A 144,179-nucleotide genomic window follows, 5' to 3' on the forward strand; every position below is an offset into this window, starting at 1 on the left:
TACACTCCTTGTCAATAATCATATTAAGCCTTCCTCTAAAGTTCAGCAGGCTGTCTAGCATTTGTGTGTCATGTGGGTCTTGTTTATGAGCTCTCTTTAGTTCCTCTATCTTATTCAAAACCGACTCAAAATATGTTCTTTGCTGATTAATTTGGTGTGCCCTTAAACTCACAAATTCCCCCCTAAGAGCTGCCTTATGGGCTCCCCATCGGTATTTAATGTCAACATCTGAGTTGGAGTTAAACTGAAAGAATTAAACTAAAGCTTTCTCGATTTTTACTGTGTATGTTGGGTCGTCAAGGAGTCTATCATCCAACTACCATATGTAACTAGTGCCCTCCCTGGTGTCCCAAAGCATGTTGCAGCTGACCATGGAGTGGTCAGTCCAAGATGTGGGGAATATCCTGCAGTTCTTAACCATTGCTAAACTAGTAACATCCGTGAGGATGTAATCTATCCTAGAATATCTAACATGAGGGTGAGAATAAAATGTATAGTCTTTCACTGTTCTGTTAAATATTCTCCATGTGTCGTGTAAAGCCAAATCTCTAAGGCACTTTTTGAGCGTGCACGGTAGATGATGTCCCTGTTGAATTGTCCATTGTAGGGTCTAATGTACAATTGAGGTCACCACATACTATCAAGGTGCCCTTTGCTGCGTCTAGTATGGCGTTAGTTAAAGATTTAAAAAAGGCGTCTTGTGATGTGTTCGGCGCATATGCGTTAACCAGTGTTACTTGTTTATGAAACAACTTGCCCACTAGAATAAGGTATCTCCCTGATTTATCTTTTATGCACTTGTGGGCCTGAAATGCTATACCTTTTCTAAATATTATGCCAACCCCTCGCTTTTTGGTGTTGTTGGAAGCATAGAAAGAATCTCCAAATTTGTATTTAAACGTCTGGGGTTCTCTATTCTTTACAAAGTGCGTCTCTTGTATAAAGACCACGTCACCCCACCTTTCTTTAAAATCTCTCATAGCTAAGGGGGGCGGAGCCAACTCTTGAAGCAACCAGACGTGTTTACAAGGGGCTCTCTGCTATTAGAACTAATATAAGGGTTTATTTTATAATTTAATATCCCAAAGTTGTCTGAAATTTCCCGAATATTACACAAGATCGTTTAAGGAGCAACAGCGTTGATTTGGCTCTAGAACTAAGGACTTAAGTGTCTCAGCTCAGCCATGCGGTAAGGGCCGCATTTTGACGGATCAGACATCCCTTATTCTACAGAGTGCTATACCACCATAGGCCTAAACCGCAGAAAGATACCCTTCTCTCCTGACCACCTGGATTATGGATCCATTTACTTGACCCTGTACACTTCGTTACAAGAACTTAGCATTGAAATGGCGGTATACCAGGAGACCGCTCCTCTAACTATTCTGGCCTGCCTGAAGGAGTTTGAGACCAGGCTGGATGGCGCATTTGAACACTTGTCCCGAGCACTGAGGGCTGCTGTGATGCAGCGCGATCTCCCAGATCGGGCTGTGGAGACCTTTTCTACGACGACAGCGGGTAATGTGCACTCACCAGTACTCTGCGATCAGAACGCTGTGAAAGCCCAGCATATCCCTCACTTGCCAAGCGATGGGGAAAGCTCCTGTGGTCGGCGTGTGGATGCCAAGTGGGGAGATGCAGCCGAATTGCCTGTGCTAGCTCTATACAGCGTAGGGAAAGAAATGTGCGCCCAAGATGGAGATTCTATACTGGCTGTTGGTAGCGGTCTCAAGGGGCAACACACCATGTTACGGCTACACATTAATCGTCTCATCCTGAATGGAGGGGTATGTGGATTCATAGGAGACACATTCATTAGAAAATTACGCCTGAGAGTGTTCAAGCCAGAAAAGATCGCTCCCGGTCGAAGAGCGCAAGCAGCTGCTGGCATTGGGTGAATGTCTTAACTTTCACTAAAAAGCCTTATAAGCCACTGTACATTAATTATTTCTGTTACCCATATCTGTTTTCTCACAAGACTCATTTAGGTCTCTAGAGTACTGAGCTCTCTCTCTACCCTATCTGCCATCGGCATATGGTGGCCAAAAATTGGTAATTAATCTTTGACTCTGTTTGCTTTCTGGACATTCTGCCCCACACTTCTCCTATGGAAAATATGGACACTACATTGACTTTTTAAATATGCAAAGGAGCTATTATGTTTGTACAATCTTATTTTCTGGTATGCATACTACCCTGTATTTAGCCCAAACTGATGGTCAGTATTGTCATGCTCAAATATAACTTATGCAGTGTTTGATATCTCTGAAGTGGGATTAAACTCACAGCTGTGTCCCACCTACAACCTTTCATTTCGCAGGAGATCATTAAACTATTCATCAATCTTTTTCTTCCGGGGGTGTAGTTTCCCCCTTAGGTGTTTTTACAAGATTACTGGACATTATGTTACAGTGCCATCAAGTCTTGTCTCAGCAAGCTTAAATCTATATAATTTGTTACCCTGCTAACAACACTCCATGATTTGAGGGGTCAGCATGCATGTTCCGTTATGCATATTTTGTATTACTAACCTACATTACCCATATTTCTATGGTGGGGAAGATTTCTGGTAGTTTTATACTTAGTGTTAGGTTTAGTTTAGCTCTCATTTCAAAAGTATGCATACGATTTAGCAGGAGTAGGCTAGGATACAGAAACAAGCAGGTCCACAATTATCAGACTGTGCAGTTTATTAAGGCAAATGTTTTACCCATAGTTTTTATTTCTCTGCTTACACTCTCTGTAGCTGTTATAGCCATTTCAGTTGTAAGATTCACTTGTCACTATGTATGTTTCCTGAATTGAGGTTTTCGCATATATTTGGTCAGCAGAGCACCTAATGTTAAGCCATTGTTTCTTTCTCTTGTACACCTTATTTAATGTGTTGATTTAGTTAGTATATATGCTTAATGTGAAAGTTGTCAATAACTAATGTTTCTACTCGAGAAAACATTTTTTTTACTGCCCAACATTGGATCTTATTTGATAGTATTCCATAATTGCCTACCTAACATTCTTTCTTTATATACCAACATACCATGCACTATTTACACTCAGCTAGGCTTACGCTAACAATTGATTCAGAAGTGTATAAAAATATTTGCTCTAACACTACCAAATACATACCCAGTCATGTACTCTTGTAATGCTTTTGGTCTTTTGTGTGTGGGGGGGCTTGGGCGTCTGCGGCCGGGATGTCTGAGCCTTCCTGCTTAATTATTTACAGTTATAACATGTAGCCTGATGAAACGGCATGTTAGCCGAGAAACGCGTTGCTAAGTAATTTTTATATTTTTAATAAATACTTTTATTTTGTCTACCTTGCTGGTGAATTGTTCTATTTGCCTTATTGATCCCTTGCTTGGATTAACCTCTATCGGCATATCCACCTTTATTTTCCACCACTTCTCCAACGATCCAGGAGCAGCTGTACAGGCCTCAGGGAGTCAGCCGAACGGCTCTTTAAGATTCGGCACGCCTGATATTGCACTGCTTGTGCAACTCCGTTTTGATTACCCAGTGAACAGCTGATTTCACCCTCTAGCGAGTCAGCCGAGCGGCTCTGAAGCTTCGGCTCACCTGTTATTGCACTGCATGTGCAAACATCTTTGTGAGTATTACTCTGAACTGTTAGTTTAGAATCATTTGTAGCCAAGGATCATCTGCACCAGAGCGCCTCTTCTTTTTTTGTTTCTATACAGAACGCAGTCATCTCTATAACATGAAAATTAATATAAATAAAATTAGAGGCGCCCTTAATTACTAGCAGTGTTCCGCCAGTACTAATGTGCAAAGTGCTGAAAAAACTGTCATAAAAACAGTTGTAAATATTGTCAATAATACAACTAAAACAATAATAAAGAACAGCCTACAAATAGAATTAAAACTTGTTAGGTTAGGAGTATCTTCATATAATATAGTATAGTTTGCTATAATGAATAAAACTATCTCTTTAACAATGTGTAATATGATAGTCCACACTCTCAGAGGTATTTATAGTCTCCAGGCCGCAATCTCATTCCAGAAAGGTGTTGGCAATCACAGGTTCTGTTCAAAAAAGAGAAAAGAGAGAAGAGGCGCCAAATGGTGTGTATCGTTTTGAATTCAGTAGGCCTTGCCCCCAAATAAAGACTACTTACAAAATTTCCAGCACTTGAGAAGTGCCACAAATGCCTTCTGAACTGTTAGCAGCCGTCCAGCTAGCTGAGATGTATCAAAACTGCGTCTATACTGTGCTGTTTAAGACAAAACAAACAAAAGTGCCACAATAGTGTGTATCAGTGTGATCATTTGATATAGCGCAACAAATGAAATGTACTCACAAGATGTAAGGCACTTGAGAAGTGCCACAAAAGCCTCCTGGACACTTTTCAGCTGTCCAGCTCACTGATAACATCGATCCCAGGTTCACTTGTTCGGCTTACACATGGGCTCCAATCCAGCACACTTAGATCTCCCTGCAGCTCAGTGTTCAGATGAGTGCAAGTATGGCTGCCAATATTGGATATACAAAGTTGCTAGAAATAGCCGTGCTGCTTGTACTGATTAGTAAAAAATGTATATTTATTAAAAACAAAGTTACACTACGCGTTTCTCGGTTACTTAGACCGCTTCCTCAGGTGTAATTTCAGATACAAAGTAGCAAAATTTTATAGCCCCATGTCGGCGTCTATCCCGACCCAGGGCGCATGCGTGAGTAACTAAAAAAAACCTTAGCCAATCAGTGCCTAAGTTCGATTTGTCTCCGATGTGATAGGTTCTCACTAGGGGGCTTGTCCACTCTCGTCTGTGTGATGTATATTATCAGCACATATGTTAGTTTTCAACTGACATGTAAACAAATCGTAAGTGTTATATTACCATGTAGTAATGTTTCTCACGTCTTTATAGTATTACCTATTTATGGCACCAATTCACTAGAGTTAGTTAGTCATGCATTTACATATAGTAATTGATATAAAAAAAATAAAGATAAAAACATACTCAAAATACAAATATGTCCAAACATCTATAGGAATTATCTGAATTTAAAACCGCTATGATCGGACAGATAACCATATACTAGACTGGTGATAAAAATTAATAAAAATTAATAATATAACATAAAATATAGATTATTCTAAAGTATAAAACATAAATCAAATAATATATACCGATTGAATTATAACATGGCTGTTGCTAACATTGACATATACTGCAACTAATAATATGGGTCTTGTATATTAATTGAAAGCAGCCATGTCTATATTTTCGTTTAAGCCATGGGGTTGGAGCGTCTTAAGCTTCCAAATCCAAAATGTCTCTCTCTGTCTTAGATAGGTTAACCTATTTCTACCCCATTTAGGGGCAATCTGTTCTAATGGAAAAATATTGAAAAGATCAGTTTGTCCGTCGTGACAGTTTTTACTGTGTCTTGGAACACTATGGTTGGCCACCCCATTCTTAATATTTCTATTATGTTCCCCCCATCTCTTCTTTAGGGGTCTTGAGGACCTACCAATGTACTGGATTCCACATTGACATTCAAGGAGATATACCACATAACTTGAATCACAAGTGAATCTAGAATTAATTTCAAACTCTTCCTTCGTTGAGGCAGATTGAAATTTAATCCTATTGCCTGAAGTATATTTGCAAAGACCACAATTCGGTCGATTACATCTGTAAAAACCCCTTTTGCCCATTGGCCAACTATTTGTGGTGATTCTTGTGTTGCTCCCTTTAATATATTTCTTCATTACCACCTTGCTTGGTGCTAATTTATTTTTTAATGTTGGAGCTCTTTTGAAAGTGCAGATAGGGAACTCTTCTAAAATGTTTTTAAGAATACAGTCATTTCTTAAAATATACCAATGTTTACACAAAATATGTTTAATTTTATGGTGGTTACTGTTGAATTTAGTGATAAATCTTAAATTGTTAGATTTGGGCTGTGTGTTTATGGATTTATTAACACTATTGCCATTAATATTCGTAATGCCTTCATTTTTCTTTTTAAAAAATTCCTCTCTATCTTTAATCTCTATAACATGTAGACTAACTATAGATTGAAGGTTACGGAGCTATCAGAGAACCATTGGAACTTATGGTTTTATATGTGTATATGTCATTGCGTGATATCTGTAGATATCTGTGCATTGCCAAGCTGGATATGGTAGGAAAGATGTTTATAGCTGGGATACCCTTTTACACCCTAGTTCCTGTTATGGTATCACATAGCCTGTACCCGCCAGAAGTCTTAGTATGTATATAGTTGCCTTACCCCACAAACCCCGATATTGTAGGTGTGTAGTTTCGGATACAGCACCACCTCATTGCTAGAGCACATCATTTATTATTGTTGGGCCCCTCTCCTCCCTTTCCTGCCGGTACTTGTTGCCTGCAGGTCATACCCCTATTCCCTTTTCCTTTATCGCCTGTAGGTGACATCTCCCTAGGAGTGGAGCCCATCTGGAAGCCCCCCATATCTCATTTTATATCATGTATGCTATCATTTGTCTTATATCTCGTAGTACATGCATCCTAATACCCTTCTTTGAGAATAACTGCTCCAGAAGGTAATCTTATTCGCTTTATACACAAAAGCCCAGGGACTTCTATCGGGTCTCTAATTAAGTATACTTATACAGGTTAGACATCATGATAACAATCTGGGAAGCCTGGTGGCTCCAACATGACTTATGGCTCCGCCCCCCCCCCCGCCCTCACCTTTAACTACTGTTCACCCTCACTGTAAGTGAACAAATAAGCGGTGTTTATCCGCAATGGTTAATATATTGCTACACATATATCCCTTTTTATTTATATTAAATCCAAATACATCTTTATGTTATATTTAGTCTACCATACTATAGGATGTACAAGTTGTTATGGATATTTAAACTGTGAATGGTATTTTATTTTCTTTCAGTGTTATAACATAGGAAACAAAACGAAAAAGAGGTAATGCCAGAATGTGATTACTTCATGTTATGCAAGAGGTTAATGGTTCGACAAAACCTTAGAGGTGATATGTTTCAATTCTATGTATAATGTTTATTGTATGATACCCTTGCATATCTGGTATTCCTCAATAAAAAACTTTGATTCTAAAAAAATCTCTCATAGCTACATGTCTCTTGGATGGGCTATTGAGGCCTTTTGCATTAACTGTAATGAAGGTGATACCCTTTTGCTTATCTATCGACTCCATGTATTATATTGTGTTGAGAGCACCCATAATCACTTAAGATCCCTGTTTGATAAATGGGTATAAAATAAGGCCCTCGAGGTGTCATGCATCCCCCGCTAGTCTGGAGTTTGTGATAGTGATACGTCAGTCTATGAGAATCTACAAAACTAACAAAAACATATGATAACCTTATAAAAACAACCAATAAACAGTGAACTGTAAGAACAAAATAATAACTCACTGCAATAAAAGTAAAGAAGGAGGAATGCTAAACAACAGCATCTCCCTCTCAGGTGAATATTCTTCCCAACCACCCCACCTAGCACACAACATTCACATAACCAACATGTTTAGGCACAGTGTTTTACCCTCCACTACTACCCCATATAAACAAATTGCATATTCATATTGAAAAGTTTGAAAATAAACACAATCTCACCCATCAATGGTTCACTTCATGTCTCTTGGATGGTAGAAACCATAGAATTTTTGTTGATAGGTTCATTTCTGTCCTTTTTACATTTGCCAGAGCTCACCAGCTGCCAACGATTTCTTCCCTGAAGTGAGCTCTGATCCGACTGCTCCCCGAGTTCTTTGCTCCCCTGGGAGTCGAAATCTGGAGGGATGTTAAAGGTTATGTTTAGTCCCTTAGAAAGAGCCTCTAGGTTGTGCGGTTCTTTATAGGTGAAGGACTTGCCATCAAATGAAACAACCAGGCTAAAGGGGTACCCCCATCGATATTTAATCTTTTTGTCCCTGAGCACTCTAGTTATAAAAGCAATGTCCCTTCTCCTCTGCAGCGTGTTGGGGCTCAGGTCCAAGTAGATTTGTAAATTGTGGTCCAGGTATAATATGTCTCTTAGTTGACGGGCAGCAGCCCACACCTCCTCTTTATCTTTGTAGCAAAGGAACCTCAAAATCACATCCCTTGGGGGGCTTTGTCTGGTGGGGGAGGTCTGAGGGCCCTATGGACCCTATCTAATTCCATATTCGAAGCTTGCTGATCTTTCTTCATATGATGAAGCAAATCTTGGACATATGTTTCCAACTCGGTATTAGTGGTATACTGCGAATCCTTAGATTATTGCTGCGGTTTCTATTGTCCATATCGTCTAGTCTGTCCTGTAGGGCAGACAGCTTAGCCTCTTGTATATTAGCTTGTGTTGTAATTGAATCGGTCAGGGTGTTCAGTGTCTCCTGTGTCTCTTCTATATCTTCCAGCCTAAGCCCAATCTCAGAAACCTCTTTTCTTATAGTTGTAAGTTCCGATTAAATTAAATTCTTTAAGGAGTCAAAGTCTGTTTTTGAAGGGAGATTAGCTATATCAGACTTTAGCTGATTCATAAGCTCCACAGGAACCACTTGTTGTTGTATATTATCTGTATGGATTTGTGTGTTGCCCCCTGTGCCCTTTGCTCCATATTAGGTGTGTCGCTGGTGCAGAAAAAGTTGCTCACAGACACGGGTAACGTTGCATGTTTATTAGCTTTATCCAATTTTGGGCCCTTTTTTGACACCATTGTAGGCAAAAATTTTCACCGCTCACAGGAGTGCACTGATCCCCCCCACCAGTATATATTTGGGCAATGCACAATAGCTCCCTTGTTCTTATACTCATTAGCCGCCCAGCAGCTCAGGATACCAGAGAAATGGAGGTATAAGGCTATGGATATTCGTTTATTTTCCCCTTTGTGTCCAAGCATTACATGTTAGGGTCCGTGGGTAGTATGTCTGATGTTACAGTCACATGTGCCTTGTCTGCGCTATTGTTATGCACCCGGTGTGGTGTCGGGAAGTCCTTCTACATTTCGTCCAGCCGCATATATAGGACAACGGGCCTACGCCACGTGGAAGTATGGCCCGGATTGCAGCATGCTTAATGATTTTTACCCGTGTGGGTTAGGTGCGGCAGCGTAGGCCGTTTTATCTGTTTATAGCCTATGTGGCGGTGCACCCTGTGCTATATGCGTTCCTACATCTGCCGCCTCAAGTATTTGTACAGAGACTGGGATGGCTGATTATAATGTTTGGCAAGATGGCGCCGGTCTCTGTGAGTGTGTGAGCGCAGCTGTATAAAGCACTGACTTCAGACCTTCGGTCACGGCATAGCTCTCATCTGGGTCCCACGACAGCAGGGTATCTTTAGATGTGGTTTGCGGCCGTCTGCAAAGTCGGTGGCCGGTTTCAGTATGAGGGAAAAGAGTTGTCTAGACTGGAGCTCTATATCAGTGCGGCCATGTTCCGGCACGGCCAGGCTCCGCCTCCCAAATCAAAGTTGTTGTTTTTTAAAATGTACACTACTGTTACACCAGATATGAGTTGCACTGGTGTGACACTGTGCCCTGGCAGGCACTGAAACGCACACGTGTGAAGGAAACTGACTGCTATTATTTCACAGTCAAAAAAGTTTTTTTTTTTTTTAAATGTACACTATTGTTACACCAGATATGAGTTTCACTGGTGTGACACTGTGCCCTGGAAGGCATTGAAACGCACACGTGTGAAGGAAACTGACTGCTATTATTTCACAGTCAAAAAAGTGTTTTTTTTTTTAAATGTACACTACTGTTACAACAGATATGAGTGGTGGCACTGTGCAAGTGGGCACAGTATACGCCGTGAGCCTGACACACTCTGGCAGGCAGGCAACTGCAATTAGATTAAACAGAAAAAAAAAAAACAGACTGATGTTCTAGCCCTAAAAAGGGCTTTTGGGGTACTGTCCTTACAGCAGAAATCAGATGAGTCCTTCAGGACTGTAGTGGACACTGAATACACTAGCCTAGCTATCGATTTCCCTATTAAATCAGCAGCAGCTACACTGTCCCTCCTCTCACTAAGAATGCAGCTTCCGAATGAATCTAAAATGGATGCTGTCCAGTAGGTGGGAGGGTCTGGGAGGGAGGGTCTGCTGCTGATTGGCTGGAATGTGTCTGCTGACTGTGAGGTACAGGGTCAAAGTTTACTCAATGATGACGAATCGCATATGTTCGCCCGGGAACTATTCGCCGGCGAACTATTCAGGATATCACTACAGCTGATGTTTACTCCCCTTTTGTTTTGGCATCTAAATTAAGACATATTCAGCTAGATTATGAGTTTTTGTCGTTAAGGCTGTGCGGTGCTAACGAGCCTTTTATTCTCACTGCTCACTTAAGACAATGCTGGTATTACAGGTTTTCTTCAAGCCGGCGTTAGCCTCAGAAAAGTGAGCGTTGAGCAAAATTTAGCTCCACATCTCACTGTAATACCAGCACTTCTTATGGTAGCGGTAAGCTGGCTAAACGTGCTTGTGCATGATTTCCCCATAGGAAAAAATGGGGCTGAGCTGGCTGACAAAAAACCTAACACCTGCAAAAAAGCAGCGTTCAGCTCCTAACGCAGCCCCATTGTTTCCTATGGGGAAAGAAAAGTTATGTCTGCACCTAACACCCTAACATGAACCCTGAGTCTAAACACCCCTAATCTTACACTTATTAACCCCTAATCTTCCGCCCCAACATCCTCGCCATCTACATTATATTATTAACCCCTAATCTGCCACTCCGGACACCGCCGCCACCTACATTATCCCTATGAACCCCTAATCTACTGCCCCCAACATCGCCGAACCCTACATTATAATTATTAACCCCTAATCTGCCCCCCAATGTTGCCGCAACTATATTAAATGTATTAACCCCTAATCTGCCGCCGCCAACGTTGCCGCCACTATAATAAATTTATTAACCCCTAAACCTAAGTCTAACCCTAACCATAACACCCCCCTAACTTAAATATAATTTAAATATATCTAAATAAATTTACTACAATTAATTAAATTATTCCTATTTAAAACTAAATACTTACCTATAAAATAAACCATAAACTAGCTACAACATAACTAATAGTTACATTGTAGCTAGCTTAGGATTTATATTTATTTTACAGGCAACTTTGTATTTATTTTAACTAGGTAGAATAGTTATTAAATAGTTATTAACTATTTAATAACTTCCTAGTTAAAATAAGTACAAATTTACCTGTAAATTAAATCCTAAACTAAATTACAATTACACCTAACACTACACTATCATTAAATTAATTACATAAATTACCTACAATTAACTACAATTAAACTAAATAAACTAAAGTATAAAAAAAAAAACCAATAAATTTCAGAAAATAAAAAAAGAATTACAATTTTTTAAAACTAATTACACCTAATCTAATCCCCCTAATAAAATAAAAAAGCCCCCCAAAATAATAAAATTCCCTACCCTACACTAAATTACAAATAGCCCTTAAAAGGGCCTTTTGCGGGGCATTGCCCTAAAGGAATCGGCTTTTTTACCTGTAAAAATAATACAATACCCCCCAACATTGAAACCCACCACCCACCCACACACCCAACCCTACTCTAAAACCCACCCAATCTCCCCTTAAAAAACCTAACACTAACCCCTTGAAGAACTCCCTACCTTGAGCCGTCTCACGCAGCCTGGCACAAGTGGAAGTCCAGAGGGGCAGAAGTCTTCATCCGATCTGGCCAGAAGAGGACATCCAGACCAGCAGAAGTCTTCATCCAGGCGAAATCTTCTATCTTCTTCGATCTGGAGCGGAGCGGGTCCACCTTAAAGAGATCCGACGCAGAGCATCTTCTTCCATCCGACGGCGACTAAAGAATGAAGGTTCCTTTAAGTCATGTCATCCAAGATGGCGTCCCGTCAATTCCGATTGGCTGATAGAATCCTATCAGCCAATCGGAATTAAGGTAGGAAATATCCTATTGGCTGATGCAATCAGCCAATAGAATTGAGCTTGCATTCTATTGGCTGATTGGAACAGCCAATAGAATGTGAGCTTAATCCTATTGGCTGATTGCATCAGCCAATAGCTTTGAACTTCAATCCTATTGGCTGATTGCATCAGCTAATAGGATTTTTCCTACTTTAATTCTGATTGGCTGATAGGATTCTATCAGCCAATTGGAATTGAAGGGACGCCATCTTGGATGATGTCACTTAAAGGAGCCTTCATTCTTCAGTCGTCGTCGGATGGAAGAGGATGCTCCGCGTCGGATGTCTTCAAGATGGACCCGCTCCGCTCCGGATGTAAGAAGATAGAATATGCCGCCTGGATGAATTCTTTTGCCAGTCTGGATGTCCACTTCTGGTCAGATTGGATGAAAACTTTTGCCCCTCTGGATGTCCACTTGTGCCCGGCTGGGTGAAGACGGCTCAAGGTAGGGTGATCTTCAAGGGTTAGGTAGTGTTAGGTTTTTTAAGGGGGGATTGGGTGGGTTTCAGAGTAGGGTTGGGTGTGTGGGTGGTGGGTTTTAATGTTGGAGGGGGTTATTGTATTTTTTTTACAGGTATAAGAGCTGATTACTTTGGGGCAATGCCCCGCAAAAGGCCCTTTTAAGGGCTATTTGTAATTTAGTATAGGGTAGGGAATTTTATTATTTTGGGGGGCTTTTTTATTGTATTAGAGGGATTAGATTAGGTGTAATTAGTTTAACCCCTTAATGACCGAGGACGTGCAGGGTACGTCCTCTAAAAAAAGGCAGTTAACGCCTGAGGACGTACCCTGCACGTCCTCAGTCTGGAAAGCAGCTGGAAGCGATCCTGCTCGCTTCCAGCTGCTTTCCGGTTATTGCAGTGATGCCTCGACATCGAGGCATCCTGCAATAACACTTTCTGGCCATCCGATGCAGAGAGAGCCACTCTGTGGCCCTCTCTGCACCGGACATCGATGGCCGGTATCGTTGGTGGGTGGGAGCCGACTTGGGAGGCGGGTGGGCGGCCATCGGTGTGATCTGGAAGGTGGAGGGGGGCGGGATCGGGGGCGGAGCCTTCGGGGGCACGCACGGGCGCGCGCGCGTGCACGGTGGGTGGCGGGCAGGCGCGTGCACGGGGCGGGAGCGGGTGGGAACCGCTACACTACAGAAAAAAAGTAAAGAGTAAAGGGTATTAAAAAATGAAATAAACATTTAAAAAAAAAAGCATTTAAGCGATCTGGAAGGGGTGGGGGGTTGGTATTGGGGGGGGGGGGAAGCTACACTACAGAAAAAGGAATTTTTTTTAATAAAAACACATATTTTCACTAAAATGGGTACTGGCAGACAGCTGCCAGTACCCAAGATGGCGCACATTAAGTCAGAGGGGGAGGGTTAGAGAGCTGTTGGGTGGGGGATCAGTGAGGTTGGGGGCTAAGGGGGATCCTACACAGAAGCATATGTAAATATGCTAAAACAAAATGCACAAAAATGCACAAATTTTCCTTTTATTTTAGTACTTGCAGAGTTTCTGCCAGTACTTAAGATGGCGGGGACATTTGTGGGGTAGGGGAGGGAAGAGAGATGTTTGGGAGGGATCAGGGGGTCTGATGTTTCAGGTGGGAGGCTGATCTCTACACTAAAGCTAAAATTAACCCTGCAAGCTCCCTACAAGCTACCTAATTAACCCCTTCACTGCTAGCCATAATACACGTGTGATGCGCAGCGCCATTTAGCAGCATTCTAATTACCAAAAAGCAACGCCAAAGTCATATATGTCTGCTATTTCTGAACAAAGGGGATCCCAGAGAAGCATTTACAACCATTTGTGCCATAATTGCACAAGCTGTTTGTAAATTATTTCAGTGACAAACCTAAAATTGTGAAAAATGTAATGTTTTTTTTAATTTGATCGCATTTGGCGGTGAAATGGTGGCATGAAATATACCAAAATGGGCCTAGATCAATACTTGGGGTTGTCTACTACACTACACTAAAGCTAAAAATACCCCAAAAAGCTCCTTACATGCTCCCTAATTAACCCCTTCACTGCTGGGCATAATACACGTGTGGTGCGCAGTGGCATTTAGCGGCCTTCTAATTACCAAAAAGCAATGCCAAAGCCATATATGTCTGCTATTTCTGAACAAAGGGGATCCCAGAGAAGAATTTACAACCATTTATGCCATAATTGCACAAGCAGTTTGTAAATAATTTCAGTGAGAAACTGAAAGTTTGTGAAAAAATTTGTGAAAAAGTGAACAATTTTTTGTATTTGATCGCATTTGGCGGTGAAATGGTGGCATGAAATATACCAAAATGGGCCTAGATCAATACTTTGGGATGTCTTCTAAAAAAAAATATATATATGTCAATGGATATTCAGGGATTCCTGAAAGATATCAGTGTCCCAATGTAACTAGCGCTAATTTTGAAAAAAATATGTTTTGAAAATAGCAAAGTGCTACTTGTATTTATGGCCCTATAAGTTACAAAAAAAGCAAAGAAGATGTAAACATTGGGTATTTCTAAACTCAGGACAAAATTTAGAAACTATTTAGCATGGGTGTTTTTTGGTGGTTGTAGATATGTAACAGATTTTGGGGTTCAAAGTTAGAAAAAGTGTGTTTTTTTCCATTTTTCCTCATATTTTATAATTTTTTTATAGTAAATGATAAGATATGATGAAAATAATGGTATTTTTAGAAAGTCCATTTAATGGCGAGAAAAACGGTATATAATATGTGTGGGTACAGTAAATGAGTAAGAGGAAAATTTCAGCTAAACACAAACACTGCAGAAATGTAAAAATAGCCTTGGTCCCAAACGGACAGAAAATGGAAAAGTGCTCTGGTCACTAAGGGGTTAAAAAAATGTAATTTTTTTTTATTTTTTGTAATTTAGTGTTTGGGTTTTTTTGTACTTTAGTTTATTTAATTTAATTGTAGTTAATTGTAGGTAATTTATCTAATTCATTTAATGATAGTGTAGTGTTAGGTCTAATTGTAATTTAGGTTAGGATTTATTTTACAGGTAAATTTGTACTTATTTTAACTAGGAAGTTATTTAATAGTTAATAACTATTTAATTACTATTGTACTAAGTTAAAATAAATACAAAGTTGCCTGTAAAATAAATATAAATCCTAAGCTAGCTACAATGTAACTATTAGTTATATTGTAGCTAGCTTAGGGTTTATTTTATTGGTAAGTATTTAGTTTTAAATAGGATTAATTTATTTAATAGTAGTAATTTTATTTTATGTTATTTAAATTATATTTAGGTTAGGGGGGTAAGACTTAGGGTTAGACTTAGGTTTAGGGGTTAATAAATGTAATATAGTAGCAGCAATGTTGGGGGTGGCAGATTAGGGGTTACTAAATGTAGATAGGTGTCTGCGATGTTAGGTACGCCAGATTAGGGGTTAATAAAATGTAACTAGTGTTTGCGAGGCGGGAGTGTGGCGGTTTAGGGGTTAATATATTTATTAAAGTGGCGGCAATGTCCGGTCGGCAGATTAGGGGTTTCTGATGTGGGGGGGGGGTTGGTTTAGGGGTCAATAGGTAGTTTATGGGTGTTAGTGTACTTTTTAGCACTTTAGTTAAGAGTATTATGTTACTGTGTTAGCCCATAAAACTCTTATCTACTGACTTTTAAATGCTGTAGGAGTCTGGACAGGAGAGGGTCTACTGCTCACTTTTTCCATCAATCGTAATACCAGTGTTAGGAAAATCCCATTAAAATGATAGGATACGCAATTGACGAAGGGGATTTGAGGTATGCGAAAATCGCGGAAAAAAAGTGAGCGGTACACCTGTACCTGCCAGACTCGTAATACCAGTGGGCGTTAAAAAGCAGCGTTGGGACCCCTCAACGCTGCTTTTTAAGGCTAACGCAAGAATCGTAATCTAGCCAATTGTTTGCATATTGAGATTAAAGTGCATAATGATACACCCCACCCCAAAGCCATTATCTATATATCTATCTATCCATCTATCTATCTATCTATCTATCTATCTATCTATTTATCTATCTATTTATCATCTAAATATCATCTATTTATCTATCTATCTTATCTTCATCTATCTGTCTTTAATTATTTTCAAATGTGCTGAATTAAGGTTATTGTCCTTAGTGGAGTAATCTGTTCAGTTAAAATCAATGTCTAAATTAATCATAATAGATGCTGTCTCCCACCTACAAATTAATCCTATAATATAAAAGGCAAAGTGTGTTTTTCCGAAGCTGTCATGTGCAATAGAGACTGTGTGAGGACAAACATACCTGGCCTTCTACATACTGACCTCCTGGCATCTGGTGTGAGACGTGGATGGAGAAGGGTGTGATGTGAGCGGTGCTGGGCGTGACACGGACAGTATTGTACGGGGCCAGAGTGTGACATGGGCAGGGACGTGTGTGTTGTGGGTGGGGCCGGATGGGGCCGTGAGAGAGCTCAAAAGAGGGAGGATAGAGAGAGAGCAGCAAAAGAGAGGGAGAGAGACAGCAAAAGAGTGGGGGAGAGAGAAAGCAAAAGAGAGGGGAAGAGCGCAAAAGAGAGGGGAAGAGAGAGCACAAAAGAAAGGGAGGAAAATAGAGAGGGGATAGAGAGAGCAAAAGAGAGGGGGGAGAGAGAGAACAAAATAGAGGGGAGAGAGAGCAAAAGAGAGGGGCAAGATAGCAAAAGAGAGGAAGAGAGAAAGCAAAAAAAAGAGGAGGAGAGAGAGAAAAAGAAGGGGGAGAGTACAAAAGAGGGGAGTGAAAGAGCGTGCAAAAGAGAGGGGGGAGAGAGAGAGCAAAATAGGGGGGATATAGAGAGCAAAAGAGAGGGAGAGAGATAGCAAAAGAGTGGGGGAGAGAGAAAGCAAAAGAGAGGGGAAGAGCGCAAAAGAGAGGGGAAGAGAGAGCGCAAAAGAAAGGGAGGAAAAGAGAGAGGAGATAGAGAGAGCAAAAGAGAGGGGGGAGAGAGAGAACAAAATAGAGAGGAGAGAGAGCAAAAGAGAGGGGTGAGAGAGCAAAAGAGAGGAAGAGAGAAAGCAAAAAAAAGAGGAGGAGAGAGAGCAAAAGAGGGGGGAGAGTACAAAAGATGGGAGAGAAAGAGCGTGCAAAAGAGAGGGGGGAGAGAGAGAGCAAAAGAGAGTGGAGAGAGAGCAAAAGAGAGGGGGAAAGATAGAGCAAAAGAAAAGGGGGAGAGAGAAAAAGAGAGGGGCGAGAGCAAAAGAGAGGGGAGAGAGAGCAAAAGAGAGGGTAGAGAGAGCAAAAGAGAGGGGAGAGAGAGCAAAAGAAAGGAGAAAGACAGCAAAAGAGAGGGGGAGAAAGAGGAAAAAGAGATGGGAGAGAGAGCAAAGGAGAGGGGGAGAGCACAATCGAGGGGAGAGAGAGAGCATTCAATAGAGAGGGGGAAAGAGAGGGGGAGATAGGGCAAAAGAGAGGAGAGAGAGCAAAAAAAAGGGGGAGAGAGAGGGCAAAAGAGAGGGAGAGAGACAGCAAAAGAGAGGCGGGAGAGAGAAAAAGAAAAGGGGGAGAGAGAGAGAGCAAAAGAGAGGGGAGAGAGAGAGCACAAAAGAGAGGGGTGAGCGCAAAAGAGAAGGGGAGAGAGAGCGCAAAAGAGAGGGAGGAAAAGAGAGGGGGAGAGAGAGCAAAAGAGAAGGGGGAGAGAGAGCAAAATGAGAGGGGGAGAGACAGCAAAAGAGAGGGGGAGAGAGAGCAAAAGAGAGGAGAGAGAGGACAAAAGAGAGGGGGAGAGAGAGAGCAAAAGAGTGGGGGAAAGAGAAAAAGAGAGGGGGGATAGAGAGAGAGCAAGAGGTGGAACCACTGTACTGCAAAAAATGGCCCATGTACACGGGCTTTTGGACTAGTCAGTCAATAATTTGGTAATGTTCTATGTTGGATTTTTTATGCATTTGATTAAAAACGTAAGGGGGCTTGGTTGTGCATTTCAGTTTTTAATAGAATAATTTTTGCAATACCTAACAAAAATTATTCTAGTAAAAACTAAAAACATTTCATTGTGTGCTTTAAATCTATAAATGAGCCAACTAGCTTTGTTTGTATTACCACTTACACGTGTCATACACGCCCATAATGGGCAGAGAGATCTGTTAGTTTGGTGGCTCATTGTTTTTCAATAGGTTTAAATAGCATTGAACCATGCAAGGTACTAGATGCCTGATGAAACGGCAGTTGCCGAGAAACGCATTGCAGATAGGGGGTAAAACTTGGACACCCCTATTTTAACTCACTGCTTTTGTTTTTAATGTGTTGTTTTTAAATAAACATTTTTTTTAAACTTAAGCACAGTTCTAGCACCTTAGTTTTTCCCATTTGACTGCTACACAGAGTTGAGCTTCATATCCTTGGATCTTTCTTGTGATTCAACTGGCTGAGCAACACCTGGAAAGAGGGAAAGCTGATACACCATGAGATAGATATCAGCACATCACTACCAGCACATTTGTGTGCTATTGCCAAATGTGAGTACCCATTTTTGGATTTTGGTTGCATCATTTCATGCTCACTTTTGGCTGATCTGCACATGAGGTGTCCCTCTGTTTTGTGTTTCACTTCATAGTTTGGTTTGGATTCATCTGGGAAGAGGAGAGCAGCCACCTATACCTTGATATCCCATCAAGGCCCTTTGAATAGTGCAGAGCACGGATTCTTTTGGGACTATTATTGCAAAACTGGTAACAGATTTATTGTTTGTAGTCCTCATTGAGATAAGATCTGTTATATCTGTTTAAATATTTATTTCAATATTACCACTTGGACGCCCCCTCAATTGGTTGTTTTAAAATCTGTAAATGTATCTTATTTACTAAGGAATTATGGGAGTTCAAAAAAACTAAAACTTGTTAGTAACAAAAGAAGCCATGCTTTTTGGTAAAGATCACAAATGGTGTCATGACTTGTCTCACTCTCCAGTACTGTTGATGTCCCTATAAGAAGCTCCTTTGTGCAAGACCATATGTTGGATGCGTTGTGACTTTAAGAGACAGCTTTCTTCATGTTCCATTAGATTTCAGCATCTGTCAACCACCTTTCTGTGGGAGTTTCATTCACTGCTGTGATGCCTGTCTGTCTAATTGGTTTCACCTGAATGCTTTATAAGACTTGTTTAGAGGCCTATTCTTTGCATTAGCACAGGTTATCACTGGCTGTGCAACTGCCATAGTATATTCTCTTTTATTTGGATTTCTACAGCCTTTGTCTGCATTTTTATTTACAACCTGCCCTGGATAATTTATCTGGTATTCATCTTGTTTCCATGTTTTGCAATTACCTGATTCCTGTGAGTTTACCTTCTTCAGTTCTAACTTCTTTGGACCTGCCTTCTGTGTTTGTGCACAAACTCTGCAAGTGGATATTTATTAGCTCTGCACATATAACACCGCTGCACAAGGTACTTGTATCACTCTGCATAAAGGGGATATCTATGTCATGTTCAACTTGTTTAAACTCCCTATAAACTGCTGTATTATATGTTGCTGAAAACTTCAGTTTGAATTGTACTACTTACAGTCTCAGTGTCTAGATTGCATTCAAGAAATCAACTGTGCTTGAAATTCACTTTGAAGCCCTTATACTACATTCCAGTATCAAAACCAGTCCTGTTTACTGCAGCCTTGAACTTTCTGTTTTCAACCCCTCTACAATGAATCCTTATCAACAACCATAATGTTGTCTGCAGCCTTGTTTTGTTTCTAACATATTTTCAGTTATATATATATCAGCAAGTTACATACATCTTGCATTGTTTCAAGTCTACAGATCTGAGCTGCTACTTTTCCATTCACCATCCTGTAACCTGGCCCACAGCTCAGAGACCAGGTGTGTTCATATCCTACCACTGCACTCAGGGTCTGCTTCCAGACTGGTATGTCTGCAGATCGTGACAAATGGTTTAATAAAAGAGGGATCAAAGAGAGATGTCAATTTGTATCTAGACATGCAATAACTTTGGACAACTAGTATCACCTTGTATTTTGACTAAATTATCTAAAGAATATTAGTTAAAGAAAAAGAAGGGTATCTTGCAGGGATATCAATGTAGGTGATAAGTTTAAAACTAGTAATACTTGCAAGGAATATAATATACATTTGTATATATTGTGGCAGAAGCCACTTCACTTATGACCTGTAGCGTGGCCAACAACAATAAATAGGGAAAAGAACATAGAGGGATTGTATTCAGGAACATATTAGAGATATAAAAACCCAAAGGTTTCAACCCCAGTATCAAGACATTTAGGAGTCACCACTCAGGGGATATTTCTTTGGTGGACATACAAGCAATAGATCATGTCCCATACCCCACAAGACGGGAAGGGAAGAAAATAAATACCACTAGCCCTTTTGAATTGAATATAGAGAGTGATGTTAATTTGGTTGAGGGATAAGGAGTTAGCATCATGTTTGGTTGTATTTATGTATGTTAAAGTACAAAACCTCTATAAACTCCCTAGTAATTCTGGGTAATTCTGTACAAATATTCATTATGCCCTTGTAATCAGAGTTCGTATGCACTTATTTTATAATAATATCCATAGAGAAAGATAGAAAAATAAGATGTGCTTCCTAATGGGTTAAATCAATTAATTTTGCTTTTAATGATGTAGGTGATATGTTTATAACTGGTTTCCGCAAAGTACTCCATTACCAGTGATTAAATGTCGTAGACCAGCACAATATTTCTTTAATTGCATGTCTAACATGTTTTGCGAAAGTCTGCTTTGCCCGCTTGTTTGTTCTGCGTAATCTGTTGGTGCTTTAAAAGTAAAGAATAATAATACAAGGGAGTTGTGTTGAAGCATTGTGATTATATGTGCTTAAGGTTTTGTGCACTCACTTTGAATCATGGCAGCTAATTTTTCATTACATGTAAATCCCGAATAAGGAGTTCCTATTAGGATGACTGATGTCCAAAACACATATGCCACATTCGAACACATTCATGTCTCCGCTGTAGACTGCATGCATGTCAGGAAGATAGTTTCTTTAATATTGCATTGTGTCTAGTTTTGCTACATGATAAATTATGCAATAATCATTTACCATTATTTCTCATCTCTGTCTTGTGATAAGAACAAAGGTTGTGTTAACTTTATCCCAAGCTATTAGTGTACATTCCTTATGTCTCTTATTTAGGGGATCCAGTACCAATACTACTATACTATTTAACTCTTTGGGTTAAATAGTCCAAGTTCAGTGAATCCTGCTACATCTCTTCTCTTGTTACTTTTAACATGAAGTTTTCTATGTAATGTAACACCCAACATTTTAGTTAAATTTCTCGAAATCCCTTGCCAAAAAAATTGTACCTCACAAATGTAATTGGAAGACATATCTAAATATATTACTATGTGATATTCCCTGCTTCTTTGACTATGTGTTCTACTAGAGAAACAATGGAAGGTAATCATTTTCAAAATGGGAGCTTGCCTGTTTTTTCCTCTTTAGTCCATATTCATTTTACAAGCCATTTTTAATAGATTATACTAACCAATATTGGGACTTACAGTTGGCCTAAACACTCTTGCTTCCTGGAAGGCCTGTAATTTTCCTTATTTTTCTTCCCTCTTGGAAGCCTGTATTATCTAATGTATACAGCATATCATGGAGGGGTATTAACACCAAAATCCAATGAGCAGACCCTTGTTCAAATGAGTGCATTGATGCACTCTCTCCCAAAAATGAAGGGTCTTTACTATGGTCCCTATTTATCAAAGTCTGGCGGACCTGATCCGACAGTGCGGATCAGGTCTGCAAGACTTTGCTGAATACGGAGAGCAATACGCTCTCCGTATTCAGCATTGCACCAGCAGCTCAAAAGAGCTGCTGGTGCAACTCCGCCCCCTGCAGACTCACAGCCAATCGGCCGCCAGCAGGGGGTGTCAATCAACCCGATCGTACTTGATCGGGTTGATTTCCGGTGATGTCTGTCCGCCTGCTCAGAGCAGGCGGACAGGTTATGGAGCAGCGGGCTTTGTGACCGCTGCTTCATAACTGCTGTTTCTGGCGAATCTGAAGACTCTCCAGAAACACGGGCCGTCAAACTCCATTCGGAGCTTGATAGATAGGCCCCAATGTCTATAAAGTTTGGCCTTTGAGAGGAATGTTACCACTACTTGATACCCCCAAAAATGACCCCTTAGCTATATTCTACAAAATCTTTTAACTGCTGTAAATCCCCCTTAACAAGCTTCAACATTCTGAATTTCCTCGCCTTTGTCTATTTGAGTATCTCATCAAAATATTATAACATCAGCCCCAACATACACCAAAGCAATTTTTTTTAAAAATATTTGTCTTGTTTTGGTTTCTGGGACCATCATTATATTATAGTAAACATCATCCACTACCTCTCACTCTTCTCCTTGCTGCAAACCTCTTTCAAATCCTACCAAGAACATAAACTGTCTGAATTTACTAATTGTGGTGCTGATGGCTGCATTTCATTATCCACATAGTTCTCAGTCTCTCTTATTCACTTTAAAGTCTCCTGTGTTTTTGCAGTTATGAATATTTGATGAGCCTGCAATGCATTCCCTGCATTTCACTTCAAGTTAGTCCTGCTTGTGTAAGATCTAATTATTTCTGATTACCTTTAGTTTTAATGGTATTCTAACTCGTGTGTTTGGCAAAAACTGTAGCTGTGAGTATATCAATTGAGATAAAATTACAAGCTTGAATTATTAAGAAATCACAAATCAAACATCCAAGCATAGAACGTATAGGGGCCTTGTATGCTCAAGAAGCAGTTTTAAACAGTCACTTTATTATACCACACTTCCCATGTCTTCAAAGAACCAACATTAGGGTATGTCTTGATGATCCTCTCCTTTACTGAAACAAGCAATGATAAATATTATTGCCTCATTACTTTCCTTAGCTCTGTATTGTGTGTCAAAGTCCCTATGGCCAAAAAATCCTATAATGACTTTGCAAAGTTCCGATGACACTATTGTGATAGATAATTTAGCTCAGAGTGTATTTCCTCACTTCCTCTATTTTCTAATTGGTGGGTGTATATATTCATCATGATCATCTGCATGATTTAAACGGTCCATTAGCTACCATCTTTGTCTCTGAGTTTTTTAAATGCACAAGGCAGTTCTTTAACTGCTGTTTCTATGTCTCCAACTTTAAAATTGCTTGTGACATGATCCAATTCTTGCAGCATCTGTGGGGGAGATAGCATACTTAAGTATATACTCTTGTCCATGTCCTCTAAAGTTTTCCCTATTTAAGATGTACAAGAGTTACCCACTTCCCCACTTCTTTGTCATCACCCCACAGGGTCTGGAATTTAGGCCTCTATTTCCCCATCCTATATTTTGCAAAACAATCTTGTAAAAGACAGTGAGCTGGTAACAAACTCCCTAACACCAATTGACCAGTCTCAATATACTCAAGTCTTAATTAGAATTACCTTTATGCAGAATCACTTGTGTATTTAGGATGGAGGATAACAGGTAATCAGAGTAATATTGTGTGCTGCCTAATACTTAATAAAATTTAGTGCATGAATATTGGACTACTTGGCTTCTTTATTTTTGTAACTTTCATTGGTAAAGATTAGACATATGCATTTCATTTAAGGCCGAATTTTGGGCGATGCATCTAAAATTCTGAAAATGAATAAATCAGTTTCCGAATTTTCAGATCCATTATTCATATTCGGAATTTTTCATTGTTCTAATCTAAACCGCAGTTCCCCGACTTTGCCGACACAAACTAAATAAAGCTATTAACCCCTAAACCGCTGTTCCCAAACATTGCCGGTACAAACTGAAACTATTAACCCCTAAACCGCCACTCCCCCACATTGCCAACATTAAAAAACTAAATCACTAAATAAAGCTTTTAACCCCTAAACCGCCATTCCCCGACATCGCCAACACTAACTAAACCTATTAACCCCTAAACCGCCGCCCCCACATCACAAAACCCTAAATTAAACTATATTAACCACTAAACACCCCCTAACTTTAGCAACATACTCAAAGGTAGTGATGTCGCAAATAGTTCGCCGGTGAATAGTTCCCGGCGAACATAGAATGTTCGTGTTTGGCGCAGACGGCGAACATATGCAATGTTCAATCTGCCCCCTATTCGTCATCATTGAGTAAACTTTGACCCTGTACCTCACAGTCAGAAGACACATTACAGCCAATCAGCAGCAGACCTTCCCTCCCAGACCCTCCCACTTCCTGGACAGCATCCATTTTAGATTCATTCCCTGGATTTCCCTGGAGCCACCAGTCACTTGTATACCTAATAATATCCACATGCAAAGTTCCTTTTCCGGATGGTGTAATAAAGACACAGAGGGTAACAGGCCAATAGGATTTAAGCAGCTCTCATTCCTATTGGCTGATTTAAATTTTTCAGCCGATAGGAATGCAACTGTAACCCCAATATAAAAGGGGTACCTTGCATTGAATCCTCAGTGTGCAGCGGACAATCACATGAAGAGGACCACCACGTCAGACCGATGGACCTCCATGCATCAACCTCTTTACCTCCACAGGGATGAAGAAAATGCCAGTCCCTCGATGGATGAAGATGGAGCCGCCTGGATGAAGATCTTTCACCGGACTTCAGCAACTGTGAGTACCAATCTTGGCTTTAGTGTTAGATTTTTTTTTTTTTTTGAGTGTTTTTTTTTTTTTAGGTTAGAGCTGTGCAGAAAAAGAGCTGAATGCACTTTTTTCAGGGGAATGGTTAGATTAGGTTTTTTTTAGTTAGCTTTATTTTATTTTGTGGGCTGGGGGTGGGGATTTGTAATGTTAGGGGGTGTTTGTTGTAATGTGTTAGAAAAAAAGCTGTTTAACTTTAGGGCAATGCCCTATAAAAGGCCCTTTTTAAGGGCTATTGATAGTTTATTATAGATTAGGTTTTTTTATTTCAGGGTTTGTTTTTTTAAATGGGGTATTAGAATAGGATTCATTTTTATTATTTTGGATAAATTTATTTTTTGTAATGGGATTTTTTATTTTTTTGTGGTTTTTTTTTTTTAATTTTTAGATTAGGCATTTATTTTGAATGGGCCGAAAAAGAGCTAAATGCCCTTTTAAGAGCAATGCCTATACAAATGCCCTTTTTGGGGCAATGTGTAGATTGGTTTATTTTTATTTTGTGGGTTTGGGGGTTTGTAATGTTGGGGGGTGTTTGTTTTTCTTTTTTTGCAAAAGAGCTGTTAACTTTAGGGCAATGCCCTACAAAAGGCCCTTTTCATGGGCTATTGGTAGTTTATTATAGATTAGGGTTTTTTATTCTGGGGTGTTTTTTATTTATATTTTTAACGGGGTATTATAATAGGAATAATTGTTATTGTTTTGGATAATTTTGTTTTATCTTTTGTAATTGTTAGCTTAGGTTTTATTTTTATTTCACATGTGAGTTTGTATTTATTTTTACTAGGTAGTTAGTAAATAGTTATATTGTAGCTAGATTAGGTTTAATTTCACAGGTAAGTTTGTATTTATTTTTAAATAGGTAGTTAATTGTAACTTTAATTTAGGTCTGTTTTAATTATGTTAAAGATAGGGGGTGTTAGGTTTAGGGGTGAATATAGTTTAATTTAGATTGTTGCGATGTGGGGGCAGTGGTTTAGGGGTTAATAGGCTTATTTAGTTTTGGCGATGTTGGAACAGTGGTTTAGGGGTTAATAGCTTTATTTAGTTACTTAGTTATTGATGGGGATGTAGGGGGTGCCATTTAGGGGTTAATAGGTTTAGGTAGTGTTGGCGATGTCGGAACAACGGTTTAGGGGTTAATAATATTGTTTCAGCAAACTCTGGCAAATTTGTTAAGCTAAATTAATTCGTTTTTTTTTTTTTTCAGATCCTTTCGTTTTTTCAGATCCATTCTTTATTCATATGCATTATTCTATTCTAAACTTCAGAATAGAATAATGCATATGAAAAAAAAATGGATCTGAAAAAACGAACGACTCTGAAAAAATGATTAAAAACTTAACTAATTTGCCGGTGATTGCCGAAACAAACTAATTTATTTAACTAATCAAAAAGAAACAATTTTTTTAGCGGTGCACGTTTCTAGTAAAGATATACAGAAATTTATGCTAACTTTTCCAAGAATAAGAATGGCTTCTTATCTAAAGGGACCATTCCCCATCTTACTTAGTCCAATGTAAACTTCCCTTCATGTGACTTATAGTAAAATGAGAAGCATGTTTTTAATTATAACCCAATTCCCTTACCATCTGCTAACCTTAGACAATTTTGCAATAACACACCCAGCCACATTCTCTTTGCATCTGGCAAGATATCTTTTTACTATCCCTTACTTTTTGCAATATCTGACTAAACTATAGGTCATAGATGCTGACAGATTGCATTTCTTTAGTCAGTAGTGAAAGCCCTCTTGTAACTAGAACAGCAGTACTCCGTAAAGACTAAGTGTCTTGGAATTTAATATAACCTTGCTGATTTAATTTATCCTTTCAAAAGGAATATTGTAATAGAGACAGAACTGTTTTTTTGTTTTCCACTGTAAGCTTTATATAACTTACCAGTCTCATAACGTTTATGCATTTTCGGGTAGGTTACAAGTGGTGCTCTAACATTAGCACACACTTGATATTGAAATATCACACTCACGCTACCTTGTGCTCATATTAAAAGTTGAAAGTAAACGCGAACGCACAACCACAAACTAAATTTGCATTTTTTGGGTTAGAGGGACTTAAAGGGACACTGAACCCAATTTTTTTCTTTTGTGATTCATATAGAGCAGGCAATTTTAAGCAACTTTCTAATTTACTCCTATTATCAATTTTTCTTCGTTCTCTTGCTTTCTTTATTTGAAAAATAAGGCATCTAAGCTAAGGAGTCAGCCAATTTGTGGTTCAGAACCATGGGCAGTACTTGTTTATTGGTGCTGTCCAATCAGCAAGGACAACCCAGGTTGTTCACCAAAAATGGGCCGGCATCTAAACTTACATTCTTGCCTTTAAAATAAAGATACCAAGAGAATGAATAAAATTTGATCATAGGAGTAAATTAGAAAGTTGCTTAAAATTGCATGCTCTATCTGAATCGTGAAAGAAAAAATTTGGGTACAGTGTCCCTTTAAGTCCTCTCACAAAGGGTTGGAGCTAAAAAATAAAAAGTTTTCACACCTCATAAATGCATTAAAACAAAGGGTTGCACTCATATATACACTATCTAATAAAAATATTCATATAAGTATTATAAAAATATTATAAGGGTTCAAAGATATAGGGTATGTAACAAGGTGCTTGAATGAAAAGGGCTATTATAGATATACATGTGTAAATATGTGTGTGTGTATATACTGTATGTATGTATGTGTATATATATATATATATATATATATATATATATATATATATATATGTGTGTGTGTATATATATATATATATATATATATTTATATATGTGTGTGTATATATATATATATATATATATGTGTGTGTGTATATATATATATATATATATATATATATATATATATATATATATATATATATATATATATACATATACATATATTATATAACACATGTGTATATACTTACAGTTGCAATCAAAATTCAACCCCCACAACCCCCATTGCAATTCAGGTTTATTGTCAAAATTTGGACTTTCAACTGTGTACAATGAACAAATCAAATGAAATCAACACAACTAATGCTTCAAATGTTTTCCCCAAATTCAACTGAAAATGCAATTTTTAATGAATTCTGCAGTCTCAAAATTATTCAACTCCTTCATGGCAAGCATCTTTAGTACTTAGTAAAGCATCCTTTTGCTGTTATGACCTGCTACAAATGAGATGCATAGCCAGACACCAGCCCCTGGCAGTGTTCCTGAGGAATCTTAGCCCATTCTTCATGAGCAATAGCTCCCAGTTCAGTAATATTCTTGGGTTTGCATGCTGCAACTGCCTTCTTCAAATCCCCCCCCCCCCCCGAGATTTTCTATGGGGTTCAAGTCAGGTGACTATGATGGCCACTATAAAATCTTCCAGAACTTATTCTGCAACTAAGCCTTGGTGGAATTTGTGGTATGCTTGGGATCATTGTCCTGTTGGAAGGTTCCATGATGCCCAAGCTTCAGCTTCCTCACAGGTAGCATGACGTTTTATCCTATGATTTCCTGATACTTTAATGAATCCATCTTGCCTTCCACACGCTGCAGGTTTTCAGAGCCAGAGGATGAAAAGCAGCCCCAGAGCATCACCAGGCCACCACCATGATTAACTGTAGACAGAGTGTTCTTTTCAGTGTACGATTCATTCTTCGTCCTCCAGACATACCACTGATCCATCAGGCTGAAAAGTTTCAGTTTTATTTCATTGCTCCACTGACCAGAATCACAAAACCTCTGTTGCTTATTTATATGATTTTGAGCATATTGGAGCCTATTTTTCTTGTGCTTTTGGGTCAGTAGTGGTGTACGTCATGGAGTTATGGCATGGAAACCTTCTGCGTTTGGTATGTTCCTTACAGTGAAAACTAAAATCTAAGTCCTTTGCAGTGACTCAAGGGTTTTTCTCAACATGCCTTCTCAGAAATCTGGTTGCAGCCATTGATAGCTTCCTTTTTCTACCCCATCCAAGTAGTGTATCCACTGTTCCTTTTTCTTTGAACTTGCAAACTATCCTTCCAACTATGTCTCTAGGAACATTCAGGTCCGTCACTAACGTTTTGTATCCTGTTCCTTGTATGTGAAGGGAGAATATCTCTTTTCTTATCTTTTTGGACCATTCTTTTGACTTAGCCATATTTCTAACATGCAGTCAAACATGAAACTCGGCAAACCCTTAGCCATTTGAGGTATTTCATGTGTTCTAGTTACAGCACACCTGGTGAAACTAATGAAGCCCATAATTAGTTGCATCACGTGTGCATGAGACAACACCTGTTTTGCATATTTGTGCTGTTGTGAGGGATTCTATTCAGGGGGTTGAATAATTTTGAGACTGCAGAATTCATTTAAAAGATGCATTTTTTTTTTTTTTTTTTTTTTTTATTTTTTTAGTTGAATATGGGGAAACCACATAAAGCATTTGTTGTGTTGAGCTATTTCAATATTTCAATTGATTTTGTTTGATTTGTTCATTGCAAAAAGCTGAAAGTCTATACATTTTGACAATAAACCTTATTTGCAATGGGGGTTGAATAATTTTTGATTGCAACTGTATATGCTTTCATGTCCATTAAATTAGGACTTAAAGGGACACTGTACCCAAAATTTTCTTTCTTGATTCAGATTGAGCATGAAATTTTAAGCAACTTTCTAATTTACTCCTATTATCAAATTTTCTTCATTCTCTTGGTATCTTTATTTGAAATACAAGAATGTAAGTTTAGATGCCGGCCAATTCTTGGTGAACAACCTGGGTTGTCCTTGCTGATTGGTGGATAAATTCATCCACCAATAAAAAAGTGCTGTCCAGAGTACTGAAACCAAAAAAAAAGCTTAGATGCCCTCTTTTTCAAATAATTATAGCAAGAGAACGAAGAAAAATTGATAATAGGAGTAAATTAGAAAGTTGCTTAAAATTGCATGCTCTTTCTGAATTACAAAAGAAAAAAATTGGGTTCAGTGTCCCTTTAAGTTAGCTCAGTTGTGAGATTATTTTTTCTCTTTCTTGGTTGTGAGAGAATCTGGCCATGATTAAATTTGTGTGTAATGGTCCAATATTGTACTAAGAATATAGAGGATATAGACATCTTGCTCACTTTAGTGATGTAGGCATCACTTTTTTGTGTAAAGATTTCACAAATAAATTGGGGTTTGGGATTTAAGGGGCCTATACTTAAATGTGACTTTTGTTATTGAAAATTACATATATATGGTATTTCATATTCCTCAAATAAGTAATTTCTTAAAAAAGGCTCAATTTTGACGTTAGTGGGTTTTTGTGTTATAGTTTCACTGTTTAATAACTACACCAACCTAAATTGTATATATGATGTATTTATCTTTATTCTCCCTTTTAATATTGTGTAATTTTAAAATTAAATGTAACACATGTGGTATATATATATATATTTTTTATTGTAATATACAATAATGTAAATAAGTTTGGAGACACACACACAATACTGTTTAATTATGATTTTTGTTGACAAAATAAGAGATTTTTTTTTCATCTAAAGAACGTCTTAATATTGGATATTAGTATAGTAACAATCTATTATTAAATACTGTAATTTTCTTCTATTTTTGAAAATACAATAACTGGACTACCATGGCTAATCCGGTAGGAATAAAAAGGTATAATCTAATAATTTGATGCTTGTATAGCACACAACCTCAAACTTAATCGACTCACGGCACTGATAACGGGTATAGACAAGTTACACTAATTTATGTATATACTGTGTGTGTGTGTGTATATATATATATATATATATATATATATATATATATATATATATATATATATTGTTTGGAATGTGCTATTGTTATATATAGTAATTAATGTAAGCATTAGGTGTCTGATTCTAAAAATACATAAAGGAATAAACGGTTTACCCGGCAATTTATTTTTGTCTAAAATCAAAAGAGAAACAAATTAGGTTTTAGCAGCTACAAAGCCATATTTATAGTTCTTGTTGAGCAAAATGAGTTTTAAGACACTCAATCTCATTTCCTTTATAGGGTCCCATGCTGGAGCAGCACTGTTCAGATTTAATCTTCTCAGCTTTATATATTTTTTTCTTAGTAAGAAGAAACACATTTGGCCCTCTGTAGTCCCTAGAGACTGTTAATCTATAAAAATGTTCTTGCCCTCATGTAACCTTCCAACCTATGACTATAATTATGAAAGCTGGCACATACTTTTGCTACCTTTAAAATGGTAATAAAATAATAGAATTAAAGCTGTTCCCTTATCTGTTAATGCAGCACTTATTTCCATGCTGAGTGAACTATTTTCTATTATTAAAAAGAATTGTATATCAATCTAAATCACTAATGCATTTCTTTTGTATACTGATTATTTTTGAGAACAACTATTTTTAACACTTTCATTGCTAAGCCTTTTTTACAACCCTGTACTGAGCCAATTTTGAGCATTTTTTGCTACCTAAATTTTAGTGAGTGACACGCACAAATTTATATTTTTTTTTCCAGCAGGCCCAGCAGATTCATTATATGCCATTATATTTATATTTCATAACATAATAAGATAGCTGCAGCAAAAACTGTAAACAGACATTTATATTTTTGGTTAGATTTGAGTAAATATTATTGAAAATGGTCAAGTGAACACTGCTGTTACTGTGATCACCTTACTAAAATTGCTATCAAGGATAGGAAAATGTGAAATAGGGGCCCATACAGTCTTTTGGGGGTAATAATATAGATTAGAAAGGCCCCATTGTGCAGTACAGAAATAAAAGCACAGTGATCATCTGACTATAGAGGCAAAATTCATATATATATATATATATATTTAAGAGAGGGACTTATCTACTAGAAAATAAACTTTATAAGGGTTCTTAAGGCATACCAGATTTTTTATTGTGCATATGTTTCAATCCAAAGCAAATCCCCATGTGTTATTTTTTTGTTTTTTTTTACTTTCTTTTTAAAGCATCTCGGTAGTGGTGCTCCCAGACCACCGCCATTTGAAAGAACAGGTGATTCTATTTCAAATGAAGGGCGTTAGAGGTTTGGAGCTCCTAAATACACCTTCTCATGTGCTCTTAAATTATTAAAGTGCACCAAAGTTGTATCAGTTTCATTAAAGATCATGTTAAATAACAGATTCTGCTCCCTAATTAATACAACATGCTTCACTAAAATGGTTCAGTTCATATGAATTGCTTATAGTTATTGATGTTGAAGGTATTATCTATAATTAAGAAACTAAAAGACCATTAATTACTGTCTGCTTTGAAATGTCTGAAGATGTTAACCTTTCTAAAATTAGTCTAAAAAAGCTAATACATAAAAACATAATTTATGTAAGAACTTACCTGATAAATTCATTTCTTTCATATTAGCAAGAGTCCATGAGCTAGTGACGTATGGGATATACATTCCTACCAGGAGGGGCAAAGTTTCCCAAACCTCAAAATGCCTATAAATACACCCCTCACCACACCCACAAATCAGTTTAACGCATAGCCAAGAAGTGGGGTGATAAGAAAAAAGTGTGAAAGCATAAAAAAATAAGGAATTGGAATAATTGTGCTTTATACAAAAAAATCATAACCACCACAAAAAAGGGTGGGCCTCATGGACTCTTGCTAATATGAAAGAAAAGAATTTATCAGGTAAGTTCTTACATAAATTATGTTTTCTTTCATGTAATTAGCAAGAGTACATGAGCTAGTGACATATGGGATAATGACTACCCAAGATGTGGATCTTCCACGCAAGAGTCACTAGAGAGGGAGGGATAAAATAAAGACAGCCAATTCCGCTGAAAATAATCCACACCCGAAACAAAGTTTAAATCTTATAATGAAAAAAACTGAAATTATAAGCAGAAGAATCAAACTGAAACAGCTGCCTGAAGTACTTTTCTACCAAAAACTGCTTCAGAAGAAGAAAACACATCAAAATGGTAGAATTTAGTAAAATTATGCAAAGAAGACCAAGTTGCTGCTTTGCAAATCTGATCAACCGAAGCTTCATTCCTAAACGCCCAGGAAGTAGCAACTGACCTAGTAGAATGAGCTGTAATCCTTTGAGGCGGAGTTTTACCTGACTCGACATAAGCATGATGAATTAAAGATTTCAACCAAGATGCCAGAGAAATGGCAGAAGCCTTCTGACCTTTACTAGAACCGGAAAAGATAACAAATAGACTAGAAGTCTTTCGGAAATTCTTAGTGGCTTCAACATAATATTTCAAAGCTCTAACTACATCCAAAGAATGCAATGATCTCTCCTTAGAATTCTTAGGATTAGGACATAATGAAGGAACCACAATTTCTCTACTAATGTTGCTAGAATTCACAACCTTAGGTAAAAATTTTAAAGAAGTTCGCAACACCGCCTTATCCTGATGAAAAATCAGAAAAGGAGACTCACAAGAAAGAGCAGATAGTTCAGAAACTCTTCTAGCAGAAGAGATGGCCAAAAGAAACAAAACTTTCCAAGAAAGTAATTTAATGTCCAATGAATGCATAGGTTCAAACGGAGGAGCTTGAAGAGCCCCCAGAACCAAATTCAAACTCCAAGGAGGAGAAATTGACTTAATGACAGGTTTTATACAAACCAAAGCTTGTACAAAACAATGAATATCAGGAAGATTAGCAATCTTTCTGTGAAAAAGAACAGAAAGAGCAGAGATTTGTCCTTTCAAGGAACTTGCAGACAAACCTTTATCCAAACCATCCTGAAGAAACTGTAAAATTCTCGGAATTCTAAAAGAATGCCAGGAAAAATGATGAGAAAGACACCAAGAAATGTAAGTCTTCCAGACTCTATAATATATCTTCCTAGATACAGATTTATGAGCCTGTAACATAGTATTAATCACAGAGTCAGAGAAACCTCTTTGACTAAGAATCAAGCGTTCAATCTCCATACCTTTAAATTTAAGGATTTGAGATCCTGATGGAAAAAAGGACCTTGCAACAGAAGGTCTGGTCTTAACGGAAGAGTCCACGGTTGGCAAGAGGCCATCTGGACAAGATCCGCATACCAAAACCTGTGAGACCATGCTGGAGCCACCAGCAGAACAAACAAGCATTCCTTCAGCATCTTGGAGATTACTCTTGGAAGAAGAACTAGAGGCGGAAAGATATAGGCAGGATGATACTTCCAAGGAAGTGACAATGCATCCACTGCTTCCGCTTGAGGATCCCTGGATCTGGATAGATGCCTGGGAAGTTTCTTGTTTAGATGAGAAGCCATCAGATCTATTTCTGGAAGTCCCCACATTTGAACAATCTGAAGAAATACCTCTGGGTGAAGAGACCATTCGCCCGGATGTAACGTTTGGCGACTGAGATAATCCGCTTCCCAATTGTCTATACCTGGGATATGAACCACAGAAATTAGACAGGAGCTGGATTCCACCCATACCAGTATTCGAGATACTTCTTTCATAGCCAGAGGACTGTGAGTCCCTCCTTGATGATTGATATATGCCACAGTTGCGACATTGTCTGTCTTAAAACAAATGAACGATTCTCTCTTTATAAGAGGCCTTGACTGAAGAGCTCTGAAAATTGCACGGAGTTCCAAAATATTGATTGGCAATCTCACCTCCTGAGATTCCCAAACCCCTTGTGCTGTCAGAGACCCCCAAACAGCTCCCCAACCTGTCAGACTTGCATCTGTTGAAATTACAGTCCAGGTCGGAAGAACAAAAGAAGCCCCCTAAACTAAACGATGGTGATCTGTCCACCATGTCATAGAGTGTCGTACAATCGGTTTTAAAGATATTAATTGAGATATCTTTGTGTAATCCCTGCCCCACTGGTTCAGCATACAGAGCTGAAGAGGTCGCATGTGAAAAGGGGATCGCGTCCGATGCAGCAGTCATAAGACCTAGAATTTCCATGCATAAGGCTACCGAAGGGAATGATTGTGATTGAAGGTTTCGACAAGCTGAGATCAATTTTAGACGTCTCTTGTCTGTCAGAGACAGAGTCATGGACACTGAATCTATCTGGAAACCTAAAAAGGTTACCCTTGTCTGAGGAATCAATGAACTTTTCGGTAAATTGATCCTCCAACCATGATCTTGAAGAAACAACACGAGTCGATTCGTATGAGATTCTGCTAAATGTGAAGACTGAGCAAGTACCAAGATATTGTTCAAATAAGGAAATACCACAATACCCTGTTCTCTGATTACAGACAGAAGAGCACCGAGAACCTTTGTAAAAAATTTTGGAGCTGTTGCTAGGCCAAACGGCAGAGCCACAAACTGGTAATGCTTGTCTAGGAAAGAGAATCTCAGAAACTGATAGTGATCTGGATGAATCGGAATATGCAGATATGCATCCTGTAAATCTATTGTAGACATATAATGCCCTTGCTGAACAAAAGGCAGGATAGTCCTTATAGTTACCATTTTGAATGTTGGTATCCTTACATAACGATTCAATATTTTTAGATCCAGAACTGGTCTGAAGGAATTCTCCTTCTTTGGTACAATGAAGAGATTTGAATAAAACCCTAGCCCCTGTTCCAGAACCGGAACTGGCATAATTACTCCAGCCAACTCTAGATCTGAAACACATTTCAGAAATGCTAGAGCCTTCGCTGGATTTACTGGGACACGGGAAAGAAAAAATCTCTTTGCAGGAGGCCTTATCTTGAAGCCATTTCTGTACCCTTCTGAAACAATGTTCTGAATCCAAAGATTGTGAATTGAATTGATCCAAATTTCTTTGAAAAAACATAATCTGCCCCCTACCAGCTGAGCTGGAATGAGGGCCGCACCTTCATGTGGACTTGGGAGCTGGCTTTGGTTTTCTAAAAGGCTTGGATTTATTCCAGACTGGAGATGGTTTCCAAACTGATACCGCTCCTGTGGGTGAAGGATCAGGCTTCTGTTCCTTATTGTGACGAAAGGAACTAAAACGATTATTAGACCTAAATTTACCTTTAGATTTTTTATCCTGTGGTAAAAAAGTTCCTTTCCCTCCAGTAACAGTTGAGATAATAGAATCCAACTGAGAACCAAATAATTTATTACCCTGGAAAGAAAGGGAAAGCAAAGTAGACTTAGAAGACATATCAGCATTCCAAGTTTTAAGCCATAAAGCTCTTCTAGCTAAAATAGCTAGAGACATATACCTGACATCAACTCTAATGATATCAAAGATGGCATCACAAATAAAGTTATTAGCATGTTGAAGAAGATTAACAATGCTATGAGAATTATGATCTGTTACTTGTTGCGCTAAAGCTTCTAACCAAAAAGTTGAAGCTGCAGCAACATCCGCTAAAGATATAGCAGGTCTAAGAAGATTACCTGAACATAAGTAAGCTTTTCTTAGAAAGGATTCAATCTTCCTATCTAAAGGATCCTTAAAGGAAGTACTATCTGCCGTAGGAATAGTAGTACGTTTAGCAAGAGTAGAGACAGCCCCATCAACCTTAGGGATTTTGTCCCAAAACTCTAATCTGTCAGATGGCACAGGATATAATTGCTTAAAACGTTTAGAAGGAGTAAATGAATTACCCAAATTATTCCATTCCCTGGAGATTACTTCAGAAATAGCATCAGGGACAGGAAAAACTTCTGGAATAACTACAGGAGATTTAAAAACCTTATTTAAATGTTTAGATTTAGTATCAAGAGGACCAGAATCCTTTATTTCTAATGCAATTAAGACTTCTTTAAGCAAATAACGAATAAATTCCATTTTGAATAAATATGAAGATTTATCAGCATCAACCTCTGAGACAGAATCCTCTGAACCAGAGGAACCATTATCAGAATCAGAATGATGATGTTCATTTAAAAATTCATCTGAAAAATGAGAAGTTTTAAAAGACCTTTTACGTTTACTAGAAGGAGGAATAACAGACATAGCCTTCTTAATGGATTTAGAAACAAAATCTCTTATGTTAACAGGAACACTCTGAGTATTAGATGTTGACGGAACAGCAACAGGTAATGTAACATTACTAAAGGAAATATTATCTGCATTAACAAGTTTGTCATGACATTCATTACAAACAACAGCTGGAGGAACAGATACCACAAGTTTACAGCAGATACACTTAACTTTGGTAGATCCAGCACCAGGCAGCGTTTTTCCAAGTATCTTCAGACTCAGTGTCAAAATGGGACATCTTGCAATATGTAATAGAAATAACAACATATAAAGCAAAATTGATCAAATTCCTTAAATGACAGTTTCAGGAATGGGAAAAAATGCCAGTGAACAAGCTTCTAGCAACCAGAAGGAAAAAATAATGAGACTTAAATAATGTGGAGACAATAGTGACGCCCATATTTTTTAGCGTCAAAAAAACGCCCACATTATTTGGCGCCTAAATGCTTTTGGCGGCAAAAATGACGCCACATCCGGAACGCCGACACCTTTGGCACAAAAAAAGTCAAAAAATGATGCAACTTCCGGCGACACGTATGATGCCGGAAACAGAAAAAAAAATTTGCGCCAAAAAAGTTTGCGCCAAGAATGACGCAATAAAATTAAGCATTTTCAGCCCCCGCGAGCCTAACAGCCCACAGGGAAAAAAGTCAAATTTTAAGGTAAGAAGAAAATTGATTTATTCATATGCATTATCCCAAATATGAAACTGACTGTCTGAAATAAGGAACGTTGAACATCCTGAGTCAAGGCAAATAAATGTTTGAATACATAAATTTAGAACTTTATATAAAAGTGCCCAACCATAGCTTAGAGTGTCACAGAAAATAAGACTTACTTACCCCAGGACACTCATCTACATGTAGTAGAAAGCCAAACCAGTACTGAAATGGGAATCAGTAGAGTTAATGGTATATATAAGAGTATATCTTCGATATGAAAAGGGAGGTAAGAGATGAATCTCTACGACCGATAACAGAGAACCTATGAAATAGACCCCGTAGAAGGAGATCATTGAATTCAAATAGGCAATACTCTCTGACATTCACTGCACGCTGAGAGGAAAACCGGGCTCCAACCTGCTGCAGAGTGCATATCAACGTAGAATCTAGCACAAACTTACTTCACCACCTCCATAGGAGGCAAAGTTTGTAAAACTGATTTGTGGGTGTGGTGAGGGGTGTATTTATAGGCATTTTGAGGTTTGGGAAACTTTGCCCCTCCTGGTAGGAATGCATATCCCATACGTCACTAGCTCATCGACTCTTGCTAATTACATGAAAGAAAGTGCATTTTCCTTAAAGTACCTTTTACTTGTTTAGAAAAAAAAAAACACTGGTAAGTTATGATTAAGACATTGACCAAAATTCATACAAGCTTTTGAGGTTTCCATGGGGTTCATTGTGAAAGAGAGATCATGTTCAAAATTCATTGAAATTAAACCCCAAAAAAACAGAAGCGCAAAGCCTCTAAGTGTATTTTGTTTATTAAAACAAAATATAAGTGCATATAAATACACTCAATGTGGTGAGATAAAAGCATATTACAATGCAGTGGTATTGGAATAGTATTGGAGGTACTGAGTGATGCATTTCAATACCACTGCATTGTGATATGCTTTATTTCACCACATTGTAATGAGTGTAATTTTGTTCATAATAAGTACTGTACTAATTAATTTCCTAGAACTTATCCAGGGATACCCACATGAAAGCTCCCTTTTACAGAGGGCAGCATTGATGCTAGTGAATGGTTCCTTTCACAACATACTTGATTTCTATCTTATCCTTACAAGGACCGACATACTTGGCTTATACACTATCCTTCCCAGAGGAACAACTGGAGGAATTAACTGTCTTAACAAGTATTGGGAATTGGGTCTATTTTAGACCATATGTATTGTATTTTTATTGACTTTAAACCACTACAGTTCTTATGACATACTAATTAATTTTATTTGTATTGATTTCAAGCAAAAGGTACAGTGGTTTTTGGTCACATAATTGGATCATTTATAGGAATTATACTTTTCATGTATAACACTCCTGGAGTGTTGTCTAACACTTTTTATTAATAAATGTCTGTTATATAGGGATTATGATATGATCTGATTTTAGCCTTTAGTTTTTTCAATAAGGCTTTCTGGTGTTGATCCATGACACTGCTACACAGCATGCACAATGTTTCCAAAGAGCAGCCTGAGTGACGTTTTATTCGTCATTACACAGGCGGGGCTATGATAATTAGCCATGCGGTTGATGATTCCTACTTCAGTACGGGCATCGTGATGTACATGTGTGGGCATTGTCCAGGCACACCGGAAGTCACATTAGCACTTAGAGGTATAAATAGGTAAGCGGTGTGTGGGTTAGATTAGGAGCTTTTTGGGACACAGGAAATTTATTTACCCATTGAAAAAGATACCAGTAGGTATCAAAAAGTTTGGGATGTTGTCTTACTGATTGTCTAACAAGGATGGATTAAAGCCTTTTATTTTTTGCAAAGACCGGAGAGTTAAGCATTTTTCTTCCGCCTATGGGGTTGATTGTTACTAATATATATATAGATAGATAGATATAGATATATCAACAGTCAGAGTAAATTTGACCCGATTAACCTCAACCCTTCAATCTGCAGTTTTTCTCGCATGATTAGTGATACATGTGAACATGTTAAAGTGGAAAATGTATTCCCTAATCTCACAAAGGGTGAGAAATTGGCCCTTAACAGTTTAAAAAATGATAGCAGGATCATTATTCATGCAGCGGACAAAGGGGGGTTCAATCTTGGTTCAAAATTATTCTGACTACAGAGAGGAAGCATACAGACAGTTAACTGACAGTCGAGTCTATTGTAAACTTAGAGGGAACCCTATGAACTTGTTCAAGAAAGAATTAGACCTAATATTGAAATGTGGGCTGGAATAAGGTATGATTGATGAAAATGAATTTGAATATATGACTACAACATTTCCGGTTATTCCGCTGTTATATTTGTTGCCCAAAGTACACAAGACTTTGGTAAAACCCCCTGGCAGACCAATCGTGTCTGCCCGGGATTCTTCGTGTTCTAATGTGGCCATTTTCATAGATCACTAACTTCAACCAGTAGTAAAGGAATCATACTCCTTTATACTCGATTCCCCCTCACTCATCCGTAAGCTATTGACTTGGAAGGATTGTAGTCCTGAGGATTTACTTGTCACAATGGACGTGGACAGCCTGTACACCGTCATCCCTCATGATGGCGGTGTGCAGGCGATCAGGTCCATGCTGAGTGAATCATTGGCGTATGCAGGACCACCCATTGAGTTCCTATTGGAACTACTTAAGTTTTGTTTGGAAAAAAAAACTTTTTCAAATTTGAAAAAGAGTTCTATTTACAAGTGTTAGGAACTGCAATGGGTTCAAATATGGCTCCCGCATACTCCAATTTATACATGTCCTGGTATGAGACTATGGTTATGCAGATTCGTATGGTAGAAAACATCAAATTATATGTAAGATATATTGACGATGTGTTTATGGTATGGCGAGGATCTGAGGAGTCTTTAATGCAGTGGGTTGATAGCCTGAATCAGATTGAGTCTACTATTCGCTTTAAGGTTGCCCACAACAGTGAACATACCGTTTTTAGACTTAAATATATCAGTCTATACAGATGGTGAGTGCTACAAATTCTCTACTTCATTGTATTCCAAACCCACTGACAGAAACTCATTATTACTGTCTACAAGTTTTCACCCAGAACATCAGAAAAAGAGTGTTGTCTCCTCTCAACTCACGTGAGTGGCCCGCAATAATACACTGAGAGAGAAGAGAAGATTACGGGAGGATGAAATGATCATGAAATTGGAACAGTGAGGATACAGAAAGAGGTTGATCACACAGGTGCACACCAACTTGGCGCAAGATGATCAGATGACCCTGCTGCAACCACGAGAGTTGATTGAGAAGGTAGAAAACAAAGGTGATAACATTAATTTTGTAACTACTTTCAACCCCATATCTAAGGTACTGGCTGAGTCGGTAAAAAAGAATTGGGAGATCATCAGCACTGATAAAACATTACCATTCTTACATACAACTGCTCCACGGATGGCTTATAAAAGAGCACCTAATCTGAAGGATCTCTTGGTCCACAATGACCCTATAAAGTGTTATGAAAAAGGCACGTGGTTGGACACAAAGAGGAAATTAGGTTGCTACAGATGTGGGGACTGCACGACGTGCAATAGTATGTTAACAGGGATGTATTTTCATCACCCGCACACTGGGAGAAAGTTTAAGATCTTGCATAGATTGTCATGCATGAGCACCTACATGGTCTACATACTGATGTGTCCATGTTCTTTGGTATACATGGGGAAGACCTCCACTACGTTTTGTGAGAGGATGGCCAATCATCGCCATGCCATTAGGCAGGCAATAAAGAAGAAAACAGCTGATCAACCTGTCGCCCGGCACTTCCTCCAGGCAGGACATACAGCTGCAAGCCTGAGGACTATGCTTATTGATCACGTGCCCCCCCTACGAAGGGGGGGTGACAGAAATACAAAACTACTACAGGTTGAGACCTCTTGGATTTACCGTCTTGATACGGTGGCCCCGAAGGGGCTAAATATACAATTGGACTTTAATGTCTTTCTTTGAATGGGATGTCTATGATTAATTGATCTAGGTCATCTATGCTAAAAGGATGGACTTGTCCTTAATTATGTATATCTGCAAAGTCTCCATAATAACCATGTTCAGTGTATTGCTGTGGCCTGATTAATGTTTCTCACTATACTCCACTAGACATGAATAACATATATGTGTTATCAATTAAGGTTACTTGATGTGTTTATCTACTTGTCAGCATTTGATGTTATCATTTAAACTATTTATAATATTATAACATAGGTCTTATGGGAGTATGTTGAGTAATGTACTTTAAAGATAGTGCAGCTTTAATGGTACTGATACACGATCCGCTTGGGATCTCAAGTAGTGTGGCGTTAACACTCTTTTAAAACATTTTTTTGTGTGTGGTATATGGGACACCGTTATTTTTTTCATAATTATGGTACTTGGAATAGTTAGTCCGATATTATCGGAACTTCCGCCACCCGATATGCGCGTTGTCTAGAAGAGGTACGCGTGACAGATGCGTATGCGTCATCACGTGAGTTGATCTATGGTAATTAGCCATGTGGCCGGTGTGAGGCCGGACATGCGTGCTCGGGGGCGGCTTCTGATACACTGAAAGTGACAAAGGCACATTACAGGTACTTATAGGTTTTGGGGTAGATTAGGAACCTTTTCTTGGGACAAAGATGTTTTAACAATACCCATTGACAAAGATAACAACAGGTATCGAAACGTTTGGGGACTTCTTTGATTGATGTTGTGAATTGGATTAAAACTTTTGGAAAGTATATATATATATATATATAATTTTTTTTTTTTTCTGGAGCAGTAGTTTGCCAGAAACATAAATATGCCCCTTAGAATTTATACATGCTCCAGCCTCGATATACATGTGCTATCTTGGGCCACAATACATGTTACCATATACATACCCTGAAACATAGGTAAGTCAGAACACTACTACTGAATCTAGTACACAGATGCCATATTGGAGACTACTACATCAACATGTGCGTGCATTATGATTATGTGTAAAACATGGTAGAGGCATTTTGTAGTTTACACAAAACTAGACAGCAATTATATGGGCAATACTTTAAAATGATTTAATTACATTGTAGATAAGAGTATTACAAAATTAACATCATTAAAATGAGGAAATAGCTTGCATGCACACATAAAATAAATATTACTAAAGATTTCTTTGGAGCGTGTGAACAATGTTCCAAACATAATCACATTGCGGGCACACAAATATGTTTATGTAATCAACATGCTAACCTTGAATGGAGTTTTTACTCTTACATAAGTTCTTGTCATTATAAATGTCCTGTTATTATAAACAAATATAGACAGATGTATTATCATTTGGAACATTTGTTATTATATACAAATAAAGACACAGATGTATTATCATTTGGAGAATGTATTTAAATATTTTTAGCACTGGCAAATTTTAATGAATACTCCAGAAAATAAGGTTACACGACACTGTTCACTTATGAGCCAAAAGGAGTATTGTGAGTTCTACCACCACCACCAAAACCACCAATGTTGTGTCCATTCAGTTCTGCAATATGCCATAATTCCTCCCTTAGGCCTTACAGTTAACATCAAATTGGCCTCTGCTAGGATCATTGGATATAAGATTATCTCAAGACAGTCCCAATAATGCTAAAGATCATGATTTAATTTATCCTATTGTTTCCCCTGATTTTTTTTATGTAATTGGTAATAATCTGTAGTTCTTATTTTGTGTTTTTATAATCCATAAGGGACATTTGTATGGAGTACTTTGTTGTCTTGACTAAAAAAGTATATGGTCAGTCTATAGGTATCTGACATATGAATAAAGAAATACAATTCATTTGAAATTCTAACTGCACCAAACCTTTCAACCAATCCTAATGTATTTTAACAAAACACACGTCCACCTTAATTAAGTGCAACGTTTATTTTCACCACAAATACAATTTATTCTCTGTATTAACAGCCAATGAGAATTTATAACACATTTTTCTAATTGCATGACAAAAATAATATAAATTGGATCTCTTTATTAAATCCCATTAGTCTTTAAAAATATTGCCATGTTGGCATCACCCTTTACCCTGGAAGAAAATGTGCTTGAGCCACAATATATCTAACTAATGGGATTACAGAGGAGGGAAGATAACTTGCATGAAAGGGACGTCAGGTGGAGTGACATCGTAGATTTTGTCAACGGGACAAATTTTTCTTTCATGATTCAGATGTAGCCACCAATCGGCAAGCGCTACCCAGGGTTCGAACCAAAAATGGGTCAGCCCTTAAGCTTACATTCCTGCTTTTTCAAATAAAGATACCAAGAGAACAAAGAAAAATTGATAATAGGACTAAATTAGAAAGTGGCTTACAATTGCATTCTCTATCTGAATCATTAAAGAACAAATGTGGGTATCATATCTATTTTAAAAACTAAAAGCTAGGTACATATTTGGAAATATTCGGCAAGAGTGGTTATCCATTAATGGAAAAGTACCCAAAGAAGTGTCTGCTGTGAAAGGCAATTTTAAAGACTATTAAAAGTCTTTGACATTAATACTTGTATGTCATTAACCCATTGTTTAACATTTGCAGTTGTTGTGAAAAAGGATGAGATCCTGGACATTCAAACATAGCCTAGAAAATCTGATGCGTGTACAGAAACAGAATCAAGTCTTAAAGATTTGCGAGAAACATTTGTTGAGAACCACTTAAGGGAATATGTGCATACTAATTTCAAAAGAATCATGAATAATCAAAGTAGGCTAATTCAGTTACTTCAACTGAATTAAATAATGACATTTATGGTCAATTTGCAGTAGATTTTTTTTCCTTTTAGCAAATGAAAATCATGACGTATTTATGTAGAATTATGTTTTTTTTTTTTTTTTTTAATAAACATATTTTTGTCATACTTCAAGCACTTTAGGAAATAAAATGAATAAAGAATTTACTCCCAAAAAAGCATGATTCATTTGTTTTCCAAAGTTTATTCTTGACATATTCTCCTCAAAAAGTATAGATGAAAATGCGTATATTTCATATTGAGAAAATGTTTTCGTAACAGAATATGTTCTATCTATTTATAAATAAATATTTCTCTATATATGTGATGATGTTTGGACTGATATACAGTATCTATTTATAGCGAGATAGGTTAATGAATATATATATCTCAATCTATATGTGAATATCTCTTTGAAAATTCCTCTGAGATATTACTCAATGTGCATAAGATTGTAATTAATTTCTTAATGTATGTCAATGTAAAACCTCTGCATCTGCTTTTTTTTTCCTAACACCCAAAATCTCGTATTTTTGAGCCCTTATAACTTTTGTGTGCAATATTTTTTTTAAATAATTTTTATTACACAGTGTTAATGAGTGTACCTGTACTCTCTAATATATTTTTTAAGTGTTTTGTGAAATTTTTATGTTGCGCAAAACTGTTAACTACAGCTCTTCGAGTGCAGAAAGGATTGTTGCGTAAATGGGGAATGTGCGTGTGCAATTGCGATTTTTCAAAACTTATAATAGCTGTGCAATGGAAATTGATTGCGAAAACACCATAACGCGTGACTTGTAATCTTGCCAAAAGTGTGGATTTAAAAAGAATGCACATATTTTGATAATGGAAGTAATTTGAAAAGTTTTTTGTTTATTTTTAATTGTTCTGTCTGAATCAAGGCAATGTTTCTCCTTGGTCTAGATTCAAAAATTGTGAACTGGGTGGAATGCTGGCTTAAGGACATAAAACAAAGTGTCTTAGTAAATGGAGTTCATTCAGCAGAGGGGGCTGTTACTAGTACTAGTGGTGTTCCTCAGGGGTCAGTTCTGGGACTTGTTTTGTTTACCATATTTATCTGTGATATCAGCAAAGGGCTACAGGGGAAAGTATGTCTGTTTGCAGATGATACAAAAATTTGTAACAGAGTGGATGTTCCATGGGGGGTAGACAAAATGAGAAGGGATATACAACAATTGGAGGATTGGACAAACGACTGTGATCTATAGTTTAACACAGCAAAGTATAAAATAATACATTTAGGGAAGAAAAATCCAAATGTTAATTACAGACTCAATGACACTTTACTGACTGTTACAGATGAGGAACAGGACTTGGGAATTATTATTTCAGATGATTTAAAACTTAGTAAACAATGTAGTAATGCAGCGAGTAAGGCTAGCAGAATGCTTGAATGTATTGGTAGAGGTATTTGCAACAGAAATAGTAAGGTTCGTATGCCACTTTACAGATCATTAGTTAGGCCTCATCTTGAGTATACTGATGTTGCAAACCTAAAAATTTTGGTTCGTGAACGGCGGACTGGAACTTCCGCAACTGTTGGCGAACCGGTGCGAACCGCCATTGACTTCAATAGGCAGGCGAACTTTAAAACCCACAGGGACTCTTTCTAGCCACAATAGTGATGGAAAGGTTGTTTCAAGGGGACTAACACCTGGACTGTGGCATGCCGGAGGGGGATCCATGGCAAAACCCCCACGGAAAATTACATAGTTGATGCAGAGTCTGGTTTTAAGCCATAAAGGGCATAAATCACCTAACATTTCTAAATTGTTTGGAATAACGTGCTTTACAACAGATATGAGTGGTGGCACTGAGGATGGAAGTAGGCACAGTATATGCTGGGAGCCTGACACACAGGTTGGCACTAGTGGCAGGCTGGCCTGGCAACTAAAATTAAATAACACTAGCAGACTGATGTAAAGTTTTTTTTAAAAAAAAATTACACTAATGTTACACCAGATATGAGTGGTGGCACTGAGGCTGGCAGTGTCAGGCAGGCCTGGCAACTGAAATTAGATTACACTAGCAGACTGATATAAAAGTTTTTTTTTTTTTTAATTTACACTAATGTTACACCAGATATGAGTGGTGGCACAGAGCAATAAATCACAGTATATGCTGTGGGCCTGACACACAGGCCTGATGGAAAATTAAATTAGATTACACTAGCAAACTGATGTAAAAGTTTTTTTTAAAATTTACGCTAATGTTACACCAGATATGAGTGGTGGAAAACAGAGCAATTAATCACAGTATATGCTGTGGGCCTGACACACAGGCCTGATGGAAAATGAAAATAGATTACACTAGCAAACTGATGTAAAAGTTTTTTTTTTTTAATTTACGCTAATGTTACACCAGATATGAGTGGTGGCAGTGAGCAAGTAGGCACAGTATATGCTGTGAGCCTCACATACAGGCTAACAGGCAGGCAAATGCAATTAGATTACAAACCCCCCCCCCAAAAAAAAAAAATGACTGAAGTTCTAGCCCTAAAAAGGGCTTTTTGGGGTGCTGTCCTTACAGCAGAGATCAGATGAGTCCTTCAGGACTGTAGTGGACACTGAATACACTAGCCTAGCTATCAATTTCCTATAAAATCACCAGCAGCAGCAATATCCCTCCTCTCACTAAGAATGCAGGATCATAATGAATCTAAAATGGCTGCTGCCCAGGAGCTGGGGGGGTCTGGGAGGGAGTGTCTGCTGCTGATTGGCTGAAATGTGTCTGCAGACTGTGAGATACAGGGTCAAAGTTTACTCAATGATGACGAATAGGGGGCGGATCGAAAATAGCATATGTTCACCCTCCGCGGCGAACGCGAACAAGCTATGATTGCCGGGAACTGTCCTCCGGCGAACTGTCACTACTTGAGTATTGTGTGCAGTTCTGGAGGCCATATCTTCAGACTGATATTAATAAACTTGCATCTGTGCAAAGGAGGGCTACCAAAATGGTACATGGTCTAAAAAATAAAACTTACCAGGATGATCTAAATATCTATAGCTTAGAGGAGAGAAGGGAAAGAGGTGATATGATAGCAACTTTCAAGTACGTTAAAGGGCTTAGTAAAACTGAGGCTGTGGGTATTTTACATAAAATGGAAAATTCAAGAACACGGTGTCATGATCTCAAGCTAAAGGGTAGTAGATTCTGGAGTAATTTGAGGAAGCACTTCTTTACAGAAAGAGTGATTGATTTATGGAATAAACTTCCTCAAGAGGTAGTAGCAACAAACACTGTGGGGGACTTTAAAATGCATGGGACAAGCAAAAGGCTATCCTACAAACTAGATAAATTTATACTGTTAGGTAATATCGGGCAGACTTGCTGGGCCTATGGCTTTTATCTGCCGTCAATATTTATGTTTCTAAATCAACATGAAACCCTACATTTCTCTTTCCTTATATTTTTCCAATTTACTTTTATTAAATTGACTGCATTTTAATTGTATTCTTTGTTATATAGATATCTAGGTAGATAACAAAAAAAGTGCTGCAAACATGTGCAATCTCATGAGCTTTATGCAAAGCTTTTCAAAGGATTCCAAGAGAACAGAGGGCAATTTGATAATATAATTAAATTGAAAAGTGATGCTGCTGATTTAAATCAGAATCCCCGGCTGACTTCCTGTGGGCGGAGCGCTGTGGAAATGGAGTGCGCTCAGGCTCTCCTTTGAGAAGAGCACCGTAACACCAGTGTCCCTGTCATAGAGCCTTATTGTGGGGAGAAATATAATACCCTACCCGAGGACATTACATGGCATAAGGAAGTCCAATATACCCTTTTAGGCTGGTTGGGACCAGCCTCAAACACAGAACTGAAGTAGAAGTAAGGCAACAAACAGAAGTGCAGGTGGCGCTGCAGCGAAGACTACAAGGGAAAATTACACAACACCCGGCACAGGGAATACCCTATATCAGAAGCGTCTGGCTAAGAGCTCTGACCCAGGTGAGAGGTGATCCATCCGGGACTGGGACTCAGAAAAATAGCTGTACTGCGATAGGAAACACGTGAAGTGTACCCTGGAAGCACCAAACAACAGCCGTGAAACAGTGTCCAGGTGATTGCTAAGTTAGAGCTACCTGGTTGGCAGGGAGAAGTTAATCGACCCCGGAGTCTAGCGTCTCATTATCCCCCCTGGAAGCCGGCGTAGCACAGTGACGTCACATCCGCTCTACGGAGCACTGCCGGAGCCTTGGTGGTGGTCAGCAGCCAGCGGCAAGTGGCAGCAGCGTTGCAGCTCCAGAGATAGCACGCATCTCTATGGGAGAGAAGGCTCACTGAGAGGTTTCAAATAACGCCGTGAAGATATCGGGGGGTGAGTACCACTGTATGAGTTGTATAAGTGGAAGTATTTTAAGTCATATTTAGAAGGCGGTTACTCCACACATATTGAGGGTCGTTATATCTTTTCTCCCTGGGTCAGAAATTGTGATTGCCGGTGTTGAGGAAAATCTTACAGGCTGCAACGCTGGGAGCTGGCACTTTGCAGGTGTGACCCTCATTGATCTTACACTATTGTTGCCGGCCTCCTGTATCTAGATAATACTGTGTTTTGTCTTTAAGGCCTTAAATACATCAGGGGCTAGGGCCCTAGCATCTTTTGTACAGCAAAATATCAGAAAATGCATGGCATTGGAAGTTTCTAAGGACTAAGTATATACAAGGCAATACTGCTATCACAAGGCTAGTGAAGGATATTAGCCCAAGTTGTAAAGGCTTGAAAATCAAAGAAGAAAACACCGCGTCTGGGCCCTTTAAGACTTTCTAGCGACTCTAGAGGGACTGGAAAATCTGTTCTTGCAGGCACCCACTAAACCTCTCTCCTTTGCCTAAAGATATTAATAATTGTCTTTACAGAGTCATAATAGAGGCTATTTAGTGTCATATAGAGTAACACAAGGCCGGATAACCACATATGGAATAGAGCGCTTTGGGCAAACTCTACTCTATCAAATGCCTCATGTTTGGCCCTGAAACTATGTATATAGAAAATAGTTTGTAAAGACTTTGCAAAGTGTGTTCGGTTTATATAAAGAATCTTGTCAGATATCAACACTAAGTTCTATAAAGTTTTCTATATCTGGTAAATATCATGTAATATTCTTAGGAGTTGGCGGAATCCAACCGCTTGGGGCGCAGTGAATTTTCTGGCTTGAAACTTGGAAAGAGAGAAGTTGTTGCTAATTTTTAGGCAACATATTGAGGTTGGAGCTAAATTTTCGCTCTCAGATTTTTTTTTTTTTTCTTTCCCCCCCCCCCCCACTGAATTCACTAAGGTTCACTAAGTGGTTCACCTGTTTGGCACACTGAGTGCATTGGATCTGAGATTTTGCACTTTTTTTTTTCTCACTACTGGCTAATTTCTGCCCCTACACACACAAGGGGATCAGTGATTCTCCTTTTTTTTTTTTTCTCCCTCAGTCATTTTTTTCACTTTTTTCACTTATCAATAGTACAGAACACACCAAGTTTTTTTTTTCATTTTTTTTTTTTTAACAGCCCGCACCCTGTTTTTTTTTTTTTTTTTTCTCTCTTATCCATTTTTTCACTTTTTTCACATATCCAAAATACAGAGCTCACTAAGCTCTAAGAACTTCACTTCCTTCACGTTGGTATTCACAAATAGCACTTAATTCACATATATTGATGTGAATGGAGAGGTTTATCTCACAACAAAAAAGCTCTTCGCCTAGTATGCCCCCGAAACCGAAAGAGAAGAGAGCCAACTCTAAAAATGCAGAATCATTTCATGACACCTCACAAGACCGCAATGTTTTGAATTTTTGTAATGATATGTCTGAGTTTGCTGCGGAAGTAGCTAAAATGATGGCTCCACATTTAGACCTAGTTAAACAAGAGATTAAGTCTGAGATTTTTAATCTTTCCAATGAGATTAGACAATTCACTGCCCGTATGGAGGAGGTCGAGACAAGGGTGTCTGACCTGGAAGACAGATTAAATGCTGTGAGTTCGGCATCTTCTGTTCAGGATAAGGCCATCACCCAGCTACAAGCGCGAGTTGAAGACCTCGAAGATAGGTCAAGACGGAACAACCTAAGAGTGATTGGCCTTCCTGAAACAGCGGAATTCCAAGATGTATTAAAATTTGTCTCTGTCACACTCCCTCAGGCACTCATGATTCCTCCTCCTCCTACACCCTTCCTGATAGAAAGAGCGCATAGAATTGGGGCACCCAGAGAAAATAACTCTTCATCCAATTCTAGGCCTATTATTTTTAAATTTGTCAATTATCAAGACAAAGTTTTATTTTTGTCCCACTACCGTAAACTTAATTCCCTGGTCATCAACTCTTACAGAATTGTAATTTTTCAAGATTTTTCTGTGGAAACTAGGGCCAAGCAGAGAGAAATGTCCCCTTTCTTTGACAAATTTAGCAAAGCAGAATGTAGTGTAAGATTGGTTTACCCAGCTAAACTTTTAATCAATAAGGCAGGGGTTTTATATGTGGTAAATAATAGTGAGGAAGCCAGGTCTCTTTGTAAAAAAATGGGCATAGTGTGACTAGCAGTTGGGAATGCAAAAAGTCTTGGGAAGTTAGTAAATTGTATTTAGAATGGAAAATATTATTACGTGTATTGGATTTTGTATAAAATGGTATATGGCGCTGTTTTTTTTTTTTTCTTTTCTTTTTCCCCGGGTCCCGCTTCCCCCTGCACAAATACATGGGTTATATAAATGTGAAGATAGGGGCGAGACACGAGTCCGTTTATTCTCTGGTATATGTTAGACATGCTTAAGCTGGCGTCTTGGAATGTGGGTGGCATAAATTCCCCAATAAAAAGAAAGACCATAATTAAACATTTAGCTAAACTAAAGCCAGATCTCGCCTTCTTACAAGAGACCCATCTGAAAAATTCGGAAATGGGGAAACTTCAAACTAATTGGGTAGGGGAAGTAATTGCGGCACCGTTTAACACACGTAAAAGAGGAGTAGCCATTCTTTTAAACAAAAATCTAGACTACAAAATAGATTCGTCAGCTATAGATCCGGAAGGTCGCTATATAATTGCAGAAATCACGATTAACAAAACACATTTTGTGTTTTGTAACATTTACGGGCCAAACAATGCGGATAAGATATTCTGGGACAAGATGGTACTTTATCTCCATAAATTTATAGGTCAGAATCTTATAGTGGCAGGGGACTTTAACCTAACAGCGGACCCTATTCTTGATAGGGCAAGTAAGGACCACAAGGTTGTTCGTGATAGAAAGACTCATACTCTTAAAAAATTTCTGGCGCAACTAGGGTTAATAGACATGTGGCGCGTCCAAAACCCAGATGTGAGAGCTTTCACATGTCTAGCAAAAGGCCAGCAATCTCTCTCTAGGATAGACCTCTTTCTGATGGCAGATTCTATGACTGGTTCAGAATGGGAAGCAGACATAAAGGATATAACAATTTCAGATCATGCAGTGATTACACTGTCACTTAATGCACAGCAGTGTCGAAGTACTACTAATCAAAATATTTTTTTTCCCAAATATCTAGTGAATAATATCAATTTTCAGAACTGGCTGACTAACCAATGGGCTGATTATGAAACTATTAATAAAGACTATAAAAACAAGCCAGAGATATATTGGGAAGCAGCCAAAGCCGTATTAAGAGGCAATATTAAAGCATATATGTGTAAACTTAAGAAAAGAATTAGATACCAAGAAACGCAACTAAGTAATCAAGTAAAAAATGCGTACAGAACATATCTGAATGAACATATGAGAGATAAGTGGCAGAAATATATAGAGGCCAAAACGGCACGTGATATTTTTATCAAACAAAAAACTGCTCTAGATATTCAGAGGCAAAAAGCCTTGTACGGAGGGTTTGTTGGGAGATCGGCCAAATTCTTGGCTAGGCTCACTAAAAAGAATCATAGGAACCCAATAACAGCTATTAGATCTAGTACAGCTAGGTTCACTAATAACGCAGACATTACTAAGATCTTTTTTGACTATTTTAGTGCCCTCTACACTGCCGAAGAGTATCCGATAGATAAGCAGACAGCATTCTGGGACAAGATCCAGATTCCTAAAATATCCCCAGAAAGCCTGGCAGAGATAAACAAACCGATTGATATGGAAGAGATAGTGGCAGCTATTAAGTCTGCCAAAACGAACAAAGCAGCGGGTCCTGACTGTCTTCCCATTGAATTTTATAGGATTCTTCAACCACATGTTGTTTTAGCCTTGGAAAAACTGTTGGATTTCTATTTCATCAGGAATAATAGTTGCTCACCATACTTTGCTGCGGCGGTGATATCTCTAATTCTTAAAAAAAACAAAGAACCAGATCTCCCAGAATCATATAGACCAATTTCCGTATTAAATACGGATTATAAATTGCTCACGGCCATTTTAGCAAATAGATTAAAACTTCACCTTGGTGCAATTATTCATGAAAATCAGTCAGGGTTCATGGCAGGGAGAAATCCTTCCAGGAACATACGAAAAGTCATGACCCTGATAGATTTTTTCTGGAATAAATTCAGAACAACAAGATATAGGGACACAGTAGACCTCGCCTTATTAACATTAGATGCAGAAAAAGCGTTTGATCGCATTGCTTGGAAACATCTATTCTATACATTAGAACAATTCGGCTTCACAGGACACTTCCATAAATTTATACAGCTAATATATTCTTCCCCTATTTCATCTTTACTCATTAATGGGCAGATTTCTCAACGGATTGTTCTACAACGGGGCACACGTCAGGGCTGCCCCTTATCCCCGCTGTTGTTTAACATCTCGTTAGAACCCTTAGCAATTCTACTGCGGAAACAACTAGAGGGGATTCGGGTTGGAGATCAGAAATTAATATTGTTAATGTATGCGGATGACATACTTTTGGGTTTGAGCAACATTGAACAAAGTCTTTCCTGTTTACTTGATGTAATCGAAACGTTTGGCAAAATTTCGGGTTATAAAATCAACCTCACTAAATCTGAACTATTATGGCTCAATAGGAAAGATTGTCATATTAAGCATCCTTTCATCGAGACGTCACAGATATCCTATCTTGGGATTAAGTTAACTGCAAATCCAGAGGAGTGGTATAAGTTAAATTTCGGTAAATGTTTTTTAGAGTGTAAAGATAAGATGGATGGATGGAGGAACTTACCTATATCTTTAACAGCTAGGGTTATACTTATAAAAACCATTCTGTTCCCCAAATTATTCTATCTCATACAAAATCTGCCAATCCCTATTCACAATAGGGATATAAAAAATTATAACAGAGCATGCTCGAATTTAATCTGGAGTGGCGCCAGAGTACGTATCTCTGCCGCACGTCTCATGTGTAATAAAGAAGCAGCAGGTTTATCCCTGCCTAATTTGCATTTTTATAGCTTGGCAGCACGGTTAAAGGTTGCCGTTGATTGGTTAACGCAATGTGATCAGGTTTCGCCGGTACTCTGGGAGACAGCTTTGGTGGCCCCTTTTCGGCTGGACGCTATCCTACATTGCCCTATGAATGCTCTCCCATCCTCGCTTTTTTCGCTCAGTACTTATAGGTACGTCATTCTAGCATGGCAAAAATGTTGCTCCCTCATGGACTGTTCACCTTATGTCTCCAATTATCTACCCATTACGGGGAACCCTAACTTTGCACCAGGACTGTCAGATAAAGTTTTTAGGATATGGTGTACTAAAGGTTTGGTATTTGTCGCCCAAATGTTAGATGTGAATCTCACACCTTTAACCTTTGCTGAACTGAAACATATATTTGGGCTTGAGAACAAAGATTTCTATGCCTATTTGCAGTTAAGACATTTTTTCTTTGAGTTAAGGCAAAGCTATGGATTAGATTGGACTCTTTCGGTTCTCCAAACTAAAATTAATATCTTTCAAGGAGGCCTATATTCTATATCTCCATTTTACAGCCTTTTGAACCAGGGGCCTTCAGTTCTTCAAAGAGAGTTCATTGCTGCAAAATGGAATAGGTTTTTTCCGGCGGTGAATAGTCAGACCATCGAGAACACTTTCAAAATAATTGGAAATAGTTGGGTACTGACGGCGTGGAGAGAAACTCAAATTAAACTATCCTTTATGACATACCTGACCCCAATTAGGTTGACCAATTGGTATAAGATACAGACGGTGTGTCCCAAATGTTCCTCTCACACCGCTGATTTACTACACTGCTTTTGGTGTTGTCCTAGGATTGTTCAATTTTGGCGCAGGGTAGAATACTGGATACAGGCTTCTCTCAAGATAGACTTTAACTTTCAATCAATGCAGATATTTTTTTTAGTGAAACCGCAAATTGTCCCTAGAAACTTTAAATTAATTAATCAGATTATATTTCTTGGTCGTAATATAATACTGAGAGCCTGGAAGGCAAAAACAGCACCTAAATTGAATGAGCTTAAAAATGCGTTGATGATCCATTTTACAGAAGAACAGTGGAACTTACAAGACGTTTCAGATGGAAGGTTAGCCAAGTTCTTTAATCAATGGGGAACATTTATTTTATCTTTTCCAGTTGAAGTTCAGGTTAGGATGGTCAAACCTTTCAGCGAGACTGCATACATGCAACTTCAGATATTGGCAGGTCATTTTCCCCGAGCATGGCATAACATGGGAGAGTTGGAAAGAGACTGACTATGGTGGGGGGAGATAGGTGCCGGTGGGGGAGAGAACCTTTTTTTTTTTTTTTTTTTTTCTCTTCGTTGTTTTATATTTATTTTATGTGTCTTGCTTTTCAGCGTTATTTGTTGCTTCTGTTAAACTATATATATAGCGAGGTTGTTGTACAAACAGGTGTTATTCAAGATTTGAGTCAAAAAGAGGAAAATATTAGAAAATAGGAATGTATTGAAGCGGGGATGTTGATAAGTGTACTATTCTTTTTTTGCTTTTGTTTACAAGGGGGTTGACAATATTCCATAACGAATCATTTTTGTATTTGCTATCTGTCGTGCTTTGTTTTATAAGATGTTATATCCAGCCCTGCGTGGCAGAAAGAAGTGGATTTCTGTGATGTGTACACTTATTTTGTGTTAAATAAATAAACATTTAAAAAAAAAAAAAAAATTGAAAAGTTGTTTAACATTGTATTCTCTATAAGAATCATAAAATATATTTTTTGGGGTGTTGTGTCCCTTTAAATATTTCAAAATAGAGTTGCATTAATGATAATATTTCTACCTGTGTTTTATTAATTTTTCAATTAAATTATAACTCCCCCGGCATTAAATGTCCCTTCTACTCCATGCACAACATGAACTGCTACTTACCCAGCATGGACAGTGTGAAATATCTTAACAACAAATAATAAAACCACCTGCTCACCAGCAGTAAAAGCCATTTATTCCTGTGATGCAGGGGTTACTTGGGGGAGGGCACGGTGCTGAATGCCCTCACCCAGGAAATCTGCTCCTTATAGTTAATAAGCAGCAACTTAAGTCATGCTTTCCATGCCAATGAGACACATTTAAAAAAAAAATGTGTAGCACACATTTACAATAAAATCTCTCTATTACTGCACACATTGTCAATGATATTATGCTTCAGGTATTTTAACCCCCCCCCCCCCCTAACACACACACTCTGAAAAATCCTGTGGACATCCATAATGTGCTGTATGAATATACACTGTATTAATGCTGTGCATACATTCTGTAGAAGCTGCCTAGATTCCTTTACACCAAAATAGAAGACATCAAAGTCAAAAATAAACAAGATAACATATAAACCCAATAAAATATATTATCTGTTATATGTTTGACTTTGATGCCTCCGCTTTAGGTGTACACTGCAAGTCTAGGCAACAAGTGCAATACCACACCAAGGACAGACTCTGACATACTTTCTCTTCTAGATGAAAAATCTACCTAATAAAATAAAGGCATAAAGAATCTAAAACCAGCTACAAATAAGTTTCAGGTGGTAAGCACAGCAGCTTCTATTATTTGCCATCCTCTCTTTTTTCAAAAATAGCTTGAGGGTATTTTAGATAATCCATACATTTTAACCTTGTGGGCCGTTTACAAGTTTAATCTCTCCAGAAATAGTCTTTGATGATAAAACACATCTCTATAAATAACATAAAAATAGCTCAGACACTATAACTTGTTTTCCATCATATGCATAACTGTGAAAAAAAAAGAAAATATTTAAGTATTAGAACATACACAATCCTTATGGAAACATGGGACAATCACAGAAAGTAAGATCCAATCAATGTAATAAAAAATATTTGTTTGGCAGGTTTGAAAACATTCAAAGATAAGCTCTTCAACAGGGCCAAGCTCACCAAGAAACAAACATTAAAGGATTAATTACTGCAATAATAACAATATGAGGAAATCCTTTTATTTTTTGTAAATACAAATTAGGAGTTGCATTAATGCATAAAATGTCTCTACATGAAATAATAGCCCCGTTTTGTTCTTTAAAGTGAAGCTTCACTGGCTAAACACAAGTTTGAAGAAGGCACGTCATTGCATAATATCAATTGAAGAGTTAAGCAACTGATGTCCTTCAACTCTGGAAACTGTATTTCTTAGTCCTAATGGCGGTGGTGCAGAGCAGGGATATACATTCTGTATTGGTTTTATGCCTGTTGTGTTTTAAAGGGATAAAAGATAAATTCATATATATAATTTTCATAGGGGTAGATTTAGTAGGAGGCGAGCAGACATGATTCGCTGTAGTGAACCATGTCCGCTCAACCGCACTAAATGCCGACAGAATGCACTGTTGGCATTTAACATTGCAAAAGCATTTCTAGTGAAATGCTTGTGCAATGCTGCCCCCTGCTCACTGGTGGCCAATCGGCCGCTAGCAGGGGCCGTCTATCATTCCGATTGATCGCTGATTCTTAACTTCTGCTTCAGGCGGACCTGAAACGATGGGCTTCCGAAGTAGCATCCACTGCTTAATAAATGGACACAATAATATGCATGTAACAGAGGTAATGTAATATTTTTATTATATTAATAGAAATAAACATTAGTAGAAATAAAAAAAAAATGTACCATTCAAATCAAAGGCTCCAACTTTTCCAGACTTTTGGAGCCTTTAATTTGAATGCTTCACTTTTCTTTTTCTCTATTTATGATTTTCGTGGGTTGCTCCTAAGATCTAATGTGATTTTTTTTTTAAAACAATTTTTTATTATAAGTTTAGCAAACAACTGTTTGTATTAGCAAAATTATACAATTTCAATAGGCCCAGATTGCAACACAGATGCTCTTTTGTTTGGCTTTGTTAATTGTTAAAGGGACACTGAACCCAAATTTTTTATTTTATGATTCAGAGAATGACATTTTAAGCAACTTTCTAATTTACTCCTATTAACAATTTTTCTTTGTTCTCTTGCTAACTTTATTTTAAAAGCAGGAATGTAAATCTTAGCAGCCAGCCCATTTTAGGTTCAGCACCATGGATAGCGCTTGCTTATTGGAGGCTTATATTTACCCACCAATAAGCAAGCATAACCCAGGTTCTCAACTAAACATGGGCAGGCTCCTATGCATCACATTCCTGCTTTTTAAATAAAGATAGCAAGAGAATGAAGAAAAATTGATAATAGGCGTAAATTAGAAAGAGCATGCAATTTTAAGCAACTATCTGAATCATGAAAGAAAAAAATTGGGTTTAGTGTCCCTTTAATAAATACCTCATTTACCTTCATTGTGTTATTTAAAATAGCTGTTAATTTTGTCGAAACCACCACAGATACTGAGAATCTGAATGCTATTGTATTATCTATAGAAAAGATATATAGACAAGAGAAAGCAACAACTATTGTGATTTTTAAATGTATTCTTTGGCTTGGATTACAAGTAGAGCACAGAAATATTAGTGCTATTTTGCATTTCATCACTCAAGCACATTCAATCAGTGCTTTTTATTTTTGCTTTCATTTTTAAAGTCTAAATTTATTTTTTAGTGAAAATGTGCAAGTCATGGGGGCCAATTTATCAAGGGCCAAATGGCCCTAAATACAGCTATTTTCCTTCAGGTTTGCTGGAAACAGAAGTTAAGAAGTAGTAATCTGAAGACCGCTGCTCCTTAACTCCTCTGCCACCTCTGAGGCGGCGGACAGCAATCTGCCCAATCACATATGATTTGGTTGATTGACACCCCCTACTAGCTGGCCGCGACTCTGCAGGGACCAGAACTGCTATGCAATATTAAATGCCGACAGCTGTCTGCATTTAGCGATGCAGGGCAGACATGATTCGCTATAGAGAATCATGTCTACCCCGGGTATGATAAATCTACCCTATGGAGTTCTTCATGTTGTTGTTAAATACTCTTTGTTATACTTCACACATATATGCACACAGAAATGTATGTACATATACACATACACCCATGATCCTTTCCTAGCCCTGCCTCTTCTGATATGCCATGCCCATTTCATTCTGCTACAAAACCTTCTTTTCATTAATAAACGTAAGTTTAATAAGTGTTAAGTCTATTTATAACTAAGAACCTTTATTTCCATAACATTTTCTTATGTTTTGTTATGCAAACTAGCAAGAAATAATGGTTAAAAATAGACTGTTCTAAAAAAAGATTGACACCCCCTGCTAGCGGCCGATTGGCCACAAATTTGCAGGGGGGCGGCATTGCACAAGCAGTTCACTAGAACTGCTTGTGCAGTGATAAATGCCGACAGCGTATGCTGATGGCATTTATCGATATGTGGCGGACATAATAATATCATGTCCACTCGCACTGTCATAAATCGACCCCCAAGTGTGTGAAAATCATTTATTTTGTTTAAAATCATATATGTAATGTTTCTAATGTATTGCGATTCCATTGCTAAAAAGGGTTAAAAACAACTGATTATTAAGTTTTCTTACAGCAAGCTCAAATGCCCTCGAAGTCATGAAAAAAAAAAAATTCTTATGGATTGACATATCCCCTTAATTTCAACCAGAAAGCTGTCAGTTTGCAGTAAAATGTTTTCGCTCCATTCCTTGCATTCAAATTACTGTGTAGTAACTGCGCAAAGTAAAAAATGTTATGTGCATAATAGGTTAATTTTTTTAACAATAAATATGTCTTCTAAAAGAACTTTAGTATCATAGTTAAATTCATTGCATCTAAAACTTTGTACCTCTTACTTATGTTTTGCTGCTGTTTCCCCTAAGTTGCATGCTGCCTGTCAGACATATAGGGGTAGATTTAACAAGCAACGGATGCTGCAATCTACCCCCGTAGTTTCCAGATTGCTGGAAAAATAAGTTAAGAAGCAGCGGTCGTAATACCTTAACTTGTCCGCCACGTCTGAGGCGGCGGACAGCAATCATCCCAATCAGATACAATCTGGGCGATTGACGCCCCCTGTTAGCGATGTCGGGTGGACATGATCTGCTACAGCGGATCATGTCCGTTCAACAGTTAATAAATCATCCCCATAGACTGCAACTGGGGAGAAAGAAGAGGAGAGCAATAATCCAAGCTGCTACAAATACTGCAACCAAGCAGATAATGATGTTGCCTAACTTAAAACTTATCTGGGCAGGTTGCTTGGCCGAGAACCTTTTACACTTGCTATATGAAAACGGAGCCAAAAATCTGTAAAATATAGTGTTGTTTTTTTGTTGTTGTTTGCTGCAACACATTTTTGTTTTGTAACTTTATGTGGTTTCAGTTAAAATTTATATTGGTACCCACTATTAAATATTTAAAATTTGGAAAATCTCACCTTATAAACATCCTTACCCTTCAATTTTCACCTCAGACACATTCCCACACTTATACAATTCCTCTGATTCTTCTCAAGATTACCCTCCTAGGAATAGTCTGATTTGTAATCTTTACCAGGATGTATGTAAAGGTGGTTTCCTCACTGGTTAATAAACGATCATGTAGCAAGTTTCAGAAATTTAAAATTATTGCTTCTAGTGATACTGCTAAAATATATTATAATGTATCTTCCCAGTTTGATAGAAAGTGAAGTCCTGTATTTTAAGTCAATTCTTTTACAATTTTCATACTTTTATTTTAGTTAGCCATTACTTTTATGAAATTAAATTTGGTTGGTTGAAAAGTTTTTCACCATGGCTTCATATGTTGTCAATTTATAGACTGCTCAAGATACCAATGGAAATCTTTATACCTATTTCTACTTATGTGAAAAACATGGATAAACCACTCAGAAATATATAAGATCAATACATAAATGTATTGTGCTTCACATTTGAGAAAATACTTAGTAAAATATTGGAAACATCATAACCCTAAATTTTTCATATGTTCTACAAAAAAATGTCTTGTATATTGTTGCAAAATTAGTGGTACATGTGACATACAGTAGAGATTCTTTTTTGACTGTCTGGTCTTATGCTACTTGTAGGTTTTGCACTTCTGGCTTTGTACGTTGTCATGTATTTTTCTTTGTTTTACAGTTCAGTCAGTAGGTGGAGATCCTACCCCCTGGAGAGGAAATTGACACTGTAAAGAAGAAAAAATAGAGCCTTGGTTATTATTGAAAATGTTGTAGTTTTTATATTGTTCATTAGTATCTAAATAAGAAAATAAGTAGTTATTCCTTTTTCAAATAAAAGTATTTCTTAATCCACTGAAAATATGGAACATAGAGGAAATGTTCTAAACAAAAACTTGCATATTTAAAGTAATTTCCTAATGGTTATTTCTCAGGGGCCACATTTATTATACTGTGGTTGGACACATTTTCTCATTCTGTGAGCAAATTCTTGTGCAGCCTCACTCTCTTCTCTTGTTTGATTATATTTCCAATCATTTCTTTAGGATCTGTTTTGAAATGATTTAACTCCTGCTGCCCTTGAGGTGGCACAGAGGTTTAGAAGTGAAAGCATTCTATTGTCACATTTGCTTTGTTCCCATGAAACTATTGGCTAGATTTAGAGTTGGGCGGTAGCCGTCAAAACCAGCGTTAGAGGGTCCTAACGCTGGTTTTTACCGCCCTCTGGTATTTGGAGTCAGTCAGGAAAGGGTCTAACGCTCACTTTACAGCCGCGACTTTTCCATACCGCAGATCCCCCTACGCCATTTGCGTATCCTATCTTTTCAATGGGATCTTTCTAACGCCGGTATTTAGAGTCGTGGCTGAAGTGAGCGTTAGAAATCTAACGACAAAACTCCAGCCGCAGAAAAAAGTCAGTAGTTAAGAGCTTTCTGGGCTAACACCGGTTTATAAAGCTCTTAACTACTGTGCTCTAAAGTACACTAACACCCATAAACTACCTATGTACCCCTAAACCAAGGCCCCCCCACACCGCCGCCACTCTATTAAATTTTTTTAACCCCTAATCTGCCGCTCCGTACACCGCCACCAGCTACATTATCCCTATGTACCCCTAATCTGCTGCCCCTAACATCGCCGACACCTACATAATATTTATTAACCCCTAATCTGCCCCCCCATGTCGCCACTACCTTACCTACACTTATTAACCCCTAATCTGCCGACCGAACCGCACCGCTACTATAATAAATGTATTAACCCCTAATCCACCTCACTCCCGCCTCAATAACCCTATAATAAATAGTATTAACCCCTAATCTGCCCTCCCAAACATCGCCTACACCTAACTTCAAACATTAACCCATAATCTGCCGACCGGAGCTCACCGCTATTCTAATATATTTTTTAACCCCTAAAGCTAAGTCTAACCCTAACACTAACACCCCCCTAAGTTAAATATAATTTTTATCTAACGAAATAAATGAACTATTATTAAATAAATTAATCCTATTTAAAACTAAATACTTACCTGTAAAATAAACCCTAATATAGATACAATATAAATTATAATTAATTAATATTTATTTTACAGGCAACTTTGTAATTATTTTAACCAGGTACAATAGCTATTAAATAGTTCATAACTATTTAATAGTTACCTAGTTAAAATAATTACAAAATTACCTGTAAAATAAATCCTAACCTAAGTTACAATTAAACCTAACACTACACTAGCAATAAATTAATTAAATAAAATACCTACAATTACCTACAATTAAACCTAACACTACACTATCAATAAATTAATTAAATAAAATACCTACAATTATCTACAATTAAACCTAACACTACACTATCAATAAATTAATTAAAAACAATACCTACAAATAAATACAATTAAATAAACTAACTAAAGTACAAAAAATAAAAAAGAACTAAGTTACAAAATATAAAGTTTTTTTTACAAACATTAGAAAAATATTACAACAATTTTAAACTAATTACACCTACTCTAAGCCCCCTAATAAAATAACAAAGCCCCCCAAAATAAAAAAAATGCCCTACCCTATTCTAAATTAAAAAAGTTCAAAGCTCTTTTACCTTACCAGCCCTGAAAAGGGCCCTTTGCCGGGCATGCCCCAAAGAATTCAGCTCTTTTGCCTGTAAAAAAAAAACATACAATACCCCCCCAACATTACAACATTACAACCCACCACCCACATACCCCTAATGTAACCCAAACTCCCCTTAAATAAACCTAAGCCCCTGAAGATCTCCCTACCTTGTCTTCACCTCACCGGGTTCAGCGATCGGTCCAGAAGAGGGTCCGAAGTCTTGATACAAGCGGCGGCTGAAGAACTCCATCATCGGGCTGAAGTCGGAAGTCCATCATCGGGATGAAGTCTTCTATCAAGCCGCAATTAGAAAGTTGTTTAAAATTGCATTCTCTGTTTGAATTATGAAAGAAAAAAAATTGGTTATCATATCTAGATTGTAAGTTCCCGCGGGAATAGTGCCCTCAATTCCCCCTGTATTTGTCTGTAAAATTTTGTTTTTATTGTATTGTTTCTCCATTGTATTTTTATCCTTGTACCCATGGGCAGCGCTGCGGAATCTGTTGGTGCTTTATAAATAAAGAATAATAATAATATCTATGTAAGACTGCAGCTTTTTAAAAGGTGTTGCAGGCCAGCTAAAGCTCCAAGGCTGCATCTACAGCTTAATAGAATAACTCAATAGAATTATATATATATATATATATACTGTGTGTATATATATATATATATATATATATATATATATATATATATATATATACACAATGTCATAGATTGCACAATCAAACCTTCAGTACTGCCAAGGTGCACTGCTAACATCTAATCCAAGTACTTCCAAAAAGCAGGCACTCACTGGACTTTTCTTAAAACATATAAATTTATTTCAAAAGGTTAAAAGACTAACGTTTCTGCACTACATTGTGCCTTTGTCAATGTCATAACAAAAACAAACAAACAGAGTGCAGCTCCACACCCCAAAATCAAGGATATATATATATATATCGGTATTAAGTCGGGTTGTGATAACAAAAATAAATGCATAAAGGATAAATGAGAATATATGTTGAGTAACGTGCCGTTTAATATAAAAAAAATCTATATGAATTTACATCAAATCTAAAAACTGTTTGAAAAGAAATGAGTGAAAAATAATTTAAGCCAAAAGTATAAATGTTCATTTCACTCTCCATGCCACATACAATAATATAGAAAGTCATACACAAGAAAAATAGAGGGAACAAAACAAATATATACAGTATGTTTTAGCAAAAAAAAGTCCCATATATCAATATAGGGTGGAATCCAAACTAAAAAAATCAATTGAAACAGTCCAGGTCCAGGCTGCTATCTGTAAGGTGATCATAGGTCAGAATCCCAAAATCAGTGATCTGTAGAGGATGAAGAGAAACAGAAGCGCCACATGGCCTAATATTGCATGTACTCTTGTGGTAAAGGGTAAAGGTATTTAGGAAAATTTGGTGCAAGTCTTGCAGGCTGGAATCTTACAGTCATCCAGCAGACTGGCCACTCGCAAATCTCCAACAACAGAGTCATAACAAAACATTCATTTTATTAACACATTAAAACAAAACACAATAATATATGCATTAGGACAAAAAAAATGGCCTAAAGAAAGACAAAATAAAAGCCCTCAAATGGAGTTAATATATATCAGGATAAAATAAAAATAGTAATGTATGGTTGGGTGACAACTATATGCAGGTTGTGATGAGAGGATCACATGGGAGTTTAAACTAGTGTATAAGAAGTAATTGCAGTAATGTAAAATCATATTAGCAGCTTTGTATACATATTTAAAGGAGAAAGGAAGTCAAATGTATACTATACAACCCAAGCATGCTCTTCATATCTCCCAACAGACTTAGCGAGGAATACTGGTGAGTGGAATTGCCAGTGTTTTCTATTGTGCACTGCCATAATAACTGGGTGGGGTTACAGTGTTTAGTGAACAAGGTTAGGCAAAATTTGGATGGGGTTTGGTGGATGATACCTTATTTCTTTTTAAGAACGAGAACGTTTTCTAGCATTTCCATATTATGGAAATCTTGAGGATGGTTCAGAGATTTTTTTTTTCAAGAAAATTATCAATGCAAAGTGGAATTTTAAAGAGATTGCACTTGCCTTTTTTAACACTTAGATTAGCACCACATGCACACATCTAGAATCAAATTTGAAGATTACCAGTGTGCTGACTGGTAGGTATGCTCCATGAACAATGTATTTGATGCAAACCTCAGCTTTTTTTTTTATTTTAAACTCTGCTTACCAACAGAGTCTGCACATTATGGGCTAGATTACAAGTGGAGTGCAAATGATCTCGCAAGGGTTTTCAAGATCATTTGTGCTCCGTTTAAATTGTGCTCATATTACAACTTGAGCTACAATCCTTACAACGATTTTTGAGCTGTGGTTAATAAAACACATACAAAAATACACTAAAAAGTGCACTAAAACTTATAATAACACTGTCTAATACAAATTATTTTTAAAAAAATATTACACACAAAAGTAATAAGGGCTTGAAGATATGAAATAAAAGATTTAACATTGAGATACATACATATGCATGTTTAAACATGTATAAATACGTATTAACATATTTATATATGTATATAAGTATTTACAGACATATATGCACATATAAAAACTATATATATATATATATATATATATATATATATATATATATATATATGTGTGTGTGTGTGCATTGGAAAATGTTCTAGTTTATTTTACTATGTATTTACTGTAAATATTTCACATTTCAATATTCTGTACATAGCAGAATATGTTTTAAGTATTTCTAAATAGATATTTCAATATATCTGTATATGTATGTATGTATATGTGTGTGTGTATGTATATATATATATATATATATATATATATATATATATATATATATATATATATATATATATCCAAAAAATAGATAATGGCAACAGCACAATTTTTAAAAAAAAGTCTTCTTTATTTAGAACAACATCAGGATAAAAACAGTGACGTTTCGAGCCTCTTGGGCCCTCGCTATGTTTTTATCCTGATGTTGTTCTAAATAAAGAAGAAGTTTTTTTAAAAAAATTGTGCTGTTGCCATTATTTTTTTTTGGAATTATATATGGGAGGATGGCAGGCCTCCAAGGCAAACGTGCACTCTAAAGGTAAAATTGCAAAAAGTGATACTCCTTGAGAGAGAAAAGGAAAATAGTGCTGTAGAAGTATTTATTTATGAATAAATAGAACATATTCTGTTATGTAAATAACATTGTAAAATTCAATATTCATAATTTCATGTTGGGTTAGCGCTATAGTGGGGTTTTTTTTTTTTTTTTACTTCATTGACTTTTATGGGAGAATGCGCAAAAGCGACTGATTTTCACATTTTTGCGCAAGTCGGGTTACTGCTGGAGAAAAAAAGTTTACTTTCAACTTGTAAAACCAGTGCAACCCGACTAGCACAAAAATTAAAATCCTAATGGAATTTTTGATATAGCGAAAACACAAAATACTGCTCCATTTCTAATCTCGCCCTATGACTTTTTAATTTCCATATCTTATTGATTGTTTGGTTACATATCCCATGTTAAAAATACAGAATGTGGTTATAAAACCAGTGAATTAAAATTTTATAATTAATTTTTTTGCTAGATAATGGCATTATGTCACTCTTATCTTAAAATTAGCTTTTTTTGGGGGTTGCCTTTTCCTTGTTCAGAGGAGAATTGCCTGGTATTTCGGGGCTGGACTGACCTTGTCGGCGGGATCAGACTGATATACTACAGGAAAGTTTTCCTCTGTGAAAAGCACAATTGGGCAGAAAAAAGCTGCTTCCAGATGGTAACCGGGCCATAGAACAAGCTATTGATGCTGCTGTTCATCCTGGCAGACTGCGTCTCTTTCTGTTTTGCATATGTAAATATGACCCTGGGGATAGTCTCCCTATGGGTGATGGGGGAAACCAGACGTGGACTCCTTACCCAATGTGCTTAGAGGAATATGGCTGAACCTCACTGACGAGGCCCACAGAAGGCCGAAACGATCGTCTGGGGTTGCCTTTTCCTTGTTCAGAGCAGAATTGCCTGGTATTTCAGGGCTGGACGGACCTTGTCGGCGGGATCAAACTGATATACTTCAGGAAAGTTTTCCTCTGTGAAAAGCACAATTAGGCAGAAAGAAGATACTTCCAGGTGGTAACCGGGCCATAGAACAAGATATTGATGCTGCTGTTCATCCTGGCAGACTGCTTCTCTTTCTGTTTTGCACATAAAATGAGCTTGCAAGTACACATTATGAATACATTGTATTTACTTGTACATTGATAGCAGCTGGTTACATGGTGTTTTCAATATTGTTTTTTTAATTTAATATAAATACACATTTTGTGACTTACTTCACTATTTATTTATTTTTATATATATTGGGAAAATTTGTTAAAGTTGTATTAGATAAGTTATTTGTCATAAAAAACAGATTTTTGTTCCTATTTTTATTATATATTACTATTTTTCTTGTAATGTCGTCAAACATTTTCTTTAAATTTAGCAGAATTTAAGGCTAGGTTGAACCACTGTTTTCTATAGCAGCAAAGCAATGAAAACACCTATATTCTAGGTGCCACTATGGGAAGCAATTTTTCATAATTTTGAACAAAATGAGTTTCAGGAATCTCATTTTATATCTCTGATACAAGCAGATTTCATTTCTTTTCAAGCTACAACAGCTTATCTTGATATTTCTGTGAATAAAAATGTAAAAAAACAAGTGTTTTTTTTCTGTAGTGTTGAGCTGGATAAGACTTCTCACATATGCTATGGATTTGATAATAAATATTGCAACTGATATTAAGGGTTGTTAAATGAAAATGAAATAAACAGGTTATTTGTGGATAATCAGTGATATCATCTGATTTTCTGACACAAATAGTCTTTGCTCCTAGACTGTAAATATAAATTATTGCTGACAGTGTGACCCTTATAACTTATAACTATCTCATCATTTATACACACATCTTTTGGTTTCCTTGAAAACCTGTTAATCTGGTAGTTCAGTTTACTTAATATGATAATCTTATGTTATATTGTTATGGATTATCAAATGCTGTAAATGATATCAGAGTCAAGATATTCAGAAATGTACAAAAATAGATATGTGGCACCGAAAAAGGATTAGACTCATTAGTAACCTTAGTGCAGCAATTTGTGTTATTTTAAGTATATATGTTTTTAATCCAAGAATAATGACACATCGGTATTTAGAGTTTGGCGGTAGCCGTGAAAACCAGCGTTAGAGGCTCCTAATGCTGGTTTTAGGCTACCGCCGGTATTTGGAGTCAGTCAGGAAAGGGTCTAACGCTCACTTTCCAGCCGCGACTTTTCCATACCGCAGATCCCCTTACGTCAATTGCGTATCCTATCTTTTCAATGGGATCTTTCTAACTCTGGTATTTAGAGTCGTGTCTGAAGTGAGCGTTAGAATTCTAACGACAAAACTCCAGCCGCAGAAAAAAGTCAGTAGTTAAGAGCTTTCTGGGCTAACGCCGGTTCATAAAGCTCTTGACTACTGTGCTCTAAAGTACACTAACACCCATAAACTACCTATGTACCCCTAAACCGAGGTCCCCCCACATCGCTGCCACTCGATTAAATTTTTTTTAACCCCTAATCTGCCGACCGCCACCTACGTTATACTTATGTACCCCTAATCTGCTGCCCCTAACACCGCCGACCCCTATATTATATTTATTAACCCCTAACCTGCCCCCCACAACGTCGCCGCCAGATACCTACAATAATTAACCCCTAATCTGCCGACCGCAAAGCACCGCCACCTACATTATAGCTATGTACCCCTAATCTGCTGCCCCTAACACCGCCGACCTCTATATTATATTTATTAACCCCTAATCTGCCCCCCTCAACGTCGCCTCCACCTGCCTACACTTATTAACCCCTAATCTGCCGAGCGGATCTCACCGCTACTATAATAAAGTTATTAACCCCTCATCCGCCTCACTCCCGCCTCAATAACCCTATAATAAATAGTATTAACCCCTAATCTGCCCTCCCTAACATCGCCGACACCTAACTTCAATTATTAACCCCTAATCTGCCGACCGAATCTCGCCGCTATTCTAATAAATGGATTAACCCCTAAAGCTAAGTCTAACCCTAACACTAACACCCCCTAAATTAAATATAATTTAAATCTAACGAAATAAATTAACTCTTATTAAATAAATTATTCCTATTTAAAGCTAAATACTTACCTGTAAAATAAATCCTAACCTAAGTTACAATTAAACCTAACACTACACTATCAATAAATTAATTAAATAAAATACCTACAATTGTCTACAATTAAACCTAACACTACACTATCAAAAAATAAATTAAATACAATTCCTACAAATAAATACAATTAAATAAACTAACTAAAGTACAAAAAATAAAAAAGAACTAAGTTACAAAAAATAAAAAAATATTTACAAACATTAGAAAAAAATTACAACAATTTTAAACTAATTACACCTACTCTAAGCCCCCTAATAAAATAACAAAGACCCCCAAAATAAAAAAATACCCTACCCTATTCTAAATTACAAAAGTTCAAAGCTCTTTTACCTTACCAGCCCTGAACAGGGCCCTTTGCGGGGCATGCCCCAAAGAATTCAGCTCTTTTGCCTGTAAAAAAAACCCATACAATACCTTCCCCCCAACATTGCAACCCACCACCCACATACCCCTAATCTAACCCAAACCCCCCTTAAATAAACCTAACACTAAGCCCCTGAAGATCTTCCTACCTTATCTTCACCATACCAGGTTCACCGGATCGATCCAGAAGAGCTCCTCCGATGTCTTGATCCAAGCCCAAGCGGGGGGCTGAAGATGTCCATGATCCCGCTGAAATCTTCATCCAAGCGGGAGCTGAAGAGGTCCATGATCCGGCTGAAGTCTTCTATCAACGGCATCTTCAATCTTCTTTCTTCCGGATCCGTGTTCATCCCGCCGACGCGGAACATCCATCTTCACCGACGACTTCCCGACGAATGACGGTTCCTTTAAGGGACGTCATCCAAGATGGCGTCCCTCAAATTCCGATTGGCTGATAGGATTCTATCAGCCAATCGGAATTAAGGTAGGAAAATTCTGATTGGCTGATGGAATCAGCCAATTAGAATCAAGTTCAATCCGATTGGCTGATCCGATCAGCCAATCAGATTGAGCTCGCATTCTATTGGCTGATCGGAACAGCCAATAGAATGCGAGCAAAACAAGGGAATTGGTAATAAAGAGATTATCTATCTTTTAAAACAATAAATATTCTGGCTGTCCCTTTAAATCTATAATCTTTAGAAAAACAACATCAAGTTAGTATAATAAAAGTATAATAAATTATCTAAATAGTTATTTTAAATAATTTGTATTTTTTTTTTAGTTATTTTCTTTTAATATTTCAATAATGTGTACTTACCCGACCGCATTAGTCCAAAATTGTGAACCTCAATGTGTATTATTCTTATTTTACATTCATATGTTCTTCACATAGAAAATAATGTGTTTTTTTAATTAAATACAGTATATTTCTGTATATAACTGATACTGTTAATGTAAAAGATATCTATAATTATAACCAAAGTTCTGAAGCTGTTCTAACCTTCTGAATGTTAAATACTTTCAACTCATAATATGCACACTATTTCAATCATGGGCAAAAAGTTGAGAAATACCCTATATCACTTGCACGCTATAGTTACCTCACCACTTGTAAAATACCAGCACCTTTGCATGTAAAGGTATTACAAGGACATTGCAATGTGATTGCGAGCTAAAGTTTGCATCGCTAAGAAGCTCAGGAGAGCGAACTTCCATAGGCTTCTATGGCAGCCTTGTTCTGATGCTGTCAGAAACTGCATCAGAACTTTGTGCAGTGAAGCCGGTAAGTAGGGCAGCGATGGGCAATATTTTTAAATATAAATGTATATGATTATATACATATATATTTATGTGTATATACACATATTAACACATAACTATATATGTATATAAGCATATACATATACAGTATATTTACATTGCAGTCTATGAGAACACAAAGTTCCCATAGACTGCAATGTAAAGTCACTTTTCAGTGCCACCCCCACCAACTTTAAAGCCCCAAAACTTCCTAGTGCATTTTTTTAATAAAAATCTATAATGCCCTCTATTTTGAGGGAATTTAGGGCACTTTTACAAAATTAACAAGAGATACAGGCCTCTAGTTATCAAGCCATCAACCGCAAATACGCTGGAATTCCACAGCGAATTTGTGGTGAGGCTGATTCGCCATAGTTATCAAGCCCTACAGCCCGGCAAAAGTAGAATCTAGTGACGTAACATACGATCCGCCGGACTCAGTCCGACACAGATCGATGGTTACGTCACTCCAGATGTTCCGAATGCAAGTTCGGCACAATCTGACTACTTTTGGTAGTTATCAAATACTTACCGGGTACGCTTGCCACTATTTCGGGCCAGCGTACCTGGTTTTCAATCCGCCGCCCTGGAGGAGGCGGATCCCATAGGAATCAATGGGAGTCTGACAGCAGCGAGAGCTCATGTTCGCTGCTGCCCGATATCCCATTGATTTCTATGGGAAGTGTTTGCACCTAACACCCTAACATGTACCCCGAGTCTAAACACCCCAAAGCTGACCCCCCTACACCGCCACCACCTACTTTAAACTTATTACCCCCTAAACCGCCTCTCCCGGACCCCGCCGCCACTATAATAAACGTATTACCCCCTAAACCGCCGCTCCTGGACCCCACCACCACTATAATAAACTTATTACCCCCTAAACCGCCGCTCCCGGACCCCGCCGCAACTATAATAAATATATTAACCCCTGAACCGTCGCTCCCGGACCCCACCGCCACCTAATTTATACTTATTAACTCCTAATCTGCCGCCCCCTACACCGCCTCCACCTATAGTACATTGATTAAATGAATTAACCCCAAAACCTAAGTCTAACCCTAACACCCCCTAACTTAAATATTATTTAAATTAATCTAAATAAATATTCCTATAATTAAATAAATTAATCCTATTTAAAAATAAATAGTTACCTATAAAATAAACGCTAACGGCTAGATTTAGAGTTTGGCGTTAGCCCACAAATGGCCCTTTTCAGGGCTGGTAAGGTAAAAGAGCTTTGAACTTTTTTAATTTAGAATAGGGTAGGGCATTTTTTTATTTTGGGGGGCTTTGTTATTTTATTAGGGGGCTTAGAGTAGGTGTAATTAGTTTAAAATTGTTGTAATATTTTTCTAAATTTTGTAAATATTTTTTTATTTTTTGTAACTTAGTTATTTTTTATTTTTTGTACTTTAGTTAGTTTATTTAATTGTATTTATTTGTAGGTATTGTATTTAATTAATTTATTGATAGTGTAGTGTTAGGTTTAATTGTAGATAATTGTAGGTATTGTATTTAATTAATTTATTGATAGTGTAGTGTTAGGTTTAATTGTAACTTAGGTTAGGATTTATTTTACAGGTAATTTTGTAATTATTTTAACTAGGTAGCTATTAAATAGTAAATAACTATTTAATAGCTATTGTACCTGGTTAAAATAAATACAAAGTTGCCTGTAAAATAAATATTAATCCTAAAATATAAAATATAAAATATACTTATAATTTATATTGTAGCTATATTAGGGTTTATTTTACAGGTAAGTATTTAGCTTTAAATAGGAATAATTTATTTAATAACAGTTCATTTATTTTGTTAGATTTAAATTATATTTAACTTAGGGGGGTGTTAGTGTTAGGGTTAGACTTAGATTTAGGGGTTAATACATTTATTATAGTAGCGGTGAGTTCCGGTCGGCAGATTAGGGGTTAATAAGTGAAGTTAGGTGTTCGCGATGTTAGGGAGGACAGATTAGGGGTTAATAATATTTCTTATAGGGTTATTGAGGCGGGAGTGAGGGGGATTAGGGGTTAATACATTTATTATAGTATCGGTGAGGTCCGGTCGGCAGATTAGGGGTTAATAATTGTAGGTAGGTGGAGGCGACGTTGGGGGCAGCAGATTAGGGGTTTATAGGGATAACGTAGGTTGCGGCGGTGTACGGAGCGGCAGATTAGGGGTTAAAAAAATATGCAGCTGTCAGCGATAGCGGGGGCGGCAGATTAGGGGTTAATAAGTGTAATGCTAGGGGTGTTTAGACTCGGGGTACATGTTAGGGTGTTAGGTGCAGACATAGGAAGTGTTTCCAAATAGGAAACAATGGGGCTGCGTTAGGAGCTGAACGCTGCTTTTTTGCAGGTGCTAGTTTTTTTTTCAGCTCAAACGGCCCCATTGTTTCCTATGGGGGAATCGTGCACGAGCACGTTTTTGAAGCTGGCCGCGTCCGTAAGCAACGCTGTTATTTAGAGTTGCAGTGGCGGTAAATATGCTATACGCTCCCTTTTTGGAGCCTAACGCAGCCCTTCTGTGAACTCTAAATACCAGCGGTATTTAAAAGGTGCAGGAGAAAAAAAGCACGCATAGCTAACGCACCTCTTTGGCTGCAGAACTCTAAATCTAGCCGTAAGATAGCTACAATATAACTAATAGTTACATTGTAGCTAGCTTAGGGTTTATTTTTATTTTACAGGCAAGTTTGTATTTATTTTAACTAGGTACAATAGTTATTAAATAGTTATTAACTATTTAATAACTACCTAGATAAAATAATTACAAAATTATCTGTAAAATAAATCCTATCTTAAGTTACAAATACACCTAACACTACACTATCAATAAATTAATTAAATAAATTAACTACAATGATTTAAAACAAAATACAATTAAATAAACTAAACTATATTACAAAAAAAAAAAATTAAATTACAAAAAATAAAAAAATATTACAAGAAGTTTAATCTAAGTACACCTAATCTAAGCCCCCTAATAAAATAAAAAAAGCCCCCCAAAATAATACAATTCCCTACCCTAAACTAAATTACAAATAGCCCTTAAAAGGCCTTTTGTGGGGCATTGCCCCAAAGTAACCAGCTCTTTTACCAGTCCTTAACCCTTTAAGGACACAGCTTTCAGTTTGCTCAATTGTTTTATGACGGAAAAATTCCGTCATATGTCCTTAAGAGGTTAAAAGGGCTTTTTGCAGGGCATTGCCCCAAAGTAATCAGCTCTTTTACCTGTAAAAAAATAAATACAATACCCCCCCAACATTATAACCAACCACCCACATACCCCTACTCTAAAACCCACCCAATCCCCCCTTAAATAAACCTAACACTACCCCATTGAAGATCACCCTACCTTGAGCCATCTTCACACAACCAGCCCGAACTCTTCATCCGATGTGGGCACAAGTGGTCCTCCAGCCTGGAAGAAGTCTTCATCCGATCGGGGCAGAAGAGGCCCTCCATCCAGCAGAAATCTTCATCCAAGCGGCATCTTCTATTTTCATCCTGGAGGCGATGAGCGGCTCCATCTTGAAGACTTCCGGCGTGGAACATCCTCCTCGGCCGACGGACTAACGACGAATGACGGTTCCTTTAAATGATGTCATCCAAGATGGCGTCCCTCGAATTCCGATTGGCTGATAGGATTCTATCAGCCAATCAGAATTAAGGTAGGAAAAATCAGATTAGTTGATTTAATCAGCCAATCAGATTGAAGTTCAATCCAATTTGCTGATTGGATCAGCCAATAGAATTGATGTTGCATTCTATTGGCTGATCCAATCAGCCAATCGTATTGAACTTCAATCCGATTGGCGGATTACATCAGCCAATCGGATTTTTCCTACCTTAATTCTGATTGGCTGATAGAATCCTATCAGCCAATCGGAATTCAAGGGACGCCATCTTGGATGACGTCATTTAAAGGAACCGTCATTCATCGTTAGTCCGTCGGCCGAGGAGGATGTTCCGCGCTGGAGGTCTTCAAGATGGAGCCGCTCATCGCCGAAAGGATAAAGATAGAAGATGCCGCTTGGATGAAGACTTCTGCTAGATGGAGGACCTCTTCTGCCCTGATTGGATGAAGACTTCTGCACGGCTGGAGGACCACTTGTGCCCACATCGGATGAAGAGTTTGGCCCGGTTGGGTGAAGAAGGCTCAAGGTAGGGTGATCTTCAATGGGGTAGTGTTAGGTTTATTTAAGGGGGGATCAGGTGGGTTTTAGAGTAGGGGTGTGTGGGTGGTGGGTTGTAATGTTGGGGGGTTTTGTATTTATTTTTTTTACAGGTAAAAGAGCTGATTACTTTGGGGCAATGCCCCACAAGAAGCCCTTTTAAGGGCTGGTAAAAGAGCTGGTTACTTTGGGGCAATGCCCCGCAAAAGGCCCTTTTAAGGGCTATTTGTAATTTAGTTTAGGGTAGGGAATTGTATTATTTTGGGGTACTTTTTTATTTTATTAGGAGGCTTAGATTAGGTGTAATTAGTTTAAAATTCTTGTATTTTTTATTTTCTGTAATTTAGTGTTTGTTTTTTTGTAATATAGTTTAGTTTATTTAATTGTATTTTATTTTAGATCATTGTAGTTAATTAATTTAATTTATTTAATGATAGTGTAGTGCTAGTTGTAATTGTAACTTAGGTTAGGATTTAATTTACAGGTACTTTTGTAGTTATTTTAGCTAAGTAGCTATTAAATAGCTAATAACTATTTAATAGCTATTGTACCTAGTTAAAATAAATACAAACTTGCCTGTAAAATAAAAATAAACCCTAAAAAAGCTACAATGTAATTATTAATTAAACAATTAATTTTTTTGCGGCGGGGTCCGGGATCGGCAGGATAGGAGTTAATAACTTTATGTAGGTGGTGGTGGTATAGGGGGCGGCAGATTAGGGGTTAATAGGTATAATGTAGGTGGCGGCGGGGTCTGGAAGCGGCGTTTAGGGGTTCATATATTTATTATAGTGGCGGAGGGGCTCGGGAGCGGCGGTTTAGGGGTTAATATATTTATTATAGTTGCGGCGGGGTCCGTGAGTGGCGGTTTAGGGGTTAATAACTTTATTATAGTGGCGGCGGGGTCCGGGAGCGGCGGTTTAGGGGGTAATAAGTAGTGATGTCCCGAACTCTTCGCCTGCGAACGGTTCACAGCGAACATTGCTTGTTCGCATTCACGTTTGTGGGCGAACACATGGTGATGTTCGATCCGCCCCTGTGTGTCATCATTGTGGAAACTTTGACCCTTTATGTCACAGCCGCCTGACACATTAGAGCAAATCAACATCAGACACTCCCTCACAGACCCTCACAGCTACTCGGAATCCGCCATTTTAGACTCATAACGACCTTGCTTTCTTAATGAGAGGACGTGTTGTGTTTTTGCTCCTGACATTAATAGGAAAAACATAGCTAGGCTATTGTATTTACAGACGTTTTTTTTTTGTCTTTTTTTTATTAGCATTTGCCTGGCTTTCAGCTGTGTGTTTAAGGCTCACAGCATATGCTGTGACTACTGCCACCACTGATATCTCCCTAACAACATTAGTTTAAATTTAACTAACCCAAAAATTTAATTATTTTTCTAGTGTAATTTTTTTTCATTTTCTATCAGGCCAGTGTCACACAGCATATACTCTGGTTCATTGTTCTGTGCCAACCAGCAGCCACCAGTGTTAATATCCGTTTATAACATTATTTTAAATTTAAAAAAAAAAAAAAAAATATTTTGCTAATGTAATCTAATTACATTTACTATCATGCCTGTGTCTGTCATGCTCACTCAGCATTAATATACCTCATTTTTTTCAGTCTTTTGGTTAATTGGTCTGTGCCAGGCAGCCACCCAGCACTCATATCTATTCTTCTTCACCTTAATTTTAATATAAAAAAAAAGTTTAAATTTGTTTGCTAGTGTAATCTAATATAATTTTCTATCCGGCCTGTGTGATTTGCTGACATAGAGAGCCTACTGTGTTTACTTGCTGCCCTCCCTAGTCTATGAGCCACGACTCATATGTGTTTAACCTTTTTTTAACCCCCCCCCCAAAAAAAATAATCTCAATCATTTTTCTAGTGTAATCTAATAGTATTTTCTATCAGGCGTGTGTGTATCCGACTTACAGAGCCTACTTTTTTTAATAGCTGCCCTTCCAAGGCTATCAGCCACGACTCATATGTATGTGCTTAACCTTTTTCTTAAAATTTCCAAAAAAAAGTCTTTAAATCATTATGCTAGTGTAATCTAATTGTATTTTCTATCAGGCCTGTGTCTAACTGTGTATCTGACTTACATAGCATACTGTTGTTATAATTGCTGCCCTACGTAGCAGCCAGCCAGTGCGACCACTCATAGAGTCATATGTGCATTGCACTTCTTAACATAATTTTAATATTAAAATCTAAAATTTTAAAATATTTTGCTAGTGTAATCTAACTTAATTTTCTATCAGGCCTGTGTTTTTGTCACTTACACAGCCTACTGTGTTAAATTGCTGCCCTACCTACCATCCACGACTCATATATGCCAGCCTGTGTGCCAGGCCCAACTAGCCAATTAGTGGCACCAATCACAATTCTTGTAATAGTAATTAAAAAAAAAAATCATATTTTTTTGGACTGCAAATATTTAGTCTCCTAGTGCCATTGAATTTCATTTACCTCCTGCCTGCCACTGCCAGCCTTTTGTGCCAGGCCATCTAGCCAACTATTTACACCAATCATAATTGTTGTAACAGACAGTATAGTTAGTAATTTAAATAAAAACATTTTTTATTGTTGATCTTAATCCTCAGTTTGCTCGTGCCCTAGAATTGCACTTTTCTACTGCCTTCCAAGCCTGTGTGCCAGGCCTACTTGAAAAATATTTACACCAATCATAGTTGTTGTGACAGTATTCTTAATAATTAAAAATTAAAATTGTGAATCCTCAGTTTGCTGGTGCCAGTGAATAGCACTTTCCTCCTGCCTTGCTGTGTGCCCGGCCCACCTAGCCAATTATTGCCAGCAATCATATTTCTTTTAACAGTATTGCAAAAATTGTCAATCATCACTGTTTTGACTGTCAGTAATCAGTCTCCTAGTGTCCTTGAATTGCATTTACCTCCTGCCTGCCAGCCTTTTGTGCCAGGCCGTCTTGCCAACTATTTACACCAATCATAATTGTTGTCACAGTATAGTTACTAATTAAAATTAAAAAAATCTTGATTGTTGATGATCTTAATCCTCAGTTTGCTCGTGCCCTAGAATTGTACTTTTTTACTTCCTTGCAAGACTGTGTGCCAGGCCTACTTGAAAAATATTTACACCAATCATATTTGTTGTGACAGTATTCTAATAATTAAAAATTAAAATTTTTGATAATAGTTGTTGTGAATCCTCAGTTTGCTGGTGCCATTGAATAGCACTTTCCTCCTGCCTTGCAGCCTGCTGTGAGCCAGGCCCACCTAGCCAATTGTTGTCAGCAATCATATTTCTGTTAACAGTATTTAAAAAATTGTCAATCATCACTGTTTAGACTGTCAGTAATCAGTCTCCTAGTGTCCTTGAATTGCATCTACCTCCTGCCTGCCATCCTTTTGTGCCAGGCCGTCTTGCCAACTATTTACACCAATCCTAATTTTTTGTCACAGTATAGTTACTAATTAAAATTAAAAAAATTCTTGATTGTTGATAATCTTAATCCTCAGTTTGCTCGTGCCCTAGAATTGCACTTTTCTACTGCCTTCCAAGCCTGTGTGCCAGGCCTACTTGAAAAATATTTACACCAATCATATTTGTTGTGACAGTATTCTAATAATTAAAAATTTAATTTTTTGGTAATAGTTGTTGTGAATCCTCAGTTTGCTGGTGCCATTGAATAGCACTTTCCTGCTGCCTTGCAGCCTGCTGTGAGCCAGGCCCACCTAACCAATTGTTTCCAGCAATCATATTTCTTTTAACAGTATTGCAAAAATTGTCAATCATCACTGTTTTGACTGTCAGTAATCAGTCTCCTAGTGTCCTTGAATTGCACCTACCTCCTGCCTGCCAGCCTTTTGTGCCAGGCCGTCTTGCCAACTATTTACACCAATCATAATTGTTGTCACAGTATAGTTACTAATTAAAATTAAAAAAAATTTGATTATTGATCTTAATCCTCAGTTTGCTTGTGCCCTAGAATTGCACTTTTCTACTGCCTTCCAAGCCTGTGTGCCAGGCCTACTTGAAAAATATTTACACCAATCATAGTTGTTGTGATAGTATTCTTAATAATTAAAAAATAAAATTGTTGTTAATAGTTGTTGAGAATCCTCAGTTTGCTGGTGCCATTGAATAGCACTTTCCTGCTGCCTTGCAGCCTGCTGTGAGCCAGGCCCACCTAACCAATTGTTTCCAGCAATCATATTTCTTTTAACAGTATTGCAAAAATTGTCAATCATCACTGTTTTGACTGTCAGTAATCAGTCTCCTAGTGTCCTTGAATTGCACCTACCTCCTGCCTGCCAGCCTTTTGTGCCAGGCCGTCTTGCCAACTATTTACACCAATCATAATTGTTGTCACAGTATAGTTACTAATTAAAATTAAAAAAAATTTGATTATTGATCTTAATCCTCAGTTTGCTTGTGCCATTGAATTGCACTTTTCTACTGCCTGCCAGCCTGTGTGCCAGGCCCAACTATCCAATTAGTGCCAGCAATCATATTTCTTTTAACAGTATTGCAAAATTTGTCAATCATCACTGTTTTGACTGTCATTCTGCAGTCTACTAGTGCCCTTGAATTGCATTTCCTCCTGCCTGCCTGCCTGTGTGCCAGTCCCAACTAGCCAGTTAGTGCCACCACTCATATTTATTGTAACAGGATTGGAATTTTTGTTAATCATAACTGTTTTGACTGTGATTCTTCAGTCTCCTAGTGCCATTGAATTACAGTTTCCTTTCTCCCAGCGTGTGTGCCAGACAGGCCCATTTGCCAACTAGTGCCAAACAATCATATTTGTTGACACAGTACTTGTGATATTTTAAAAAATTAACAATTTGTGATTTTTAAAACATCTGTCTTTTTTTGTTGTTGTCATTCTCACAGTGTATACTGTGCCCACTTTCACAGTGCCACCACTCAATTGGTGTAATAGTATTGTTAGTGTCCATTTAAAAAAAAATGACAGGCAGAGGCAGGCCACCCCGCAGGTTCCGTGGTTGTGGTCGTGGTGCTGTGATTCCTTTAGACCCTACAAATATGCACATTGTTCAGACGGCGGGTGCCACGGGGGATGCAAAAACTTCTGAGGAGGACCTAGTTGAATGGCTAACACAGGACACCCAATCTTCTTCAGCTTCCGCTGCTAGTCCTCCTAACCTTGACGCACCATCTAAGTCCAGCTGTGCTTTGGGCAGGTCTCAAGTGACCAGTGCCACTCTGCCGCCGGTCGCCACCACCAACACTAGCACCACAGCCGCTTCACTTGATCTGTCACAGGAGTTATTGACACATCATTTGGAAGAAATGAGTGATGCGCAACCATCATTGGCAGAGGATGTAGATAATAGTGATCAGTCTCAGTCAGGCAGCATTACCAACATGGAGGTACGGTGTGATGATGATGATGATGATGATGTTGTACCCGCTGCTGCTTCCTTTCTTGATGTTTCAGATACAAGTGAAATGGTTGATGATGATGTGTCGGTGGATGTCACGTGGGTGCCTGCTAGAAGAGAAGAAGAAGAGGGGGTAAGTTCAGATGGGGAGACAGAGAGGAGGAGAAGGAGGAGACGATTTGGAAGCACGGGGAAGTCGTCTCAAGGAGCTAGTGGCATAGTCAGACAGCATGCATCGTCACCAGGGGTCAGCCAAACAGCTTGCCGACGCCCATCAACGCATGCTGTTGCCACCACCAGAATGCCGTCATCACAGAGCTCAGCAGTGTGGCATTTTTTTTATGTGTCTGCCTCTGACAACAGCGATGCCATTTGCAACCTGTGCCAAAAGAAACTGAGTCGTGGGAAGTCCAACAGCCACCTAGGTACAACTGCTTTGCGAAGGCACATGGTCTCCCATCACAAAGGCCGATGGGAAGAACACATGAGTAGAAGCAGCACACAAAGTGAAAGCCGCCCTCCTCCTCCTGCATCTTCTGCCATGTCAACCAGTGCTGTCCTCCTTGCCCCCTCTCAACCATCCTCCACTCAGTCTCTCTTACGTAGCAGTTCCTGGTCATCTGCCCACAGTCAGGTGTCTGTCAAGGACATGTTTGAGCGTAAGAAGCCAATTTCTCAAATTCACCCCTTGCCCGGCGTCTGACAGCTGGCTTGTCTGAACTCTTAGCCCGCCAGATTTTACCATACAAGCTGGTGGAGTCTGATGCTTTCAAAAAAGTTGTATCTATTGGGACACCGCAGTGGAAGGTACCTGGCAGAAATTTCTTTTCACAAAAGGCAATCCCAAACCTGTACTCTGTTGTGAGAAAGGAAGTTATGGCATGTCTGGCACACAGCGTAGGGGCAAGGGTCCATATGACCACGGATAGCTGGTCTGCAAAGCATGGTATATCACCTACACTGCGCATTGGGTAAACCTGCTGACTTCTGACAAGCATGGAATGCGTGGCTCTGCAGAAGAGTTGGTGACACCGCCACGACTTGCAGGCAGGCCTGCTGCTACCTCCTCTACTCCTCCTACTCCATCCTCTTCCATAACCTCTTCTTCGGCTGAGTCCTCTTCAACTTCTGCGTCTTGCTCCACATCTATGGCACCCCCCCAGCTCCCCAGGTACTATGCTACATCCCAGGTACGGCAGTGTCACGCCGTCTTGGGGTTGACTTGCCTGAAAGCGGAGAGTCACACCGCACCAGCACTCCTGACCGCCCTGAACGCACAGGTGGATCAGTGGCTGACTCTGCACCAACTGGAGATTGGCAAGGTTGTTTCTGACAATGGAAGTAATTTGGTAGCGGCATTGGAATTGGGCAAGTTGACACATGTGCCTTGCATGGCACATGTGTGTAATCTAATTGTACAACGATTTGTCCATAAGTACCCAGGCTTACAGGACGTCCTGAAGCAGGCCAGGAAGGTGTGTGGCCATTTCAGATGTTCCTACACGGCCAAGGCGCACTTGTCCGATATCCAGCGTCGAAACAACCTCCCAGTGAGGCGCTTGATTTGCGACAGCCCGACATGGTGGAATTCAACACTCCTAATATTTGACCGCCTGCTCCAACAAGAAAAAGCTGTTAATGAGTATTTGTATGACCGGGGTGCTAGGCCAGCCTCTGGGGAGCTGGGGATATTTTTTCCAAATTACTGGACGCTCATGCGCAATGCCTGTAGGCTCATGCGTCCTTTTGAGGAGGTGACAAACCTTGTCAGTCGCACCGAAGGCACCATCAGCGACATCATACCATTTGTTTTCTTCCTGGAGCGTGCCCTGCGAAGAGTGCTGGATCAGGCAGTAGATGAGCGTAAAGAGGAAGCAGGAGAGTTGTGGTGTCCATCACCCCCACAAACAGCCGAATCAGCATCGCTTGCTGGACCTGCGGCAATGCAGGAAGAGTATTGTGAGGAAGAGGAGTCAGAGGAGGAATGTGGCTTTGAGGAGGAGGAGGAAGACCGAGCACAACAGGCATCCCAGGGTGCTCGTTGTTGTCACCTCTCTGGTACCCCTGGTGTTGTACGTGGCTGGGGGGAAGAAGATACAATCAGTAAGATCAGTGAGGAGGAGGAATGGGACATGATTAGCTCGGCATCCAACCTTGTTCAAATGGGTTCTTTCATGCTGTTGTGCCTGTTGAGGGACCCTCGTATAAAAAAGCTGAAGGAGAACGACCTGTACTGGGTGTCCACGCTCCTCAACCCCCGGTATAAGCATAAAGTGCCTGAAATGTTACCAAATCCCTGCAAGTCGGAAAGGATGGAGCATTTTAAGAATAAATTAAAAACTATGCTTTACACAGCGTATAAGGGTGATGTCACAGCACCACGGGAATGTAACAGGGGAAGAGATGAAATTAATCCTCCTCCTCCCACGACCACGGCGGCAAGGACCGGGCGCTTTCCTGACGTCTTGTTGATGGAGGACATGTGTACCTTTTTAACTCCCATGCACCATCAGAGCCTTTCGGGATCCAGCCTTAGAGAAAGACTCAACCGACAGGTAGCAGACTACCTAGCTTTAACTGCGGATCTCGACACTCTCAGGAGCGATGGACCCCTTGACTACTGGGTGTGCAGGCTGGACTTGTGGCCTGAGCTATCCCAATTTGCAATGGAACTTCTGGCCTGCCCCGCTTCAAGTGTCCTGTCCGAAAGGACTTTTAGTGCAGCAGGAGGTTTTGTCACTGAGAAGAGAAGTCGCCTAGGTCACTTTTATAAAAATGAATGAGGGCTGGATCCTGAAGGGACTGACATTGGGCGATACATTTGAATAAAAAAGGCCTGATGATGAGATGAGCTGGCTTGGGCTACAACTGGTACACAGGCTGGCCTTTTTTTGTTTTGTTATAAAGCCGGAGGACTTGCTTGACTTATCCGCCAACAACTAGTGTTCAAGCCACAAGCTTTTAGGGCACTTTTACAAACATCGATTTTTCTGGCCGCTGCTACAGCAGTTGCTACAACAATACCCCAATTTTTCAGTCATTTGCACATAACACTAGTGATTAAACTGTTACAAATTGTACAACTTAGCACACCACTCATATCTGGTGGACCATTTAATTGAACGCAAAATGCCACAAATTTGAAAGAGTAGGACCAACCAAGCATCTTTATCCGTCTCTTGGTTGCTCTAAATTATCTCCGTGTTCCATCTATGCCATACCTGTACTCTATTGTGCAAAAGGGTGGCATATGTGGTGTTTCATGCTGTTGTGCCTGTTGCGGGTCGTGGCCCATGATATAAAAAGGCTGAAGGAGAACGACCTGTAATGGGTGCCCCATCCAATTTTTAGAAAAATGTTCCTGGTTCCTCTCAATTATCTGGACCCTCTTATAAAAAAGCTGAAGGAGAACGACCTGGAGTAGGAGTCCAAGCTTGGTTTTTGGGGCTATTTCACTTTTACAAACAATTATCTGTGGGTTTCTCAAATCAATGCCGTACCAGTACTCTATTGTTCCAAAGTATGCCACATGTTCTATTTCCTGCTGATATTTTGTTTGAGGGTCCAGGACCCTCTTATAAAAAGGCCTAAGGAGAAAGAGGTGTACTGGGTGTCCACTCATTTTTTTTTTCTATTTAACAATTGACCAAAATGATCAATGGTTTTGTAAAATCGATGCTGTACCTGTACTCTATTGTTCAAAAGGATGCCATACGTCCTCTTTCCTGCTGGTGTTTTTTTTTTGAGGGTCCAGGACCCTCTTATAAAAAGGCCTAAGGAGAAAGAGGTGTACTGGGTGTCCACTCATTTTTTTTTTCTATTTAACAATTGACCAAAATGATCTCTGGTTTTGTAAAATCAATGCTGTACCTGTACTCTATTGTTCAAAAGTATGCCATATGTCCTTTTTCCTGCTGGTGTTTTGTTTGAGGGTCCTGGACCCTCTTATAAAAAGGCCTAAGGAGAAAGAGGTGTACTGGGTGTCCACTCATTTTTTTTTCTATTTAACAATTGACCAAAATGATCAATGGTTTTGTAAAATCAATGCTGTACCTGTACTCTATTGTTCAAAAGGATGCCATACGTCCTCTTTCCTGCTGGTGTTTTTTTAGAGGGTCCTGGACCCTCTTATAAAAAGGCCTAAGGAGAAAGAAGTGCACTGGGTGTCCATCGAATCATTTTTTTTATTCAAATTTCCATTTGCAAAAAATTATCTCTGGGTTTCTAAAATCAATGCCTTTCCTGTACTCTATTGTTCAAAAGGATGCCATACGTCCTCTTTCCTGCTGGTGTTTTTTTTGAGGGTCCAGGACCCTCTTATAAAAAGGCCTAAGGAGAAAGAAGTGCACTGGGTGTCCATCGAATCATTTTTTTATTCAAATTTCCATTTGCAAAAAATTATCTCTGGGTTTCTAAAATCAATGCCTTTCCTGTACTCTATTGTTCAAAAGGATGCCATTTGTCCTCTTTCCTGCTGGTGTTTTGTTTGAGGGTCCTGGACCCTCTTATAAAAAGGCCTAAGGAGAAAGAGGTGTACTGGGTGTCCACTCATTTTTTTTTCTATTTAAAAATTGACCAAAATGATCTCTGGTTTTGTAAAATCAATGCTGTACCAGTACTCTATTATTCAAAAGGATGCCATACGTCCTCTTTCCTGCTGGTGTTTTTTTTGAGGGTCCAGGACCCTCTTATAAAAAGGCCTAAGGAGAAAGAGGTGTACTGGGTGTCCACTCATTTTTTTTTTCTATTTAACAATTTACCAAAATGATCAATGGTTTTGTAAAATCGACGCTGTACCTGTACTCTATTGTTCAAAAGGATGCCATACGTCCTCTTTCCTGCTGGTGTTTTTTTTTGAGGGTCCAGGACCCTCTTATAAAAAGACCTAAGGAGAAAGAAGTGCACTGGGTGTCCATCGAATCATTTTTTTTATTCAAATTTCCATTTGCAAAAAATTATCTCTGGGTTTCTAAAATCAATGCCATTCCTTCACTCTATTGTTCAAAAGGATGCCATATGTCCTCTTTCCTGCTGGTGTTTTGTTTGAGGGTCCTGGACCCTCTTATAAAAAGGCCTAAGGAGAAAGAATTGTACTGGGTGTCCATCAAATCATTTTTTTGATTCAAATTCCCAGTTGCAACAAATTATCCCCGGGTTTCTAAAATCAATGCCTTTCCTATAATCTTTTTTTCACAAAGGATGCCATATGTCCTTTTTCCTTCTGCTGGTTTTGTTGAGTGTCCTGGAGCCTAAATAAGTGTACTGGGTGTCTATTCAATGTTTTTTTAGATTTACCGGTTGTAACAAATTTTCTCTGTGTTTCTAAAATCAATGCCTTTCCTGTAATCTATTTTTCAAAAGGATGCCATATGTCCTCTTTCATGCTGTTGTTTCTGTTGAGGCTCCGGGACACTCTTATAAAAGGCTTAAGGAGAAAGAAGTGTACTGGGTGTCCAATCAATGTTTTTTTCTATTTCCCGTGTCATATAACTGATCTCTGTGTTTCTAAAATCAATGTCTTTACTGTAATCTAATTTACAAAAGTATGCCATATGTCCTCTTTCCTGCTGATGGTTTTGTTGAGGGTCCTGGAGCCTCTGCTAAAAAGGCCTAAGGATAAAGAAGTGTACTGGGTGTCTAATCTATGTTTTTTTAGATTTCACGGTTGCAACTAATGATCTCTTTCTTGCTGCTGGTTTTGTGGAGGGTCCTGGAGCCTCTGCTAAAAAGGCCTAAGGATAAATAAGTGTACTTGGTGTATAATCTAAGTTTTTTGAGATTTCACGATTGCAACTAATGATCTCTGTGTTTCTAAAATCAATGCCTTTCCAGAAATCTATTTTTCTAAAGGATGCCATATGTCCTCTTTCCTGCTGATGGTTTTGTTGAGGGTCCTGTAGCCTCTGCTAATAAGGCCTAAGGATAAATACGTGTACTGGGTGTCTAATCCATTTTTTTTTTAGATTTCCCGGTTGCAACACATTATCTCTGGGTTTCTCAAATCAATGCCTTAAATGTAATCTATTTTTCAAAAGGATGCCATATGACCTCTTTCATGCTATTGTTTCTGTTGAGGCTCCGGGAGCCTCTTCTAAAAAGGCCTAAGGATAAAGAAGTGTATTGGGTTTATAATCTATCTTTTTTTAGATTTCACGGTTGCTAATGATCTCTGTGTTTCTAAAATCAATGCCTTTCATGTAATCTAATTTTCTAAAGGATGCCATATGTCCTCTTTCATGCTGCTGGTTTTGTTGAGGGTCCTGGAGCCTCTGCTAATAAGGCCTAAGGATAAATAAGTGTACTGGGTGTCTAATCTATGTTTTTTTAGATTTCACGGTTGGAACAAATTATCCCAGGGTTTCTAAAATTAATGCCTTTCCTGTAATCTATTAGTCACAAGGATGCCATATGTCCTCTTTCATGCTGTTGTTTCTGTTGAGGCTCCGGGAGCCTCTTCTAAAAAGGCCTAAGGATAAAGAAGTGTACTGGGTGTATAATCTATCTTTTTTTAGATTTCACGGTTGCAACTAATGATCTCTGTGTTTATAAAATCAATGCCTTTCATGTAATCTAATTTTCTAAATGATGCCATATGTCCTCTTTCATGCTGCTGGTTTTGTGGAGGGTCCTGGAGCCTCTGCTAATAAGGCCTAAGGATAAATAAGTGTACTGGGTGTCTAATCCAGTTTTTTTTTTTAGATTTCCCGGTTGCAACAAATTATCTCTGGGTTTCTCAAATCAATGCCTTAAATGTAATCTATTGTTCAAAAGGATGCCATATGTCCTCTTTCCTTTTTTTTTTTTTCCTCTGTATTTTTTTTATTTTAGAAAATGTAATGCACTTATAGGTTCACTAAGATTATGACTTTGCACACTGCCATTTTCCATGCAGCATTTTGACATGTTGTGTGATATGACTAGAAGATTGAAGAATGGTATGTTTTTAATCTGCTGAGCATAATAATAAAAAATTAATTTAACTTGAGTTAATAACTGAAGCATGACTTCAGGAGTCAGGTGTGGTCGTAGGTAGTGGTTGTTGTTAGCAGATTATTTTTATTGCAAATTGCAATTGCCACAGCGTGCATAAAATGTGCGTCACTAGTCCAAATCTTACCTTTTTTTTCATTCAGGATTAGTTTGGGGTCCGGCGCAATATTAGAAATGCAAAAAACAGGTCTCCGTACCCGTTGATATAAGGGGTGACTACTAGTGCTTTTACCAGGCTCCTCTTGGATAGCCCCAGAAAGCATGACTATGAATCCCAAAAAGAAAATTAAATTAAGGTGTGCACCACAGGACAGGACGTCCTTGTCATCCATAAGCACATGAAATTGCTGGTATTTTCGTTGCTTCAAGAAGTTCAGTTTTTGTGGTGATAGTAAAGAATTAAATAAACTTTGGTTTCCTACCATACTCAAGACAAAATTGTAGTTCAAGCTTCGGACTTGCTGTGGGAAACAGTGGCCTGTCCATACCAGGAAGATGATTTAGACAGAAGTAACGAGCTCTGCTTGCAGGTGACACATGTTTATCGTCAATCATCAAAGGGGTTGCGTGCAGAATATGGCTGATGGCCCCTTATTCACATGTTTGTCCAGAGCCACAACATTTGCAAACAGCCAGAAGAAAGGTCGGTTCTCACCAGCCTTAAGTTGAGCTTCATTTACCAAATGCTGATATTCAAAAAAATAGACAAACAGTGCCTTAAATAACACATTTGCGATATGGATTCACCAGAGCAAGGTCATTGCAAGTACTAAGTTCCCACGATAACAAAATTAAAATGCCACAACAACGCAATCTTCACCTTCAGATTATTATTGTCACACTCCATTGTACTCCTATGCCCAGCTCCCTGCTCTTGTTTTTGTTGAGGGTCCTGGAGCCTCTGCTAAAAAGGCCTATGGATAATGAAGTGTACTGGGTGTCTGTTCAATGTTTTTTTAGATTTCCCGGTTGCAACTAATTATCTCAGTGTTTCTAAAATCAATGCCTTTCTTGTAATCTATTATTCAAAAGGATGACATATGTCCTCTTTCATGCTGTTGTTTCGGTTGAGGCTCCGGGACCCTCGTATTAAAAAGGCCTGAGGATAAATAAGTGTAACGGGTGTCTAATCAATGTTTTTTTCTATTTCTCGGTTGAAAATAATGATCCGTGGGTTTCTAAAATCAATGCCTTTCCTGTAATCTATTATTCAAAAGGATGACATATCTCCTCTTTCATGCTGTTGTTTCGGTTGAGGCTCCGGGACCCTCTTATTAAAAAGGCCTGAGGATAAATAAGTGTACTGGGTGTCTAATCAATGTTTTTTTCTATTTCCCGGGTCATATAAATGATCTCTGGGATTCTAAAATCAATGCCTTTTCTGTAATCTATTATTCAAAAGGAGGACATATGTCCTCTTTCATGCTGTTGTTTCAGTTGAGGCTCCGGGACCCTCTTATTAAAAAGGCCTAAGAATAAATAAGTGTACTGGGTGTCTAATCAATGTTTTTTTATATTTCCTGGGTCATATAAATGATCTCTGGGATTCTAAAATCAATGCCTTTCCTGTAATCTATTATTCAAAAGGATGACATATGTCCTCTTTCATGCTGTTGTTTCGGTTGAGGCTCCGGGACCCTCTTATTAAAAAGGCCTAAGAATAAATGAGTGTACTGGGTGTCTAATCAATGTTTTTTTCTATTTCCCGGGTCATATAAATGATCTCTGGGATTCTAAAATCAATGCCTTTCCTGTAATCTATTATTTGTGTTGGAGTGTAGGTGGCGCTAGAAGTAAATCAAGCAGTGGGTTAATAAACTAATTGTCTAAGCCTATTTCATTCAGCCTCCAACAATGGGTTTCGAATATAATATAAGTCTAGCTAATACCGTTTAGCGAACTAGGTAGTGCAGAAGGGAAATACATTTCTAAAACTAGTTTCTAAAATCTCATAACAAATTTATTCAAAAAAATTCAAAGCATAAAAATCAACACACACAGTCATACATGTGGCCCATGCTAATCATCCAATCACCTTTCAAAAATCACAATGTCACAATATGTTCAATTAAAACAGTGAAAATCAGCATAAAATCACTTTGTGTATACAAATAATTATGGCGATAAAAGTGTTAAGGCAATCAGGCTTAGAAAATGTAGGCAATATAAAGTCTCTTATATTGATCCTTCCTCGATATAGGATTTTGCTTAGTCCATGGATATACTACTATGGCAATCAGGATCAGGTAACAGCCGTCTCAAATAGATTAGGGCTAAGCCCGGTAGTTCAAGCCGCTCTTAAAATGTGACCAGTAATAGAAGTGATTCCGCAATTACTTTTGTGTATTTTCGGCTCTCACTTTTTTTGTTGTAAAAAGAGTCACAGTTGGAACAACAGTTTGTTATGTTAAAAGGTAAGTCTATTTGGAAAAAAACCCCAACGGACTGCCGTGGTCCGGTGTAGAAGTAACTCAGCAGGGGGAACTGATAGCTGCACAGACACTCTCACCTGCTTCTCCTCCGGTGTAGATGTAACTAAGCAGGGGGAACTTATAGCAGCACAGACACTCTCACCTGCTTCTCCTCGTCTCGGTATATCCACTCCTGTATTGATATGCTGTTTGGATGTGTGTCACGGACCTCCGGGTCCTAGTTAGTAACTGTCTTCACTTGCGCAAGCCTTACCTCAGTTACCTCCGTATCCAGACTTACAGCATGTAGTGAGTCCTCTGCTCTTTAAGTACTATGTACGCAGAGTTGGTTAGCACTGTGTGTCTTCTTTATAAATACCTTTCTACGCGTTTCACCCCTAAGGTGTGGGGCTTTTTCAAGATCCAGTATGAGAGTAAAAAGTGCCTTATATCTCCCCTAGTTGTCTTTGATTCGTTGTTACTTTTTCACTTCCTCTGATCACTCTGGAAGTTAAACTTCGATAGGTGGGATCCTCATGTTCAGATGGACAAACGTTTCTTTGTTAGTATTCTTAGTTCTCTTAAAAGGAGCTTGCCTAAAACATCTTTTATGCCATATTTTAATATTAGTTTTCTAAGACAATTATGAGAACCAAATATATGTATTATAAATAGAAATTTTAAACTAAAATTTTTAATACCAATGAAAATACATATCTCCTCGGGAATCGAACCTGGTATTCCCATGGTAAAGCGCTAAGGTGTTTCCTCTATACCATTCTCAGCTGATACATCCCTGTTAAACTTCCGTATATCTAAAATCAGTCACACTCATTATCCAACACACTCTATATCCTTGACTCCTACCATCTCGTATCTGGGACTTTTATTTTTTGATATTGACTATTGGGGAAAAAATTAAATTCCATATATCTAAAGTGAGTAAATTCCCTAAATTTTGGACTTCTAGCATTATCAATGAGTATGAGTTGTTTAAAGAAATTAGACAATCTCTCATTACGGTCTATCTTTATTGTGATATTTAATATGTGTTAAAATGGTTTGAACTCTCAAACTTCTATATTTTAAAATAATCCTACTAAGCCTTAAATAACTTTCAATTTAACACTTTCGATTATCAAGTTTCCTGACCAAAATAAGGCCATACTAAAGCTTACTTGATTTCAATCGTCCTATATGGGGAATCAAACCCAGGGAATCTACTTTGTAAGACTAAAACTTTACCACTATGCTATAGAGGCTGTAAGTCTGGATACGGAGGTAACTGAGGTAAGGCTTGCGCAAGTGAAGACAGTTACTAACTAGGACCCGGAGGTCCGTGACACACATCTAAACAGCATATCAATACAGGAGTGGATATACCGAGACGAGGAGAAGCAGGTGAGAGTGTCTGTGCTGCTATAAGTTCCCCCTGCTTAGTTACATCTACACCGGAGGAGAAGCAGGTGAGAGTGTCTGTGCAGCTATCAGTTCCCCCTGTTGAGTTACTTCTACACCGGACCACGGCAGTCCGTTGGGGTTTTTTTCCAAATAGACTTACCTTTTAACATAACAAACTGTTGTTCCAACTGTGACTCTTTTTACAACAAAAAAAGTGAGAGCCGAAAATACACAAAAGTAATTGCGGAATCACTTCTATTACTGGTCACATTTTAAGAGCGGCTTGAACTACCGGGCTTAGCCCTAATCTATTTGAGACGGCTGTTACCTGATCCTGATTGCCATAGTAGTATATCCATGGACTAAGCAAAATCCTATATCGAGGAAGGATCAATATAAGAGACTTTATATTGCCTACATTTTCTAAGCCTGATTGCCTTAACACTTTTATCGCCATAATTATTTGTATACACAAAGTGATTTTATGCTGATTTTCACTGTTTTAATTGAACATATTGTGACATTGTGATTTTTGAAAGGTGATTGGATGATTAGCATGGGCCACATGTATGACTGTGTGTGTTGATTTTTATGCTTTGAATTTTTTTGAATAAATTTGTTATGAGATTTTAGAAACTAGTTTTAGAAATGTATTTCCCTTCTGCACTACCTAGTTCGCTAAACGGTATTAGCCAGACTTATATTATATTCGAAACCCATTGTTGGAGGCTGAATGAAATAGGCTTAGACAATTAGTTTATAAACCCACTGCTTGATTTACTTCTAGCGCCACCTACACTCCAACACAAATTCCCTTTAACCAAAACTACCTAGGAAGGAGGTAGTATAAGAGGTTGGCTACGTGGGTTGAGTCCAGCGCTCCACTTCACTGTTTCATACAATTTCTTTATTTCTGAGGATAAATAAGTGTACTGGGTGTATAATCAATGTTTTTTTCTATTTCCCGGGTCATATAAATTATCTCTGGGATTCTAAAATCAATGCCTTTCCTGTAATCTATTATTCAAAAGGATGACATATCTCCTCTTTCATGCTGTTGTTTCGGTTAAGGCTCCGGGACCCTCTTATTAAAAAGGCCTAAGAATAAATGAGTGTACTGGGTGTCTAATCAATGTTTTTTTCTATTTCCCGGGTCATATAAATGAGCTCAGTGTTTATAAAATCAATGCCTTTCCTGTAATCTATTATTCAAAAGGATGACATATCTCCTCTTTCATGCTGTTGTTTCGGTTGAGGCTCCGGGACCCTCTTATTAAAAAGGCCTGAGGATAAATAAGTGTAACGGGTGTCTAATGAATGTTTTTTTTCTATTTCACGGGTCATATAAATGATCTCTGGAATTATAAAATCAATGCCTTTCCTGTAATCTATTATTCAAAAGGATGACATATCTCCTCTTTCATGCTGTTGTTTCGGTTGAGGCTCTGGGAGCCTCTTATTAAAAAGGCCTGAGGATAAATAAGTGTAACGGGTGTCTAATCAATGTTTTTTTCTATTTCCCGGTTGCAAATAATGATCTGTGGGTTTCTAAAATCAATGCCTTTCTTGTAATCTATTATTCAAAAGGAAGACATATGTCCTCTTTCATGCTGTTGTTTCGGTTGAGGCTCCGGGACCCTCTTATTAAAAAGGCCTAAGAATAAATGAGTGTACTGGGTGTCTAATCAATGTTTTTTTCTATTTCCCGAGTCATATAAATGATCTCTGGGATTCTAAAATCAATGCCTTTCCTGTAATCTATTATTCAAAAGGATGACATATCTCCTCTTTCATGCTGTTGTTTCGGTTGAGGCTCCAGGACCCTCTTATTAAAAAGGCCTAAGAATAAATAAGTGTAACGGGTGTCTAATGAATGTTTTTTTCTATTTCACGGGTCATGTAAATGATCTCTGGGTTTCTAAAATCAATGCCTTTCCTGTAATCTATTATTCAAAAGGATGACATATCTCCTCTTTCATGCTGTTGTTTCGGTTGAGGCTCTGGGACCCTCTTATTAAAAAGGCCTAAGAATAAATGAGTGTACTGGGTGTCTAATCAATGTTTTTTTCTATTTCCCGAGTCATATAAATGATCTCTGGGATTCTAAAATCAATGCCTTTCCTGTAATCTATTATTCAAAAGGATGACATATCTCCTCTTTCATGCTGTTGTTTCGGTTGAGGCTCCGGGACCCTCTTATTAAAAAGGCCTAAGAATAAATAAGTGTACCGGGTGTCTAATCAATGTTTTGTTCTATTTCCCGGGTCATATAAATGAGCTCAGTGTTTATAAAATCAATGCCTTTCCTGTAATCTATTATTTAAATGGGTGACATATCTCCTCTTTCATGCTGTTGTTTCGGTTGAGGCTCCGGGACCCTCTTATTAAAAAGGCCTGAGGATAAATAAGTGTAACGGGTGTCTAATGAATGTTTTTTTCTATTTCACGGGTCATATAAATGATCTCTGGGATTCTAAAATCAATGCCTTTCCTGTAATCTATTATTCAAAAGGATGACATATCTCCTCTTTCATGCTGTTGTTTCGGTTGAGGCTCTGGGACCCTCTTATTAAAAAGGCCTGAGGATAAATAAGTGTAACGGGTGTCTAATCAATGTTTTTTTCTATTTCCCGGTTGCAAATAATGATCTGTGGGTTTCTAAAATCAATGCCTTTCTTGTAATCTATTATTCAAAAGGAAGACATATGTCCTCTTTCATGCTGTTGTTTGGGTTGAGGCTCCGGGACCCTCTTATTAAAAAGGCCTGAGGATAAATAAGTGTAACGGGTGTCTAATGAATGTTTTTTTCTATTTCCCGGTTGCAAATAATGATCTGTGGGTTTCTAAAATCAATGCCTTTCTTGTAATCTATTATTCAAAAGGATGACATATCTCCTCTTTCATGCTGTTGTTTCAGTTGAGGCTCCGGGACCCTCTTATTAAAAAGGCCTGAGGATAAATAAGTGTAACGGGTGTCTAATCAATGTTTTTTTCTATTTCATGGTTGCAAATAAAGATCTGTGGGTTTCTAAAATCAATGCCTTTCCTGTAATCTATTATTCAAAAGGATGACATATCTCCTCTTTCATGCTGTTGTTTCGATTGAGGCTCCAGGAACCTCTTATTAAAAAGGCCTGAGGATAAATAAATGTACTGGGTGTCTAATCAATGTTTTTCTCTATTTCCTGGTTGCAAATAATGATCTGTGGGTTTCTAAAATCAATGCCTTTCTTGTAATCTATTATTCAAAAGGATGACATATGTCCTCTTTCATGTTGTTGTTTCGGTTGAGGCTCCGGGACCCTCGTATTAAAAAGGCCTGAGGATAAATAAATGTAACGGGTGTCTAATCAATGTGTTTTTCTATTTCACAGTTGCAAATAATGATCTGTGGGTTTCTAAAATATATGCCTTTCCTGTAATCTATTATTCAAAAGTATGACATATCTCCTCTTTCATGCTGTTCTTTCGGTTGAGGCTCCGGGACCCTCTTATTAAAAAGGCCTAAGAATAAATAAGTGTACTGGGTGTCTAATCAATGTTTTGTTCTATTTCCCGGGTCATGTAAATGAGCTCAGTGTTTCTAAAATCAATGCCTTTCCTGTAATCTATTATTCAAAAGGATGACATATGTCCTTTTTCATGCTGTTGTTTCGGTTGAGGCTCCGGGACAGTATTATTAAAAAGGCCTGAGGATAAATAAGTGTAATGGGTGTCAAATCAATGTTTTTTTCTATTTCACGGGTCATATAAATGATCTCTGGGATTCTAAAATCAATGCCTTTCCTGTAATCTATTATTCAAAATGATGACATATCTCCTCTTTCATAATGTTGTTTCGGTTGAGGCTCCAGGACCCTATTATTAAAAAGGCCTCAGGATAAATAAGTGTACTGGGTGTCTAATAAATGTTTTTTTCTATTTCACGGGTCATATAAATGATCTCTGGGATTCTAAAATCAATGCCTTTCCTGTAATCTATTATTCAAAAGGATGACATATCTCCTCTTTCATGCTGTTGTTTCGGTTGAGGCTCCGGGACCCTCTTATTAAAAAGGCCTGAGGATAAATAAGTGTAACGGGTGTCTAATCAATGTTTTTTTCTATTTCCTGGGTCATATAAATGATCTCTGGGATTCTAAAATCAATGCCTTACCTGTAATCTATTATTCAAAAGGATGACATATCTCCTCTTTCATGCTGTTGTTTTGGTTGAGGCTCCGGGAGCCTCTTATTAAAAAGGACTGAGGATAAATAAGTGTAACGGGTGTCTAATCAATGTTTTTTTCTATTTCACGGTTGCAAATAATGATCTGTGGGTTTCTAAAATCAATGCCTTTCCTGTAATCTATTATTCAAAAGGATGACATATCTCCTCTTTCATGCTGTTGTTTCAGTTGAGGCTCCGGGATCCTCTTATTAAAAAGGCTTGAGGATAAATAAGTGTAACGGGTGTCTAATCAATGTTTTTTTATATTTCCTGGGTCATATAAATCATCTCTGGGATTCTAAAATCAATGCCTTAACTGTAATCAATTGTTCACAAGGATGCCATATGTCCTCTTTCATGCTGTTGTTTCAGTTGAGGCTCCGGGAGCCTCTTATAAAAAGGCCTAAGGATAAAGAAGTGTTCTGGGTGTCTAATCAATGTTTTTTTTTATTTCACAGTTGCAAAAAAATTATCTATGGCTTTGTAAAATCTATGCCTTACCTGTCATCTATTGTTCAAAAGGATGCCATATGTCCTCTTTCCTGCTTTTGTTTTTGTTGGGGGTCCGGAACACTATTCTAAAAAGGCCGAAGGAGAATGACCTGTACTGTACTGGGTGTCCAATCATGTTTTTGTTTTCTATATCACGGTTCATAATAAATATTGCCGTGTAACTAAAATCAATGCCATACCTGTACTCGGTTGTTCAAAAGGATGGCATATGTGGTGTTTCATTCTGTTGTGGTTGTTGAGGGTCGTGGCCGTGGGACAGCGTATAAAACGGCTGAAGGAGAACAACCTGTAGAGCCTTGCTCCTCTTTTTAGGCAGGCCAGCTCTTTGCATACATGCCCACAGACTCTGTAACGCATGCCTCTTTTAGGGAGAGGTGCAGCCATAATGCAGGGTCAGAAACTCTGCCTGCAACTGTTATACTCAATTTTGCAAAAGGAAGTAAGCTTACCATGGTTCACTGCACGCACGTATTGTTGTTATATTTTGGTGAGGGTAATCATGATGGCCATGTAGACCACCACCACTGAGAGTCCTGGAAGTAACAGGGATGAGATCAAAGAGCTAAGAATAGTGGAACTTGAAACAACAGAGTTAGCCATTGGTGTTAGTGCAAAACCGCTTGGCTTTTTTTTGGCTTTGGGTGTGGCTATTCATGCAGGCCATATAGAGCTGCCACCATTCGGTGTCGTATCAGCTATTAAACTAATAAGAACAGTACTACCAAAATACAGCCAATGAAGGGCCTTAGGAAGACTGAGCCAAGGTTGGATTGTAGTATTTGGTTAGGCTAATCATGATGGCCATGTAGACCACCACCGAGAGTCCTGGAAGTAACAGGGATGAGATGAAAGAGCTAAGAATAGTAGAACTTGAAACAACAGAGTTAGCCATGGGTGTTAGTGCAAAACCGCTTGGCTTTTTTTTGGCTTTGGGTGCGGCTATTCATGCAGGCCATATAGAGCTGCCACCATTCGGTGTCGTATCAGCTATTAAACTAATAAGAACAGTACTACCAAAATACAGCCAATGAAGGGCCTTAGGAAGACTGAGCCAAGGTTGGATTGTAGTATTTGGTTAGGCTAATCATGATGGCCATGTAGACCACCACCGAGAGTCCTGAAAGTAACAGGGATGATGAGATGAAAGTGCTAAGAATAGCACTACTTGAAACAACAGAGTTAGCCATGGGTGTTAATCCAAGACCGCTTGGATTTATTTTTGTATTGGGTGCGGCTAATCATGCAGGCCATATAGAGCTGCCACCATTCGGTGTTGTATCAGCTATAAAAATAATAAGAACTGTACTATCAAAAAACAACCAATGAAGGGCCTATGAAGACTGAGCAAAGGTTGGATTGTAGTATTTTGTTCGGCTAATCATGATGGCCATGTAGACCACCCGTAACAGGGATGAAAGTGCTAAGAATAGTACTAATTGAAACAACCGAGTTAGCCATGGGTGTTAGTCTAAGACCACTGGGCTTTTTTTGGGTTTGGGTGCAGCTAATCATGAAGGCCAGATAGACCTGCCACCATTTAGTGTTGTAACAGGTATTAAACTGCAAAGAACAGTACTACTTAACACAACCTACTTACCATCCATGGGTCCCAGAGCATATGTTTGGTTGTTATATTTTGTAAGGGTAATCATGCAGGCCATATAGACCTCCACCGATAGGGTGAGTATGAGTAACAGCTAATAAAATGCGAAGGACATTACTAATTAACACAACATAGTTACCATGGGTCGCAGACCAAGAGCAGATGTCTTATTATTATATTTTGTATGGGTAATCATCCAGGCCATATAGACCTCACCAAATAGGGGGCGTTACAGAGATTAAAGTGCTAAGAATGGTAGTACTTAAAACACAACCTAGTTAAAATAGGTAGCAGACCGCATGTCTTATTATTATATTTTTTCAGGGTAATCTGGCAGGCCATATAGAACACCCCCGATGGGGGGGGGGGGGGACAGGGATTAAAGTGCTAAGAAAAGTACTAATTAACACAAGCTAGTTGGGTCCAAGAATGCATGTTTAATTATTAGACTTTATTAGGGTAATTATATATCTAACAAATCTATCTATTTCTCTTCTATCGATTCTATCTAACTATCAATCTATGTATATCTATCTATCCTATCTATCAATCTATCTTCTGTCCGGGATGTTCTGAGACAGCCACTTTGGGAATGTTAGTTGATTTAGGCCCATTATGGCTTAAAAGCAGACTCTGCATAAACTATGAAATTTTCCATGGGAGTTTTTCCAGGGATCCCCCTCCAGCATTCGACAGTCCAGGTGTTAGTACCCTTGAAACAACTTTTCCATCACTATTGTGGCCAGAAAGAGTCCTTGTAGGTTTTAAAGTTCGCCTGCCTATTGAATTCAATTTTAGGTTTGCGACATCACTAGTAATAAGTTTATTTAGGTGCGGAGGGCTCCCGGAGCAGCGGTTTAGGGGGTAAAACAGTATAGTATAGTGTGGGTGCTTAGTGAAAGGCTAGCAAGAAAGCTGCGAAGAAGCCGATGAGCAGCGAGATCGATGACTATCAATTAACAACAGTCCTCTGCTCATCGCTCCGTACTTGGTGCGCAGCTTCTTGACAGCTTTCTTGATAACTTTGGCGAACATATTCAGGTCCACGGCGATGATGTAAGGCGAGCTTAGGTGAGCGTATTGGGCCGGCGAATGAAGGTAAGTATAGAGCTTGATAACTTTACTAGAGGCCACAATCTCTGGTTAATTTTCTTAGCGCATATTGCTACCGCAATAACCAACCACTTGAAATGGCAAGTTAATTATTGTGCTTCCGCAAGTGGGCAAAGTTGCCTGTTTACGGGAGTGCGATAATTTAGGGCTCCACTTGTAATCCAGCCCAAAGTGTTTTTCACATATTTTCTATATTTGTCTCTTAGAACTTTATAGAATTGCAGAAGGCTAATTTGCTTCTTAAAGGGATGCTTAAGCCACATCTCTTTTATTTTATGATTCAGATAGAGCACGCAATTTTAAGCAACTTTCCAATTTACTCCTATTATCAAATTGTCTTTGTTCTCTTGGTATCTTTATTTGAAAAGCAGGAATGGTTAATGGTTTGTGTTTACAATGGTTAAGCTTTCAGTCCATTTATTAATCCCATTCAAGAAGTTGTTGCTCTTTGAGAGTAACAAAAATGTTAAAATAAACTACTTAATTAATAAATATTCAAGTAATTGTTACACCATCTCCAATCACAGTAGCATTAGTTCTGTTTATGAAACACCAAAACTATTGTTAAAGTCGATCATTTCAAATTGTTTTATGTTAAAGCGACATTCTGGTCAAATTTGAAATGCAGATAGATGAATTATATCTTTGAAAAGAAAAATTTGCAATATAAATGTTTTGGCAAAAATGTTTCTTTCACTGTTTTAGTATTAACAATTTTCTCTGCACGTGCATGTGAAGTATAGCTACATATTCTCAGTGCACAAGAATTGTAAACACTACAGCTGCTTAGAGTTCCATTTGGGCTTGTATCATGTCAGCAATTAACAAATTATGAGATAGAAAAAGCATCTTAGACTCTTTGAGCAAGTGTCATGTTTAAATGCTGGTGCACGGTGCATACTTCAATATGCTTATGAAACAGCTATAGCTTTAATTTGTAAAATGTTTGCTAATACATGTATATTACAAAAACACTACTATTCAAAATTGAAAAAGCATCCATGTGGATTCCAATTCTGGCTTGAATGTCCCTTTTAAGAATTTTGTTTCATTTTTTTTTTTTTTTTTTGCTATTTATCAAGACTGAGAGACTGAGCTGGAGCCAAAATTTGCAGAATTTGATTCTGTGGGAATTATAGCTGACTGTTGTTAACATCTCCTTAGTAAAACCAGAAATATATAGTCCTAAAGTTGAGTTATAATGATGTTGCTCACGCATTCACAGTAAAGTGAAGTTCCTTAATTCCTGAATAAGCCCAAGGGTATTTAATAGCAGATAATCATAAATTCAAATTGATACTTGGAAATAAAATTTAAAGTTATTATGATTTAGAAATAGTAAAAAATTCTATTTTTATGTTTAAATTGATTTTGGAAGTAACAGTGATTTTAGGTGGCAAGTTCAGTTTTCATCTAAAATTGGATTTGCTTCATAGGAATAAAAATAAGACAAATGTGGAGAGAAAGTTAGAGGAGAGACTTTAACTTTAAAATGTATCCTAATTTAATTATATAACATCCAAAAACAAATGCATTAAAATAAGAGTGAGATTATTATAAAAAAATGTGGCAGATATTAATGAATAAATAAAAAGTTTAAGAGTAAACAGTCTAGGGAAGAAAATTTGCAAAGAGAACTCACATGCTACATATATATATATATATATATATATACTCTATGGATTATTTATATTTTTAACTGTATGTAAAAATTTTAATAATCATTATTAATATTTTTTTTCTATTTTATATGTAAAATTCCATTAACTTGCATTAAAGTTAGCAATTATTCATGTGCACTAAACCCTGATGCAAAAAACACATATTTTACATTTCTAAATTCTTGACATAGACATTTTTTTTTAATTTGTATTATTAAATATATATATATATGATAATGTTAATGTAAAGTAGGAATAGATATACAGATGCACTGTATATTTTAGAAAGCTATATTTACACTGCTTTATATTCAGGAGTCTGAGGACGGGCGTTGTAGTCCGATAACGTTCACACTGTAACCTAATAAATATTTTGTTTCTAACGGCGAGTGCCTCTACTTTGGATTATTACATGGATATTCTGAGTGTACCCCGGTATTAACCCTACAACAAGTGAGTGCTGGTATTTCTGGATATATATATATATATATATATATATATATATATATATATATATATATATATATATATATATAATAATGTTAATGTAAAATAGGAACAGATATACAGATGTACTGTATATTTAGAAAGCTATATTTACAATAATTGGAATATGAATGTGAAATATGAATAACTCCTGTTGGATTAGCACACGAGTGATAGATTTTAGGTTCTTTTTTTCTGCACTCTGCATCTACTTCTATGGGGAGAATATGCTAACGAGATCACAATATTTGGCTTCACCCACATGCAAACTTTATTACTTTGAACTTTGAATATGCGCACAACTCAAAACAAGCAAAAAACTTACTTCTAGTGAAGTTTATGTTTGAGCGAAAGTGCAAAATAGAGTGCCACTTGTAACATTAATAATATATGCACTGTAATGAACGCGTTTGGACTGAAGATGCATCCTTTTAAGAAGTCAATAACAAGGCATGATCTTGTACAAACATATAAAGCAGTCCACAGGAAATAATGTATCCAAAAGAAGGCTGCAGGACCAAAAGATAAGTGAAGACTCCCTGGCAATCTTCACCAAAAACAAATATAAACAAAAGACTGGGTGTCAGCACCTTTCTTCTGTGACAACTCTGGACAAAAGGTGTATAAACTATTATGGGGTAATGAATCCCCTATCACCACACACTTACTTCTAAAACCCTCAATCCATATGAGGTAAGTAGCCACCATTTATAAACAACGCCCAACTTGCTGGTGTCTCCAGGTCCGTAGTGAAGAGAGTAACGGAAACCGGAAAGGTTACTCAGCTGTGCAGCGTCTGAAGTGCTTGATCAAGATATCCACAGAATGCCATCCTGATTTGTCTCAATACATGTTAGTGAGAAAAGAAATGGGAAATAGCCAAAAATAGTGAAGTACGTTTTATTCCATATACATACAGTACCCAAATAAAGACAATCCCACTCACAAGTCAGACCTCAATCGTTATGAGGTAAGAGTAAGGCAAACAATAGTGATTTTATAAGATAGTCAGATGGATATCGAAGCAACAACCACCTCAGAGTCTCAAATAACTGTATAATTATAAGTACAACGTCCCTGACGTGTTTCAAAGTTTCCTTCTTTCTCAGAGGGATAAAAGTACAACTTACTTACATGAGTTTAAAAAGCAGCAGTCAGAAAATCAGAACAACATATCTGGCCTCTGATTGGACAAATTTTAGAGCTGCTGATTGGGCAACAAATCTCAGTATGTGATAGGTCACCCCACATCATGTGTAATAGACACATGACTGCAAACCTAATAGAAAGTTTTGTTAAGGTGGATTGATCACATACTTATTGATTAGAGCCCAATACTTATAAAGCTGCATACGGGAAAATAGGGCAGCTGCCTGGAAATATTTTTACACTAAAAAAATATATATATTAGAACTACTGATGCTAAATATACTAATTTAGATAAAAAAAAAATACGTAATTAATGTTATAAAATTACCAATGAAAATAAATCCTAAAAAGACCAGTAAATTTTAAAAAGCATAAAAATATATAAATATAATACATACTAAAAACAACAACATATAATACATAAAAACATTTTTTTTTTTTTATTAATACGTTCAGTTGATCGATAATTAACGCAGATATATGTTCTCTCTACCAACTGTAAGGATAATTATGCCTTATTTGTATATAATATCTAAAACTTACAAACTCCTATAAATACAATGTGGACTATAATGGATTCACACCAAAAAAGCTGCCAGGTCTATATCTTTATTTAGACCTTTTGGTATTTTAGTTTCCAAAGTATGAATCCAGAAAGTCTCACATTTTCTAAGGGCCAATTCCCTGTCTTTATTTGGAGTAGCATTAATTAGTTCTATGATGGTGCCTTTTAGGCAAGAGGGATCCTTATTATGGAAATATCTATAATGTGCTGATAAGTTATGGGATTTTTCCCCATTCTTGATATTGGTAATGTGTTCCAATAAACGTTTCTTGTAGGGGCGGGTTGTACGGTGCACATACTGTAGGCCACACCCACATTGGAGTAAATAAAGCACAAAATCCGTTCTACAGTTAACTAGAGCATTTACTTCTGCAATTTTATTATTAGTACTTGAAGTTTTTCTTTTAGTTACTTTATTACCAGAATAGTGATGGCTACAAGAAATACAACTGGCCCGATTGCATTTGAAAAAGCCTATTGATCTTTTTTCCAACCAATTTGAATTATTTTGAGGACTCTTTAGTTTGCTAGGGGCAAGTATTGATTTAAAATGTTTATTTTTCTGAAGATAACACTAGGTCCTTTGACAGTTATATCCTCCAATAAACTATCTTTTTTTTAGAATATGCCAATGTTTACTGAGTATCCTTTTAATATCATGTACTCCTTCACTATATGTGGTGATCATATTCACTTCTGAAATCCTATTTTTATTTTCTATATTGGAATCTTTTTTGAATATATTTTTATTGTGTCCGCTATTATCTTTCACCGGACTTAAGTTACATCCTAACAACACATCCCTATCTAAATTAATTGCTCTATTACAAGCAGTTTTTATAGTATTTTTAGGATAATCTTTTGTCAAAAATTTGTATTTCAAAGTCCTCCAATTTACTACAATTCCTTCTCAGATGCTCAAACTGGCCATATGGTATGTTTTTGACCCAACTGGGGTGATGACAGCTTTTTGCGCCTAGATAACCATTGCTGTCCGTAGGCTTTTTATATAGTTTGGTCAACACCTTATTATTTTCGTGAAATAGAATGAGATCCAGAAACTCTCATTTTTATTCATTTTGTCAGTGAATATTAAATTATAACTATTATTATTATTAATATAAGTGATAAACTCACTCAAAGACTCATCATCTCCATTCCAAATTAACAGAATCTCATCAATGAATCTCATCCATGTTACTATATATTTGGAAAAGGGTTTACTCTCGCAAATATGATGCTCCTCCCAAAAACCCATATACAGGTTAGGTGGACATTGCACCTTTTATTATTTTCTGTATAATCATATACATATATATTTATTATCATATAATAAATCTATTATTTATTATCATATAGGATAGCATGGTTTTACATAGTCTTTTGTGCATCTTATCTTCTTTTCCCTTTTGTTTTCCGCTGCTGTTCTTGTTTATCACTCTTTTAATTGATAGCGTTTATACATATATATATATATATATATATATATATATATATATTTGTATTTATTGTTTTTATTGTAATTTTCATGACTGATTATGAATATGGAGCTTATTTCGATCCAACAACAAAAGTAAGGAACCTGTCATTTACAGATGAGCAACTTACTCTAGAGGACAATTTGGCTATAACAGATAAAAAAAAACCTCTTTGAAAAGTTGGAAAAATTAAGTAAAAACCAGTTGTTAAATTGGTATGATAGTAATAATCTAGAGAGATACATTAAGTATCAAATAATACAGAAAGGTCTTAAAATGGAAAAAAACTCCTATTTTTGAGGATTCAGAAATAGAATTACTCACGGAATGGGAAACAGCTTTAGAAACTTGTTCTTTGACCTTTATTAATATTTTAATTAAATATCGAAATAAAAAAGTAGAAATCCTAACAGACCAGATTAAGGACATAAAGGAGAAACTTAACATGGTTAAGGGCGATGTTTATTACAAAGAATTGGATGCTAATAATAAACATAGAATTAATATATTTGAGAAAACAGTTGAGAATAAAAAGAAAAATAAATTGTTAAGATATTATTATTATAAAAAGAACCAAAAGCAGACTAGGAATGATGGCGAACAGATGGAACATGGGGCTGAGAATAATGAGGAGGAAGTCTGGTTGGATAATATAGAAATAAATTAATCCAATACTAAAAAGGGTTTACAGATGTTGGAAGCACACATTTATTCACCAGACTACGCTGTGAATAAAGATTTTAATAACTTTATTAAATTCAGCGAGAAACAAAAGGAAATAAAAGGAAAAGAAAGTGATGTTGAGTTTAAGAATACAAATAAACTACAGAAAATCCACTAGCTCTAACCACTATTTACATTCTAATACTGGTACTATCCCCAAAACAGGTAATAGATATAACTATAACAATAAAAGGGGTTATCAAGAGACAAATAATAAAAGAATAAATATAGCCATAAGGGATTCCAATCTGAGTATAAACATAAGTCACAGTCTGATAACTATCTCCCATATAAACAACACCAAATAAAAAGACATAAACAATAAAAAAAAATTTAATTCTCATAGCCAATACCATTTTTTAGACGTAGAACCAAGACATTTTTCGTATCAAACGAATCAAAAAATTGTCAGACCATCAGACAGACAAATATTGCAAACTCCTTTACAAACGCCACAATGGAGAAGGGTTCCTCCACAACAACAAAAAAGAAGGTTAGAAGAAGAAGAGAGGATGCAGAGCAGGTAAGAGAATTCAATCCAAAAAGAACAAAGTCAATCACATACTAAATAAGAGTGATAGTGAGATTATAATATAATTATATAATAAGAGAAGCAGATAAGGGCAGAAGTATAGTTGTACAGAATAGGGCTGATTATCTAACAGAAGCATATAGACTTCTGAATGATGCAGTAACATATAGGAAATTATCTTCAGATCCAACAGAGGTATTACTTAGGGAATATAAATCCCTCTTGGATTCCGCTAAATATAAAAATATTTTGAATGATAATGAATGGAAATTCCTTGATCATAACATTCCTAAATTGTCGATATTTTATTTATCTACCTAAGATACATAAGCACACTACGTGCCCTCCAGGTAGACCTATCATCTCAGGTATTGGCTTTTTTAACTACCAAACTATCGGAGTATGTTGATACATACTTACAACCGATTGTCCCTAACTTGAGATCTTATTTACGTGACACTCTACATACAATACAAAGAGTTTCTAATAGTAATTGGGAACCTAATTTCAAATGAGTCACCCTTGATGTGAGTGAACTCTATACTAATATTCCTCACGCTCTGGGCTTAGAAGCAATAAAATGCTGGCTAAATTTTTGGACTTCTCTAACCGATCTCCAGAGGGATTTTCTTTTAAAATAAATTAAATTTATTCTGGAGAGGAATTATTTTTGTTTTAATGATGAATTTTATTTGCAGGTTAGCGGAACTGCGATGGGCACTAAATTTGCCCGCAGTTTCGCTAACCTGTATATGGGTTTTTGGGAGGAGCATCATATTTGGGAGAGTAACCCCTTTTCCAAATATATAGTAACATGGATGAGATTCATCAATTATATTCTGAGTTTATCACTTATATTAATAATAATAATAATAATAGTTATAATTTAACATTCACTGGCAAAATGAATAAAAATGAAATTTGAGTTTCTGGATCTCATTCTATTTCATGAAAATAATAAGGTGTTGACCAAACTATATAAAAAGCCTACGGACAGCAATGGTTATCTAGACACAAAAAGCTGTCATCACCCCAGTTGGGTTAAAAATATACCGTATGGTCAGTTTCAGCATCTGAGAAGGAATTGTAGTAAATTGGAGGACTTTGAATCAGAAGCTTCCTTATTGAAAAAAAATGTTTTGACAAAAGGTTATCCTAAAAAGCCTATAGAAACTGCTTGTAATAGAGCAATTAATTTAGATAGGGATGTGTTGTTAGGATGTAACTTAAGTCTGGTGAAAGATAATAGCGGACACGATAAAAATATATTCAAAAAAGATTCCAATATATAAAATAAAAATAGGATTTCAGAAGTGAATATGATCAACACATATAGTGAGGGAGCACATGATATTAAAAGGATACTCAGTAAACATTGGCATATTCTAAAAAAAGATAGTTTATTGGAGGATATAACTGTCAAAGGACCTAGTGTTATCTTCAGAAAAAATTAAAATTTTAAATCAATACTTGCCCCTAGCAGACTAAAGAGTCCTCAAAAAAATTCAAATTGGTTGGAAAAAAGATCAATAGGCTTTTTCAAATGCAATCAGGCCAATTGTATTTATTGTAGCCATCACTATTCTGGTAATAAAGTAACTAAAATAATAACTTCAAGTACCAATAATAAAATTGTAGAAGTAAATGCTCTAGTTAACTGTAGAACCGATGCTGTGGTTTATTTACTCCAATGTGGGTGTGGCCTACAGTATGTGGGCCGTACTACCTGCCCCTACAAGAAACGTTTATTGGAGCACGTTACCAATATCAAGAATGGGGAACAACGCCATAACTTATCAGCACATTATAGATATTTCCATAATAAGGATCCCTCTTGCCTAAAAGGCACCATCATAGAACTAATTAAAGCTACTCCAAATAAAGACAGGGAATTGGCCCTTAAAAAATGTGAGACTTTCTGGATTCATACTTTGGAAACTAAAATACCAAAAGGTCTAAATAAAGATATAGACCTGGCAGCTATTTTGGTGTGAATCCATTATAGTCCACATTTATAGGAGTTTATACGTTTTAGATATGATATACAAATAAGGCATAATTATCCTTACAGTTGGTAGAGAGAACATATATCTATGTTAATTATCAATCAACTGAACATATTAAAACATTTTTTTTAAATGTTTTTATGTATTAGATGTTGTTGTTTTTAGTATGTATTATATTGATATATTTTTATGCATATTTTATGCTTTTTAAAATTTACTGGTCTTTTTAGGATTTATATTCATCGGTATTAATATGAATTGAATAATTTTATAACATTAATTATGTATTTTTGTGATCTAAATTAGTATATTTAGCATCAGTAGTTCTAATATATATATTTTTTTAGTGTAAAAATATTTCCAGGTAGCCGCACTATTTGCCCGTATGCAGCTTTGTAAGTATTGGGCTCTAATCATTAAGTACGTGATCAATCCACCTTAACAAAACTTTCTTTTAGGTTTGCGGCCATGTAACTATTACTGCGGGGTGACCTATCACATACTGAGATTTGTTGTCCAATCAGAGGCCAGATATGTTGTTCTGATTTTCTGACTGCTGCTTTTTAAACTCATGTAAGTAAGTTGTACATTTATCCCTCTGAGGAAGAAGGAAACTTTTAAACACGCCAGGGACGTTGTATTTATAATTATATAGTTATTTGAGACTCTGAGGTGGTTGTTGCTTCGATATCCATCTGACTATCTTATGAAATCACTATTGTTTGCCTTACTCTTACCTCATAATGACTGAGGTCTGACTTGTGAATGGGATTGTCTTTATTTGGGTACTATATGTATACGGAATAAAACGTACTTCACTATTTTGGGCTATTTCCCATTTCTTTTTTCACTAACATGTATTGAGACGAATCAGGAAGGCATTCTGTGGATATCTTGATCAAGCACTTCAGACGCTGCACAGCTGAGTAACCTTTCTGGTTTCCATTACTCTCTTCACTACGGACCTGGAGACACCAGCAAGTTGGGCGTTGTTTATAAACGGTGGCTACTTACCTCATATGGATTCAGGTTTTTAGAAGTAAGTGTGTGGTGATAGGGGATTTGTTACCCCATAATAGTTTATACACCTTTTGTCCAGATTTGTCACAGAAGAAAGGCGCTGAAACCCAGTTTTTTGTGTGTATATGTGTGTGTATATATATATATATATATATATATATATATATATGTTTGTTGGAGTAGCCGTGTTAGTCCAGAGATTTAGATATCAAAGTAACAAGAGTATTGCATTGAGCAATGATACTTTTTTTATTGGACTAACCATACATTTATAAGTTGACAAGCTTTTGGAAGAGTTCCTTCCTTTATCAAGTCTAAAGCAATACTGACCAATTCAATGGAATTTACAGATTATATCTTAAAACATAGAATAGCTAAGAAGACAGTGCATGGAGAGGAGGAGGTGTTGTAAAAAATCATGAGGGGGGCTTAGGTAACAGGCAGACAGTGTCCAGTGTAGGAGAACAGACAGGGGAAATATATAGCTTTAAATTGAGCATATACTGACAAAGTTATATATCAACATTGAATCAATATCTATAAAGATGTGAAATTGTATATATAGGGGGAATACAAAAGTTAAAAAAAGACAAAAGTGTGGACATAGGCTTACCTGTGTACCTATGTATAAAGAATGTGGAATATACAATGTAATTGACTAAATGAAAGTACATTACAAAAAATTTTGATAATGTGTTAAGAATCCAGAGTCCACATTTAGTCCAGAATAAAACAGGTTGAAGTGCATTATCATTTTCATTTCAAAGGTTTTTCTTTCCATGGTGTTTTTGAAGTTGCCTCTGAGAATTTTGATTTTGAGGTTTTAGATGGAGTGGTCAGGTTGGGTGAAATAGTGACCAACAAGGGTGCAGTATTTCGTTTCACAGTGGTTTTTGATTGAGTGTGTGTGTAAGTTCATTTGAAGGTGCAGTTTTTGACTTGTTTCTCCAATATAGCATCCCATTTCACATGCAGTGCAGATATACATGAATATGCCCCTTTAATGTTATAAGATTTATTATTGTGATTTGCTGTGCTGCTTTCACAAACGTGTTGACACAGTTTGCAGAGAGCTTTATAGCAGCAGTTGGTTCCATTCTGAGTGTTCTTTTTCTCAAGGGGTAGCTTCCTATGTACCAGTTTCTGCTTTAGGTTAGGTGGTTGTCTGTATGTCAGGATTAGGGGTTTTGTAAAGATTTTTTTGAGTGTGGGATCCTCTAAGAGTAGTGGCTGTAAGTCTTTTATGATTTTTCGTATACCTTCCACAGCAGGGTTGTATTTGACTACTAGTGTGATACGTGATATGTTTTTCTTCTCCCTGTATTGTAGTAAGTGTTCACGTGGAGTATTGAGGGCAGAGTTAATTTTTTTATTTATAATCCTTGTTTTGTAACCTTTTTCTCTGAATGATTGGGACAGTGTGATGAGGTGTTTGTCATGGTCCTTGGTATCTGAGTAAAATCTGTGGAATCTTGCAGCCTGACTGTAGATTATGGATTTTTTAATGTGATTTGGGGTGGGAGCTGTGGAGGTAGCTGCATCTATCTGTTGGTTTCCTGTATACGGATGAGTGCAGTTTGCCATTTGTGATGGATATCCAGTGCGGAGCGGGTCCATCTTCAAGAAATCCAACGCAGAGCATCCTCTTCAAACGATGGCCGACGACTGAATGAAGGTTCCTTTAAATGACGTCATCCAAGATGGTGTCCCTTCAATTCTGATTGGCAGATAGAATTCCGGATGGTTGAAGATAGAAGATGCCGTCTGGATGAAGACTTCTGCCCATCTGGAGGTCCACTTCTGCCCGGTTGGGTGAATACTTCTGCCCGCCTGGTGGTCCACTTCTGCCCAGTTGGGTGAAGACGTCTCACGGTAGGGTGATCTTCAAGGGGTTAGTGTTAGGTTTTTTAAGGGGGGATTGGGTGGGTTTTAGAGTAGGGTTGGTTGTGTGGGTGGTGGGTTTTAATGTTGGGGGGATTTGTAATTTTTTTACAGGTAAAAGAGCTGATTAGTTTGGGGCAATGCCCCGCAAAAGGCCCTTTTAAGGGCTATTTCTAATTTAGTGTAGGGTAGGGTTTTTTTATTTTGGGGGGCTTTTTATTTTGTTAGGGGGATTAGAGTACATGTAATTAGTTTAAAAATCTTGTAATTATTTAATTATTTTCTGTAATTTAGTCTTTGTTTTTTTTCGTACTTTAGATATTTTTATTTAATTGTAATTAATTGTATTTAATTTAGGAAAATAATTTAATTATAGTGTAGTGTTAGGTGTAATTGTAACTTAGATTAGGTTTTATTTTACATGTACTTTTGTCTTTATTTTAACTAGGTAGTTATTAAATAGTTAATAACTATTTAATAACTATGGTACCTAGTTAAAAGAAATACAAACTTGCCTGTAAAATAAAATAAACCCCAAGCTAGCTATAATGTAACTATTAGTTATGTTGTAGCTAGCTTATGGTTTATTTTATAGGTAAGTATTTAGTTTTAAATATGAATTATTTAGTTAATTGTAGTAAATTTATTTAGATTTATTTAAATTATATTTAAGTTAGGGGGGTGTTAGGGTTAGGGGTAGATTTAGATTTAGATTTAGGGGTTAATAATTTTATTATAGTGGCGGCGATGTTGGGGGCGGCAGATTAGGGGTTAATAAATGTAGGTAGGTTGCAGCGACATAGGGGGCAGCAGATTAGGGGTTAATAAATAACATGTAGGTGTCAGCGATGTTGGGAGCAGCAGATTAGGGGTTCTTAAGTATAATGTAGGTGGCGGCGGTATCCGGAGCGCAGATTAGGGGTTAATAATATAATGCAGGTGTTGGTGATGTTGGGGGCGGCAGATTAGGGGTTAATAAGTGTAATTTTAGGGGTGTTTAGACATGGGGTTCATGTTAGGGTGTTAGGTTTAGACATAAAATTTGCTGCGTTAGGAGCTTTACGCTGCTTTTTTGCAGGTGTTAGGGTTTTTTTCAGCCGGCTCTCCCCCATTGATTCCTATGGGGAAATCATGCACAAGCACATTTTACCTGCTTACCGCTAATATAAGCAGAGCTGGTATTGAGGTTAGATGTGGAGCAAAAAATTTTTGCGGCTAACGCCGGGTTTGTAAGAGCCCGTAATACCAGCGTTGTCTGTAAGTGAGCGGTGAGCATAAAGTACTGTTAGTGACAAAGTAGATATTTTGAGTGTGATTTAAAATAAAATATTAAAAATAAAATATAGTAAAACTTAATTTGTAGATGTTGGTGTTGTGAAGTTACTTTTCCTGCAGATTCCCTTTTCCAGGATATCAAATAGTCATCACATCTACATATATCCTGTACATATGTAAATGTATGGCATTTTCAGTGTATGCAGCTTCTCCAATAGAGATGAACAGAGTTTTACTAAAAACAAATACCATGTGTGTTAATAAACATCTAGAATTTCCACAGTGACCATTTCAGTGTGTTTAACATATGTGCAAGCAAATGGATTGCTTAGAAATAGCCATAAAATTAGTATTCAAGATGTTTGAAAAGACCTTCCAAGGACTAATCAAGTGCCTAGAGGTGTTGAATATAATAAGCCAAAAAAAGGTTTCAAAAAGCTGTTTAAAAGGGACCCGAAAACGTATTGTGATATCCAAGAACTAGGGTATATTATTAGAAAATAGCATATTTTTTAGATCAGAAAATCTGTTGCAGCTTTTTCAGACAGACAAAGAGCTGAAAATGCTGCTCCCAAAAAGATTGTGATCAATGCCTAAATTAGAATAGAGATTTATTCATTTGGTTTTGTTCTGTAAGCTGAACCTTGACTTTAAAAAAATAAAGTCCTTTTGTAATAAACCTGGTCTGATTGAAGCGGTGAACACCCCGAAATGTCACTTGTTTGTATAGAATAAACACTTTTTTATTTCACCTGTATCAAGTCCAGCTTGTGTTATAACTTCGTTATTTGAACTTTCTATAATGCCCAAGCAGAATTGAAATTTACTGTTTGTGGGAGTGCACTTATTTCAGTGGATTATGTGCATTGGAGCCCTTTGCTGTAAAGCTGATGCAAACATATAGAATAATATTTATGGAATGTTTATATTTAATAAAGGGTTAGATTACAAATTGAGCGTTAAATTATTGGTTACCTGTAAACAGGCATATTTGCCCATTTGTAGGCGCGCAATAATTAATCAGCCATTACAAGTGGCTGGTTATTGCTATCGCGAGCTCTCATTAATTTTATAATCTGCACCAAATGGCCCCAAAATACTGTCTAGTGTAGTTTATTAAAAAATAAAAAATAGCAGCATGGGGTTAAAGTTGGTGGGAATGGGGTGTTAGAAAAAAAAACATCACTGAAAAGTGCCTTTACACGTTGTGCCTATGGGGAACTATGTGTTTCCAGTAAATATATACACACATATATGTATATATATATATATATTAATATGCGTATATACTACATACACTGTTTAAATATTTTTCAATAAAAGCCAAATAAGGAGTGAACTACAGTATATATTTTTTGTGTTAGTTTTTTTTCCCCATTTTTCGCACTTCATTAAACTCTATGGGGGAATACATTAACACGGTTGTAATATTCTAACTTTCGGCTAGATTTAGAGTTTTGCGTTAGAAGGGGTGTGTTAGCTACGCGTGTTTTTTTTCCCCCGCATCTTTTAAATAACGCTGGTATTTAGAGTTCTCTAAAGGGCTGCGTTAGGCTCCAAAAAGGGAGCGTACAGGCATATTTACCGCCACTTCAACTCTCAATACCAGCGTTGCTTACGGACGCGGCCAGCTTCAAAAATGTGCTCATGCACGATTCCCCCATAGGAAACAATGGGGCAGTTTGAGCTGGAAAAAAACCTAACAAGCTGCAAAAAAGCAGCGTTCAGCTCCTAACGCAGCCCCATTGTTTCCTATGGGGAAACATTTTCTAAATCTGCACCTAACACCCTAACATGAACCCCGAGTCTAAACAGCCCTAACCTTACACTTATTAACCCCTAATCTGCTGCCCCCGCTATCGCTGACCCCTGCATTATATTATTAAACCCTAATCTGCCGCTCCGTACACCGCCGCAACCTACATTATCCCTATGTACCCCTAATCTGCTGCTCCTAACATCGCCGACCCCTATATTATATTTATTAACCCCTAATCTGCCCCATCAACGTCGCTGCTACCTTACCTACACTTATTAACCCCTAATCTGCCGACCGGACCTCACCGCTACTATAATAAATGTATTAACCCCTAAACTGCCTCACTCCTGCCTCAACAACCCTATAATAAATAGTATTAACCCCTAATCTGCCCTCCCTAACATCGCTGACACCTAACTTCAAGTATTAACCCCTAATTTGCCGACCAGACCTCACCGCTAGTTACTATAATAAATTTATTAACCCCTAAAGCTAAGTCTTACCCTAACACCCCCCTAAGTTAAATATAATTTAAATCTAACGAAATAAAATAAATCTTATTAAATAAATTAATCCTATTTAAAACTAAATACTTACCTGTAAAATAAACCCTAATATAGCTACAATATAACAAATAATTATATTGTAGCTATTTATATTTAATTTACAGGCAACTCTGTATTTATTTTAACCAGGTACAATAGCTATTAAATAGTTAATAACTATTTAATAGCTACCTAGTTAAAATAATTACAAAATTACCTGTAAAATAAATCCTAACCTAAGTTACAATTAAACCTAAAACTACACTATCAATAAATGAATTAAATAAACTACCTACAATTATCTACAATTAAATCAACAAAACTAAATTACAAAAAAACCCCACTAAATTACAAAAAATAAAAAAAGATTACAAGAATTTTAAACTAATTACACCTACTCTAAGCACCCTAAAAAAATAACAAACCCCCCAAAATAAAAAAATGCCCTACCCTATTCTAAAATAAAAAGTTAACAGCTATTTTACCTTACCAGCCCTTAAAAGTGCCTTTTGCGGGGCATGCCCCAAAGTAAACAGCTCTTTTGCATTTAAAATAACATACAATACCCCCCCCCAACATTACAACCCACCACCCACATACCCCTAATCTAACCCAAACCCCCCTTAAAAAACCTAACACTAAGCCCCTGAAGATCTCCCTACCTTATCTTCACCACGCTGGGTATCACTGATCTGTCCAGAAGAGGCTCCGAAGTCTTCATCCTATCCGGCAAGAAGAGGACATCCGGACCGGTAGACATCTTCATCCAGGCGGCGTCATCTATCTTCATCCATCCGGCGCGGAGCAGGACCATCTTGAAGCAGCCGACGCGGATCCATCCTCTTCTTCCGGTGACTCCCTAAGAATGAAGGTTCCTTTAAGTGACTTCATCCAAGATGGCGTCCCTCGAATTCCGATTGGCTGATAGGATTCTATCAGCCAATCGGAATTAAGGTAGGAAAAATCTGATTGGCTGATTGAATCAGCCAATCAGATTCAAGTTCCATCCGATTGGCTGATCCAATCAGCCAATCAGATTGAGCTTGCATTCTATTTGCTGATTGGAACAATAAATACATTTACATCGTATCGTCTATTGATCCCTGTAGGTGACCTGGTAGCTAGTGTAAAGATCCAATAAACTTCTCTTTTGAGAAGTGTTTTAACCCTGTCACCTCCTTGTGGATCTTTATCTATATATATTCTATTCCTTGGAAAGAAAAATTTCTGATATGATAGGTGTCAGCGATGTTAGGGAGGGCAGATTAGGGGTTAATACATTTATTATAGTGGCAGCGAGGTCCGGTCGGCAGATTAGGGGTTAATAAGTGTAGGTAGGTAGCGGCGACGTTGGGGGAGGCAGATTAGGGGTTAATAAATATTATGTAGGTGTCTGCGATGTTAGGGGCAGCAGATTAGGGGTACATAGGGATAATGTAGGTTGCGGCGGTGTGCGGTCGGCAGATTAGGGGTTAAAATTTTTAATTATAGTGGCGGCGATGTGGGGGGACCTCGGTTTAGGGGTACATAGGTAGTTTATGGGTGTTAGTGTACTTTAGAGCACAGTAGTTAAGAGCTTTATGAACCGGCGTTAGCCCATAAAGCTCTTAACTCCTGACTTTTTTCTGCGGCTGGAGTCTTGTCGGTAGAAGGTCTAATGCTCACTTCAGCCAAGACTCTAAATACCAGCGTTATAAAGATCCCATTGAAAAGATAGGATACGCAATTGGCGTAGGGGGATCTGCGGTATGGAAAAGTCGGGCTGGAAAGTGAGCATTAGACCCTTTCCTGACTGACTCTAAATACCAGCAGGCGGTAAAAACCAGTGTTAGGACCCCTTAACACTGGTTTGGATAGCTAACACAGAACTCTAAAGTCTAAATCTAGGCGTTTATCTTTTTTGCGAGCACCGGGTTAGAGCACATGCAATACATTCAACTTGTAATATGCTCACTACCCGATACATGCAAAAAGCCTTTATCTTGAGAAGTTAATGCGGGAGCGCAAACTACCGCTCCACTCGTAATCTAGACCTCAATTAGCAAGCTGTGTATGTCAATCAATTAAAACAGTTTTATTAATCACCTCTCTTTCCATTGCCTAAAGGGAAATACTTTAAGTTAGTCTTTATTTGAGTCATAAGAGTTTATATCCCATACTTAACACAGCTTTTGCCACACATATGTGAAATCTATCAACATTTTTTTTTTATATCTGCAGGTATTTATGTGAATTAATATGAAGTATGTCTTTCAAACAATAAGGTTTGTCATACTTTCTACACATCTATTACAGAATAATATCCCTTATTTGTAAACCAATATATAGCTGTTTTACCTATACTTGCAAAAGAGTATAATTCTAGGTTTTCTAGCATCGATCCTCCTAGTTCTTCCATTAAGTATAATTTCTTTCAACAAATTATTTGCAGAGTCTTTCTTTGTACATTTAATATTTTAGATCATGTAACCATTTTAGTAGCCCTCCTGTTTCTATCTTATTTATATCCTTCTGGAAAGATAGTCTCCAGAACTTTACACAATATTCAAGATAAAGCCTAACTATTGATCTGTAAAGGGGTATAAGAACCTTGCGATTTCTGCTACTATTACCTCTCCCAATACAACCAAGTGTTCTACTGGCTTTATCAACTGATAACTGCTACCGTGAACAACTAAATTGAATATTGTGAAAGACTAAAAATTCTGGCCAATTTTATGTCATGTGATTTGTGGTGTCATACAGGATGTCACCATTAATGTCATTGATTAGATCATGTGTGATAACATTAACAAAGTCAAAGGTTGAACTAAATTTATATTTAGAATTGTTGAAATTTGTGTGTTTGATCTAGTTTTTAAATCTACATTTCATCCTGGTGCTTAAATAAGAACTTAAATAAATACCTTTAATATTTTCGATCATGGAAATGCCCCTTAAATTTGTCACGTTTTAACTTCATGATATGTTAAGTAGTGTATCTTAACTTTAAATGTTAAAATCAAAATATATCACATTTATAATTTGCATGTAATATTGTACATGTTTTTCTTACCATATTTGCTTCTTTACAAAATACCAATACTTGAGTAAAACTGGAATAATTAATAAATTTGTTAAATGAAAATGTATATATAATAACACTAGTATCTTTTTAAAATACAGTTTACTAAATAATATAAAATATTTTAAAATATTGACACTTTGGACATCAAATTGCTTTGCTTATGCTCTGTCTTATGAGATAAATCAAAAGCAGAAAATGTGTTTTGTTATTTCCCAAAGTATTTGCTCATAATACTGTTCACATGTAGTTCAAAACTGATTACAGCTTTGCAGAAGGATCGAGATCCCCTTTAGGATAAGGCTGGTGAAGTTTCATTTCATTCCCACAAGTGATTGCTGTGATATCATTCATCTTTTTGTGCATGCTTCATATTTTATTGTTCTTGTTTTATTGTGTTGGATTTCTTGCCTTCTTGCTTATTTATTTGAAATGTCACAGTGTCTCCACAAGAGATGCTTTTGATGAGAAAGGGGATTGTGCTTTCAGGCCAAAAAAGTGGATTTCCATATGTTGCTTTCATCGAAGGAAAAAATGTTTTAACTGAATAAAAATATACTCTATGTACTGCATATTTTGAACTGAAAATATATAAGTAGATAGATGTTGGATTGATGGAGAGATAGATAGATAGATAGACAGATAGAATATATGTATGTATACCATTTATTATACTATTTTACATTTTCCCCTGTGAAAAGCATAACTGGGCTAAAAGAGGCTGCTCCTAGGTGGTGAATTGCCATAGAGCAAGCTACTGAGCTGTTCATTCCAGGTAGATGGCTTCTCTTTTTGTAGGCAAAAGTTTCAAAATGAATTTAATTCCCTGCATAAGTGTCATAAAGGCAAGGTTTTTTGTCATTTGATTCTACTCTATGCCGACTTTCTATGTGTCATTCAGCTGTACTATTCAGGCTTTATAAACCTTTATTTTTATTCCACTTGTTGATATATGCTATCATTTACATATTTGGAAACTGTAAAAAAAAGGATCGATTTTCCTATGAATAAAATGATGTGCAGTCTGCATGTTTTATGTAGGTACATATAAATGGTTACAATTTACAATAAATATATATTTTTTAAAGTATATACATTTTGTATGATCAAACCATTGTATAATATTTATTTTTCTTGATATATATGTTTAGCAACACTGTACCGTAGAAGAACTCACATATTTATTGGTCCAGAACTTTACTAACCAAAGCACCACCTCTCACCTATCAGAATATTCCAGCTCATCTTAAATATTGAAGATGATTTAAGAACTTATTGTACTGTATTGGTTATGCAAACAACAATATTCCAAAATCTATCTATCTATCAATCTATCTATCTCTTATTTTGCGTATACCAGGTACTGTATTGGATCCTACTAAAAGGAAAAATATAGCAACTCTCTATTTTAACCCAGATTGTGAGTGACAGATTTGAGGTACCAGTGTCTGCTACCTTAGCCCACATAACTAATAAAAAGAGAGACACAAAATTAAAGGGGTACACCCTGTATATTCAAACACATCAACTTGTACAAGCACATTTAAATAACAAAACAAATGGACCACATATTCTAAACAAAATTCTATATCGAAATACAAAAGATTGTGGTAACTTTCATTTAAACAATTGTAGTTTGTTTAAATGTTTAAATTATTAGTATAAGAAATTCAAAAATATTTTTATTCATATTTTTAATTGAAATAACATTGTAATATACATGTACATAACATGCCAACCTGGTATAGGTTATTCCTTTTTTGTTTGTCATTATCTAAACCTCTCCACTCAGGTTAAATTATCTAAAAATATGCATTTTAGAGGATTCTCTAAATATAAATTTAATCTGATTGCTGTATAGTATATTTTTTTAAAAGAGCTTACGCTACGTTTGTATGCAAAGAAGGGACAAATAGATTACACTAGAATGGTCAATCAAATTAGTATTTTAAAATAAGTGTATTAAGAGTAAGATGCAACAATTGTAAAATGTATTAAATATTGTAATAATAATATAATGGTATTAAAAGTACAGTATATAGCAAAATGTACAATGAAAAAATGTAATTAAATGATTTCACAGTACTTTGTTTTTCTATAGATTTTTCTCTCAAAATGTAAACGGGCAAGTTTGTCTCAAAAAACTCAATGCACTTACAACAGTGAAAGAAAAATTCATATATATATATATATATATATATATATATATATATATATATATATATATACATGATTTTACATCTTTATACATACTGATTCCATGTTAATATATAACTTCATGTCAGTATATGCTCTTTGTACAACTATATAAATCCCCTGTCTGTTCTCCTACACAGGACACTGTCTGCCTCTGTCACCTAAGGCCCACTCATGATTTTTACAATACCCCTGCTCTCCCTGCACTCAGACCTTTTTAGCCATTCTGTGTTTCAAGATATAATCTGTAAATTCCATTGAATTTCTTCAGACTTGAAAAAGGAAGAAACACTTCCGAAAGCTTGTCAACTTCTAAATGTATAGTTAGTCCAATAAAAAAGTATCATTGCTCAATGCAATACTCTTGTCAATGCAATACTCTTGTTATTTTGTTATCTATCTATCTATCTATCTATCTATCTATCTATCTATCTATCTATATATCATCTATCCATCTATCATCTATCTATCTATCTATCTATCTATCTATCTATCTATCTATCCATCTATCATCTATCTATCTATCTATCTATCTATCTATCTATCTATCTATCTATCCATCTATCCATATATCACCTTTGCACTCCCTTCTCAGTATAATCACCAGTGCTGAGCCTCCAACATACAAAGAAATAAAATATCTTGCACCCAGTCTGTTAAATCCAATATCACCACTTTATTGTGTCATCATAGTGGTGTAAATGACCCAAAGTTTCGGTTCTCTACCTGGGACCTTTGTCAAAGTTACAATAACAAAAGCATAACTCACCAAACAAAAAGGCTCACCATAAATAACAGTATCCCAAAAAAACTAGTCCTCCACGAACAGGTATCCACTTCCTCTATTGTCAACACTGACATCGCTTCGAAAAAATGTTAATGAAAAATTCAAATTCCAAAGCTACAAAAGTCGCCCCACTTGTGCACAGCAGAGCACTAGCTAGTCTACAAAACAAGTGGCAATACTAAATTAAACAAAGTTACAAATCGTACCCACACCATTGTCATGGAAACGGGTGTACACTAACGCTATGAAAGCCAAAATAGCCAATCCTTATGACCATGGCAGCATATAAATATCAAAAATACTTAATCAAAAATAAACTTCTCAATAAACACGGAGCTCAGTGTCATTCAAACCAGAAATAGATGCCTGTCTCCCCATTATATACAAAAACTTTAACTCTAAGAGGTAGATTTATCAAGCAGCGGATGCTGCAGTCTTCCCCAGAAGTTTCATGTCTGCCTGAAACTTAAGTTGCAGTGGACGGCATTGCACAAGCATTTCACAAGAAATGCTTGTGCAATGATAAATTCCGACAGCGTATGCTCTCTGTATTTATCGATGTTGAGCGGATCTTGTCCGCCTGACATTTGATAAATCTACCCCTAAGACTGTAACTTCCATATAAAAAATACTACTATATAACTTTCTTGTTCGTATTGACTACAGCCACAATTTCCAAGCTCTAGAAGTTAACATTGCCAAGGCTTTTACTTGAGCACTGCCATTTTACTTTAAACTTGTGACATGAGCACAAGAAAAAGGGTGTTATTGATTTAACTTGGAGGGTGTTAGAGCTCAATAGCGCTATTTTTGTTTTCTACTTGTAATCTATGCCATAATGGGTTTAAAGCACATTTGTGAAAATAATATATGGATCATTTAGTCAATTAAATGATGTATCCTGCTGTGCTTGAATGCAGTTTCTAGCCTTTGTCAGTTCTCAGTGTTCGTCATCAGAATAGACAACTTTTAATTTTACAATATGAAAGACATGGGGCGCGATCTGTAGGAAACAATGTAAGAGTATGGTAAAAGTATGTAGCTTATGCTATTTAGGCAATATTTACTTGTCATAATGTATAATAAAATAAGACTATTGGAATCTAGAACACCAAAAAGCAAACAAAAAAAACAAAAGATGCAGGCAGAAAAGAATGTGACAGAGTAAGGGAAAATTGTCATTTTTGATGACAAGCCTGATAAAACAGCCTATACAGCTGAGAAAAACTTTGTTTGTTTTATGATTTCAATAAATTTACATTTTTTACTTCACACTTTCTATTTATCTATTACTCATCTCCCTTTATGCAAAGCTTAAGTCTGAATATTGCTATCTACAATGTTGGTGTATGGCAGGAGTTCATTCTGCTGGATGACTGTTAGAATCCAGTCCGCCTCATTTGCACCTTACCATTTTGGTGCAACTACACGTGAGTGTATCTTCATTTGTCACTATCATCTATTGATCTGACTGTGCTAGACTATGTAGTGCCCCTGTTTTTGTTTGCCATTTACAGATTACTGACCCCAAATCGGAAATCTGAAAATCCTAAAGCATTGCCCAAAACAAGCTGTAACTCCTGGAATGCCGTAGCGAAAAAAAAGGTGAACCACTCCTCAAATGAATGTAGTAGGAAAAAGTAGCAGGCTCTTCACAAAGGTGCAAAAAAGTCCATAAGTTTATTAAAAAATAAACTTTACTTTTCTATAATTGGGATATATAGCTATTTAGATTCAATAACATCTAGCATTATGGGTCAGCTAATACATATATATCTTTGTAATAGATAGCTTTGTGCTAGTCTAGTTTTTATGCACTTTGGTTATGTAAAGGTTAATGGGTTTTTTTCGGTTTGGTTTAGGGGATAAATAGCACAATACCTGTTGCATGTATCATGTCTATGAGTAAACTCCTGTAGGGGGCGCGAAATGCGTCAGACACCTGTCTTTGTCCCACCTGCATGGTCTGTTCAGTGTTTTGTCCTGTTTTCCACTTTTGCATTTATTTGAATTATTTGTTCTTTATATGTTTATTTTTTTTAAAATAAACTTATGGACTTTTTTTGCACCTTTGCAAAGTGCCTGCTACTTCTTTCCTACTACATTCATTTGAGGAGTGGTTCACCTGTTTTATCGCTACGGCACTACAGGAGTTACAGCTTGTTTTGGGTGACGCTTTAGGATTTCCGGATTTCCAGTTTGGGGCCAGCTATGTGCTGGAGGTGTCAGGACTGAAATTTGCTGTTTGTGTGTATGAACCTTCCTACGGACCCTGCCTCGCACAATATAACAAGAGATTGCATCTGAATACCTCAGCAGACATAATGAAGGGAAAGAAAAATAACTTTGAGTGAGTACGTTTTCATATAATTTTTGTTGGTTTATTGAACGATTCCTTGCTCTATGTTTTCAACCCACTCCAGTACTGTTGCTGTTAAATGTTTGTGGTAATGTGATTACTGAACCAAGATTCTCTTTTTGTTCAAATGTGAGCTCCTGCATAGTCTCCCACAAGCTACTCATGTCACCCTCAGGTGCTCTCTATAGGAGCGTTACGTTTCTCTAAAATGCACCTGTTTTTTATACAGACATGGCAGGTGTAGACACTGACATAGCAGACCCTGTGCTAGATATTACTGTTCATACTGCTAATGAGGACCAGACCAGACAGATCAATCCTGATGAATTTCTTAATATGGGGAATAGACAGGATTTTTTTTTTAGCTAATTTTTTCAATGGAGGAAGTGAACAACAAAAGCCCAGATATAAAACTTCACTTCAGATCTCTAGAAAACACTATGCTTAATGATTTAAGGCTGATGTGGGATATAGTGGCATTTAACAAATATTTGGATACACGTAGGATTCCAAGAGGGTTGCGTATTAAAAAATAACCATCATTTCAATTTGAGGATAATAAGGACACTGAGGACTGGAACTCTGCTCTCTCTGAGTGCTCATTTAAACTTATCAGAATATTAATTCAAGGTTAAGAACAAGAAACGAACCAAACTTAACTCTCTGATATCTGAGATCAAAGAAGATTTAAAGATATATTCTGACAGGCCTAAATACAGTACATATAATAAAAATCTGAGTGAAGCCATTGCCAAACAAGATAAAGAGCAGGCTAAATGCAAAGGGGAACAATTTATCAGAGACAAGGAAGATTGTGACCTACAAAAAGTATATAATTGGGCGAGTCTTTGAAAATTACAAAGAGTCAAAAGAAATAAGAAACAAAAAAAGCACTATAAAGGTGCCAATCAGCAAGGTCAACAACCTAATGGCTCTATACAGCAAGCACCCAAATCCATCCTGAAGAATAAAAAGGATAACAAAAAGGTGGTCTTCAGCGACTCTGAAGGAGATAACTCAGACACAGATGCATCTTTATCAGGAACTTCCTATGTCTCTACCTGTTCCTCTTCTTCATCCTCTGTTCCCTCTTACCTTTCCCCTCCTTCCTCTGCTTTTTTTTTCAGGTTACGTCGGGGGACAGATAGGAGAATGCCCCCCTAATAGTGAAACCGAAGACATGACAAATGATTTTGTCAGCAAAAGGAGGAGAAGAAAGTGGAGGAGCAAAAGGAAATCAGAAAAAGAAAGGACAGTAACCTTCAATGGCTCCATCCCATAGTTGGACAATTTACGCAAGGATACTTTTGAGGGACATGGTGTGATTCATTTATCTAAGCATTCTCTTACTGTTCAGGAAAATAGAGTACTATCTAAGGAATTGGGGTTTGCCCCACATCCAATTTTTCTAGTTTTAATACTTTGCTTGACATCAATTCATACGCAAATTGTCTTTTTAAAACATTTCTTTTCCGTCACCAGGGGCTCTGGAGAAGATCCCACAGATACATTTGATCAACCCATGGATGGTATACCATCTCACTTAAGTGGAACACATTTACCCTTTAGTGAGGCTTGTACTGTGGTGAATCTCTTTGACCTATACAGTGGTTAGAGAAAGGAAACCTCCCCTTATGATTCAATTAAACTAAATAAATGTGGGTCAGATTTTATCCTGTGCATTTTAGGGGGCCCTTTATTAACGCCTATCAGAAAATGGTCCAAAAAGATAGTCGCAAATTGGAAAGTAATCTTACCACTAGTGCTGCCCCCCATTATCTGAGTTATAAAGAGCGCCTTGCCATTAAATCATTGCAGGACAATGAACATATAGTCATTAAACATTCTGATAAGGGGGGCAGCATTGTGGTTCTATATAAAGATTATTATTTTCAGGAAGCAAATTGGCAGCTATCTGATAACAGAGTTTATCAGAAGCTTATGTCTAATCCCACTACAAAAATACAAAGTTGAGCTCAGACAACTATTATTAAAGGGAGTTAATTTAGGGGTGTTCAGAGAATCAGATGTTGATACACTTTTGCCCCAAAATCCACTCATCCCTATCTTTAACCATGTCCCCAAGGTTCATAAAGATTTGCATCGCCCCCCAGGTAGACCCATTGTCTCTGGTGTGGGGTCCCTTTTTGAACCTTTGGAGGCATGGTTAGATAGTATACTACAACCTTTGGCCACAAAACAATTGTTCTATTTAAAAGACAGTTCCCACTTACTACATACTCTAGAAATTATGTCCTGGAAATCTGATAACACATGGCTGGTAGTTTATATCACATCCTTGTACACTTCTATACCCCAAAATTTGGGCATTAAAGCAGTGGAGTTTTTTCTAGAAAGAGAATTATGTTTGGAATATGAGATTCACAAATATATAGGAGATGTCCTTAGATTCCTGCTCTCTCATAATTTTTTTATGTTTGACATAGTTTTTACCGTCAAATATGTGGAACGGCCATGGGGGCAAAATTTGCCCCGACCTTTGCAAATGTGTATGTCTCCTGGTGGGAATTAACTTATATCTACAGTACCTTAAATCCATGTTTAGAAGATATCCTACTTTTTGATAGGTACATAGATGACCTCTTGGTCATCATGATGAAACCTGTAAATGATGAGTAATTCACAAATTTTATGAAATTTCTTGATAATAATTGTATGAATTTGAGATTTACAGGAATATATAATCCTACAGAAGTCAGTTACTTAGATCTGTCTCTTCATATAGTAAATAATAACATACGGCCAGATTACGAGTTTTGCGTTAGGAGCTATGCGGTGCTAATGAGCAGTTTTCTCTCACCGTTCACTTAACGCAGCGCTGGTATTACGGGTTTTTATAAACCCGACGTTAAAAGACAAAAAGTGAGCGTAGAGCAAAATTGAGCTCCATACCGCACTCCAATACCAGCGCTGCTTAAGTCAGCGGTGGGCTGGTTGTACGTGCTCATGCACGATTTCCCCATAGGAATCAACGGGGAGAGCTGGCTGAGAAAAAGTCTAACACCTGCAAAAAAGCAGCGTAAAACTCAGTAACTCAGTCCTATTGATTCGTATGGGGAAATAAAAGTTTTGTTTACACCTAACACCCTAACATGAACCCCGAGTCTAAACACCCCTAATATTACACTTATTAACCTTTAATCTGCCGCCACCGACATCATCGCCACCTACATAATATTTATTAACCCCTAATCTACCGCTCCGGACATCGCGGCCAACTACATTATACTTATTAACCCCTAATCTGATGCCCCCAACATCGCTGACACCTACATTATATTTATTAACCCCTAATCTTCCTCTCCCAATGTCGCCGCAACCTACCTTCATTTATTAACCCTGAATCTGCCGCCCCCAACGTCGCTGCCACTATAATAAACATATTGACCCCTAAACCGCCGCAAACATTAGTTAAATATTATTAACCCCTAATTTGCCATCTCTAACATCTCCACAACACACACCAAAATTTACTAACCCCTTATCTGCCTCCCCCAATGTCACCACCATTATACTAAATGTATTAACCCCTAAACCTAAGCCTAACCCTAACAACCCCTAACTTAAATATAATTACAATAAATCTAAATAAAAATTAATATTATTGCCTAAATAATTCCAATTTAAAAATAGATACTTACCTGTAAAATAAACCCTAAGCTAGCTACAATATAACTAATAGTTACATTGTAGCTAGCTTAGGGTTTATTTTTATTTTACAGGCAAGTTTGTATTTATTTTAACTAGGTAGAATAGTTACTAAATAGTTATTAACTATCTATCCAAAATAAATACAAAAGTACCTGTAAAATAAAACCTAACCTAAGTTATACTAACACCTAACACTACACTACAATTAAATAAATTACCTAAATTAAATCCAATTAAATACATTAAATACAATTAGCTAAAGTACAAAAAAACACTAAATTACAGAAAATAATAAACAAATTACAAGATATTTAAACTAATTACACCTAATCGAATAGCCTTATCAAAATAAAAAAAGCCTCCCCAAAATAAAAAAAAACCTAGCCTAAACTAAACTATAAATAGCCCTTAAAAGGGCCTTTTGCTGGGCATTGCCCCAAAGAAATCAGCTCCTTTACCTGTAAAAAAAAATACAAACACCCCTCAACAGTAAAACCTACCACCCACACAACAAACTCCCCAAATAAAAACTTAACTAAAACAACCTAAGGTCCCCATAGCCCTGAAAAGGGCATTTGGATGGGCATTGCCCTTAAAAGGGCATTAAGCTCTTTTGCGACCCAAAGCCCTAACCTAAAAATAAAACCCACCCAATACACCCTTAAAAAATCTAACACTAACCCCCCCGAAGATCAACTTACAGTTCTGAAGACCGAACATCCATCCTCAAGTTAGCGGCAAGAGTCTTCATCCATCTTGGCCGAAGTCTTCAACGAAGCCGGGAGAAGTCTTCATCCAAGCCGGGTGAAGTGGTCATCCAGACGGACAGAAGTCTTCATCCAGATGGCATCTTCTATCTTCATCCATCCGACGCGGAGCGGCTCCATCTTCAAGACATCCGACGTAGAGCATCCTCTTCATCCGGAGTCTTCTTACTGAATGAAGGTTCCTTTAAATGACGTCATCCAAGATGGTGTCCCTTAGATTCCGATTCTATCAGCCAATCGGAATTAAGGTAGAAAAAATCCTATTGGCTGATGCAATCAGCCAATAGGATTGAAGTTCAATCCTATTGACTGATCCAATCAGCCAATAGGATTTTTTCAACCTTAATTCCGATTGGCTGATAGAATTCTATCAGCCAATCGGAATCTAATGGATGCCATCTTTGATGACGTATTTTTAAGGAACCTTCATTCAGTAAGAAGACTCAGGATGAAGAGGATGCTCCGCGTCTGATGTCTTGAAGATGGAGCCTCTCCGCGTTTAATGGATGATGATAGAAGATGCCGTCTGGATGAAGACTTCTGCTTGTCTGGAGGACCACTTCGCCCGGCTTGGATGAAGACTTCTCCCGGCTTCGTTGAGGACTTCGGCCCGGATGGATGAAGACTTCTGCCGCTTCCTTGAGGATGGATGTTGATCTTCAGGGGGTTAGTGTTAGGTTTTTTTAAGGGTTTATTGGGTGGGTTTTATTTTTAGTTTAGGGACTTTGGGCCACAAAAGAGCTAACTGCCCTTTAAAGGGCAATGCCCATCCAAATGACCTTTCCAGGGCAATGGGGAGCTTAGGTTTTTAGATAGTATTTTATTTGGGGGGTTGGTTGTGTGGGTGGTGGGTTTTACTGTTGGGGGGGTTGTTTGTATTTTTTTTTTTACAGGTAAAAGAGCTGATTACTTTGGGGCAATGCCCCGCAAAAGGCCCTTTTAAGGGCTATTGGTAGTTTAGTTTAGGCTAGGGGTTTTTTATTTTGTTTTTTTTTTTATTTTGATAGGGCTATTAGATTAGGTGCAATTAGTTTAAATATCTTGTATTTTGTTTATTATTTTCTATAATTTAGTGTTTTGTTTTTGTACTTTAGCTAATTTAATTTAATTTAGGTAATTTTATTTAATTTAGTTAATTTATTTAATTATAGTGTAGCGTTAGGTGTTATTGTAACTTAGGTAAGGTTTTATTTTACAGGTAAATATTTATTTATTTTAGCTAGGTAGTTATTACATAGTTAATAACTATTTAGTAACTATTCTACATAGTTAAAATAAATACAAACTTGCCTGTAAAATAAAAATAAACCCTAAGCTAGCTACAATGTGACTATTAGTTATATTGTAGCTAGCTTAGGGTTTATTTTATAGGTAAGTATGTAGTTTTAAATAGGAATTATTTAGGTAATGATAGGAATTTTTAGTTACATTTATTGTAATTATATTTAAGTTAGGGGGTGTTAGGGCTAGGGGTAGATTTAGGTTTAATGGCTAATAAATTTAGTATAGTGACGGCGATGTTGGGGGCGGCAGATTAGGGGTTAATAAATGTAGGTAGGTGGCGGCGATGTTAGGGACAGCAGATTAGGGTTTAATGATCTTTAACTAATGTTTGTGAAGCGGGAGTGCAGGGTTTAGGGGTTAAAATGTTTATTATAGTGGCGGCGACTTTGGGGGCGTCAGATTAGGGGTTAATAAGTGTAGGTTGGTTGCGGCGACATTGGGGCAGCAGATTAGGGGTTAATAAAAATAATGTGTACAAAATATCTAACAGCACTCAACCTACTTCCTTATGGCTCCTGGATAAAGGGTATCTAGCTTACCCTAATAAGAACACAAAAAACAACAAATAATCCAAGAGCGCCAACTAGAGGCAAATGAAGATTCTAACAAATAAATCAATGATTATCAAACATTTATTAAACATATACTTAATAGCATGGATCCATGTAACATATATACTAAAATAAACTAAAAATACAATAATAAATAGTACTAACAAACAATGAAAATTATTAATAACAAAATAAAAATGTATTAAAACTAATATGTCACCAATTACGGGGATATGCGAGATAAGAGTCACATAAAATGATCTCTGGAGGAATAAAAGGTCCAATAAATTAGTTATATGATTCCTTGGTGTAAAATTATATATGTATATATATATTAAAAATCAAGTGAAAAATTCCAGTGAAGAAGTCCAGTGAAGAAATCCAGTGAAATAATCAAATGAAAAAAATATAAACTGATGATTCGATGAAAAAAATTGTGATAAAATCCTTTGAAAAAATTGGGTGTGTAAAAAATTGTATATGTGTGAAAAATATGTGTGAAAAATATATATAGAAAATGTAAAAGATATATATAAAATAAATAATAGGGGAACCCCTAAATCGTTATTAGTGTCAAAAAATGGAGGTGTGTGAAGAAAAAGTGCTTTAAAAATCAAAAAATGATATATAAATTGAAAAATGGGGTATATATATAATCCAGGTGAAAGTCTCAGGCCTAGATTTAGAGTTTGGCTGTAGCCGTGAAAACCAGTGTTAGAGGCTCCTAACGCTGGTTTTAGGATACCGTCGGTATTTGGAGTCAGTCAGGAAAGGGTCTAACGCTCACTTTTCAGCCGCGACTTTTCCATACCGCAGATCCCCTTACGTCAATTGCGTATCCTATCTTTTCAATGGGATCTTTCTAACTCCGGTATTTAGAGTCGTGTCTGAAGTGAGCGTTAGAATTCTAATGACAAAACTCCAGCCGCAGAAAAAAGTCAGTAGTTAAGAGCTTTCTGGGCTAACGCCGGTTTATAAAGCTCTTAACTACTGTGCTCTAAAGTACACTAACACCCATAAACTACCTATGTACCCCTAAACCGAGGTCCCCCCACATCGCCGCCACTCGATTAAATTTTTTAACCCCTAATCTGCCGACCGCCACCTACGTTATCCTTATGTACCCCTAATCTGCTGCCCCTAACACCGCCGACCCCTGTATTATATTTATTAACCCCTAATCTGCCCCCCACAACGTCGCCTCCACCTGCCTACACTTATTAACCCCTAATCTGCCGAGCGGACCGCATCGCTATTATAATAAAGTTATTAACCCCTAATCCGCCTCACTAACCCTATAATAAATAGTATTAACCCCTAATCTGCCCTCCCTAACATCGCCGACACCTAACTTCAAACATTAACCCCTAATCTGCCGACTGGAGCTCACCGCTATTCTAATAAATTTATTAACCCCTAAAGCTAAGTCTAACCCTAACACTAACACGCCCCTAAATTAAATATAATTTAAATCTAACAAAATAAATTAACTCTTATTAAATAAATTATTCCTATTTAAAGCTAAATACTTACCTGTAAAATAAATCATAATATAGCTACAATATAAATTATATTTATATTATAGCTAATTTAGGATTTATATTTATTTTACAGGTAACTTTGTATTTATTTTAACCAGGTACAATAGCTAAAATAGTTAAAATAATTACAAAATTACCTGTAAAATAAATCCTAACCTAAGTTACAATTAAACCTAACACTACACTATCAATAAATTAATTAAATAAAATACCTACAATTACCTACAATTAAACCTAACACTACACTATCAATACATTAATTAAATACAATATCTACAAATAAATACAATGAAATAAACTAACTAAAGTACAAAAAAATAAAAAAGAACTAAGTTACAAAAAATAAAAAAATATTTACAAACATCAGAAAAATATTACAACAATTTTAAACTAATTACACCTACTCTAAGCCCCCTAATAAAATAACAAAGACCCCCAAAATAAAAAAAAATGCCCTACCCTATTCTAAATTACTAAAGGTCAAAGCTCTTTTACCTTACCAGCCCTGAACAGGGCCCTTTGCGGGGCATGCCCCAAAGAATTCAGCTCTTTTGCCTGTAAAAAAAACCCATACAATTCCCCCCCCCCAAAATTACAACCCACCACCCACATAGCCCTAATCTAACCCAAACCCCCCTTAAATAAACCTAACAAGCCCCTGAAGATCTTCCTACCTTATCTTCACCATACCAGGTTCACAGATCGATCCAGAAGAGCTCCTCCAATGTCCTGATCCAAGCCCAAGCAGGGGGCTGAAGATGTCCATGATCCGGCTGAAGTCATCATCCAAGCGGGAGCTGAAGAGGTCCATGATCATCATCCAAGCAGGAGCTGAAGAGGTCCATGATCCGGCTGAAGTCTTCTATCAACGGCATCTTCAATCTTCTTTCATCCGGATCCATCTTGCAGACCTCCGACGCAGAACATCCTGCTGGCCCGACGGACTTCCGACGAATGAAGGCTCCTTTAAGGGACGTCATCCAAGATGGCGTCCCTCGAATTCCGATTGGCTGATAGGATTCTATCAGCCAATCGGAATTAAGGTAGGAAAATTCTGATTGGCTGATGGAATCAGCCAATCAGAATCAAGTTCAATCCGATTGACCGATCCGATCAGCCAATCAGATTGAGCTAGCATTCTATTGGCTGATCGGAACAGCCAATAGAATGCAAGCTCAATCTGATTGGCTGATCGGATCAGCCAATCGGATTGAACTTGATTCTGATTGGCTGATTCCATCAGCCAATCAGAATTTTCCTACCTTAATTCCGATTGGCTGATAGAATCCTATCAGCCAATCAGAATTCGAGGGACGCCATCTTGGATGACGTCCCTTAAAGGAGCCTTCATTTGTCGGTAGTCCGTCGGGCCAGCAGGATGTTCCGCGTCGGAGGTCTGCAAGATGGATCCGGAAGAAAGAAGATTGAAGATGCCGTTGAAAAAAGACTTCAGCCGGATCATGGACCTCTTCAGCTCCCGCTTGGATGATGACTTCAGCTGGATCATGGACATCTTTAGCCCCCTGCTTGGGCTTGGATCAGGACATCGGAGGAGCTCTTCTGGATCGATCGGTGAACCTGGTATGGTGAAGATAAGGTAGGAAGATCTTCAGGGGCTTAGTGTTAGGTTTATTTAAGGGGGTTTGGGTTAGATTAGGGGTATGTGGGTGGTGGGTTGCAATGTTGGGGGGGGTATTGTATGTTTTTTTTTTACAGGCAAAAGAGCTGAATTCTTTGGGGCATGCCCCGCAAAGGGCCCTGTTCAGGGCTGGTAAGGTAAAAGAGCTTTGAACTTTAGTAATTTAGAATAGGGTAGGGCATTTTTTTTATTTTGGGGGTCTTTGTTATTTTATTAGGGGGCTTTGAGTAGGTGTAATTAGTTTAAAATTGTTGTAATATTTTTCTGATGTTTGTAAATATTTTTTTATTTTTTGTAACTTAGTTCTTTTTTATTTTTGTACTTTAGTTAGTTTATTTCATTGTATTTATTTGTAGATATTGTATTTAATTAATGTATTGATAGTGTAGTGTTAGGTTTAATTGTAGGTAATTGAAGGTATTTTATTTAATTAATTTATTGATAGTGTAGTGTTAGGTTTAATTGTAACTTAGGTTAGGATTTATTTTACAGGTAAGTATTTAGCTTTAAATAGGAATAATTTATTTAATAAGAGTTAATTAATTTAAATTATGTTTAACTTAGCGGGGTGTTAGTGTTAAGGTTAGACTTAGCTTTAGGGGTTAATACATTTATTAGAATAGCGGTGAGCTCCAGTCGGCAGAATAGGGGTTAATGTTTGAAGCTAGGTGTCGGCGATGTTAGGGAGGGCAGATTAGGGGTTAGTACTATTTATTATAGGGTTAGTGAAGCGAATTAGGGGTTAATAACTTTATTATAATAGCGGTGCGGTCCGCTCGGCAGATTAGGGGTTAATAAGTGTAGGCAGGTGGAGGCGACATTGTGGGGGGCATATTAGGGGTTAATAAATATAATATAGGGGTCGGCGATGTTAGGACAGCAGATTAGGGGTACATAGGGATAATATAAGTATCGGCGGTTTACGGAGCGGCAGATTAGGGGTTAATAATAATATGCAGGGGTCAGTGATAGCGGGGGCGGCAGATTAGGGGTTAATAAGTATAAGGTTAGGGGTGTTTAGACTCGGGGTACATGTTAGGGTGTTAGGTGCAGATGTAGGAAGTGTTTCCCCATAGCAAACAATGGGGCTGCGTTAGGAGCTGAACGCGGCTTTTTTGCAGGTGTTAAGGTTTTTTTTCAGCTCAAACAGCCCCATTGTTTCCTATGGGGGAATCGTGCACAAGCACGTTTTTGAAGCTGGCCGCTTCCGTAAGCAACTCTGGTATCGAGAGTTGAAGTTGCGTTAAATATGCTCTACGCTCCTTTTTTGGAGCCTAACGCAGCCATTCTGTGGACTCTCAATACCAGAGTTATTTAAAAGGTGCGGCCAGAAAAAAGTCAGCGTTAGCCACGCGGGTCGTTACCGACAAAACTCTAAATCTAGCCGTCAGTGATTAAATGTTAATGAATAATCCTCCTTATGAATGTATCCATATGAGTGATGGTAATAAACTCTTTGGGCTAGATGACTTTGCTTTTCCTTTCCATATAAACTCTGGTAATCCCTGTAAATTAAAAAAATAACATAGTGCAATAACGTTTCAAAATGTAGGAAATAATGAAATAATGCTCACCAAATTGTCAACGCGTTTCGGCCTCTTTAACAGGCCTTTCTCAAGACACAGGGATTACCAGAGTTTATATGGAAAGGAAAAGCAGTCATCTAGCCCAAAGAGTTTATTACCATCACTCATATGGATACATTCATGAGGAGGATTATTCATTAATATTTAATCACTGAGACTTTAACCTGGATTATATATATATCCCATTTTTCTATTTATATATAATTTTTTGATTTTTAAAGCACTTTTTCTTCACACACCTCCATTTTTTGACACTAATAACGATTTAGGGGATCCCCTATTATTTATTTTATATATATCTTTTACATTTTCTATATATATTTTTCACACATATTTTTAACACATATACAATTTTTTACACACCCAATTTTTTCAAAGGATTTTATCACAATTTTTTCATCGAATCATCAGTTTATATTTTTTTCATTTGATTATTTCACTGGATTTCTTCACTGGACTTCTTCACTGGACTTTTTCACTTGATTTTTAATATATATATATACATATATAATTTTACACCAAGGATTCATATAACTAATTTATTGGACCTTTTATTCCTCCAGAGATCATTTTATGTGACTCTTATCTCGCATATCCCCGTAATTGGTGACATATTAGTTTTAATACATTTTTATTTTGTTATTAATAATTTTCATTGTTTGTTAGTATAATTTATTATTGTATTTTTAGTTCATTTTAGTATATATGTTACATGGATCCATGCTATTAAGTATATGTTTAATAAATGTTTGATAATCATTGATTTATTTGTTAGAATCTTCCTTTGCCTCTAGTTGGCGCTCTTGGATTATTTGTTGTTAATAAAAATAATGTAGGTGTCGGCTATGTTGGGTGCAGCAGATTAGGGGTTCATAAATTTAATGAAGGTGGCAGTGGTGTCTGGAGTGGAAGATTATGGGTTACAAATTGTAATTTAGTATTTGCGATGCGGGAGGGCCTCAGTTTAGGGGTTAATAGGTAGTTTATGTGTGTTAGTGTACTTTTTAGCACTTTAGTTATGAGTTTTATGTTACAGCGTTGTACCATAGAACTCTTAAGTACTGACTTTTAAATGCCTTGGGGATCTTGGAGGTAGAGGGTGTACCGCTCATATTTTGGCCTCCCAGGACAGACTCGTAATACCAGCGCTATGGAAGTCCCATAGAAGAAAGACTTTACGAAGTTTCCGTAAGTCGTTTTGCGGTAAGGCCAAAGAAGTGTGCGGTGACCCTTAACCTTCAAGACTCGTAATACCAGCGGGCGAAAAAAGCAGCTTTAGGACCTGTTAATGCTGCTTTTTTACCCTAACGCACAACTCGTAATCTAGCCGTATTTTAGGTTAATACAGTTTATTATGCTTTATTTTGGTCAATGTGTTGTATAATGATTTGTACCATCTAGTGTAAATTTTTTTTTTATTATTCATTAAATTCTAAAATATGTTTTAATAAAGTGAGAAAAACATATACACTGTCTTTTTATACTTAATGCAACTCAAGTCAATTGAATAATTAATTATCACATATCTATATCTATCTATATCTATCTATCTATCTATCTATCTATCTATCTATCTATCATCTATCTATCTATATATATATATACTTTATATATGTGTGTATGTGTTTGTCAATATATATATATATATATATATATATATGTGTATATATATATATATATATATATATATATACAGGGAGTGCAGAATTATTAGGCAAGTTGTATTTTTTAGGATAAATTTTATTATTGAACAACAACCATGTTCTCAATGAACCCAAAAAACTCATTAATATCAATGCTGAATAGTTTTGGAAGTAGTTTTTAGTTTGTTTTTAGTTATAGCTATTTTAGGGGGATATCTGTGTGTGCAGGTGACTATTACTGTGCATAATTATTAGGCAACTTAACAAAAAACAAATATATACCCATTTCAATTATTTATTTTTACCAGTGAAACCAATATAACATCTCAACATTCACAAATATACATTTCTGACATTCAAAAACAAAACAAAAACAAATCAGTGACCAATATAGCCACCTTTCTTAGCAAGGACACTCAAAAGCCTGTCATCCATGGATTCTGTCAGTGTTTTGATCTGTTCACCATCAACATTGCGTGCAGCAGCAACCACAGCCTCCCAGACACTGTTCAGAGAGGTGTACTGTTTTACCTCCTTGTAAATCTCACATTTGATGATGGACCACAGGTTCTCAATGGGGTTCAGATCAGATGAACAAGGAGGCCATGTCATTAGATTTTCTTCTTTTATACCCTTTCTTGCCAGCCACGCTGTGGAGTACTTGGACGCGTGTGATGGATCATTGTCCTGCATGAAAATCATGTTTTTCTTGAAGGATGCAGACTTCTTCCTGTACTACTGCTTGAAGAAGGTGTCTTCCAGAAACTGGCAGTAGGACTGGGAGTTGAGCTTGACTCCATCCTCAACCCGAAAAGGCCCCACAAGCTCATCTTTGATGATACCAGCCCAAACCAGTACTCCACCTCCACCTTCCTGGTGTCTGAGTCGGACTGGAGCTCTCTGCCCTTTACCAATCCAGCCACGGGCCCATCCATCTGGCCCATCAAGACTCACTCTCATTTCATCAGTCCATAAAACCTTAGAAAAATCAGTCTTGAGATATTTCTTGGCCCAGTCTTGACGTTTCAGCTTGTGTGTCTTGTTCAGTGGTGGTCGTCTTTCAGCCTTTCTTACCTTGGCCATGTCTCTGAGTATTGCACACCTTGTGCTTTTGGGCACTCCAGTGATGTTGCAGCTCTGAAATATGGCCAAACTGGTGGCAAGTGGCATCTTGGCAGCTGCACGCTTGACTTTTCTCAGTTCATGGGCAGTTATTTTGCGCCTTGGTTTTTCCACACGCTTCTTGCGACCCTGTTGACTATTTTGAATGAAACGCTTGATTGTTCGATGATCACGCTTCAGAAGCTTTGCAATTTTTAGAGTGCTGCATCCCTCTGCAAGATATCTCACTATTTTTGACTTTTCTGAGCCTGTCAAGTCCTTCTTTTGACCCATTTTGCCAAAGGAAAGGAAGTTGCCTAATAATTATGCACACCTGATATAGGGTGTTGATGTCATTAGACCACACCCCTTCTCATTACAGAGATGCACATCACCTAATATGCTTAATTGGTAGTAGGCTTTCGAGCCTATACAGCTTGGAGTAAGACAACATGCATAAAGAGGATGATGTGGTCAAAATACTCATTTGCCTAATAATTCTGCACTCCCTGTATATATATATATATATATATATATATATATATATATATATATATATATATATATATATATATATATATGTGGATAGGAGGGCACTCACAGGATTTGAAAAAATTCAGTATTTATTTCCAATAGTAGTTGAACAATATATCAAATGTCAATGTTTCAACCCTATATAGGGCCTTCCTCAAGACATTTTTTTAAGAAGTCATGAGCCGTCACAGCTATATACCAGCATCTTAGCCAAACTACCAATGAGCAAGAAGGCTTGCTCGTCGGGAGTTCGGCTTAGTCACAGGTATATAGCCGTGATGGCTCATGGCTGCTTAAAACATTCTCTTGAGGAAGGCCCTATGTAGGGTCAAAACATTGACATTTGATCATTTGTTAAACTATTATTGGAAATAAATATTGATTTTTTTAAATCCTGTGAGTGCCCTCCTATGTGAAGATTGATATATATGGACTTGAGGAATGCACCCGGGTTTCATGTGATTTTGATTGGTTGGAGTGCTAGGCTACATTTAGTGTGTATGTGTATTATTAACTATTTACTAACTACCTAGCTAAAATAAATACAAATTGACTTGTAAAATAAAACCTAACCTAAGTTACACTAACACCTAACCTAACCCTACAATTAAATAAATTCCATAAATTAAATACAATTAACTAAATTCAATACAATTAGCTAAATTACAAAATAAAACACTAAATTACTGAAAATAAAAAACAAATTACAAGATCTTTAAACTAATTACATCTAATTTAATAGCCCACCCAAAATAATAAAAAACCCTAGCCTAAACTAAACTATCAATAGCCCTTAAAAGGGCCTTTTTTGCGGAGCATTGCCCCAAAGAAATCAGCTCTTTTACCTGTAAAAAAAATTACAAACAACCCCCCAACAGTAAAACCGACCACCCACACAACCAACCCCCCAAATAAAAGTCTAACTAAAAAAAACCTAAGCTCCCCATTGCCCTGAAAAGGGCATTTGGATGGCATTGCTCTTAAAATGGCATTTAGCTCTATTGCTGCCCAAATCCCTAACCTAAAAATAAAAAAACCAACCCAATAAACCCTTAAAAAAAAAACTAACACTAACCCTCTGAAGATCCACTTACAATTTTGAAGATCCGCCATCCATCCTCAACGAAGCCGGGAGAAGTCCTCATTGAAGCGGCAAGAAGTCCTCAATGAAGCCGGGAGAAGTCTTCATCCAAGCCGGGAGTTGTGGTCCTCCAGATGGGCAGAAGTTTTCATCCAGACGGCATCTTCTATCTTCATCCATCCGGCGCGGAGCGGGTCCATCTTCAAGACATCCGGTGCGGAGCATCCTCTTCTTACGACGGCAACTGAAGAATAAAGGTTCCTTTAAGGGACGTCATCCAAGATGGCACCCATTAGATTCCGATTGGCTGATAGAATTCTATCAGCCAATCAGGAATTAAGGTTGAAAAAAATCCTATTGGCTGATGCAATCAGCCAATACGATTGAACTTCAGCCAATAGGGTTTTTTCAACCTTAATTCTGATTGGCTGATAGATCTTTGATGACGTCCCTTTAAGGAACCTTCATTCTTCAGTCGCCGTCGTAAGAAGAAGATGCTCCGCGCCTTTATTTTTGAAGATGGACACACTCCTGATGGATGAAGATAGAATATGCCGTCTGGATAAAGACTTCTGCCAGTCTGGAGGACCACCTCTCCCGGCTTGGATGAAGATTTCTCCCGGCTTCTTTGAGGACTTCTTGCCGCTTTGATGATTACTTCTGCCAGCTTCATTAAGGATGGATGTCGGATCTTCAAAACTGTAAATGGATCTTCAAGGCGTTAGTGTTAGGTTTTTTTAAGGGTTTATTGGGTGGGTTTTATTTTTAGGTTAGGGATTTGGGCAGCAATAGAGCTAAATGCCATTTTAAGAGCAATGCCATCCAAATGCCCTTTTCAGGGCAATGGGGAGCTTAGGTTTTTTTAGTTAGACTTTTATTTGGGGGGTTGGTTGTGTGGGTGGTCGGTTTTACTGTTGGGGGGTTGTTTGTAATTTTTTTACAGGTAAAAGAGCTAAATTCTTTGGGACAATGCCCCACAAAAGGCCCTTTTAAGGGCTATTGGTAGTTTAGGCTAGGGGTTTTTATTATTTTGGGTGGGCTTTTTTATTTTGATAGGGCTATTAGATTAGATGTAATTAGTTTAAAGATCGTGTAATTTGTTTTTATTTTCAGTAATTTAGTGTTGTTTTTTTTGTAATTTAGCTAATTTTATTGAATTTAGTTAATTGTATTTAATTTAAGGAATTTATTTAATTGTAGGGTTAGGTTAGGTGTTAGTGTAATTAGGTTAGGTTTTATTTTACAGGTCAATTTGTATTTATTTTAGCTAGGTAGTTAGTAAATAATTAATAACTATTTAGTAGCAATTCTACCTAGTAAAAATAAATACAAACTTGATTGTAAAATAAAAATAAACCCTAAGCTAGCTACAATGTAACTATTAGTTATATTGTAGCTAGCTTAGGGTTTATTTTATAGGTAAGTATTTAGTTTTAAATAGGAATTATTTAGTTAATGATAGTAGGTTTTATTTAGATTTATTTTAATTATATTTAAATTAGGGGGTGTTAGGGTTAGGGTTAGACTTAGAATTAGGGGTTAATAAATTTAATAAAGTGGCGGCGATGTTGGACGGCAGATTAGGGGTTAATAAATGTAGGTAGGTGGCGGCGATGTTAGGGACTGCAGATTAGGGGTTAATAATATATAACTAATGTTTGCGAGGTGGGAGTGCGGCGGTTTAGGTGTTAATATATTTATTATAGTGGTGGTGATGTCGGGAGCAGCAGATTAGGGGTTAATATTTTTATTATACTGTTTGCAATGTGGGAGGGCCTCGTTTAGGGGTTAATAGGTAGTTTATGGGTGTTAGTGTACTTTTTAGCACTTTAGTTATGAGTTTTATGCTACGGCTTTGTAGTGTAAAACTTATAAATACTGACTTTAAAATGCGGTATGAATCTTGACGGGATAGGGAGTACCCCTCACTTTTTGGTCTCCCAGGACAAGCTCATAATACCGGCGCTATGGAAGTCCCATTGAAAACAGACTATACGCCAAAATAGACTATACACCCCTAAATGTGCAAGACTTGTAATACCAGCGGTAATAAAAAATCAGCGTTATAAGGCTTAACGCTGCTTTTTTACTCATAACGCAAGACTCGTAATCTAGCCGAAAGTTATTAAATAGCATTCCCTTTCTGTCATGTTTTGCAATGGTGATACTCTACATTATTCTTCAATTCACTATGAAAATATTTTTTAACCAAGGATAGCAAGAGAACAAAAACAGTGGCATGCAAAATACATTGAAATTATTTTAAAATGGCATTAAACTTCACACAAAGGGTAGCAATAGAACGAAAAACATAATTTATGTAAGAACTTACCTGATAAATTAATTTCTTTCATATTGGCAAGAAATGAGCTAGTGACGTATGGGATATACATTCCTACCAGGAGGGGCAAAGTTTCCCAAACCTAAAAATGCCTATAAATACACCCCCCACCACACCCACAATTCAGTTTAACGAATAGCCAAGAAGTGGGTGATAAGAAAGGAGCGAAAGCATCAACAAGGAATTGGAATAATTGTGCTTTATACAAAAAGATCATAACCACCACAAAAAAAGGGTGGACCTCATGGGCTCTTGCCAATATGAAAGAAATTAATTTATCAGGTAAGTTCTTACATAAATTATGTTTTCTTTCATGTAATTGACAAGAGTCCATGAGCTAGTGACGTATGGGATAGCAAATACCCAAGATGTGGAACTCCATGCAAGAGTCAATAGAGAGGGAGGGTAAAAATAAAGACAGCCAATTCCGCTGAAAAAAAGAATCCACAACCCAAATCAAAGTTTTAATCTTATAATGAAAAAAACTGAAATTATAAGCAGAAGAATCAAACTGAAACAGCTGCCTGAAGAACTTTTCCACCAAAAACTGCTTCTGAAGAAGAGAAAACATCACAATGGTAGAATTTAGTAAAAGTATGCAAAGAAGACCAAGTTGCTGCTTTGCAAATCTGATCAACAGAAGCGTCATTCTTAAAAGCCCAGGAAGTAGAAACTGACCTAGTAGAATGAGCCGTAATCCTCTGAGGTGGGGATTTACCTGATTCCACATAAGCATGATGAATCAAAAGTTTTAACCAAGAAGCCAAAGAAATAACAGAAGCTTTCTGACCTTTCTTAGGACCAGAAAAGATAACAAATAGACTAGAAGTCTTTCTAAAATCTTTAGTAGCTTCAACATAATATTTCAAAGCTCTTACCACATCCAAAGAATGCAAAGATCTTTGCAAAGAATTCTTAGGAACGAAGGGACAACAATTTCTCTACTAATATTGTTTGAATTCACAACCTTAGGTAAAAATTTAAATTAAGTCTGCAAAACTGCCTTATCCTGATGAAAAATCAGAAAAGGAGACTCACAAGAAAGAGCAGATAATTCAGAAACTCTTCTAGCAGAAGAGATAGCCAAAAGAAACAATACTTTCCAAGAAAGTAATTTAATATCCAGAGAATGCATAGGCTCAAACGAAGGAGCCTGTAAAGCTCTCAAAACCAAATTAAGACTCCAAAGAGGAGAGATTGATTTAATGACAGGCTTGATATGAATAAAAGCATGAACAAAACAACAAATGTCAGGAAGATTAGCAATTTTTCTGTGAAACAGAACAGAAAGAGCAGAGATTTGTCCTTTCAAGGAACTTGCGGACAAACCCTTGTCCAAACCATCCTGAAGAAACTGTAAAATTCTAGGAATTCTAAAAGAATGCCAAGAGAACTTATGAGAGGAACACCATGAAATGTAAGTCTTCCAAACTCGGTAATAAATCTTTCTAGACACAGATTTACGAGCCTGCAACATAGTATTGATCACTGAGTCAGAAAAACCTCTATGACTAAGCACTAAGCGTTCAATCTCCATACCATCAAATTTAATGATTTGAGATCCTGATGGAAAAATGGACCTTGAGATAGAAATGTCTGACCTTAACGGAAGTGGCCAAGGTTGGCAACTGGACATCCAAACAAGATCCGCATACCAAAACCTGTGTGGCCATGCTGGAGCCACCAGCAGTACAAACGAATGTTCCATCATGATTTTGGAAATCACTCTTGGAAGAAGAACTAGAGGCGGAAAGATATAAGCAGGTTGATAATTCCAAGGAAGTGACAACGCATCCACTGTTTCCGCCTGAGGATCCCTGGATCTGGACAGATACCTTTGAAGTTTCCTGTTTAGATAAGAAGCCATCAGATCTATTTCTGGAAGCCCCCATATCTGAACAATCTGAAGAAACACATCTGGGTGAAGAGACCATTCTCCCGGATGTAAAGTCTGGCGACTGAGATAATCTGCTTTCCAATTGTCTATACCTGGGATATGAACTGCAGAGATTAGACAGGAGCTGGATTCCGCCCATGCAAGTATCCGAGATACTTCTTTCATAGCCTGAGGACTTTGAGTCCCACCTTGATGATTGACATACGCCACGGTTGTGACATTGTCTGTCTGAAAACAAATAAACGATTCTCTCTTCAGAAGAGGCCAAAACTGAAGAGCTCTGAAAATCGCACAGAGTTCCAAAATATTGATTGGTATTCTAGCCTCTTGAGATTTCCAAACCCCCTGCACTGTCAGAGATCCCCAGACAGCTCCCCAACCTGAAAGACTCGCATCTGTTGAAATCACAGTCCAGGTTGGACGAAGAAAAGAGGCCCCTTGAAGTAAACAGTGGTGATTTAACCACCAAGTCAGAGAAAGTCGAGTATTGGGATTTAAGGATATCAATTGTGATATCTTTGTATAATCCCTGCACCAAAGGTTCAGCATACAAAGCTGAAGAGATCTCATGTGAAAACAATCAAGGGGATCGCGTCCGATGCGGCATTCATAAGACCTAAAACTTCCATGCACATAGCTACTGAAGGGAATGACTGAGACTGAAGGTTCCGACAAGCTGAAACCAATTTCAACCTCTTTTGTCTGTTAGAGACAAAGTCATGGATACTGAATCTATTTGGGATCCTAAAAAGGTTACCCTTGTCTGAGGAATCAAGGAACTTTTTGGTAAATTGATCCTCTAACCATGTTTTTGAAGAAACAACACGAGTTGATTCGTGTAAGATTCTGCAGAATGTAAAGACTGAGCAAGTACCAAGATATCGTCCAAATAAGGAAACACTGCAATACCCCGCTCTCTGATTACAGTGAGAAGGGCACCAAGAACCTTTGAGAAGATCCTTGGAGGCCAAAAGGAAGAGCAACAAATTGGTAATGCTTGTCTAGAAAAGAGAATCTAAGGAACTGATAGTGATCTGGATGAATTGGAATATGAAGATATGCATCCTGTAAGTCTATTGTGGACATATAATGCCCTTGCTGAACAAAAGGCAATATAGTCCTTATAGTCACCATTTTGAATGTTGGTATTCTTACATAACGATTCAAATTTTTTAGATCCAGAACTGGTCTGAAAGAATTCTCTTTCTTTGGTACAATGAACAGATTTGAATAAAATCAGACCCCGTTCCAGATATGGAACTGGCACAATTACTCCAGAGGACTCCAGGTCTGAGACACATTTCAGGAAAGCCTGAGCCTTTACTGGGTTTACTGGAATGCGTGAGAGAAAGAACCTTCTCACAAGTGGTCCTACCTTGAAACCTATTCTGTACCCTTGAGAAACAATGTTCTGAATCCAATGATTTTGAATTGAACTGATCCAAACATCTTTGAAAAATCGTAACCTGCCCCCTACCAGCTTTGCTGGAATGAGGGCAGCACCTTCATGCAGACTTGGGGGCTGGTTTTGATTTTCTAAAAGGCTTGGATTTATTGCAGACTGGAGAAGGCTTCCAATTGGAAACCGTTCCTTTATGGGAAGGGTCAGGCTTCTGTTCCTTATTCTGGTGAAAGGAACGAAAACGGTTAGCAGCCCTAAATACACCCCTAGATCTTTTATCCTGAGGCAAAAAAAGCTCCCTTCCCCCCAGTGACAGTTGAAATAATAGAATCCAACTGAGAACCAAATAATGTATTACCTTGGAAAGAAAGAGATAGCAATGTTGATTTAGAAGTCATATCTGCATTCCAAGATTTAAGCCATAAAGCTCTTCTAGCTAAAATAGCTAAAGACATATACCTGACATCAATTCTAATGATATCAAAAATGGCATCACAAATGAAACTATTAGCATGTTGAAGAAGTTTAACAATGCTATACACATTATGATCTGGTACTTGCTGCGCTAAAGCCGCCAACCAAAAAGTAGAAGCTGCAGCAACATCAGCCAAAGAAATAGCAGGCCTAAGAAGATTACCTGAACATAAATAAGCCTTCCTTAGAAAAGATTCAAGCTTCCTATCTAAAGGATCTTTAAAAGAAGTACTATCTGCCGTAGGAATAGTAGTACGTTTAGCAAGAGTAGAGATAGCCCCATCAACTTTGGGGATTTTTTCCCAAAACTCCAATCTATCAGCTGGCAAAGGGAACAATTTCTTAAACCTTAAAGAAGGAGTAAATGAAGTACCCAAACTATTCCATTCCGTAGAAATTACATCTGAAATAGCATCAGGAACTGGAAAAACCTCTGGAATAACAACATGAGGTTTAAAAACAGAATTTAAACATTTACTGGTTTTAATATCAAGAGGACTAGACTCCTCCATATCTTATGCAATCAACACCTCTTTAAGTAAAGAACGAATAAACTCCATCTTAAATAAATATGAAGATTTGTCAGTGTCAATATCTGAGACAGAATCTTCTGAACCAGATAGATCCTCATCAGAGATAGATAAATCAGAATGTTGGCGGTCATTTAAAAATTCATCTGATTTATGAGAAATTTTAAAAGACCTTTTACGTTTATTAGAAGGTGGTATAACAGACAGGGCCTTCTGAATAGAATTAGAAACAAATTCTCTTACATTAACAGGAATATCCTGAACATTAGATGTTGAAGGAACAACAACAGGTAATGGATTATTACTAATGGAAATATTGTCTGCTTTTGAAAGTTTATCATGACAACTAACACAAACTACAGCCGGAGGAACAGTTACCACAAGTTTACAACAAATGCACTTAGCTTTGGTAGAACCGACATCAGGCAGCAGCTTTCTAGAAGTAGATTCTGATACAGGGTAAGCTTGAGACATCTTGCAATATGTAATAGAAAAAATAACATATAAAGCAAAATTATCAAATTCCTTAAATGACAGTTTCAGGAATGGGAAAAAATGCAAACAGAATAAGCCTCTGGTAACCAGAAGCAAAAAGAAACAAAGACTTAAATAATGTAAAAAAAAAATGGCGCCAAGTATGACGC

This window comes from Bombina bombina, chromosome 3 (assembly GCF_027579735.1).
Source record: "Bombina bombina isolate aBomBom1 chromosome 3, aBomBom1.pri, whole genome shotgun sequence".
NCBI lineage: Eukaryota > Metazoa > Chordata > Amphibia > Anura > Bombinatoridae > Bombina > Bombina bombina.